The sequence below is a fragment of the Oncorhynchus masou genome, chromosome 25, assembly GCF_036934945.1.
Source record: "Oncorhynchus masou masou isolate Uvic2021 chromosome 25, UVic_Omas_1.1, whole genome shotgun sequence".
Classification (NCBI taxonomy): Eukaryota; Metazoa; Chordata; class Actinopteri; order Salmoniformes; family Salmonidae; genus Oncorhynchus; species Oncorhynchus masou.
The window spans coordinates 27124757-27237334 of NC_088236.1; the positions used below are offsets into that span (position 1 = coordinate 27124757).

At 42.3% G+C, this 112578-nt stretch overlaps 3 protein-coding genes across 12 annotated transcripts; 2 read left to right on the forward strand and 1 right to left on the reverse strand.

The window, feature by feature from the left end:
- Window positions 1-687: 687 nt before the first annotated feature.
- svopa (SV2 related protein a) lies at window positions 688-13504 on the forward strand. Its single transcript, XM_064937135.1, has 16 exons — window positions 688-912; window positions 4174-4334; window positions 4604-4689; window positions 4876-4974; window positions 5214-5285; window positions 6045-6169; window positions 6523-6586; window positions 6923-7048; window positions 7137-7265; window positions 9031-9104; window positions 9346-9422; window positions 10271-10375; window positions 10528-10639; window positions 10942-11023; window positions 11501-11590; window positions 11721-13504. The coding sequence occupies exons 1-16, from the start codon at window positions 878-880 to the stop codon at window positions 11934-11936; spliced, it is 1653 nt and encodes a 550-aa protein (XP_064793207.1). The 5' UTR covers window positions 688-877; the 3' UTR covers window positions 11937-13504.
- Window positions 13505-13512: 8 nt separating this feature from the next.
- Window positions 13513-18593, reverse strand: LOC135514018 (D-amino-acid oxidase-like). Of its 5 annotated transcripts, XM_064937138.1 has the most exons (13): window positions 18507-18593; window positions 18259-18346; window positions 17932-17984; window positions 17383-17578; window positions 16969-17083; window positions 16409-16485; window positions 16144-16209; window positions 15673-15727; window positions 15115-15219; window positions 14945-15027; window positions 14633-14750; window positions 14322-14420; window positions 13513-14185 (listed from the first exon to the last, which is right to left on the reverse strand). In XM_064937138.1, exons 4-13 carry the CDS (start codon window positions 17574-17576, stop codon window positions 14060-14062), a joined length of 1038 nt encoding a protein of 345 aa, XP_064793210.1. In that variant the 5' UTR covers window positions 17577-17578; window positions 17932-17984; window positions 18259-18346; window positions 18507-18593; the 3' UTR covers window positions 13513-14059. The 5 variants fall into 5 exon arrangements, with proteins under 5 accessions (XP_064793210.1, XP_064793208.1, XP_064793209.1 ...); XM_064937136.1 differs by lacking the exon at window positions 17932-17984; XM_064937137.1 differs by lacking the exons at window positions 17932-17984; window positions 18507-18593 and having other exon boundaries at window positions 18259-18500.
- A 10128-nt stretch (window positions 18594-28721) lies between these two features.
- Window positions 28722-97649, forward strand: ssh1a (slingshot protein phosphatase 1a). Of its 6 annotated transcripts, none has more exons than XM_064937141.1 (15): window positions 28722-29124; window positions 36303-36340; window positions 81568-81668; window positions 85894-85958; window positions 86932-87053; window positions 87223-87291; window positions 87587-87652; window positions 88056-88250; window positions 89564-89657; window positions 89929-90057; window positions 90428-90474; window positions 90651-90797; window positions 91230-91430; window positions 91605-92316; window positions 92473-97649. In XM_064937141.1, exons 1-15 carry the CDS (start codon window positions 29044-29046, stop codon window positions 93607-93609), a joined length of 3204 nt encoding a protein of 1067 aa, XP_064793213.1. In that variant the 5' UTR covers window positions 28722-29043; the 3' UTR covers window positions 93610-97649. The 6 variants fall into 6 exon arrangements, with proteins under 6 accessions (XP_064793213.1, XP_064793214.1, XP_064793216.1 ...); XM_064937142.1 differs by having other exon boundaries at window positions 87229-87291; XM_064937144.1 differs by lacking the exon at window positions 28722-29124 and adding an exon at window positions 29225-29286.
- The last annotated feature ends 14929 nt before the right edge of the window (window positions 97650-112578 follow it).

The following is a 112578-nucleotide window of genomic DNA, read 5'->3' on the forward strand; positions in this document are numbered from 1 at the left end:
CCTATACTCCAAGGTTTTATGTTTACTGCTCTTTATGATGTCTATGTGGACATGCGTCTGTATTCTGTTTGTTGTCTATTGCTGGCAGCACCTTCTCACTAAGGCAAATTATGGGTATGTGTAAATATACATGGCGAATAAAGGTCATTCTACAGACAAAGATCTGTCTAATGTTATTTGCACTTTGACTCAGGATTAAGCAGAAGTAGCTGAGCTTGTAGAGTACTGGAGATCTGCATCTTAATTAGAGAAAGGTTTAGGTTAGTTCTGAGGGTCAATAGATGTTCATTGATTCTTAAACTATAAAAAAATGATCGAATCCCCATAGTAAATCCTTGCACTGGCGGCGGTTCTGGCATTTTCTCACAACAGCCTATGCAGTAACGTGGTCTTCGTTGTGATAACTCTGTGTCTTTCTTCAATCAGTTTGAAATACCTTAATTTGCGATCAAACAGACTAAGATATCAGTTGTGTTGCACCATGCAATGAACACACCGGTCGCGTTCCCCTGCTCAGACGTTGCATTCATAAACCAATGGTTGCGTGTCACGTCTCGACTGTGTCATCGACTGACAGATTGCTATAACATATGATGTGGTTAGCTGATACGTAAAATACCTAACCAGGCGTTGTAAGATCCGGTACGTGTCAGCAACGCCAGGGCAGAGGCATGCACCCGTCCTCTCTGACTGGAACACTACTGTGACAACGACACTGGAAGCTGAAATTGTGAATATCTGCTCCTCATTGGCTCTCCGCTGAGAACAAGGACGGGTCGCTCTCCGCAAGCCCGTGGTGCTGAAATCTCGTCTCGCTATGATAACAATGTAACGGCAATGAAACACTTCACTGTGGAACCCAATAAACATCACCAAAATGGAAGATGATTTGTTCCAGTTAAGACAACTCCCGTGAGTATACTCAACAATATATATGTATATATATATAAATAGACTTAATTTATAATTTGATCGTGGCTGGGCTAATTTGCTAAACCGACCCAACAGACACAGCCTTTCTTAGCACACATTTTCGTGATCGTTTGATTCGCAGCTGTTGGTTGACAGAATGATCTCTTGACAATATTATGTGCAACATTGCATTCCTCTGTTGAGATAGCCACAGTGCAATACGCCACTCTACGCGAATACAATGTGGCATGTCGAGGAACTGACGGTGCGTTTTGTTTGAAAGCATCAATGACAGGTAAACAGTAACCATAAACCAACTCCTCATATGGGTGCTACAACAAGGTCGCCTAGTATTTGTATCTATTTTTCCCTTGTATCTCAAGGTATTTTTTACTGGTAGTGACAGAGTGCATATTTGTAAAATGGTTCATTCACATCATTGCCTACTGCATATGAAGCTACTACTGTGACAACATCATTGGTCATGTCTTTATTTTGATCATCCATGAGTTGCACCAGTTTGTTAGTATGGATTGGATAACATATAATATTTTACACAACATGTAGCAAATATAAAATTAAAATGAACAAATTCCCCTGTTATTTATGCTCGACAATAGCCACGCATTTAGCCTACCAATTACTGTATAGGGGTTGCCTATTACTCAATATTTAGTAGCAACAATTATGACCACGATTTAGAATATCCATACTACAATGTCATCTCTTGTGGATGATAATCTATTATGTTCATTTATGTTTATTGTTAAAAAGATTAACATGCTTTTCACTGAAAGTACAGTGAGTTTAGGTAAAGCTTTTAGTTTAGCTAGTCAAACAGAGATGTCCACACATGGCTGTCACTATCAATTTCCAACAAAGTTCCTATTGAGACTCTCCTTTTTAATGTGTAATAAAATAAAAGCATAACATTCTCTTTCTAATTGTTCCTATGGTAGTAAAGCAGTGACTTGGCAGTAGGCCTGGAAACTATCTAACTAAGAACTGAAATTGTGTAATAAGTGACTGTGGCTGCAAACCTTGAGTTCTAATGCTCAGAACTGCCTTTCTCCCCAGCGTGAACCCCCAAATAATATTTCCTAACAGGATACATACGGTATATCTTAAAAAGCTATTATGTTGAAGGAGAGGAATTTTGAGGCAATTAGGCCACATTGAAACGTTACTGCAGAAAGTGTCAAACCACCAACACAAAGGTTTACAGGATCTGTCCATTTTCCATTCTCCAAATCTATATATGAGATAAATGTGGGATTGTTCTGTACAGAACTGAAAGAAACTGAAGTACAGGAAACAAGGCATGTTGATTTCTAGGCTCCTCACTGGGCCACCAGCTGTATTTATTCTGCCCTTGGCAAATCTGTGCAGTAATTACAGTGATTAAGACATCACTGGTTCTCCTTCTCACCCTTCTCTGTCTCAGAGGTGCATACAGGCCTGAAAGCAATTGATGTCAAAAAGTCCCTTGGCCCTGATGCTCTAGGTGCCTGTCTACAACAATTAGCTGCAGACATAATTGCTCCCTCTTTAACATGCATCTTTAACCTCACCCTAGAATGTAATGAAATCCCCAAATTGTGGAAATCAGCATTTGTCCTACCTCTTTTGAAAGGTGATCCGACTCCACTGAATAACTTTAATCACAGATCTAGATTGTCTGTTCTGGCAAAGGTATTGGAGTCCCTAGTCAACATTTAAGGTTTTTAATGATATTCACTGTGCTCTGGATAAGAAGCAACATTATATATCTGTAGTCATAGACTTGTCAAAGGCGCTTGACACTGTGGACCATACCGTCTTAGTGTAGAGTTTGAAGTGCATTGAGTTCACTGGTCATGCTCAGGAGTGGTTTGTGAACTACTGGTCACTTCAAACCCAGTGTGTTAAGGCAGATGGCTGTAAGTCATACACCGTAGAGTTGTGCTCGGATGTGCCTCAAGGAATCATTTTTGGTCCCCTGCTGTTTATTATCTATAGCAACAACATTGGGAGACATATTGAAACAGCTGATGTAGATTTTTATGCAGATGACACGGTTCTCTATTCAAGTGGCAGCAGTTTGACTTTGGCTTTTGAAAGATCACAAACAGCTTTTAACATTATTGAACAGAATCTGTACGATTTGAAGTTTGTTCTTAATTCTTCTAAAACAAAATGCATGATATTTTCCAATACTGAACACTCTGAAAACCATGTAATTACTATTTTGGAAGGACATTCTGTAGAGCAAGTCAAAACGTACAAATATCTGGGACTTTGGGTGGATGAGAAGTTGACTCTTTGAATCATGCAGCCCTTTATTTTGAAACCAATCAGAGACGTCAGAGACGTCTAACTCAACATTGTGATCTCTACAGTGCTGTCAGGTGGACATCACCAGCAACACGCAGGCTCAAACACGGGTACATTCTTATTTATAAGGCCATTTTAGGAGAACTGCCATTTTATCTATCCTCTCTTCTAGCTTGAAATGAAAGCACATTATATATCTGCTCGATCTCAATCGTGTTTTATGCTAGCAGTTCCAAAAATTAGAACTGAGCATGGAAAAAGGTCATTTCATTACTCAACCCCTTGGTCTTGGAATTCCCTCCAAGCCAAACTGAAACTCCAGAACCTGTTGTCCTTGGAGGAGTTCAAAGGACAAATAGATGAACAGATTGTTGAGACATGTAGTTGTTTCTAGTTGTCACCCGATGTCACTTGTTTGCGTTGCCTTATGTAAGGAAGCATGTTGTGTTATTTCACATTCCTGCAGCACACATACACATTCACAGTCTTTTGCCTCTTGCCAGACCGTCATTGTAAATAAGAATTTGTTCTTAATTGACTTGCCTGGTTAAATAAAGGTTAAAAAAATAAAGGTCTGCCTCAATGTTCCTTTTACAATGTTCCAGTTTATAAACTCCACGTACAGATAACATACAGGTGTTTTAAGTATTATCTTAATTTGAGAATTCATATTTTTTCCTAAAATCCAATCTATTTGCCATCTACACACAATTTTTAGGAGTCACACAAGTTTCTCAGTTGTGAACAGCAGTGCGTAACTTCCCTCCGTTTCCCTGACACATCTCACCCACTGATGGATTTCACCACCCAGTCACAAAGCACAGAGTACATAGGAACAGCTTATATCACCTAGGCAACAGCCTCTCATTCTCGCTTCATTCAGCTCTGTTTCCTTACGGTAGACTGGCAACTGATCAAAGTTGATCTTCCTGGCTTTCTCTCTTGCAGCGTGGTCAAGTTCCGTCGCACGGGTGATAGCACACGCTCTGAGGATGACGGCGGGGGCAGAGAGCAGGAGGTCCAGATCGATGGGAGGCAGGCTTATATGGAGTCTGTGGCACTTCAGGATGGTGCACCAGTACCTCGGGAGTTTGCTAATCCAACTGATGGTATGACTGGGTCCCTCCTCAGCCTCCACTCTCAGTTTCCCAACCAAACTCATAACAACTCCCATATGCATGGACCACCTTCCCACTCTCTCCTTCCACCTATCCCCTCCCTGCCTGGGGACCACTGGGCTTTTATAAGTGGCTTTATCTATTATGAGATTGACTACAGTTACTCATTTTGGACACATTTATTTTAATAACTTGTAATCCATACTTGCAAGTCGTCATCTGTATTTTATGTGATTTCTTACTTGAGTTGTTCTCCACAGACACTTTCATGGTGGAGGATGCTGTGGAGGCCATTGGCTTTGGGAAGTTCCAGTGGAAACTCTCCATCCTCACTGGTCTGTCCTGGGTGAGCAGCCAAGCATTAGACAGGGCTAGTCTGGTCAGAGAGGAAAACATAACAGTTTCATAACATGTTGTGTATGTTCTGTATTACAAACATGTGCATATGGATTTAATGTACTGTACATGAGCAACATTCACTGTGCCTTCATTGTTTCCTTCCGCACTGGTCCTTGTGGCTGTTGTTTTTCAGATGGCTGATGCTATGGAGATGATGATTCTGAGCATCCTAGCTCCACAGCTGCACTGTGAATGGAGGCTGCCAAGTCTGTGGGTGGCGCTACTCACCTCGGTAATGCCTGACACATTCTTACACTGACTACAAGTAATACTAAATGATGACTAGATTGGTGGGGTAACAGTAGTTGTTGAGAAGCTGGTGGTGATTGGATGGACTAGTAATTGTAGTGATGAGTTTAATAGCAGTAGCTGTTGATGTTAATGCAGTCTTACAGTGTCACTTGTCACTTTTCATTACAGATAAAGCCTCTACATATAGTGATAACTTGTCCCTCTGTTTCTTTTATCCAGGCGGTGTTCATTGGAATGATGATCAGCTCTTCCATTTGGGGGAACATATCTGACAAGTATGGCAGAAAAACAGTAAGTTCAACGACTGGGTTTATTATGGGGGAGGTTATGACTTTCACAACAGAAAAGACACAGCCATATTGATTAATAATTTCACAACAGGACAGACACAGCCATATTGATGAATCATTTCACAACAGGACAGACACAGCCATATTGATGAATCATTTCACAACAGGACAGACACAGCCATATTGATTAATAATTTCACAACAGGACAGACACAGTCATATTGATGAATAATTTCACAACAGGACAGACACAGTCATATTGATGAATCATTTCACAACAGGACAGACACAGTCATATTGATGAATCATTTCACAACAGGACAGACACAGCCATATTGATGAATCATTTCACAACAGGACAGACACAGCCATATTGATGAATCATTTCACAACAGGACAGACACAGTCATATTGATGAATCATTTCACAACAGGACAGACACAGCCATATTGATGAATCATTTCACAACAGGACAGACACAGCCATATTGATGAATCATTTCACAACAGGACAGACACAGTCATATTGATGAATCATTTCACAACAGGACAGACACAGCTATATTGATTAATAATTTCACAACAGTTATTTGTTTTAAGGCTTTCGTGAGACATCAGTTTTATATCAATATATTGGGAAGAGATGGGGAATGGGGAGATCCATAACAGTGTGATGCGTGGTAGAGATAGTTGGGGTATTTTGTTGTCAGTGTCAGAGCTCACAGCTGTGGATGTGGGTGTGTATGTCTGTGTGTACACAGGGTCTGAAGATGAGTGTGGCGTGGACCATGTTCTATGGTGTCCTGAGCGCCTTTGCCCCCGTCTATGGGTGGATACTCTTCCTCCGTGCCCTGGTGGGCTTTGGCATCGGAGGAGCACCACAGTCGTACGTGTCCCTTCTCTCTGGCATTATAGCAATAGCTACAGTATATACTTTAGTAGTTCAAAGTAAAGGATTGGGTTATGTTATTTACTCAGTTATAAGTAGTCAATGTATAACTGGGTAGATAACATAACCCTGGCTGTTCCCCATAGTGACATTCATATTTCTCATTGTCACAGTTGTAAACAAATATATACATATATATTTTATTGTTTCATTCACACCTGCACTGCTGGAGCTCGGAGCTTAAGAATTTCACTGTACACTGCAACTACAACTGTGCATGTGACTAAATAAAAAAATAAAACATCTTATTCTAGAAGTGGCATAATAGTCACATGTCCTTCTCCCTTCAGGGTGACACTGTATGCAGAGTTTCTCCCCATGAGGTCCAGAGCCACCTGCATCTTGCTGATAGAGGTATGGCTTACCCTTAACTATCCTATATTCTGTATGTAGTTCTACCTTCTGTCTGTAGCTTGTCCAACCCAATTCATTTCCCCTACCCTTCTAACTCTTCTGTCCTGTGAGGTCCACTTTCAACTCTGTCAAGTCCTTAATTGATTTGAGACATTAGCAGGTCGGTGTGGTGCACATTGATCCACTTGTTTGTGAGTCATCCTCTTGATGCCAGGTTTGTGGCCCCTCAGGAGCAGGATAGGTCTCCACTCTTTGCTGGATCAATGAAGCTGCTTCACTGAGCCAGGGAACTCATCATGCCAACCTTCTCCTGTACCTATTGCTGTTCCCCTGCAGATATTCTGGGCGCTGGGCACTGTGTTTGAGGTACTGCTGGCTATCGTGGTGATGCCCACTCTGGGCTGGCGCTGGCTGCTCGGCCTCTCTACCATTCCGCTCTTCATCTTTGCTATCCTCTCTTTTGTGAGTATGACAGTAACAGCTACTACCAATTCACTTGAATTCTGTTTTTTACACTATTGAACGACTGACCCTTTGGTTTTGAAAACAGTGGCTGCCAGAGAGTGCCCGCTATGATGTGTTGACAGGGAACCAGGAGAAAGCACTGAACACCCTGAAGCGCATCGCCAAGGAGAACGGAGCCCCCATGCCCCTTGGAAAACTTGTGGCTGCAAGACAGGTATAGCCTGCCCTGCCCCGCTTTAGGCCCAGGTTTTAGAACTTTGGATTTCCTGGATATAGGCACTATATTGTGATCACTGCATCCAATGGGTATGGATACAGATTTAGAACCAAATTCAATAGTATGAGAAAAATGTGATTGATACATGAGGATGATCTTGTTCCTGTAGTGTTTGTAAATACCCTGGTATGTTGATTAATTACCTGAACCAGATTACAGGCACTGGTTACAGTGAGAAGCTTCCACTTGAGTGGACAGATTGATGAGAACCAGTCAATATTCAGGTCCCCAAGAAAGTAGACTTCTCTGTTTACATCACATACACTATCAAGCATTTCACGCATATTATTTAGATATTGACTGTTAGCACTTGGTGGCCTAGCAACACCCCAAAATAAAAGGCTTTAGATGTGCCAAGTGAAACTGCAACCACAACACTTCAATAACACTTGACATACAGTGGGGCAAAAAAGTATTTAGTCAGCCAACAATTGTGCAAGTTCTCCCACTTAAAAATATGAGAGAGGCCTGTAAATCTTCATCATAGGTACACTTCAACTATGACAGACAAAATTAGAAAAAAAAATCCAGAAAATCACATTATAGGATTTTTAAGGAATTTATTTGCAAATTATGGTGTAACATAATAATAAGTCTCAGAAATGGCTAATATATGAATGTTATCTGATATTAGCAAGTTATTGATTTCATGAACTTTATTTCTAAGGCTACATATATTAATATGGGCTATTTTCAGCCCATTACTGGGTAACTTATCAGAGATAGGCATAATATGGAAAATAACAAACAAGATAAAAATATACACATTTAAGTGTTTAAGTGTCTGTGTGTGCTGTGGGGTTGAACATACAAACCCATTGGCTTGGCTCTCTCATCCCTTCCAGGCTTTTAGAAAGGAGGGTGGACAATGAGCCTGTCATAACAGATGTATGCAATGTCTCCACGCGCTCTGGCAGCTTTCATGGCTGGGATAAGTTCTTTCCTCTTCTGGCCCACAGCTTCTGAATAGTCCTTGTTGAGGAAGATACACGTTCCTCTCAAGTTCTTGGCTCTTTCCAGAACAGCTACTTTGTCCTTGAACCTCAGGAACTCGGCCACTATTGGCCTGGACCTGTCACCTGGGCCGGTGGTGGGTTTTCCAGTCCTTTGGGCGCTCTCCACCTCAATCGTCCTGTGGTCCAAATTCAATTTCTCATTGATCATTTCCCTCACTTTCTCCTCAGGCTCGGTCCAGGTCTCATGTGGAGATTCTGCAATTCCGTCCACAATCATGTTATTCTACCTTGTTATCATGGATTCACACACAGAACTGATGTCCTCCCTCATCTTGCCGTTCTCCTGTTTAAATTAATTGAGCTGACCCTGGGAGAACTGCAAACTGTTCTTCAGGTCCTGGACCTCTCTGGTCAGGTTGTCCATTCTTTTATTAGTTGAATCCACCAGTATTTGGACAAAATACTTTAATCCATTTTCTTGTTGTTGAAACAATTGTTTGTTAGAACTCTTTTCGTTTCGTTTAAAAGATCCTTCCCCAATGATAGAGAGACACCATTGTCCTCAACGGTTCTCCCGCCGGCTTTGGTCTTTGTCATGGTAGCTAGCAACGTAGGTTACTCTGTTACTCCTCGCAGTTCCAGACAGGGCAGGTCACATGTAATGAAAATAGGGTGTACTAAAATTGTTGTAGTTTGTTTTGCTTCAGTTATTTATCTGTCATGTTGCTTTTCTGTTTTTCAATCAGGAGGACCGTGGGAAGATCCAGGATCTTTTCTCACCACATTTTCGCTGGACCACGATTCTGTTGTGGTTTATTTGGTAAATAACCCTTTTAACAAAGAAAAACTTTGAATTTCCTAATTTTTAATTACAAGTAATTAAAAGTTAGAAAATCCCATCTGATGACTAATTTCAACTTTCCTACATTACTAAAACATAACCAGTACTACTCTGTTACATACTTTGAATAAATGTCTTCATAAGACTTGCACATTTAATTAACCCAGTTTCCTTCTGGGAATCCTTATATTGACTGAGCACTGTGTTTTATCTGTCTCAGGTTCTCTAATGCATTTGCCTACTATGGCCTGGTCCTGCTCACCACTGAGCTCTTCCAGGAGGGGGGCGCCTGTGGGGGTGAGTCACTGCTCCTCTCCTCTGACATCATCAGTAACACTCACACAAACACTCTCAAGGGAAGCATTAACCTGCAGAGGCCAAACAATTGTATTAATCAGTTCATTCTTAGTGTAATGGGAGAACAACACAGGCCAAGGTAATTTCCGACATACAATTAACATGTCATCTTGACAACTAAAAACAGCATGTTTGTGTCATGCTTTAACCAAGAATAGCTCCCGTTGACCTGAGGTCACGTTAGCATATACACTGAGTGTACAAAACATTAGGAACACCTTCCTAATATTGAGTTGCATGACGTTTGCTCTCAGAACAGCCTCAATTCATCAAGGCATGGACTCTACAAGGTGCAGAAAGTGTGCCACAGGAATGCTGGCCCATATAGACTCCAATGCTTTCCACAGTTCTCAAGTTTTCTGGATGTCCTTCGGGTGGTGGACCATTCTTGATACACACGGGAAACTGTTGAGTTTGAAAAACCCATCAGCGTTGCAGTTCTTGACACACTCAAACCAGTGCACCTGGCACCTACTACCATACCACGTTCAAAAGCACTTAAATATTTTGTCTTGCCCATTCACTCTCTGAATGGCACAATCCATGTCTTAATTGTCTCAAGGCTTAACATTCATTCTTTAACCTGTCTCCTCCCCTTCATCTACACTGATCAATAAGGGATCATAGCTTTCACTTGGATTCACCTGGCCAGTCTATGTTATGGCCAGAGCAATTGTATCTAATGTTTTGTACACTCAGTGTACAAGGCCATTTCAGGAGTTGTGATTCTGTATGTCTGTAGTGGTAACTGGTGCATCACGTGTTTCTTGTGTTATGTCTCCCTCTAGAGTCAAAAGGTAGTAAGAGGGAGCCCAGGTGTAGCCTGGAGTGTAAATACCTGACCTCAGACGACTACAAGGATCTGCTGTGGACCACCCTGTCTGAATTCCCAGGTATACTTCTTCAACCTCAACTCAGTCAGTATATTGCTAAACACAATAATTGCTGTATGGGGAGCAGTGTACTGTGAAGTAAAGTAGGTTGTAAATTGTTCTGATCGATAAAGATATCTGAATAGATTGGTTGATGTGTTAATGTTGGGCAGGCCTACTGGTGACTCTGTGGGCCATCGATCGGCTGGGAAGGAGGAAGACCATGGCACTGTGCTTCTTTGTCTTCTCTCTCTGCCTTGTTCCACTTTACGCTTGTGTAGGGAGGTAAGACCATCCATTACGGCGTTATTACTACTAGTATTAGTAATGTACTACTCTCAAATTTAACATGACAAACATCACACTGTGGTGGATCCACAATTGACAACACAGTAACTGTGTTGCATTTAACGGTGCTGTTGTTATTAACAGTGTTGTTGTTAACAGTGTTGTTGTTATTACCAGTGTTGTTGTTAACGGTGCTGTTATTGTTATAAACAGTGTTGTTAACGGTGTTGCTGTTATTACCTGTGTTGTTGTTAACAGTGTTGTTGTTGTTATTAACAGTGTTGTTGTCTCTGCTCCAGGACCTGGTTGACAGTATTGATATTCATCGCCAGGGCCTTCATTGCAGGAGGTTTCCAGGCTGCTTATGTCTACACCCCTGAGGTGAGTTGATCGGCCATGGAACCCTATGGCTACATTATTGACTCTATAGAACGTCAGCTCGTACTCTAAAAACAAAGCTGAAGTGACTTGGCCTTGATTACAGGTAGACGGAGCTGGACAAACACACCTTTGATTTATAACCAGATCAAACACTGTAGCTCTGCCTCTTCCTCTGTTATTGTATAACTATGTCTTGAGGTTATTTATGGCTTCAAGATTATACTACATTTCAGACGTCAGCTTTCTGTTCAGTTGTATTTCTTTGATCGATTTGTAACTAAACGAAGGACTAGTTCTTTGCTCCATACTCTTCTTCCCCATTGGTTTCTAATAAGCGTCAATATGGTACAAACTAAACCATACTGTAAATGCAAATAAGGCGTAAAATGGATATTCCCCTTTGCGTAAACCACTTGAAGTGTCTGTCCTGAATGTTTATGAGTGATGTATTCCTATGGTGTTCTCCTGACTCCATAGGTATATCCAACAGCAACCAGAGCGTTAGGTCTGGGCACTAGTAGTGGAATGGCCAGAGTGGGAGCCCTCATCACACCCTTTGTTGCACAGGTAAAATAATTTCTTAAAGGTTACCACAACCAATATAAGGTATATTTGCTTTTTACTTAATGTGTACTGAAAGGCAGTCAAGTCTTCACAGAGAGACACTAATACTGCATTCCTCCTCTCTTTCCTGCAGGTGATGTTGGAGTCTTCTGTGTACCTGACTCTGTCAGTGTATAGCATCTGTTGCATGCTGGCTGCCATCGCCTCATGTGCTCTGCCCATTGAGACCACTGGCCGGGGCCTCCAGGAGTCCAGCCACCGCGAGTGGGGCCAGGAGATGATGGGCCGGGCCCATGGCAACAGCTCTGGGGGCATCCCACACTCTGACTCTGGGTCCCAGGAGGACTGAACACAGGCAAGAAGGTGGTGGAGGATGGAGGCTGGAGTGGAAAAGAGGGGCAATGAAGGAGAAGGAAGCTAGGCAAGAAGCCCTTGTCCATTCTCAACTCAAATGTGTCATTACTGGTTTGTATATAGGCACCACAGTGGCTTGAGAGAGAGCCTGCCAGCAAAATGTTATTCAAAAACATTTCTCTCCGATTTTAATGTTCGACCACTACCATGATTTTTGCTAATGTACGATAACCGCACTCTGAGTGAGACAGAGCTCAATTAAGTATTCAAAGCTGCACTGGATGGTGGCAGGGAGAAAAAAACATTTGGGTGGGATTGCCATGCTTCCAGCTCAGTATTTGAATTTTACAGTCATATTGTGAGAGAAGAACAGCGAGAGCGATAATAGAAGAGTGTGATAGAGTACGTTGATTTGCTGCATTGTTTCTATTAAACCCGTTTCCTTTAAGAGATCATACTCAGGTCCTACTACTTGTTTTTGGATGAGGGACAAATTGAGGACTTTTGCCTCTGCTTTGGGCAGCTGCTTTGAAACATCCCAAAAAGTCCATTATCTTGTGCAAAGCTATAATGAAAACAATGACATGTAACGAATTGCTATCTAATGTTACTGTAATTACTCACTCAACATAATCAAATCTGTACATCTTGGGTTGTCTGCACGTCCCCATCACCACGGTAACCATCAGCCACTGTAATCACCCTGCTGTCAACTGACATGAGGCACTTCGAGGTGTGGGGTCACTAATCTCAGTTACACTTCAGTTTAGAAACGTATAAGTGAGGCAATCATAATGACGACGTAAAGTCTCTCTGTGCAGCTGGTATAAGCATTTATTAGCACTCATATTGTAGTCTGACTTGAACGGGATCGTACTGTTGTCGCACAGTGAACATTGTTTATGTAAATTAGCGAAATTGCAGATGGGTACAGATGAAAGTTCATGCCAGGTGTTACAATGCTTATATGTGCATGTTGAAGGCTTTATATGTCATGAAACTGAAGTGCTACTGAAATCTTTGAACCGTACTATCCTTTCACCTCGTATTCCCCCAGAGTTGTCAGTCTGGTACAGTAGTATTTACTCCACATGAGTGAAATTATTCAAAGCAAACATAATCACATGGTTTTTCAGGGTACACCTCAATGGCTGGCTGTGAATGCTAAACATCATGTTAACCTGAATTCACATATTAAACACAAAACACTCAACAATACTGATAATACAAACACACACACAAACCTCCATACAATTTAACGGAGTGGCACAGCATTTGCTTACTGGACAAAAGTCATCTCTGTATATACTATACCAATACCTGGTTTGGTTGTTGTTTGTTGATGAGGTGGTGCGGGGATGGTCTTTGTCCCCTTGTAAAAGTAACACACGAAACAAGTTGTTGTTGAAAATGGTAGTGAACCTTGGACTTGTCCTAAAAGCTGTTTCCTAAATGCCTGCCATTGCAATTTAGTACCACATTAAAAATGTCTGTGCACAGATTATTCTCAGTACACTGGATGTAAAATGTGTATGATACAACAATAAATTAAGTTTCAAAAAAGCAGAATGTTGGATTGTGGAAGTATTTATTTCTTCACTCATTTTCAAACTTCATAAGTTTTCAAACTCATGATAACATTTTTGTTTGATATTGCACTCCTATTTTTATGTCACATTTGTAAGATTTGCTTATCACACTTTTGGAAAAAAATGTATTGGTTCAATATGTTATATATTAGCATCTCTTCAACTACAATATAACATTTTAACTTTTGAAAATAGATTTCAACCAATTAGCTAATAGTTATGACTACACAACAAAGGAAATAGTCATTCAATAAAAGCAATCCTGATGACTGGCATGAAACCATTTTAAGGCTGGCTGGTAGTCTTTGTGTTCCAAGTTAGCTGGTTTTGGGTTAATCAGGTACTCCACTACCTAAACTCTGATTTTGAGTTGTTCTCTTGCAAACAGGAATGAACCCTCACTGTTGTCTGAAGGGCCCAGGAGTTTCCTATGCGGGTTCCTTCGCAAACCGTTCTGATGTTAAAATGGTTCCATTCAGACATGTGAGAGATACTGATGCCACTGCTGTTTAGGTAATAAACCACTAGATCACAAACGAGACCTGGGCTCCCAGCCCTTCTGCTCCAATATCTCCCCCAAGAGCCGAGCTGCCTCCTGTGCACAGCCTCGGTGGATGGTCAATCCGAACCCTCCATGGCCATAGTTGTGGATCACCTGAAAACAGCACATTAATATCAGTGTTATGTCTATGTACTTTTAATCTGGAGCTAAAGGGTGACAAGCACTAATAGCCAAACAATACATCTTGGTTACTGAAGAAGTAGTAACCCGTCTATTCTTGGTGACTCACCTCAAATGTGGTTGGTCCAGACTGCATGGTCTCCCTCTCCAGTCGGACTTTACTACGAACAGGCCTGAGCCCTGACCAGTCCTCCACTATCCGGGCATGCTGAGGAGTCAGGGGGAGGTGAGCCATATGAATAAACAGACAGGGAAGAGCTAACTAATGTAGTTATACTGTATCTGTACTTGTTTTGTCTACTGGATGAGAAGCATTGATTTGGTTTGATAGCTGAGCCATTTAAACATAGGTGCTGTGATAACCCCTCTATTCAATGTCTGTCAGACCAGGGATCTCTTCAAAGGTCTGTGACCCCTGACCTTGAGGCTGGGCTCCAGCTGGCAGGCCCCCTCCCATATCTCCTTGTGGTCCTCAGAGTTGTTCTGCTCACTCCAGTTCCCCAGCTGGAAACACCCACCAACAACCACTGAACGACTCCTACAGAGACAGGGCAGAAGTTATTGGTCTTCAATTCACTGTATTCCAAAATAAAATAAAAAAACAAGGAGCTGAATACTTAGACAAACGTATACTTTGATTCTGTAATTATATGCAACAACTTGAAAAATGTGTAATAACTGCTTTATTGACACCTGCAGTAGGTGGAATTTCTGATATTTTATCCACTTTACCCTGGTATAATGTACGGTGAATTGTAGGTTCCAGCAGTGAAATTGTGGGTGAGGATCCAATGCTTAAGCCATGGAGCATCCACCTGAAACACAGACAGAGTAAGAGTAACATAATCAGCCATGTCCTCATTGTAATTACCAAACTCACCTTTCAACCTTTGCACTCTGACCTTCAGTATCTGCCCACGGCCTGGTGTGAGGTCAGGGTCAGGCTGGAGATCCCCTGACCTCACTCCTGTGCAGTTGATGATGACGTCTGCCCCACTCTCCGCAAGCTGAACTCAACAGACAAGGCGGCAGGAAGAAAAGTTGGGAGGTTGTATTAAAATAAATAAACACGGCTGACATTCATGAACAGGGGTTTATGAAAGCCAAAGCTCATCCTCTCTCTGGGGTGGTTTGTAGGATATTAATGACTGGATATTGGATATGAATACTTTCAGGATATTTCTCAAAATTAAACACTGAGTAAAACTAATATGGTTGAGCTGCACTCTGAGCATGAATGCACTGTACTGTGTAAGACACTCCCGTTGGGTAAGGAAAACACATGCCTAGATTAGATGGAAATTAAATAAGCATAGTAAAATTACTGTCATCAGGACAAAAGAGGCCAAGGACAGAATGAGGTCCTCAGATAATACAGCACCTTCTATCTTCATACTCCTTGTGAGGTGGGAGTCTTAGAACATTCCACACTGTTCATTATATTCATTTAGAACTCTCACCACTTTGAAGGACTCTATCCTCCTCTGGTAAAATGTCACACCTCGCTTCTGTAACCTAGAAACATCATATAAAGGTATATAGAAAAGGAAGTAATATAGGGAAGCCAAATTGCACATATTTATATGATGTTAGGTTGGGTGCTAAAACATAATATTGACCTTGAGAGATGATGAAACCACCATAAGAAATAAATAACACATTATCTTTTGCTTCCCCTTCCCACTAGATAAACCCAGCTTATCCCACAGCTGTACCAATATAAAGTTATTCTTAAACAACTGGTTTGACCATTTGTAAAAATTCTAACTGCTTTAAAATTGTATATTTTGTAATGAACTAAACTGGTCATAGATTTATGTAAAATATAGATGGTTAACTTACGAAATGGAAATGCTTGATCATATGGCCCTGTGTGTATGAACTATCAACACTTTTTTGGATATCACAGATAAGGTAAGTAAATCACTCACCAGTCCATCAGCCAAGGCAAGTAACTTTTCCCCTCCACCATGAGAGCAGTGTTGAACCACCCATAGCTAAAAGGCCCCCCGACATAAACAAGGGGAGAATGACAGTGAGGGTCAAAAACAATGACAACTGATAGGGGCACATGCTGCATGACCAGACTCATTCTAAAGTCATCAGCCGTATAGGGTTGCATGACTCCTGTCGACATATGACAACAGCCAACGGGACTAATGCAACAAAAGCATAGCAAATGTCCAAACAAAGTACCAGTATGCAGGAAACAGCTCCAGCTCTCGTTTAGTAAGCCGTCTGAAGCCCAGCACACTATCTTTAAAAGAGGGATCCTGCAATAAAAGAGAGTGAATATAGTTATTAGTTACTCATTTTCATGACCTTCCATGCCTGTGCTGGTTTGCGGTTGTAATGCAGAGGCTTCATTAATCCTTTAGCCTTGTGACAGAGAGAGCATACAGTGTGGTCTCAGTGGCCATGTCTTCTAATTATGTCATGGACCTGTCTGTGTATTACTGAATACTGTAATTCACTACAGTCCCTGGTTTGAATCCAGGCTGCATCACATCCGGGTGTGACTGGGAGTCCAATAGGGCGGTGCACAATTGGCCCAGTTTCGTCCGGGTTTGGCCGGGGTAGGCCATCATTGTAAATAAGATTTTTTTCTTAACTGACTAGCCTAGTTAAATAAAAATCTTGAAATGTTTAACTGCTAGGCCTTGCCTCCATGTGAGTGATGAAGTATGGGTCAGTTAACTTTTATCTGAGGGTGAATCTATGTCATGATGTTTAGCTGAAGATACACTAATACTCACTGGTGCAGGCTCACTGCAAAGGTTGTAGCCAGACTGGAGGAAAATCCCCATTTTGATAGAGTCCGGGGAGCTCAGGAAGCTCAACAGGTAGTCAAACGTCTCCTTACACCATTTTCTGCAAAATAACACAGAATGATACAGTGCAAGCATTCACTTATAAAACGTTCTATTGATTCACTGACTACAGGTGTGCACAAAATGTACTCATCACAGGAGGTTGGTGGCACCTTAACTGGGGAAAATAGGCTTGTGGTAATGACTGGAGCGGTGTCAGTGGAATGGTATCAAATATATCAAACAGATGGTTTCCAGGTGTTTGATGCCATTCCATTTGCTCCATTCCGGCCATTATTATGAGCCGCTCCCCTCAGCAGCCTCCCCTGGTATTCATAGAGCCAAGCAGAAAGCCCTCACGTCTCCTGGACATTGCCCTTGTCGTAAAGGTATGGCTGCCAGAATCCTGCAGCCCCATCGCTGGTGGTCAGTGGGGTGAAGCAGTCCGCATACACCTCAATGATCAGTGGACTGACTATGGAGTGGTACTGCTCATAGATGCTTTGAGCTGTGGACAGGCCACTGACCCCAGCTCCGATCACTGCCACACGCATGTCTGGAAATAACAAACACAACAGTTTATTGTTGTTGCTACTTCTGTTGTTATTATTACTTATTTTTGTTTCTGATTTGCATCCATTCTTTGTGACCTTGGTTCTGCTCAGAATCTGCTACCATTCCATATAACTTTTAACAAACATTTACATGTCCTTGAGTGTACCTGACCCTCTGACCATCTAACTGTATGAAGTAGCCTGAAATTGTGAAAAACTGAATATAAATATATATCAAAACAACCCCGAGCTGACAAGGTAGAAATCGGTCGTTCTGCCCCTGAACAAGGCAGCTAACCCACTGTTCCCCGGTACGCCGTCAAAGTAAATAAGAATTTGTTCTTAATTTACTTACCTAGTTTTAAAAAAATGTAAAGCCTGCACGTGACCACTCTTTGACAAATCCTTCTGAAAACAACATTGGAAACTGACAAAGTAGCAATATAGCCTGTAGAGATTGGTATAAATAAGTATGCTTCTTGCAGGTTAAAACAGTGTGAAGTATCTGTTTTGCTCGATAATCGATGGCTTTGCTGCAACTTGGAAAATGAAACATTCTCGAAATGGAGATTGGTTGGATGCAGAATGTAAGAAAAGAAGGAAGGTGAACAAATAATTCAAGAAATGTCAAAGTAAACTAGAAATCATTATAAAATGGAGACAGCAGGAAAACTGGATTTACCTTCTAAATTGCCTTGTCCTCGAGCTGACAATCCGCCTCCAAATATAGCGTCACATGGTCGGTCCAAGGTACAGAAGTCGTCTTGGGTCTACGTGACAGATAAAGGCTTGAATATGAAAATATATCCCACTCTATTAGCCTTAACCGGCAATGAATAATGTACTGTAGAAAAATATTTTGTTAAAACTAATAGCATTACAAAAATGACATCTACTTCTACTAGGTAACATTTAAAACGTTCACCGTACTTGAACCCATACGGACTGTAGGGGAGAGAGGCGAACGTTGAGCCATTTTTACACTTAAGCGTCTTTCTTTTTCCCAAAGCAGTTAAGCCAAAACCACGCCCCGTTATTCAGAGAGGCGTTCTACAACGCTTTGAGCGCTCTCCAAGTCCGGAAGGAAATGTCACGTACGCGAAATTTCAGTCACTGATTAATAACGTTTGCCCTTGTATTTCAAGATTGAAAAATATAATAACATAATGTCGTTGACAGAGCTAGCCATTAACGTCCCTTAACGCTCAAAGACAGATTCAATGGCTGTAGCATAGCGTATTCGACTGAATGATTAGCTAATAAATATTTGAGAAATCATGAATAGTAAGCATATGCTTTTACCTGATAATACACTACTAATGATAACATAACAACTTCAAATACCGAGCTAGTAACGTTAAGTAGCATAAGTAAACTTAGCTGACCTTCAATTGGGGGAATTCAGCAGAGTTCTGAGACATTTTTTTACAAAACTCTGAAAATAAATACTCGGGCAAATGTTGATAATAATAAGCCTGCATTACAGTCGGCATCTAACGTTAATTGTTAAATTACACTTTCCATCCTTGCCTTGGAAGGCCACTGTCTCTGGGCTGATCAGTGAGAGAGACTATGCTAGCTAGCCAATTGGAGCGTAGTAGAACGCCCCTCTGAATAACGGGGCGTAGTTTTGACTTAACTGCGTTGGGGAAAAGAAAGACGCATTTTTTACATTCAGCATCACTACTATATTTCCCTTGACTTATTCTTTCTAACAAAGATATCTACACATTTTCAGGATGTTGTGTATCTCTGGAAATGATCAGAATGAATATAAACATAGCATTTTTTTAAACATAGCTTGTCCAAAAACTTTAGGACAAGGTAAGTTGAGCCACCTTGGGGTATGATGTTCTGGGACAGGGATGTTATTTTGATGTGCCAATTCATAGGCAAGTTCTCTCTGCATTTGAGGTCACTAAGTCCATGTAACCGGTCGGAATCAATTAAATCTTCAGTGTCATTTCATGCATTTTTTCGGCCCCTTGCTGCTGCTCGAATGGACTTCTTCCCTTCTCTCACTTCCTTGGCTGCTCCTTCAAGATCCTCAAGGTGGGCTAGACCTAAACGTGCCGGGAGATTGGTATTTTGCCAACATCTACTTAGGCATATTAAAACATTTCAGTTTTTTTTTCCGATCCTGAGTTCATCCGATCCAACTATCAATTGTCAATTTACCGATATGATTATGACTACATGTCTGGACACCCCTAACTAATCACAACCGTCTTAATTCTGCTTCATTAGCTATTGAGTCTTCACATAGGAATGAATGATGTTACATGATCAATTACTTTGTCCATTCATATATACAGTCATTGTATAAATTAATGGGTGGCTCAACTAATCATTTTGCACAACTTACCCCACTCTCCCCAATAACGCTGTCATTAGACTGACATAGGCTAATAATATATATGCCTAGCTATATTCTATATCTAGAGGACTCCTGACATCTCCAGGAGTGATAAGTATATCTTTATCTGATACGTATCTCTATCTGTTGTGGTCTAGTCCTGTCTTTTTGCAAGTTTGGGCCATCTACTTTAAGTGCTGCCTGTCTTCCCAGTGGCCTACTTGGTGTGTGAACTGCTCATCATTTGCAGATAGTTGTTGACACATCAACCAGGATCAAGGGGCAGGGCAATTTGTGACTTATTTTGGTAATCAATGGCTTTATTGGAGGGGGAGTGGTTTCACCTCTCCTAGGCAATCAGGGATTAGTGTTAGTTCTTCAGTCTTCCCTTGTTTCTCAGCAGCGGTTTTGTTGCAAAATAAAGAGGGTTCAGTGGAGTTGTTCGAGGAAGGCTCCACACCACTCTCTCACTTGAGTATCTTACCTAGTTATTTACAGATGATCTAATTTAGCTCTTTTGTAGCTTTGTCAACTATGTGTGTTTTTTCTATACCTGTTTCGCACCTCTCCCTGGAGGCTTTACAGCTGCTCCTCACCTCTTGGCGACAACCCTTCTAATTTAGTGTACCCTGGGAGCACAACCCATAAGATGGCACTAAGAAATGGCAGCTCTGCTTCTAGCTCCTATTCAACTCTGCAGTGTTTCGTTTTTTTGGGGTTATTTCTTACATTATTAGACCAGAATTCTTTTAGTGTTAAACAACTTTTGGATATCAGAGCAACGGTAACTCACTAGCATTGCGACTAGGAAAACGACTTTCCTGAATTGTATCCTTTGTTCGTACCCCCCAGGGCAATTGAAATGATTCCAAAGGTTGCTCCAAAACACTGCCAGCGGAGAAGAGGTTTTCGGAGAGGACTTCCAGTCCAACTCAGGAGGCGTGCACACCATCTCAAGCTTCAGAGAATATTACTCGCTTATGTTCAGTCTCCTGGATAATAAAGTAGACGAGCTCCTTCCAGAGATATCAGGGCTTTTAACATACTCTGTTTCACGGAAACATGGCTCTCTCGTGATATACTGTACCTGTCCATTCAGCCATCTGGGTTCTCAGTACATCGCGCAGACAGGAATAAAGAACTCTCCGGGAAAGGCGGGGGTGTATGTTTCATGATTAACCACTCATGGTGTGACTGTGATAACATACAGAAACCCAAGTACTTTTGTTCACCTGACCTAAAATACCTCACAATCAAATGCCCAACGAATTAGGTCCTAAGAGAATTCTCTTCGGTTATAGTAACAAACATGTATATTCCCCCTCAAGCCAATACCACGACGGCCCTCAAAGAACTACACTGGACTATATGCAAACTGGAAACCACACATCCTGAGGCCGCATTTTTTTGTTGCTGGGGATTTTAACAAAGTCAATTTGAGGAAAAAGCTACATAGGTTCTGCCAACACATTGACTGTAGTATTCGCGCTGGTAAAACATGGTCAATGCTACTCAACTTTTTGAAATACCTACAAGGCCCTCCCCCGTCCCCTCTCTTCAGCAATTCTGATCACGACTCCATTTTGCTCCTTCCTTCCTATAGGCAGAAACACAAACAGGAAGTACCCGTGCTAAGGTCTAATCAATGCTGGTCTGACCTATCGGAATACATGCTTCAAGATTGTTTTGATCACGCGGACTGGTATATGTTCCAGGGAGCCTCTGAGAATAACATTGACGAATACACAGATACGGTGACTGAGTTCATCAGGAAGTGTAAAGGAGATGTCCCCACTGTGACTTAAAACCTACCCAAACCAGAAACTGGATAGATGGCATCATTCAGGAAAAACTGAAAGCGTGAACCACCACATTTAACCATGGCAAGGTGACTGGGAATATGGCCAAATACAAACAGTGTGGTTATTCCTCCCGTAAGGCAATCAAACAGGCAAAACATCAGTGCAGAGACAGTGTAGTCGCAATTCAACGGCTCAGACACGAGACGTACAGTGGGGAGAACAAGTATTTGAAACAATGCCGATTTTGCAGGTTTTCCTACTTACAAAGTGTGTAGAGGTCTGTAATTTTTATCATATGTACACTTCAACTGTGAGAGACGGAATCTAAAACAAAAATCCAGAAAATCACATTGTATGATTTTTAAGTAAATCATTTGCATTTTATTGCATGACATAAGTATTTGATCACCTACCAACCAGTGAGAATTCCGGCTCTCACAGACCTGTTAGTTTTTCTTTAAGAAGCCCTCCTGTTCTCCACTCATAACCTGTATTAACTGCACCTGTTTGAACTCGTTACCTGTATAAAAGACACCTGTCCACACACTCACTCAAACAGACTCCAACCTCTCCACAATGGCCAAGACCAGAGAGCTGTGTAAGGACATCAGAGATAACATTGTAGACATGCACAAGGCTGAGATGGGCTACAGGACAATAGGCAAGCAGCTTGGTGAGAAGGCAACAACTGTTGGCGCAATTATTAGAAAATGGAAGAAGTTCAAGATGACGGTCAATCACCCACGGTCTGGGGCTCCGTGCAAGGTCTCATCTCGTGGGGCATCAATGATCATGAGGAAGGTGAGGGATCAGCCCAGAACTACACTGCAGGACCTGGTCAATGACCTGAAGAGAGCTCGGACCACAGTCTCAAAGAAAACCATTAGTAACACATGGATTAAAATCCTGCAGCGCAAGCAAGGTCCCCCTGCTCAAGCCAGCGCATGTCCAGGCCCATCTGAAGCTTGCCAATGACCATCTGGATGATCCAGAGGAGGAATGGGAGAAGGTCATGTGGTCTGATGAGACAAAAAATAGAGCTTTTTGGTCTAAACTCCACTCGCTGTGTTTGGAGGAAGAAGAAGGATGAGTACAACCCCAAGAACACCATCCCAACCGTGAAGCATGGAGGTGGAAATATCATTCTTTGGGGATGCTTCTCTGCAAAGGGGACAGGACGACTGCACCGTATTGAGGGGAGGATGAATGGGGCCATGTATCGCGAGATCTTGGCCAACAACCTCCTTCCCTCAGTAAGAGCATTGAAGATGGTTCGTGGCTGGGTCTTCCAGCATGACAATGACCTGAATCACACAGCCAGGGCAACTAAGGAGTGGCTCCATAAGAAGCATCTAAAGGTCCTGAAGTGACCTAGCCAGTCTCCAGACCTGTACCCAATAGAACATCTTTGGAGGGAGCTGAAAGTCCGTATTGCCCAGCGACAGCCCAGAAACCTGAAGGATCTGGAGAATGTCTGTATGGAGGAGTGGGCCAAAATCCCTGCTGCAGTGTGTGCAAACCTGGTCAAGATCTACAGGAAACGTATGATCTCTGTAATTGAAAACAAAGGTTTCTGTACTAAAAATTAAGTTCTGCTTTTCTGATGTATCAAATACTTATGTCATGCAATAAAATGCAAATTAATTACTTAAAAATCATACAATCTGATTTTCTGATTCCGTCTCTCACAGTTGAAGTGTACCTATGATAAAAATGACAGACCTCTACATGCTTTGTAAGTAGGAAACACTGCCGATTTTGCAGGTTATCAAATACTTGTTCTCCCCACTGTATGTGGCAGGGTCTACAGACAATCACGGACTACAAAGGAAAAACCTGCCATGTTGTGGACACCGTCTTGCTTCCGGACAAGCTAACCACCTTTGCCCGCTTTAAGGATAACACAGTGCCACTGATGCGACCCGCTACCAAGGACTGTGGGCTGTCCTTCTCCGTGGCCGACGTGAGTAAGACATTTAAGCATGTTAACCCTCGCAAGGCTGCCGGCCCAGACGGCATCCCTAGCCGTGTCCTCGGAGCATGCGCAGACCAGCTGGCTGGAGTGTTTACGGACTCATTCAATCTCTCCCTATCCCAGTCTGCTGTCCCCACTTGCTTCAAGATGTTCACTATTGTTCCTGTACCCAAGAAAGCAAAGGTAACTAAACTAAATGACTATCGCCCAGTAGCACTCCTATCATCAATAACTGCTTTGAGAGGCTACTTAAGGATCATATCACCTCTCCCTTTCCTGCCAACCTAGACCCACTACAATTTGCTTACCGCCCCAATAGATCCAGACGATGCAATCGCATTGCACACTGCCCTATCCCATATAGACGAGGAATACCTATGTAAGAATGCTGTTCATTGACAATTGCTCAGCATTCAATACCTTAGTACCCTCCAAGCTCATCATTAAGTTCTGGGCCCTGGGTCTGAACCCAGCCCTGTGCAACTGGGTCCTGGACTTCTTGATGTGCCGCCCCCAGGTGGTTAAAGTAGGAAACAACACCTCCACTTCGCTGATCCTCAACTTACGGTCCCCACAAGGGTGCGTGCTCAGCCCCCTCCTGTTCTCCTGGTTGACTCATGACTGCGTGGCCACGCATGCCTCCAACTCAATCATCAAGTTTGCAGGCGACACAATAGTAGTAGGCTTGATTTCCAACAATGACGAGCCAGCCTACAGGGAGGAGGTGAGGGCCCTGGGAGAGTGGTGCCAGGAAAATAACCTCTCACTCAATGTCTAAAAAACAAAGAAACTGATTGTGGACTTCAGGAAACAGCAGAGGGAGCACGCACTATCTACATTTATAGGACCACAGTGGAGAAGGTGGAAAGCTTCAAGTTGCTCGAGGTACACATCACTGACAAACTGAAATGGTCCACCCACACAGACAGTGTGGTGAAGAAGGCGCAGCAGCGCCTCTTAAACCTCAGGAGACTGAAGAAATTTGGCATGGCCCCTAAACCCTCAACTTTTAGATGCACAATTGAGAGCATCTTGTCAGGCTGTATCACCGCCTGGTATGGCAACTGCACCGCCTGGAACTGCAGGGCTCTCCAGAGGGTGGTGCGGTCTGCCTAACGCAACACTGGGGGCAAACTACCTGCCCTCCAGGCACCTACAGCACCCGATGTCAAAGGAAGGCCAAAATAATCAAGGGCATCAACCACCACAGCCACGGCCTGTTCACCTTGCTATCATCCAGAAGGCGAGAACAGTACAGGTGCATCAGAAGCTGTTTTTCAGTCTCTCTGTCATAGGTTTATCGTAAGGTCATCAGACTGTTAAATATTCATCACTAGCCGGCATCCACCCGGTTACGCAACCCTGCACATTACAGGCTGCTGCCCTATATATATAGACTTGTAATCACTGGCCACTTTAATACCGTTTAAATAATGTTTACTTACTGCTTTACTGATCTCATACTGTATTCGATTCTACTGTATTTTAGTCAGGCACCAGTCGATCTAACATTTATATATTTCTTAGTTCCATTCTTCTAATTTTAGATTTGTGTGTATTGTTGTGAATTGTTTTTTAGATACTACTGCACTGTTAGTTACTACTGCACTGTTGGAGCTCGGAACACAAACATTTCGCAATAACATTAGCTAAATATTTGTATGTGACCAATAAAATTTGATATAATTCAATTTTTTTGTGGAATTCCGGGTCTGGCAGTGTTTGGAACTGCCCATCTGCGTTTGAGAATGTCGAGTTCATCTCAGCCTATGCTGCCCTTCAGTCCCTTGACGAATAATATGTGTCTGCACTGCACATTCTTAATATTACATAAATTAATTTTTATTGGAGAACATTCAAAAGCAGACATGGATCACCCCAGAGAACACTGCTACCCCAGCTGCTCTTTCTTCATCTAACTATGTTTTCTCTCATAGTCTGAGAGCATCTGGTCGTTGCAGTGGTGGCACGGGTCTACTTATTTCTCCCAAATGGAGATTATTTTTTTCTCCCCCTCTCACCTGTCCGTCTCCTCATTTGAATTCCATGCTGTCACTTGTCCACTCAAACTTAACATTTTGTCATCTATTGCTCACCAGGTTCCCTCGGAGAGTTCCTCAATGAGCTTGACACTGATAAGCTAATTTCCTGACGATGGTTCACCGCTCTTATTACTTGGCGACTTCAACCTCCCAACGTCTGCCTTTGATTCATTTCTTTCCAACTCTTTAAATTACATGCCTCTTTTTAAATCACCCTCACCAAATCCCCTTCAACTCACAAGGCAGGCACCACGCTTGACCTCAACTTTACTTGAGGCTGCTCGCCTACTAATCACACTGCAACCCCCCCCCCCCCCCCCCAGGTCTCTCTGATCACTACTTTGTTTCTTTTTCTGTCTCCCTTTCCTCCAACCCTAACCACTCAGCCCCTACCCACATGGTCATGCGCCTTCGTAAGCTTTGCTCTCTCTCTCACAACTCTTTTCTCTTCTATCCTATTATCTCTCCCTTCTGCTAAATCCTCCTGATTCTGCCTCTTCAACCCTACTCTCCTCCCTTTCCACAATCTATGACTCGCACTGTCCCCTTTCCTCCCGGCCGGCTCGGCCCTCCTCTTCCTGCTCTGTGGCAGAGTGATTCGTTGCGAGCTTACAGAACAGATACCCGGGCAGCTGAGCATAAATGGAGGAAAGCTAAACTTCTGGAGGACCTATCATCCTTTCACTCCCTCCTCTCTACCTTTTCTTCCTCTGTATCTGCTGCTAAAGCAGCTTTCTACCACTCTAAATGTCAAGCTTCTGCCTCTAACCATAGGAAACTCTTTTTGACTCTCTCCTCCCTCCTTAACCCTCCACCGCTCCCCTCCCTCCGCGGACGACTTTGTCAACCACTTTGAAAAAAAGGTTGACATCCACCACTCATTCACTCAGCCTATGGAGTCCACTGATCTTACTCACACAGAACTGTCCTACACCTTGACCTCTTTCTCCCCTCTCTCCCCAGACAACATCCTGCGACTAGTGAGGTCTGGCCGCCCAACAACCTGCTCACTCGACCCCATCCACTCCTCCCTTCTCAGACCATCTCTGGAGACCTTCTCCCATTCCTCACTCCACTCATCTCATTCCTGACCACTGGCTGCATCCCTCTGACTTCAAAATGGCCCGAGTTGCTCCCCTCCTCAAGAAATCAACACTCAACTCATCTGACGTCAAAAACTATAGACCTGTATCCCTTTATTTTCTTTCCAACACTTAAGTGTGCTGTCTCTGATACAGTTTCTCGTTATCACTCTCAGAACGATCTTCTTGACCCTAACCAGTCAGGCTTCTAGATGGGTCACTCAACTGAGACTGCTCTTCTCTGTGTCACGAAGGCTCTCCGCATTGCCAAAGCTGACTCTCTCCTCTGTTCTCATCCTCCTAGATCTATCTGCTGCCGTCGACACTGTGAACCCTCAGCTCCTCCTGTCCACCCTCTCAGGGCTGGGTGTCTCAGGCTATGCACACTCTTGGCTCCGTGATATCCTCACATGGTCTCTCCTATCATTGCTATGCGTATGACACTCAATTACTTTTCTCCTTTCCCCTTTCTGACACCCAGGTTGTGACACGCATCTCTGCGTACCTGGCAGATGGGGTGGCAGGTAGCCAAGTGGTTAGAGCGTTGGGCCAGTAACCAGAAGGTGCTAGATTGAATCCCCGAGCTGACAAGGTATAAATCTGTTGTTCTGCCCCTGAACAAGGCAGTTAACCCACTGTAAATAAGAATTTGTTCTTAACTGACTTGTCCAGTTAAACAAAGGTTAAATAAAAACATATCTCAACTTGGATGTCGGCCCAACACCTCAAGCTCAACCTGGAGAAGACAGGTTGACAAGACATCTTCCTCCCGGGGAAGGCTTGCCTGCTCAAAAACCTCTCCATCACGGTTGACATCTCCACAGTGTCGCCCTCCCAGAGTGTAAGGAACCTTGGCGTGACCCGAGACAACATCCTGTCGTTCTCTGCCAACATCAAAGCAGTGACCCGCTCCTGCAGGTTCATGCTCTACAACATCCATAGAGTACGACCCTACCTCACACAGGAAATGGCGCAGGTCCTAATCCAGGCACTTGTCCTCTCCTGTCTGGACCACTGCAACTCGCTGTTGGCTGGGCTCCCCACGTGTGTGATTTACCCAGAACACAGCAGCCCACCTGCTTTTCAACCTTCCCAAGTAATCTCATGTCACCCTGCTCCTCCGCATACTCCACTGGCTTCCAGTTGAAAGCTCACATCTACTACAAGACCATGGTGCTTAGCTATAGAACAGCAAGAGTAATTGCCCCTCCCTAACACAGGCTATGCATTAACCCTGCACCACAACCCGAGTGCTCCATTCTGCCACCTCGGGTCTCTTGGCCCATCCAGCTCCCTCTCAGCCCTGTCATAGCTCTTCTCTGTCCTGGCACCCCAATGTTGGAACCTGCTTCCCCCTGAAGCTAGGAGGGCAAAGTCCCTGTCCATCTTCCTAGAACATCGGAAACTAGGGATGCGATGCACTGATAGGAAATGTTTGGCGATACAAAAAAACCTATACCGATATTTACAATTTGAGGCCTTTTAACCTTTCTCGTACAGTTAAATAGTTAACACACACACACTGACCAAAATGTTATTTGGTTGGCATTTATGTATGTCCCCATTACCAGCGACGTGACGGACTTTAGCCCACTGCCCCAGAGTAGAGCATAATGGAATCCGCTCACGAATCAACATTTTTGGATGAGGATTCGTGTCAAAAATTCCTTTCGAATTTACACGCATTCTCCCAGTAAAACACATGGGAAAGCATGTCACGTTTGAGAAATTACTTTTTTTTTTACCGACAGGCGAAGTGAAATACACTGTTTAAACTGGAAGACAGATTTTGATAACATCCATTGGACCAGACCACTGAATGTTTGAATTCAGCATCAACACACAGACAGCAGCTCTCGATGTCTGGGCTGGTATTATGGTATACGCTCGCATCCCTACATCCTCCTGCCTGATTGAAGCTGTTTTGTGTAGGCTACAGAGGCTAGCTAGTGTGAAAGCCGCAGCATGAGGAACGACGTGTGTCTGCACTGCACGTTCTTAATATTACATGAATGTATTTTTATTAGAGAACATTCAAAAGCAACAACTGAGGCACTGGCTGCCATATTTTAGGACGATGGAAATTTAATAACGACGATGAAATTCTCTGCTTCGACCGCAATAGACGTTGACATCAAGAAGCAACTTCCTCAGGTTCTTTACCCGAAATAAAACCATTCTCTGGACAGGCTATACAGATTCTCCCAGTCATGGCTCTGGTTACTTTGCAGCGCTCACCTACCCCAAGCGCTGCATCCACAGCCAGCACTACCACCACCAACGTGGGGGAGGTAAGTTTGGAAATAGCTGGAGAGACGTTATAGAAACGTCAAGAAAGTGCGTAAGAAAACACCAGGGATACGTGGGAGTAACATAGGTAGGCCTTGTAGCTAGTGTTTTGTAGCGACGGGATAAGCTAGTTTAGTACTAGGCTCAACTCCCTCACTAGCAAGGTAAGCTAGCTGTTTGGAAAAGCGGGGAAGCAAAGTTGCATCTCAGTAGCAATGCTATTGCTAGCCAGTAAAGTTATTACATTGCTAGCCAGTAAAGTTATTAGGTAGCTACCCAACTAACCCACAATACACGCATGTTACCTAGTTAGCTAGCGTGTACTTATTTTCTTTAACTAATTAGCAATTGATTTAACGTTAACATATTAATGACCAACATTAGCTAGCTACCACTTGCCATTTCCAAATTACTATGGCATTAGGTACCTAGTTTGCATTCTTATCATGCATAGGTACCTTGTTATTTTATCACTGAGTATGTATTAAACATAATTTTATTGCACACATCGTTGTTACAAGCTTGAGCTTTAAAACCCACAACGAGCTAGTTTGCTCGCTAAATGGAAGTGCTTTTAAACAAGGTCTGTGCTGTTTTCTTCTCTATCCTGCTGGTTAATGTAGTAAACCAGCTTGCTAGCCAGCTAACACTGTGTGTGTAACGGTACTGCAGTAGTGCCATAAAATCTGGTAGACCAAAATGTTGGCTAGCTAAATGTTAGCTACTTTTGCCAAAACCAGTGTTATTATGGACAGTATGTAATGTTCTATATACTGATTTATATAATGTCTTCTAAAGGAACTGTCAATGAGGTGAAATGTGGCATAACTTCATACAGCCATGTCATGTGGTAGAGGCCTAGTAATTTCCCATACAGAGAGTAGTCTGACAATACAGACAGACAAGTAATAAACATGTCATCCCTTTGCCATCTTGAACACTTCCAAGATGACAAAGGGACTCATGTTACTGCTCCTTGTGTTGAAGTGTTTTATTTGTTAGCTGAACCATGAGTCCGTATTAACTTTAGCCAATGCTTTAATCCCATCACAAATGCAAGGTAATTCTAAACAATAACATGACCACTTTTTGATATTTCAAAATATAACAGTTAAGCCTACACAAATCACCCCAATGGCATGTGATGTAACTCATATAACTCATATAGAAATGATAGTTAGTCAAAGCACTGTTTTTGAATTGATAGTACACCTTGACCAGTTGGGGGTGCTAACTGTTAATATAAGCTGTAGTCATGTAAAACTCAACAGACACTAGCCTCCAGAAGGAAGGAAGGAAGGAAGGTTGTATGTCTCCACTAGGCACTAGCCCTTACTGAGGAGTAGAGGGTGGATTTGTATCAAAGATGAGAACAATCATCGTTATATCAAGAACTGGGACCATAGCATTAGCTGATATTTATTTTCTTTCATTAGACTGCTTCTTTGCCTTAAAATACTGAGTCATTGGGCCTGACTCATTACACCTGCAATGTGAAAAGAGATGTGTAAAAAGAAACACGTTTGTCATGAGGATGTCGATAGTTGAGCTGGCATGACAGAGGACTGGCCTTCCCTGTCACTCACTTTCCATGCGGGCTGGAATTGACTGACTGGCTGCCTCGTTCCCAGGGCTCTGCCCAGGGCCCTGTCTGATGAGGAGCAACCAAGCCCTTCAGGAGGCTGCTGCAGCTATGATGTCATTCTCACATGAACGGTGGAGGGAATGAGAAGTGGAGGGAAAGCATTGAGGGGAGGACGGTGGTGGGGTAACAATATGGTAGCTGTTGTGACGGTGGAAGGTAGGCTACATGAATTTGCCAAGAATAGCAAAAGTGAAATATAGCTATTAGCCCTACATGTAGTGCTGGAAATTGCCAGGGACCACATGATGCAATATTATCACGATCGCAATATGTATTGCGATTCTATATACACTACCGTTCAAAAGTTTGGGGTCACTTAGAAATGTCTTTGTTTTTGAAAGAAAACCACTTTTTTTTGTCCTTTAAATAGTACCCTAAAAACACCAGTCTCAACGTGAAGAGGCGACTCCGGGATGCTGGCCTTCGAGGTAGAGTTGCAAAGAAAAAGCCATATCTCAGACTGGCCAATAAAAATTAAAAGATTAAGATGTGCAAAAGAACAGACACTGGACAGAGGAACTCTGACTAGAAGGCCAGCCTCCTGGAGTCCCTTCTTCACTGTTGAGGTTGAGACTGGAGTACTATTTAATGAAGCTGCCAGTTGAGGACTTGCGAGGCATCTGTTTCTTAAACGAGACACAAATGTACTTGTCCTCTTGCTCAGTTGTGCAACTGGGCCTCCCACTCTTTCTATTCTGGTTACTACCAGTTTGCGCTGTTCTGTGATGGGAGTAGTACACAGCGTTGTACGAGATCTTCAGTTTCTTGGCAATTTCTTGGCAATTTCTCGCATGGAATAGCCTTCATTTCTCAGAACAAGAATAGACTGACAAGTTTCAGAAGAAATGCCTTTGTTTCTGGCCCTTTTGAGCCTGTAATCGAACCCGCACATGCTGATGCTCCAGATACTCAACTAGTCTAAAGCAGGCCAGATTTATTGCTTCTTTAAATCAGAACAACAGTTTTAAGCTGTGCTTACACAATTGAAAAAGGGTGTAATAATGATCAATTAGCCTTTTTAAAATGCTAAACTTCGATAAGCTAACACAACATGCCATTGAAACACAGGAGTGATTGTTGCTGATAATGGGCCTATGTAGATATTCCATAAAGAAATCAGCTGTTTTCAGCTACAATAGTCATTTACAACATTAACAATATCTGCACTGTATTTCTAATCAATTTGATGTTATTTTAATGAACTAATGTGCTTCAACATATTGCTCACCATATATCTGCTGCAGAGGGCCATGAGGAAACAAGTTTTGATTAGTCATGGAAACAAAAGTACAATCACAACCTAAAATGCTCTGCTTCTTTACCCACGCGGAGAGTTTCATTCCTCGGATTTAGACTCTTCCCTACGAAGTGAAATCCTCTTTCTATTCATGGCTCTAACTTGTTGCTTTTATCTCTTGCTGTGGCAGAATTATGGCTGTAATTTCACTTGTAGCGGTTGCAGGGCTGTTCAGGTGAACTATTGGATTACCCTCCCTGGTGTGTTTCACCTGGCCCCTCGGTGCCCTTCCCCTGGGTAGAGGCCAACCATATTACCTTACTGGCACTGTTTGTTTAGATGGGGACATAAACCTTTACTTTACTCACCGTTTTGTGTGTTTGTGAAACTTCAAATTTTTATGAAAGACCATGCGTTTTCTTTGCTGTTTTCTGCTCATCAAACGTATAATGCTCACCCTATTTAGTTAGTTCAGAAATGGAAAGCGGCATGTGTTTTTGGAGCTGAAATGCAGTATTGGACACAACTTGTCACAAGTATTTGCTCTCATTGTTGCTGTACTCTGGCACAGCCTACCTTACCTTGGCAGGGAGATTGCTAGTAGTGCTTTGTTTGACATCCCTCAGGTTTTAGTAGGTGAAACTTCTGGAGAATGGCCCACCTCAGTTACCTGTCACCATGTACAGATGTAGGATCTTAATTAGAGCCAGCTTGGACATTAGAATTATGTATTTCATAATTAATAGACATTTCTGTAGAGGTTGATAACATTTTTTTCGGGAAAATCAAGTCTGAAGTGAAAATGACAAACTTGAAGCCTTTTTAAAACCCAAATACAGTACAAGTTTGCATTTCCTGCTGGGCACAAAGTTCGCAGCAACAAAAGTGATAAAATTAAGATCCTACATCTGTAGTTCTATACTGATACTTCCAATCTATGATATCCCTCCTAGTACAATAAGAACTGTTTTGAAGATATTACTGTTGTGAAAGTTTATCATGAAGAATGGCCCCATTCCCTCCATTTAGTGGCGCTCACCTCTCTCATAAAGTCAGGTATCTAGGTTAACAATGAACATTTATGAGTTGTCATATTTCGTATTGGAGTGGCCATCCACAAAGCCCCGACCTCAATCCTATAGAACATTTGTGGGTAGAACTGAAAAAGCGTGTGTGAGCAAAGAGGCCTACAAACCTGACTCAGCAGGAATAGGCCAAAATTCACCCAACTTAGTGTGGGAAGCTTGTGGAAGGCTACCTGAAACGTTTGACCCTAGTTAAACAATTTAAAGGCAATGCTACCAAATACTAATTGAGTGTATGTAAACTTCTGACCCACTGGGAATTTGATGAAAGAAATAAAATCTGAAATAAATAATTCTCTCTATTCTTCTGACATTTCACATTCTTAAATTAAAGTGGTGATCCTAACTGACCTAAAATGGGGAGTTTTTACTAGGATTAAATGTCAGGAATTGTGGAAAACCGAGTGTAAATGTAAGTAAAGTTCCGACTTCAACTGTAGCCTCGTTGTTTTATTGTTATAATTTTAAAAATGTTGTTTATTTGTTGAATATTTTTTTAAAACGCTTGAACTGTAAGAGCTTAGGAGTAAGCATTTCATGTTAAGGTCTACACTTGTATTTGGTGCATGTGACCGTTTGATTTGAATCCAGGTGAAAGCTATGATCCCGTATAGCTTTCAGGAGGAAGCCTGGTTGTTCTTCAAAAGTGCTCTCCTCACCATCTTAAATAAGCATATCCCTTTCAGAAAATGTAGAACTAAGAACAGATAGAGCACTTGGTTCACTCCAGACTTCACTTCCCTTGACCAGCACAAAAACACCCTATGGCGTACTGCACCAGCATCGAATAGTCCCCGCAATAGGCAACTTTTCAGGGAAGTCCGGAACCAATACACACAGTTAGGAAAACAAAGGCTAGATTTTTCAAACAGAAATTTGCATCCTGCAGCACTAATTCCAAAATGTTTTGGGACACTAAAGTCCATGGAGAATAAGAGTATCTCATCCCAGCTGCCCACTGCACTGAGACTAGGAAACACTGTAACCACTGATAAATCCACGATAATCGAGCATATCAATAAGCATTTCTCTACAGCTGGCCATGCTTTCCACCTGGCTACCCCAGGCCCAACAGCGCTGCACCCCCTGCGGCAACTGGACCCTCTCTTCCTAAAATTATCCGCAACAATTGTTGCAACCTCTATTAAACCTCTCTTTCGTATCGTCTGAGATTCCTAAAGATTGGAAAGCGGCCATGGTCATCCCCCTCTTCAAAGGGGGAGACTCTAGAGCCAAACTGCTACAGACCTATATCCATCCTGCCCTGTCCTTTCTAAAGTCTTTGACAGCCAAGTGAACAGACAGATCACCGACCATTTAGAATCCCACCGAACCTTCTCCACTATGCAATCAGGTTTCCGAACTGGTCATGGGTGCACCACAGCCACGCTCAAGGTCCTAAACAATATCATAACCGCCATCGATTAGAGAGAGTACTGTGCAGCGTCTTCATCGACCTGGCCAAGGCTTTCGTCTCTGTCAATCACCGTATTCTTATCGTCAGACTCAACAGCCTTGGTTTCTCTAATGACTGCCTCGCCTGGTTCACCTACTACTTCTCAGACCGAGTTCAGTGTGTCAAATCGGAGGGCCTGTTGTCCGGACCTCTGGCAGTCTCTATGGGGGTGCCACAGGGTTGAATTCTCAGGCCGACTCTTTTCTCTGTATATATCAATGATGTCGCTCTTGCTGCGGGTGAGTCCTTGATCCACCTATACGCAGACGACCCCATTCTGTATACATCTGACCCTTCTTTGGACACTGTGCTAACAAACCTCCAAACGAGCTTCAACGCCATACAACACTCCTTCCGTGGCGTCCAACTGCTCAAAATGCATGCTCTTCAACCGATCGCTGCCCGCCTGACTCGCATCACTACTCTGGATGGTTCTGACTTAGAACATGTGGGCAACTACAAATTCCTAGGTGTCTGGTTAGACTGTAAACTCTCCTTACAGACTCACATTAAGCATCTCCAATCCAAATTATAATCTAGAATCGGCTTTCTGTTTCGCAACACAGCCTCCTTCACTCATGCTGCCAACACCCTCGTAAAACTGACCATCCTACCGATCCTTGACATCGGCGATTATAATTTACAAAATAGCCTCCAGCACTCTACTCAGTAAATTGGATGCAGTCTATTACAGTGCCATATATTTTGTCACCAATACCCCATATACTACCCACCACTGCGACCTGTATGCTCTCGTTGGCTGGTCCTCGCTACATATTCATCGCCAAACCTACTGGCTCCAAGTAATTTATAACTCTTTGCTAGGTAAAGCCCCACCTTATCTCAGCTCACTGGTCACCATAGCAACACCCACCCGTAGCACGTGCTCCAGCAGGTATATTTCACTGGTCATCCCCAAAGCCAACACCTACTTTGTAATGGTATTTACAAATAATTGCTTCACCACTATTGGCCAATTTGTTGCCATACCTCATTACTTCATTTGCGCACACTGTATACAGATGTTTCTATTGTGTTATTGACTGTACGTTTGTTTGTGTAAGGCTGTTGTTTTTGTCGCATTGCTTTGCTTTATCTTGGCCAGGTTGCAGTTGTAAATGAGAACTTGTTCTCAACTGGCCTACCTGGTTACATAAAGGTGAAATGCATTTTTTTTATGTCACTTGTTAAATCCGCTTCAGTGTAGATGGAGGGGAGGAGACAGGTTAAATAATGATTTTTAATCTTTGTGACAATTGAGACTTGGATTGTGTATGTTTGCCATTCAGTGGTGAATGGGCAAGACAAAAGATTTTAGTGCCTTTGAACGGGGTATGGTAGTAGTTTCCCGTGTGTATCAATAATGGTCCACCACCCAAAGGACATCCAGCCAACTCAACACTACTGTGGAAAGCATTGGAGTCAACATGGGCCAGCATCCCTGTGGAACGCTTTTGACACCTTTGTAGAGTCCATGCCCGATGAATTGAGGCTGTTTTGAGGGCGAAAGGGGGTTTAACTCAATATTAGGAAGGTGTTCCTAATGTTTTGTTCTCTGTGTAGGTGATATATCATAGAAATATGGAAACACTGGACAATTATTTTAAGATGCTTTGTTGGTGTTTCCTTTATTTTGTCAGTTACCTGTAGATCCATGTCCACCTGATACTAATGGCTGCACTGTAGCGCTTCAATGTCTTGAAGTATCAGATTTGGTAATTTTTGTTTCTTTTCCTCTGCTTTTTCTTGGTTTGCAGGACTTTGGGAGTGACTATGAGCGGCGGCTAAATCAGAGGTAAGTGTTGTTAATACTTCGTGTTAGTGGACTTGCTTGGGTAGCCCAGAGCTGCTTCTCTTTTCCATGGTGGAGCAGGATAATGCTAGATGGAGATTAGGAGGATGTTTTTGTCATCTGTGTTTGTTGGTGTGGGGTAAGCATTCCAGATCTACTCATTCCTGATTCCTCTCAATGCCGGTCACCACTGTAACAAATTATTAAGAAACCTTTGTCTGTCTGTCGGCAGGGATCATCAACTAGATTCAGCCGCGGGCCGATTTTTGTCTTGAGGGGATGGTTTGCGAGCTGGAACATGATTAGAAATCATCTGTAGACTGCAATTTGACTGCCAGAATCCCAATCCTAAATAATATTTTACTAAAACAAAAGAAATCTTGCCTACATTTATGCAATCACGTGTCTCTATTATGCTTGGGAATACAAAATTAAAATCACCGATATACTGATGTTTTTAGACTTATGTACAACAATGATATTGGGGGGCCAAATAAAACCACCAGTAGGGGACAACCCTGTAGACCAGGGTTCCCCAATCTTTAACAGACAATTAGACAAAATGTTGTCTTCCCACTTTTGCCTCGTTATTGTTGCGACAGGTGCTTAAACAGTGATTGTCTGTCTGTTTTGGTCACTACTAGAGATCTACAGAAAGAATAAACGTCTTGTTTTCGAGATGATAGTTTCTGGATTTGACCATATTAATGACCTAAGGCTCGTATTTATGTGTGTTATAATTAAGTCTATGATTTGATAGAGCAGTCTGACTGAGCGGTGGTAGGCACCAGCAGGCTTTTAAGCATTCATTCAAACAGCACTTTCGTGCATTTTACCAGCAGCTCTTCGTTGTGCTTCAAGCATTGAGCTGTTTATGACTTCAAGCCTATCAACCCCTGAGATTAGGCTGGTGTAACCGATGTGAAATGGCTAGCTAGTTAGCGGGGTGCGCGCTAATAGCGTTTCAAACGTCACTCGCTCTGAGCCTTCTAGTAGTTGTTCCCCTTGCTCTGCATGGGTAACGCTGCTTCGAGGGTGGCTGTTGTTGTTGTGTTCCTGGTTCGAGCCCAGGTAGGGGCGAGTCGAGGGACGGAACCTATACTGTTACACTGGCAATACTAAAGTGCCAAAAAGAACATCCAATAGTCAAAGGTATATGGAATACCTATAATAACTACAACCTAAAACTTCTTACCTGGGAATATTGAAGACTCATGTTTAAAGGAACCACCAGCTTTCATATGTTCTGAGCAAGGAACTTAAATGTTAGCTTTCTTACATGGCACATATTGCACTTTTGTTTTTGCATTTTTTAAACCAAATTGAACATGTTTCATTATTTATTTGAGGCTAAATTGATTTTATTGATGTATTATATTAAGTTAAAATAAGGGTTCATTCAGTATTGTTGTAATTGTCATTATTATAAATACATTTTTAAAAATCATCTGATATAATCTGTATCGGCGTTGAAAAATCATAATCGGTCAACCTCTAGTCTTAATCAACTCACTGAATGGATTTAGTGTGCCGCTGAATTAAGTTACTTTCCCTGTATGAAGCAATCAGAGTTTTTAGGTGAAATTGGGTATAGAGTGAGGGGCATGTGCACCACTGGCCTGTATTGCTTAATTTGTCAGCTTTTATATGGATGTGTAACGTCACTCACGAACAAAGGTGTTGACATTCAGAGACACAATTGTTTTCAAGCCCATCATCCCACTTTCCTTAGTCTTTTTTTTTTTTCTCCATTCATGTGCGTGTGGGTCAGACATTAGTTTATTTTTGTTCTCACTGAAAACAGGATGCCTGAAAGCTGGTCATAACTTCCTGCTCTACTGTGCCCCAGGACAAAGGGGGAAGAGTGGAAGAGGTCAGCACGTCACCCTTCCTACATAGTGAGGGATGTGGTTCTCTGGCTCCATGGGGTCAATAATCTTGGTAATTAATCACAGGGAGATTTACTGTGTTCTGCCTCCATGCCCTCATGCAGTGAAATTTGATACTGCTGTGAATGTTTTGGGCATTTCCACGGAAACAGCTTATGATTCCAGTTTTTTCACTTTAAAATGTATGCCAAACAAAAATCATTGTATTGAAACTTTAACAAACAATACAACTCTATGCACAAGGACTACCTTCAACAATTTCCACTGAAAATGGTACAAAAACTAATTTAGTGGAACTGTGCAGATGCCAACTTTGGTAATGGAATTACGGACTTGTTTTTCATACTTTTTTTAAAACTTGCAAGTCAGTTAAGAACAAATTCTTATTTACAATGACGGCCTAGGAACAGTGGGTTAACTGCAGAACGACAGATTTTTCCCTTGTCAGCTCGGGATTTGATCTAGCAACCTTGCGGTACTGTCCCAACACTCTAACCACTAGGCTACCTGCCGCCCCATGTAATGTAATTCTCATGTTTCACAAGTTTGGACAGTAGAGTTCAGTACAGTACAATGTACTATACTCTACTTGTCTTTACTGTATTGTACTTACTGTGCGGTACTGTATTGTGCTCTACTTACTGTACTATCCAAACTTGGGAAACATACGTACGTCCATGATTGGACCAAATCTGAACCTGTCCGATCCGTCTGTGGACGTTAACATCAAGGCCAGGAGGGACTGACCAAGTTTCAACTACTTATCAACATCCGTTGGTACTCATTGGGTGAGTATGTTGGTATCAGTAAATGGGAAGAGGGGGCTCATGGGTAGGTGTGTAAGAGCTGGGAGAGGTGAGAGTGAAAGACATAGAGGGAGGGGTGGTCCAAACTGTTGAAACACTCTTGGTTTGACCACCGGACAACATAGACAAAGAAAACAGTTGAACCTAACTGTATGCCAGTGGAACGGAGGACAGGAGCAGGTGACCCGGCTGTGGTTTGTGACGATTATGATTTCCCGTTGTAGCCAATTCAGTTGCAGTAATTCTGTTTACATTTTTCTTTTTTGTAGTAATTATTACATTACGAGTTATCACATTCATAAACAAATGTGAAATCAGTAAAATCACTAGTTGGTGAACTTTTATTATTCTCCCTCATGGAGAGAAATGTGAAAAACCTTAGTTATGTGGGTGTTTGGTAATGGACTTAAAAGGCACAAGGCAATATTTCTTAAACTTACAGAAGGTAAACAATATCTCAAACTAAATATGTGTTGATATTATATTGAACAACACTATAAACTCAACATGCAACAATTTCATAGATTTGACTGAGTTACAGTTCATAGAAGGAAGCCAGGTCCACCCACTGGGGAGGCAGTCCCAGCCAATCAGAATTAGTTTTTCCCCACAAAAGGGCTTTATTAAAACTTCTTAGGGATATGTGTCCCTTCCACGGGACGGTTGAGCTAACGTAGGCTAATGCGATTAGCATGATGTTGTAAGTAACAACATTTCCCAGGACATGGACATTAGAGGTCGACCGATTTAATCAGAATGGCCAATTAATTAGGGCCGATTTCAAGTTTTCATAACAATCTGAAATCTGTATTTTTGGGTGCCGATTTCCGATTTAAAAAAAATATATATTTAAAAAAATGTTTTTATATAAACCTTTTATTTAACTAGGCAAGTCAGTTAAGAACACATTCTTATTTTCAATGACTGCCTAGGAACTGTGGGTTAACTGCCTTGTTCAGGGGCAGAACGACAGATTTTCACATTGTCAGCTCAGGGGTTTCAATCTTGCAACCGCACAGTTAACTAGTCCAACGCTCTAACCATTGCACTCCACGAGTAGCCTGCCTGTTACGCAAATGCAGTAGAAGCCAAGGTAAATTGCTAGCTAGCATTAAACTTACCTTATAAAAAACAATGAATCATAATCACTAGTTATAACTACTAATCCAGTTGAGCAGGCAATATTAACCAGGTGAAATTGTGTCATTTCTCTTGTGTTCATTGCACGCAGAGTCAGGGTATATGCAACAGTTTGGGCAGCCTGGCTCATTGCAAACTAATTTGCCAGAATTTTACGTAATTATGATATACATTGAAGGTTGTGCAATGTAACAAGAATATTTAGACTTAGGGATGCCACCCGTTAGATAAAATACCGAACGGTTCCGTATTTCGCTGAAATAATAAACATTTGGTTTTCGAAATGATAGTTTCCGGATTCGATCATATTAATGACCAAAGGCTCGTATTTCTGTGTTATTATGTTATAATTAAGTCTGATTTGATAGAGCAGTCTGACTGAGCAGCAGCAGGCCCTTAATCATTCATTCAAACATTACTTTTGTGCGTTTTGCCAGCAGTCACTCGCTTTTAGATTTGGAGTAGTTATTCCCCTTGCGCTGCAAGGGCTGCGGCTTTTGTGGAGCGATGGGTAATGATGCTTCTGAGTGTGGCTGTTGTCGATGTGTTCCTGGTTCGAGCCCAGGTAGGGGCGAGGAGGGGGACGGAAGCTATCCTGTTACACTGGCAATACTATAGTGCCTATAAGAACATCCAATAGTCAAAGGTATATGAAATACAAATGGTATAGAGAGAAATAGTCCTATAAATACTATATTAACTACAACCTAAAACCTCTTATTTTGGAATATTGAAGTCTCATGTTAAAAGGAACCACCAATTTTAATATGTTCTCATGTTCTGAGCAAAATAACTTAAACGTTAGCTTTTTTACATGGCACATATTTTACATGGCACACATTTTTACATGGCACATATTACTTTCTTTGCATTATTTAAACCAAATTGAACATGTTTTAATTATTTATTTGAGGCTAAATTGATTTTATTAATATTTTATATTAAGTTAAGTGTTAATTCATTACAGATAAAAAAAAGTCAGATGAATCGGTATCGGCTTTTTTGGTCCTCCAATAATCGGTATCGGCGTTGAAAAATCATAATTGGTCGACCTCTAATGGACATATCTGATATTGGCAGAAAGCTTAAATTCTTGTTAATCTAACTGCACTGTCCAATTTACAGTAGCTATTACAGTGAAAGAATACCATGCTATTGTTTGAGGAGAGTGCACAATTTTGAACAAAGTTATTCATAAACCAATTAGGCACATTTGGGCAGACTTAATACAACATTTTGAACAGAAATGCAATGGTTCATTGGATCAGTGTAAAACTTAACACATACACTGCTGCCATCTTGTGGCCAAAATCTAAATTGCGCCTGGGTTGTAATTAATACATTATGGCCTTTCTCTTCCATTTACAATATAATGGTTATTTTACCAGATCTACTGTGTTCTCCTACAGTCTTAATATTTCCACAAACTTCAGTGTTTCCTTTCAAATGGTACCAAGAATATGCATATCCTTGCTTCAGGGCCTGAGCTACAGTATGGGTATGTCATTTCAGGTGAAAATTGGAAAAAAAGGGATGGATCCTGAAGGGGTTTTAAAGATACTGCTCATTAACAGTGATTGATTTAAACAAATTTGTGCACAACATTTTTGAGTTAATAATTTCTGGGATCTTTTTTTCAGCTCATGAAAATGGGGAACATGTCGCGTTTATTTTTGTTTTTGTTGGCGGGGGTGTTTATGTCAACATTGTGATTATTATTATTTTTCAATGTATTTCTGATAACTAACAATTTCAGACCTGGAAACATGAATAGGCGGCACACTGCATGAGAGATGGAACAATGTTGTGACCAGGGGTTGGAACCTAAATTATTTTCCAATTGTTTCATTCTGTTCTGTTCTAACCTGAAAAACAAAGTTCTGATCTGGTTCGAACCCCCAAAAAAAGTAATTATTTATATTGTTCCTTTTTATTAACCTCTCATTTTTTTATATTTAGCTTGACATTAAACTACTTCACCAATCAGTGTGGATAGAGCAGCTTGCTTTGGAGCGGGCAACCTATAGTTACCCAGTGGTGGAAAAAGTACTCGATTGTCATACTTGACTAAATGTGAAGATCCCTTTTAATAGAAAATGACTCAAGTCCAGTAAAATACTACTTGATAAAAGTGGTTTTAAATATACAAAGTATCAAAAGTAAATGGAATTGCTAAATTGTACTTACGTATCAAAAGTAAAAGTATAAACTATTTCAAATTCCTTATTAAGCAAACAAAACGGCACATTTTTGTTTGTTTGTTTTCGTGACAGATCGCCAGGTCTTTGTGACAGATCTTTACCTATCATATCAATAAACAGTCAACTTATTAATAGCTTTGTGTCATCATTCTGAACAGTCGTAACATCCTTGCATCTGCAAAAATCCGAGCCTTATGATTCAGTACTACACAAATTTGTTTAATTTATTTACTTGCTAACTAAATGGTAACACAGGATTAACATACACATTTAATACATTAGAAACAGGTCCCTAGCGGACTGACAACAATATGACTGTTCGTTACAAAAGCCATGGAGAGGGCGAGGATAGAGAGAGCGGGACAGAGACACTAAACGTTGGTACACCATGTGACCACTCGCTAAATATGGTCCCTTACAGCTATTCTCCAATGGAAATGCCTAAAAAGACGTGACAATGCTGTAGACACCTTGGGGAATGTGTGGAAAACGTAAGCTCATTCGTAGCTTATTCACAGCCATATAAGGAGTCATTGGCATGAGGCGGTTTCAAAAAATGCGGCACTTCCTGATTGGATTTTTATCTGGGTTTCGCCTGTAACATCAGTTCTGTGGCACTCACAGACAATATCTTTGCAGTTTTGGAAACGTCAGAGTGTTTTCTTTCCAAAGCTGTCAATTATATGCATAGTCGAGCATCTTTCCGTGACAAAATATCTTGTTTAAAACGGGAACGTTTTTCATCCAAAAATGTAAATAGCGCCCCCTATATTCAACTGGTTAAGGCCTGTCTTGCTTCCAGGTCTCAGTGGTTCAGTATGGGACATTCTACACTACAACATTTTGCAATTTAACTGCCAGATTACATATTCTCTTTAAGGTTCATTCCACCACTTGACTCATGAAAACATTGTACACTGAACAAAAATATAAACACAACATGTAAAGTGTTGGTTTCATGAGCAGAAATAAAAGATCCCAGAAATGTTGCATATGCACAAAATGCTAATTTCTCTCCAATTATGTGCACAAATTTGTTTACATCCCTGTTACTGAGCATTTCTCCTTTGCCAATATAATCCATTTACCTGACAGGTGTGGCATATCAAGAAGCTGATTAAACAGCATGATCATTACACAGGTGCATTTTAGACGCCAATACCGATTATTGGAGGACCAAAAAAAGCCGATACCAATTAATCGGACGATTTTGTATTTATTTATTTGTCATGATGACAATTACAACAATACTGAATGAACCCTTATTTTATTAACTTAATATAATAAAGCAATAAAATCAATTTAGCCTCAAGTAAATAATGAAACATGTTCAATTTGGTTTAAATAATGCAAAAACAAAGTGTTGGAGAAGAAAGTAAGTGCAATATGTGCTATGTAAGAAGGCTAACATTTCAGTTCCTTGCTCAGAACATGAGAACATATGAAAGCTGGTGGTTCCTTTCAACATGAGTCTTCAATATTCCCAGTTAAGAAGTTTTAGGTTGTAGTTATTATAGGAATTATAGGACTATTTCCCTCTATACCGTTTGTATTTCATTAACCTTTGACTATTGGATGTTCTTATAGGCACTTTAGCATTGCCAGTGTAACAGTATAGCTTCCGTCCCTCTCCTCGCTCCTCCCTGGGCTCGAACCAGGAACACAACAACAACAGCCACCCTCAAAGCAGCTTTACCCATGCAGAGCAAGGGGAACAACTACGAGAAGGCTCAGAGCGAGTGACGTTTGAAACGCTATTAGCACGTGCTAACTCGCTAGCCATTTCACTTCGGTTACACCAGCCTCATCTCGGGAGTTGATAGGCTTGAAGTCATAAACAGCGCAATGCTTGACGCACAACAAAGAGCTGCTGGCAAAACGCACGAAAGTGCTGTTTGAATGAATGTTTACGCGCCTGCTTCTGCCTACCACCGCTCAGTCATGCTTAGATACTTGTATGCTCAGTCAGATTATATGCAACGCATGACACTCTAGATAATATCTAGTAATATCAACCATGTGTAGTTAACTTCTTGACGCAACCCATCCTGTTAGCGGGATAATTTTAATCAACAACCGCTGAATTGCAGAGCGCCACATTTAAAAAAGAATACAAAAAATATTTATATTCATGAAATCACAAGTGCAATTTAGCAAAACACAGCTTAGCTTTTTGTTAATCCACCTGTCGTGTCATATTTTGAAAATATGCTTTACAGCGAAAGCAATCCAAGCGTTTGTTAGTTTATCGATCAGTAGACAAAACATTATGAACACCTAGCATCAAAGTTGCTTGGTCACGAAAATCAGAAAAGCATTCAAATTAATCGCTTGATGATCTTCGGATGTTTTCACTCACGAGACTCCCAGTTACACAATAAATGTTCCTTTTGTTCCATAAAGATAATTTTTATATCCAAATGCTTGAGCGTTCACGACAACGCAGACACAAATTCCAAATAGTATCCGTAATGTCCACAGAAACATGTCAAACGTTTTTTTATAATCCTCAGGTTGTTTTAAAAATATATAATCGATAATATATCAACCGGCACTGTCTCTTTTTCAGTAGGAGAGGGAGAGAAAATGGCTGCCCCACTCGTTGCGCAAGCAAAACTCATGCAAACACCCAGCTATCCACTACGCGATATCTTTCTCGCTTATTTTTTTAAATAAAAGCCTGAAACTATGTCTAAATACTGTTGACACCTCGAGGAAGCGATAGGAAAAGGAATCTGGTTGATATCCCTTTAAAGGGAGCGAAGGCAGGCTATGGAACATGGATCTTTCAAAATAGAGGCCACTTCCTGGTTTGATTTTCCTCAGGTTTTCGTCTGCAATATCAGTTCTGTTATACTCACAGACAATATTTTGAAACTTTTGTGTTTTCTATCTTAATCTGTCAATTTTATGCATATTCTAGCATATGGGCCTGAGAAATAGGCCGTTTACTTTGGGAACTTTATTTTTCCAAACATAAAAATAGTGCCCCTAGCTGAAAGAAGTTAATTAGTCATTAAGATTGATTGTTTTTTATAAGATTTACAAGTTTAATGCGAGCTGGCAGCTTACCTTGGCTTACTGCATTCGCGTAACAGGCAGTCTCCTTGTGGAGTGCAACGAGAGAGAGGCAAGTCGTTATTGCGTTGGACTAGCTAACTGTAAGGTTGCAAGATTGGGTCCCCCGAGCTGTCAAGGTGAAAATCTGTTCTGCCCCTGAACGAGGCAGTTAACCCACCGTTCCTAGGCCGTCATTGAAAATAGGAATGTGTTCTTAACCTCTAGTGACACCCCATCCCGTGAACGGGACTGTTGTCATCATCTGACACTAATTAGCATAACACAACGGTCATAAATATTCCTAGAAAATATTCCCATTCATGAAAATCACAAATGAAATATATTGAGACACAGCTTAGCCTGATGTCTCCTTGTGGAGTGCAACGTCATCTCACCCTGTCATCTCAGATTTTCAAAATATGCTTTACAGCCAAAGCTAGATAAGCATTTGTGTAAGTTTATCGTAGCCTAGCATAGCATTTTGTCCAGCTAGCAGCAGGTAACTTGGTCACGGAAATGAGAAAAGCAATCAAATTAAATCGTTTACCTTTGATGAGCTTCGGATGTTTTCACTCACGAGACTCTCAGTTAGATAGTTTGGCTGAGAAATCGACTGGAAATTGCGGTCACTACAACGCCGAAAAATACTCCAAATTAGCTCCATAATATCGACAGAAACATGGCAAACGTTGTTTATAATCAATCCTCAAGGTGTTTTTCAAATATCTATTCGATAATATATCAACCGGGACTGGTGGCTTCATAGTAGGAGAGAGAGGAAACAATGGCCTCATTTGTCCTTTACGCACCAAACGCTATGAGACTTCAGCTGACCACTGACGCAATGTTGACGTTCAGGCTCTTTTTTTCAAAATAAAAGCCTAAAAGTATGTATTGTGACACTAGACACATTAGGGAAGCCACAGAAAAAGTTATATGGTTGATAGCCCATTCACTGCTCAATAGGGACTCATTGGAACACAGCGCTTTCAAAACATGATGCACTTCCAGATTGGATTTTTCTCAGGCTTTCGCCTGCAACATCAGTTCTGTTATACTCACAGACAATATTTTAAAGGTTTTGGAAACTTTAGAGTTTTCTATCCTAAGCTGTCAATTATATGCATATTCTAGCATCTTGTCCTGACAAAATATCCCGTTTACTACGGGAATGTTATTTTTCCAAAAATGAAAATACTGCCCCATAGTCACAAAAGGTTAACTGACTTGCCTAGTTAAATAAAATAAAAATAGGCAAATCGGCACCCAAAAATACCGATTTCCGATTGTTATGAAAACTTGATATCGGCCCTAATTAATTGGTCGACCTCTAGTGCATTTTGTGCTGGGGACAGTAGAAGGCCACTCTAAAATCTGCAGGTTTGTCACACAACAATGCCACAGATGTCTACAGTTTTGAAGCAGCATGCAATTGGCATGCTGACTGCAGGAATGTCCACCAGAGCTGTTGCCATAGAATTACATTTTCATCTCTCTACCATAAGCTGCCTTCAACGTCATTTTAGAGGATTTGGTAGTATGTCCAACCGGCCTAACAACCGCAGACCATGTGTATGGTGTCGTGTGGGCGAGCGGTTTGCTGATGTCCAAGTTGTGAACAGAGTGCCCCTTGGTGGCGGTGAGATTATGGGCAGGCATAAGCTACGGACAACAAACACAATTGCGTTTATCAATGCACAAAGATACCGTGGAAACAAAATCCTGAGGCCCATTGTGTCGTTTCATCACCCGCCATCACCTCATGTTTCAGCATTATGTTACACAGCCCCATGTCGCAAGGATCTGTACACAATTCCTGGAAACTGAAAATGGCCACATTCTTCCATGGCCTGCATACTCACCAGACGTCACCCATTGAGCATGTTTGTGATGCTCTGGATCGACGTGTTCGACAGTGTGTTCCAGTTCCTGCTAATATCCTGCAACTTCGCACAGCCATTGACGAGGAGTGGGACAACATTCCACAGGCCACAATCAACAGCCTGATCAACTCTATGCAAAGGAGATGTGTTTCGCTGCATGAGGCAAATGGTGGTCACACCAGATGGACACATTTTCTGATCTACGCCCCTATCTTTTTTTCAGTTATCGGATAGCCTAACGGATGCATAACTGTATTCCCAGTCATGTGAAATCCACAGATCCCACCCTAATACATTAATTGTAACTCAGTAAAATCTTTGGAATTGTTGCATGTCGTGTTTTTATATTTTTTTCAGTATATATAAAATATATTGTCCTCTATTCCTGGCATCTACTGTGTGTCTGTAGCTTCCTAAAAGGGAAACAGAAAATTGAAATGTCCATGTTGGGCAGTGTTTACCAAAAAGTGGGTAAGGGCCATTTTCTCTTGGGTGGGGATTAGAAACTGGGTTGATTCTGTCTATTTGATGGGACACAATTTTGTTAAGGGTTTAGGTGGGTCAAAAAAGTGTAGAATAGCAGGAAATTAGCTCAGCGATTCTTGAAAATCCTTGTCCGAGCTAAATATTTACGTCTAGGGGAACTTTACAAGGAAAAATATTAGTTTTGGGTGTTTTCTAAATCCTTTCCATATTCATTTCCATGTTGGATCTATGCCTGGAAAAGCCCTTGTCCAGAGCAAAGGATCCCAATTTCAAACACTCCAATAGTGTTTTAAAATAAAAACTGGCAGTAATGAATATTAACTGGAAAATGATCTTATATAGTTTCTTGCAATAGCCCTCTGTGACGTCAAAGAAGTTTTCTCTCAAAACTGTGTTTCCTAAAAGATGTGTCTGGAGATTTGGTAAATTTGTCTAAAATCCTAAATTAATCAGGAATGAGCCAGCAGTGTTGAAGACATGAGAGGTCCTCAGAATATCTGCTTTACATGTAGTGCAACAAGACCACTCATGGTCAGTAAAGTTTTATACTTTTGATAGATTTAACAAACAATATTGGAATCAACATGGTGACATACATAAACTGTCAACTCCACCTGCTGATGGATTAAGACTGAATATGAGTTTTGGTTCAAATATGTTACATTTTAATTTGGTTTTAGTCATAAAGCAACTGAGGAAAAACAAATTGCTACTGTGTATTCCACGTGAAAGAATAATTCAATTTGTCAACTCCTTTAAAACATTCAATTTTTCAATATGATTTTTGTGTAATGTCAACTCTATCAGAGTGCTGAAAGATGTGTCTAGAAAAATATGCCAAACGCTAACGAAATTAACCCTGGAGCATTTAATAGTGCTATAAAACGAAACAACATTTTGGAGTTTTTGTACATATTTGAATAATCTGTTAGAAATAAACAGTCAAGGCCTTTAACACTAGAACCGCTAAAGGCCAACGGCCATTGACGTTTGATTTTGTAAATTTAAGAAAATCAGCCCCTGAAAAAAGCTATGTCCTGACTTTTCCTAAATGTTTGTATTTTACACAGCTCATTTGTCCGAATTTTGAAATTACAAACAGAAAAGCATTGAGCCTTTTCACCAGTCTTTTTTCACACCTATTCCCAACTTAATCCGTCAAGACAATATGCTGTAGGACATTGGTACGCAGCCAGGTGCTTATGAGTCTTTCTCTCCTTACTAAATGAATGACAAATAGATGCATGGGCGACAATTGTGCACCTTACTTCACAATTTAATTTAACTTAGGCCTAACTGAATGATAATTAGGGTACGATGTTGATTTTATTTAGAAAGACAATAGTGTAATGGTGAGTTTGTTATGCCTATTTATCAGCAGCAATATAATTTGACCACACGCATGTGGGTTGGTGCCATACTCTTTTACGTTTTACGTCTTCCCACAGAGACGCTGAAATGACCCTCAGACACTGCCAGCACACTGAATGAATGACAAATGGATGGAATGAGCGACAATTGTGCAAGTTACTATAAAATCAAACTTAAATTAGACCTGACTGAGTGATGAGAGTGGAGTGGTTTGATTTTATGCTGAACAAAAATATAAACGCAACATGCAAATATTTAAAATATTTAAATGAGTCTATGGATTTCACATGAATGGGCAGGGGTGCCGCCATGGGTGGGCCTTGGAGGGCACAGGCTAAGAGCTGGGGAGCCGGAGCCAGGCCCGGACACTGGGGAGCCGGAGCCAGGCCCAGCCAATCAGAATTAGTTTCTCCCCACAAAAGGGCTTTATTGAAGACTGAAATACAACTCAGTTTTATGACGGAGGCGGGTTATGGTAGAGAAATTGACAATAAATTCTCTGGCAACAGCTCTGGTGGACATTCCTGCAGACAGCATGCTAATTGCACTCTCCCTCAACTTGAGACGTTTGTGGCATTGTGTTGTGTGACAAAACTGCACATTTTAGTGCCATTTTATTGTCCCTAGCACAAGGTGCACCTGTGTAATGATCATGCTGTTTAATCTGCTTCTTGATATGCCACACCTCTAATGTCTTGGTCCCAATTTAGAACCAAAGTGTAATGATGAGTTTGTTATGCATATTTATCAGCTTTGGCATTTAATAATTTGACCGCGTGACTTGCAGGTTGATACCATTCTCTTTTACATTTTACTTTGTTATTAAAATAAGCTTTTACAGGACTGTTTTATTTACTGTAACTCTTTTACTAATTTAATCTATTTTAGTGTTGCAGTAGACCTTTTAGAAAAAACATATCCTTTACTATATCCAAGTTAATGAGCAGGAAACAAATGATGCCAGTCAGCCTGCACAGCCGCCCCATCAAAAGTATTTCACACATAATAAGAGTTAGCCTGATGTCAATTTCATCTTGTCTATCAGTTTTCAAATTGTACTTGGAGATGGGCGTGTCTTGTTATTGACAGATGCAGGGAACGGAGCATCACTTTTTCAAATCCTCTTTCAGATTCATGTGCAGGTAACATATATACTATATAGGATCAGAAATATAATATTCTGCAGTTTCTATGATGCTTTGTCAATTAACTTAAGAAATTCAAGAGGTGCAGCTCTTTCCAAATGTAACTTTTCCCAAGAATATCCGTGCTGTGTCACGGCCTCACTGCAGTGCAGGGTTCCTCCTGCAGGCAGAGGAGGGTCGTTAGTGATTGGAGTCACCTGGGCTCAGGGTATTTAAACTGCTTCACTAATCACTCTTGTCTCTCTCTCTGCTCCTCCAGGTATGATCCTGTTTGTTTGTTCCTTTGTAGTTTTACTTTGTTTTCACTCAGTCATATTCACACACACACATTCATGCATCCCTGCACTTTACATACACCCTACATTATGATACTTTCACACATTCCTTTTCTTTGTTTAAACTGTTGCGACTCTTGGGGCAGTATTTTCATTTTTGGAAGAAAAAAAACATTCCCGTTTTTAAACTGGATATTTTGTCAGGACAAGATGCTAGAATATGGATGTAATTGACAGCTTTGGATAGAAAACAGTCTAACGTTTCCAAAACTGTAAAGATATTGTCTGTGAGTATAACAGAACTGAGGTTGCAGGCGAAAGCCTGAGAAAAATCCAATCCGGAAGTGCCCATATTTTGAAAGCGCTGCGTGCCAATGAGTCCCCATTGAGCTGTGAATGTGCTATGAACCAGCTAACGCTTTCTACGTATTCCCCAAGGTGTCTACAGCATTGTGACGTAGTTTTACGCATTTATGTTGAAGAATACCCGTAGGGGGCTACATTGCGCAAGTGGTCACATGATGCTACCGGAGAAAATCTTGCGTAAAGTACAGAGGTAGCCATTATTCCAATCGCTTCTACTGAGAAACCAATTGTCCCGGTGGATATATTATCGAATAGATATTTGAAAAACTTTTGGGAAAAAATGAACTTTGGCTATCTACCTGGGAGCCTCGGGAGTGAAAACATCCGAAGTTCATCAAAGGTAAACAATTTAATTTGATTGCTTTTCTGATTTTCGTGACAAGGTTGCCTGCTGCTAGCAAGGCATAATGCTATGCTAGGCTATCGATAAACTTACACAAATGCTTGTCTAGCTTTGGCTGTAAAGCATATTTTGAAAATCTGAGATGACAGGGTGATTAACAAAAGGCTAAGCTGTGTTTCAATATATTTCACTTGTGATTTTCATGAATAGGAATATTTTCTAGGAATATTTATGACCATTGTGTTATGCTAATTAGTGTCAGATGATGACAACGGTCCCGTTCACGGGATGGGGTGTCACTAGAGGTTAAAGTTAATAGTTTTGGTTTACAATAAAGAACCTTTTTGATTGTTCTATGTCTGTTGTTCGTGTCCCCTCATTTTTGCCACAGGCTATGAGCCGGCCTGTGACAAGTGGGGGCTCATCCGTAAGTTAATTGTACTTTAGTCTTACTTTAGTATTTTAGTTTTGTCTAGATTGTCTTTGTCTTATTATTGATATGTTTGCTTATTTAATTGTTGTTTTGTAATTAACTTGGGTTAGTTTAGTTCAGATTGCCAAATTTTTTGTTTGAGGGGATGTTTTGGTTGGGCCAATATTGTTGAAGAGAGCGTTGAGAACCATGTGTTCTTTTGGTTTAGTTAGCTTGGTAGCTAAATTTGGTTAGCAATTCACTGGGTTTTTCTGGGTTTTGTTCAGGTGGGAGTGCTCTCCTGTTCAGGCTTATCAGTGAGTGTCAATCGGAGGCTCGTGGTGTTTTTCTTGTATTCATTCTGCACGTGTACACTCGCACGGCAGCATTGCTCAGGCTACTAAGCAAAATCTTGTAACATAATTAACTTAATTTTAATATGCTATTCTGGGGTCATTGGCTGAATGGGCGATAGAAACTGATAATAGTGCATGTGATTTCAATGCACTGAATGATGATGAGGGTGAAGAGTGTGATTTGATTTGAATGGTGAGGGTGAAGACGACGATTTGAATTTAGAACAATAGTGTAATGGTGGGAATTGTGGGTGGTCTAATTATTTTATTATGGAAGGCTGGAAATTGTATATCGTTCCCCCTCATAGTCGAATCCGACACTGAGTACAACATACAATGTGTATATTTCACAATGGCAAGCCAAGCCAAACCAAACGAATGGACGCACTGACAGCATTGCAAATGCTGCAGAATTTCGACGAGTTGGAGTTGGAGTCGGATCAGATATTGAGCTTGAAATCGATGTTGAATCTTAATCTGATTCTTTTTACAACTCTCTTTATTGGCATTTTCTTTCAGTTAAAATAAACAATGTTTGAAATACATTACATTGCACATGTTTTTATACATTTGATATACCATGGGAATATGCTTTTTAAATGAGGTAGGAATGTATTAGCCCATACGAAAATATAAAATGCTTTACCTCTCTGGGATATGTGTGACGGTAGCGTCCCACCTCGCCAACCGCCAGTGAAAGCGCAGGGCGCCAAATTCAAAACAACAAAAATCTCATAATTAAAATTCCTCAAGCATACAAGTATTTTACACCATTTTAAAGATAACATTTTTGTTAATCCAGCTACAGTGTCATGGAATTAGAGATATCTCCTTAATGTGTCATAGCACATTACATTGCACATGTTTTTATACATTCGATATACCATGGGAATGTGCTTTTTAAATGATGTGGGAATGTATTCGATTTTTGTCAGATTTCAAAAAAACTTTACGGAAAAAGCAAACCATGCAATAATCGCAGTACAGCGTTCAGCCAAAAAGATATCCGCCATATTGGTTAGCCATAAATAGCATTATAAATATTCACTTACCTTTGATGATCTTCATCAGAATGCACTCCCATGAATCCCAGTTCCACAATAAATGTTTGTTTTGTTCGATAATGTCCATAATTTATGTCCAAATAGCTTCTTTTGTTAGGGCGTTTGGTAAACAAATCCAAAAGCGCGTTCAGGTCCAGCCGAATGTCGGACGAAAAAATAAAAAACATCTTCCCATGTGTCATCAGTAAACTCATCACCAAGATCTTGTTCCCATAAAGTTTTAATTGCTGGAAATGAAGATTGTAAAGAGTACATTTGATTATGGCTATAAGAAATAATACCTTTTACTGTTGGGGATGGTGTGAAAAGTGCATTGAGAATTGAGGTCATGTCACGGACAAGCTGCACATTTGTAGATATCTAAAGAAATGACTATTCAGAAGATGGAATTTAGCTGAGTTGTTGGAACTATGCGAACATGCTGTCAATATACAAATCATTGAATGATTTGATGCCAAGGCTGAACCACATGAAGGTCTATCTACTAGGGGTGGATGGAAAATGTGATTTCTGAGCAGAGGGCCTTTAATAATGAATAAGTTTGCAAACCAAAGTGACATCTAAACTGGTTCCAGATCTTGAGTGGTTTTAACTAAAATGTTTTTGGTATAACTTGAAGTAGTAGAAGCGATAGGGGAATGTAACAAAGCAGCCAGTGTGGATGGCGTACATGAGGAAGATTTTATCTTCAACCATGCTGGAATGAGATGTGGGGTACCTGCATGAATCCAGTACTGGATTACATTGAAGTTGGCAGCTCTATAATATAACTGGAAATTAGGTAAGGCTATGCCCCCTAAGGGTTTAGGATTTTGCAGGAACACCTTGAGGATCCTTGGATTTTTTTTTGGTGAAATGATCCCATCGACTTTGCAGAAAAAATATTTGGGAATTAAAATATGTATACATTGAAAAGGGTAGGATAATTTAGGAAGGGTATTCATTCTTAACCAAATTAATACAACCTGCTAATGATAGGGGGAGTAGTGACAATTGTTCAAAATCTTTCTTCACCTTACGGAGAGGAGGAGAACAGTAAAATTTGCCCTAAAAGGTTTTCAAATGTGTCTGTGACATGTACCCCCAAGTATGTACATTTGTTGAGAACTAGTCTGAAAGGCAATGTGTGTAATGGATATTTACAAACTGCCACATTTAGAGGGAAAAGCTCACTCTTATTCAGATTGAATTTGTAACCAGAGACTAGGCCAAATGCATTAAGAACAGATAGCACAATGGGTAAGGATATATCAGGGTTTGAAATATGGAGAAGCAGGTCATCGGTATAAAGTGAGACCCTCTGTTCGATGTTACCTCTGAACCCTCCCTTTTTTTGCGAGTTGGATCTAAATGCAATTGCAAGGGGCTCGATGACAAAAAGCAAGGGAGACATTGGACACCCCTGTCTAGTGCCTCTGAAGAGAGGGAAATAGGCTGAGTTTGTTATTTGTTCTGACAGATGCAAGTGAAGAAGTGTATAGCAACTTGATCCAAGCAATTCATTTTTCTATCAATTGTTGGGACAGTTAAAGTATTAAAAAATTTATCAAGAACAGAGGGGTCAGCAGATTTTTCTGTAGTGTATAAAGTCGCATGGAAGCCCTTAAAACCTCTTTGGGCAAGGGGGCAGTATTTTGACGTCCGGATGAAAAGCATGCCCAAAGTAAACTGCCTGTTACTCAGGCCCAGAAGCTAGGATATGCATATAATTGGTAGATTTGGATAGAAAACACTCTCAGGTTTCTAAAACTGTTAAAATAATGCCTGCGAGTATAACAGAACTAATATGGCAGGCGAATCCCAGAGGACAAACCATCCAAAAAACAAACAAATATTCAGCCTACCACTGTTTTCAATGGCTGTCATGTTTATTATGAGGCTAAATCCTCCCAGATTGCAGTTCCTAGGACTTCCACTAGATGTCAACAGTCTCTAGAAAGAGTTTCAGGCTTGTTTTTGGAAAAATTTGCTAGAACTTGGCAATTTTGTAAGTGGCTCCCATTTTGGCTGTAGTGTTTTCATACGTGTGGATGAGAGCCCGTTCTTTGTTTATCTCCGGTAAAGACAATAGCTATTCTCCGTCTTAAATTTGATTGTTTATTTACGTATTAGGGTAGCTGAGGTTTGATTATAAACGTTGTTTGACTTGTTTGGAGAAGTTTATTGGTAACGTTTGGGATTAATTTTGTATGCATTTTGAAGGAGGGAAACCGGTGGATTATTTAATGAATCACACCAGCTAAACTGAGTTTTTGGGGTTGTAAAGAAGGACTTTGATGTAGCTGGGAACTTTTGGAGTGACAACAGAAGAAGATCTTCAAAGGCTTTTATTATATCGTTATTTCTGACTTTCGTGGCGTGGCGCACCTGCCTGGTTGAAAAATGTTTTTCATGCTTTTGTATGGGTGATGTCCTCAGATAATCACATGGTGTGTTTTTGCCGTAAAGCCTTATTGAAATCAGACACTGCAGCTGGATTAACAAGACGTAGCTTTATTGTGATGTATGACACTTGTATTTTTGTAATTTAAATTTAGCGCTCAGCATTTTCACCGGATGTTGTCTATGTGGATTGCTAGCGGAACGCCTGCGCCAGAAAGGTTCAACTGGTTATTTAGGTGTTTGAATTTGACCAATCTGTTGAGCAGAGGAAGACTGGCGAAGTTGACGAGAAAGCAATTTACTTGCCTTGTCACAATACTCATTGTGAGTATGTCGTGACTTAAGCAGCAGTTCCTCAATTTGGCCTGTTGACAAGGTATTGAATTCAGCTTGTAAAGAGAGTCGATCCCTGTACACATTTGGGGAAGGTGAGGTAGCGTAGGTACTGTCTAACTGTAAAATGCATTGTCAGTTCAGTCTCTTTTTCCTATTTTTTTTCTTTCACAACTAGTGTATGAAATTATTAGACCTCTAATGTAGGCCTTAAAAGTCTCCCACAGAACAGATGCTGAGAAGTCGGGTGTGCCGTTAGTAACTATAAAAACATAAATCTGAGCAGTCAAAGTTAAAACTTTCATCGGACAGCAAGCGCGTATTAAAACTCCTAGGTATGCGAGGCTCAGTCCCACCACCAACGGATAGCGCTAAAGTTAGAGGGACGTGATCAGATATGACAATGGAATTGTATGAGCGTACAGAGTAAAGAAGTTTGTTGTCCAAGAAGAAGTAGTTAATGCCGGTATAAGTGATGGAAATGGGAGAAAAATGAAAATCCCCTACAAGATGGATTGAAAAAAAACGCCAGGGGTCTGTAACGGCAAACTCCAAGAAAAGGTTGGATAACCTTTGCAGATTTAGGTGTGGTAATTTGTTGTAGGAACGATCCAAAGTAGGATTAAGCCAGCAATTAAAATCACCTCCCAATATGAATAAATGTGAGGTCATATCTGGAAGTGAAGATAAAAAGGAACAAAAAAAATGTTTTGTCATCCCAGTTTGGCACATAGACATTGGCAAGGATCAGTGGAGTATTATAGATTCTGCCAGTGACAATAATATATCTGCCGTAGGCATCTGAAATAACATTGGAAGAAACAAAGGGCACAGATTTGTAGCTCCCCTCGATTTATTTTGAAAAGTGGAGTGATAAAGTTGGCCTACTCAGCCTTTTCTCAATCTGTAGTGATCTGAAACTCTCGGATGGGTCTCTTGTTAAAAAAAAGCAATCTGTGTTCCTAGATGTTGAAGATGTACTTTACTACGTTTGACTGGCTGGTTCAAACCTTTCCAGTTCCAACTATACAATTTAAGTATACTCCCAGTCGACTGCCCTATTAAATGATGTTGAGTCATCATTTGGAAAAAGAGGAAATGTGTAGCCTTTTAACTAAGTGGAAGATTGAACCTGACATAAAAGAAAACGTTTTACAAAAAAACTTTGAACTTCCTCCTACCCGCTGAAGCGTCAGGAGGCGCACAACCCCCCTAGTATACAAGCTCCTAAATACTCTCCAGGAAACAGTGGTTCCAGCAGCTAGGCTAAACTCTTACCAAGTGGAGCGCTGTGACAATTTATATTATATAAAGGAGAAAAAAAGTGTGTTTGTGTGTAATAAATAAATCCTTCGTTGCCCGGGCGGTGTGTTTGGGATCATTGTCACGCTGAAAGACCCAGCCACGTTTCATCTTCAATGCCCTTGCTGATGGAAGGAGGTTTTCACTCAAAATCTCACGATACATGGCCCCATTCATTCTTTCATTTACACGGATCAGTCGTCCTGATCCCTTTGCAGAAAAACAGCCCCAAAGCATGATGTTTCCACCCCCATGCTTCACAGTAGGTATGGTGTTCTTTGGATGCAACTCAGCATTCTTTGTCCTCCAAACACGACGAGTTGAGTTTTTACCAAAATGTTATATTTGGTTTCATCTGACCATATCCCAATCTTCTTCTGGATCATCCAAATGCTCTCTAGCAAACTTCAGACGGGCCTGGACATGTACTGGCTTAAGCAGGGGGACACGTCTGGCACTGCAGGATTTGAGTCCCTGGCGGTGTAGTGTGTTACTGATTGTAGGCTTTGTTACCTTTGTCCCAGCTCTCTGTAGGTCATTCACTAGGTCCCCCCGTGTGGTTCTGGGATTTTTGCTCACCGTTCTTGTGATCATTTTGTGAGATCTTGCGTGGAGCCCCAGATCGAGGGAGATTATCAGTGGTCTTGTATGTCTTCCATTTCCTAATAATTGCTCCCACAGTTGATTTCTTCAAACCAAGCTGCTTCCCTATTGCAGATTCAGTCTTCCCAGCCTGGTGCAGGTCTACAGTTTTGTTTCTGGTGTCCTTTGACAGCTCTTTGGTCTTGGCCATAGTGGAGTTTGGTGTGTGACTGTTTGAGGTTGTGGACAGGTGTCTTTTATACTGATAACAAGTTCAAACAGGTGCCATTAATACAGGTAATGAGTGGAGGACAGAGGAACCTCTTAAAGAAGAAGTTACAGGTCTGTGAGAGCCAGAAATCTTGCTTGTTTTGTAGGTGACCAAATGCTTATCTTCCACCATATTTTGCAAATAAATTCATAAAAAATCCTACAATGTGATTTTCTGGATTTTTTTTCTCGTTTTGTCTGTCGTAGTTGAAGTGTACCTATGATGAAAATTACAGGCCTCTCATCTTTTTAAGTGAGAGGACTTGCACAATTGGTGGCTGATTAAATACTTTTTTGCCCCACTGTATCTAAGTATCTGACTGAGTGGTGGTAGGCAGAAGCAGGCGGGTAAACATTCATTCAAACAGCACTTTAGTGCGTTTTGCCAGCAGCTCTTCGTGGTGCGTCAAGCACTGCGTTGTTTATGAAGTCAAGCCTATCAACTCGCGAGATGAGGCTGGTGTAACCGAAGTGAAATGGCTAGCTAGTTAGCGCGCGCTAATAGCGTTTCAAACTTCACTTCGTCTGAGCCTTGGGGTGGTTGTTTCCCTTGTCATGTGTTGCTGGTTCGAGCCCAGGGAGGACCGAGGAGAGTGACGGAAGCTATACTGTTACACTGGCAATACTAAAGTGCCTATAAGAGCATCCAATAGTCAAAGGTTAATGATATACAAATGGTATAGAGGGAAATAGTCCTATAATAACTACATCCTGAAATTTCTTACCTGGGAATATTGAAGGCTCATGTTAAAAGGAGCCCCCAGCTTTCATGTGTTCTCATGTTCTGAGCAAGGAACTGAAACGTTAGTTTTCTTACATAGCACGTTTTACTTTCTTCTCCAACACTTTGTTTTTGCATTTTTTTAAACCAAATTGAACATGTTTCATTATTTACTTGAGGCTAAATGGATTTTATTTATGTATTATATTAAGTTAAAATACAGGTTCATTCAGTATTGCTGTAATTGTCATTATTACAAATACATTAAAATTACAAATAAAATGTAAACAAATTGGCCGATTTTAATCGGCATCTGCTTTTTTGTGCCTCCAATAATTGGTATCAGAGTTGAAAAATCATAATCGGTCGTCCTCACTATTGGTAAACTGTGCTTTCAAAGTGACAACAGGGTGTTAAATCAAATCTTACAGTGATACTTACAGGCTCTAACCAATAGTATGAAAAAAATGTGTGGGTGGGTGGGTAGATCAAGAAATTAAACAACAGTAAAAAGACATTTGAAAATAGGAGTAGCAAGGCTATATACAGACACCGGTAAGTCAGGCTTATTGAGGTAGTATGTACGTGTAGGTATGGGGCGGCAGGGAAGGTTGCAAGTTCAAATCCCCAAGCTGACAAGGTACAAATCTGTCGTTCTGCCCCTGAACAGGCAGTTAACCCACTGTTCCTCGGCCGTTATTGAAAATAAGAATTTGTTTTTAACTGACTTGCCTAGTTAAATAAAGGTAAAAAAATAAAAAATGGTTAAAGTGACTGCATATATGATGAACCGAGAGGAGCAGTTGCGTAAAAAGAGGGGTTGGGAGGGGGCACACAATGCAAATCGTCCGGGTAACTGTTACGCACGCCTCTATGAAGAGGGAACGCAACACCCTGCTACAACTAAACTCTCCGTGAAGTGAAAAAGGTATGGACTGTAGGTGCAAGAAAGAATGACAACAGGCAGAATGTGGTACCGTTTACCAGGACTTTATTCCTTCACACGGTAATATGGGGAAAAGGGGCTGGACGGAACTAAAGCAAAGAAAGTAAATCTCAAAGCCCCCCCTCTCCTATCTTACCTGCCTACCCACTGCTTACCTAATTTAGCACCACCTGGTGCCCTAACCAAAATACAAGGGGGTGGGCCGCCCAGGTCTTACCTAGTGTGCCTAGACAGCGAATATGCTACGGATATATGTATGCCCGCGGGCCTCTTGCCTAAGCACTCCCTAGGTGCCTTCCCCTTCCCCCCTGGGAACAAATGAAACAGAATATTAAACAATTTCACAAACAAACTAAGAAACAAAGGACATCAAATAAGCTCTATCTGAGCAACAAACTCACACAACATACCAACTCTCAGCCCAGCAAAAATCTCTAGCAAAATCTCTCTCGCATAATCTCTCTCGCAAAATCTCTCTCGCAAAATCTCTGCAATGACCTCCCAGCAAATCTCTCTCTCCTGAACAGAACACTGGCATTTATATAGCTTCAGAATGAATGGGTAATTGGAGACAGCTGCGTCTTGACGAGGGGGTGGGGTCAGCTCTCCAATTAGCCATGGAGTCGACCAATCAGCTGCTTGAGGGATTTCAGGAAGCCATTTCCTAAAATAAACACATGCAAATACACAAACTATCCCCTTACACTGTGTATAAGACAGTAGATCAGGAATTGTTAGTTAGATTACTTGTTGGTTATTACTGCATTGTCGGAACTAGAAGCACAAGCATTTCGCTACACTCGCATTAACATCTGCTAACCATGTGTATGTGACAAATAACATTTGATTTGATAAACTGGGGAACGTAACAGTAACCATTTGGTTGCCTGTTCTGGGGTCTTATGGCTTGGGGGTAAAAACTGTTGAGAAGCCTTTTTGTCCCAGACTTGGCACACTGGTACCGCTTGCCATGCAGTAGTAGAGAGAACAGTCTATGGCTGGGGTCTTTTGACAATTCTTAGGGCCTTCCTCTGACACCGCCCGGTGTAGAGGTCCTGGATGACAGGGAGGTTTGCCCCAGTGATGCACTGGGCCGTACGCACTACCCTCTGAAGTGACTTGCGGTCGGAGGCCGAGCAATTGTCGTACCAGGCAGTGATGCAACCGGTCAAGATGCTCTCGATGTTGCAGCTGTAGAACTTTTTGAGAATCTCGGGGCCCATGCCAAATCTTTTTGGTTTCCTGAGGGGGAATAGGCTTTGTCGTGCCCTCTTTACGACTGTCTTAGTGTGTTTGGACCATTCTAGTTTATTGATGTGGACACCAAGAAACTTGAAGCTTGGACCTGCTCCACTACAGCTCCGTCGATGAGAATGGGGACGTGCTCGGTGCTCCTTTTCCTGTAGTCCACAATCATCTCCTTCGTCTTGGTTGAGGGACAGGTTGTTATTCTGGCACCACTGGCCAGGTCACTGACCTCCTCTCTATAGGTTGTCTTGTTGTTGTCAGTGATCAGGCCTACCTCTGTCATCTGCAAACTTAATGATTGTGTTGGAGTTGTGCCTGGCCATGCAGTCGTGGGTGAACAGGGAGTACAGGAGGGGACTGAGCACGCACCCCTGGGGAGCTCCAGTGCTGAGGATCAGCAGATGTGTTGCTACCTTCCCTCACCACCTGGGGGCGGCCCATCAGGATGTCCAGGATCCAGTTACAGAGGGAGGTGTATAAGTCCCAGGTTCCTTAGCTTAGTGATGAGCTTTGAGGGTACTATGGTGTTGAACGCTGAGCTGTAGTCAATGAATAGCATTCTCACATAGGTGTTCCTTTTGTCCAGGTGGGAAAGGGCAGTGTGGAGTGCAATAGAGATTGCATCATCTGTGGATCTGTTTGTGTGGTATGCAAGTTGGAGTGGGTCTAGGATGTCTGGGATAATGGTGTTGATGTGAGCCATTACCAGCCTTTCAAAACACTTCATGGCTACGGGCATGAGTCTTTTAGGCAGGTTGCCTTTATGTTCTTGGGCACATGGACTATGGTGGTCTGTTTGAAACATGTTGGTATTACAGACTCAATCAGGGACATGTTGAAAATGTCAGTGAAGACACCTGCCAGTTGGTCAGCACATGCCCGGAGCACACGCCCTGGTAATCCATCTGGCCCCGCAGCCTTGTGTATCTTGACCTGTTTTAAGGTCTTACTCACGTCGGCTACAGAGAGAGTGATCACACAGACGTCCGGAACAGCTGATGCTCTCATGCATGCCTCAGTGTTGCTTGCCTCGAAGCGATTTAGCTCGTCTGGTAGGCTCGTGTCACTGGGCAGCTCGCGGCTGTGCTTCCCTTTGTAGTCTGTAATAGTTTGTAAGCCCTACAAATATTGTGAAAAAATACCACCTAATAGAATAATTTGTCAGGAGATCGTAAAACGGCAGCCGTCTCCTCCGGCGCCATCTCTAACATTGGAAGCATGACCGCTTATGGCCTCAACAAAACAAAGGGGATCCTGTTCCACAATCCTACACAGAAAACAATGACAAAATAGTTATATGAAGAGGCTTACTTTTCCAGACAATAATTATGAAAATGTACATAATGCTAAAAATAAATATATATACTGCCATTCAAAATTTTGGGTCACTTAGAAATGTCCTTGTTTTAAAGAAAAGAAAACATTTTTGTCCATTAATATAACATCAAATTGATCAGAAATACAGTGTAGGCATTGTTAATGTTGTAAATGACAATTGTAGCTGGAAACGGCTGATTTTAATGGAATATCTACATAAGCTTACAGAGGCCCATTATCAGCAACCATCTCTCCTTTGTTCCAATGGCACGTTGTTAGCTAAATCCTTAAAGTTTATAATTTTAAAACGCTAATTGATCATTAGAAAACCCTTTTGCAATTATGTTAGCCCAGCTGAAAACTGTTGTTCTGATTTAAAGACTCAATACAACTGGCCTTCTTTAGACTAGTTCAGTATCTGGAGCATCAGCATTTGTGGGTTCGATTATAGGCTCAAAATGTACAGAAACAAATAACTTTATTCTGAAACTCCTCGTTCTCTTCTTCTTGTTCTGAGAAATGAAGGCTATTCCATGCGAGAAATTGCCAAGAAACTGAAGATCTCGTACATCGCTGTGTACTACTCTTTTCACAGAAAAGCGCGAACTGTCTCTAACCAGAATAGAAAGAGTGGGAGGCCCCGGTGCACAACTGAGCAAGAGGACAAGTACATTAGTGTCTAGTTTGAGAAACAGACGCCTCACAAGTCCTCAACTGGCAGCTTCATTAAATAGTACTCACAAGACACCAGTCTCAACCTCAACAGTGAAGAGGCAACTCTGGGATACTGGCCTTCTAGGCAAAGTTGCAAAGAAAAAAACATATCTCAGACTGGCCAATAAAATTTAAGATTAAGATGGGCAAAATAACACAGACACTGGACAGAGGACCTCTGCCTAGAAGGCCACTATCCCGGAGTCGCCTCTTCACTGTTGACATTGAGACTGGTGTTTTACATGTACTATTTAATTAAGCTGCCAGTTGAGGACTTGTGAGGCATCTGTTTCTTGGCCACAGAGGCAGTGAAGTCTGGAGAAATGGACAGTCTCTTGCCTCTGTCAGTAAGAGTGTTGCTTCTCCAGCTTGCCACATGATTTGGTCTCGGACATGGTGGTAATACCCTCTAATGACGAAGAGCCTTGGGGGATCACCCTCTCTGAGTTTAGCTCGCAGTGACCTATGGGCACAGTCTCTAAGAGGGTGTTTTCTTTGAGGTTAAGCATGTCCTGCAATATTTGAGAAACAAAGTCTGTTGGAAGGAGCCCCTCTAGACCTTCAGCAATGCCCTCCAGGCGAATGTTTTGGCGCCGTTCACGTCCTTCTTGGTTCTCGCATTTTTCTTTAAGCCCTTGACTGTGGCTGAAGGGTGGTTATGTTATGTCATCACTGTAAGACACAGCAGAGCGCTCAAGTATGGTAGTGCCCTGTGTAGCCACTGTTGCCTGTAGTGCGTCTACAGATTTCAGTTTTTCCTTAATTAAGGACACTTCTGATCGGAGAGTTCTGGAGAGGTTGTCAAGTTTGTCATATACAGTGGCTTGCGAAAGTACTCACCCCCTTGTCGTTTTTTCCTATTTTGTTGCCTTACAACCTGGAATTTAAAATAGATTTTTTGGTGGTTTGTATCATTTAATTTACACAACATGCCTTCCACTTTGAAGATGCAAAATCATTTATTTTGTCAAACAAACAAGAGACAAGACAAAAAAAGTACTTGAACGTGCATAACTATTCACCCCCCCCCCCCCCACTGGGATCTTTGCCCAAGACAAAACTGCTCCAGCTCCTTTAAGTTAGATGGGTTCCGCTGGCGTACAGCAATATTTGTCATACCATAGATTCTGGTTGACTAGGCCATTCCAAGACATTTAAATGTTCCCCTAAAATCACTCGAGTGCTGTTTTAGCAGTGTGCTTAGGGGCATTGTCTTGCTGGAAGGTGTACCTCCGTCCCAGTCTCAAATCTCTGAAAGACTGAAACAGGTTTCCCTCAAGAATTTCCCTGTATTAAGCTCCATCCTTCAATTCTGACCAGTTTCCCAGTCCCTGCTGAGGAATAACAGCAGGGACTGCTGATGTTCTCGGGGTGATGTGAGTTGTTGGGTTTGCGCCAGACATAGCTTCTTCCTTGATGGCCAAAAATATATATTTTAGTCTCATCTGAACAGAGTACCTTCTTCCATATGTTTAGGGAGTCTCCCACGTGCCTTTTGGCAAACACCAAACGTGTTTGCTTATTTTTTTTCTTTAAGCAATGGCTTTTTTCTGGCCACTCTTCCGTAAAGCCTAGCTCTGTGGCGTGTACGGCTTAAAGTGGTAATATGGACAGATACTCCAATTTCCGCTGTGGAGCTTTGCAGCTCCTTCAGGGTTATCTTTGGTCTCTTTGTTGCCCCTCTGATTAATGCCCTCTTTGCCTGGTATGTGAGTTTTGTTGGGCGGCCCTCTCTTGGCAGGTTTGTTGTGGTCTCATATTCTTTCCATTTTTTAAAATAATGGATTTAATGGTGCTCCGTTGGATGTTCAAAGTTTCTGATATTTTTTGTAACCCATCCCTGATCTGTACTTCTCCACAACTTTGTCCCTGACCTGTTTGGAAAGTTCCTCGGTCTTCGTGGTGCCCATTGCTTAGTGGTGTTGCAGACTCTGGGGCCTTTCAGAACGTGTGTGTGTGTGTGTGTGTGTGTGTGTGTGTGTGTATGTGTATATATATATATATATATATATATATATATATATATATACACTGCTCAAAAAAATAAAGGGAACACTAAAATAACACATCCTAGATCTGAATGAATGAAATATTCTTATTAAATACTTTTTTCTTTACATAGTTGAATGTGCTGACAACAAAATCACACAAAAAGTATCAATGGAAAGCAAATTTATCAACCTATGGAGGTCTGGATTTGGAGTCACACTCAAAATTAAAGTGGAAAACCACACTACAGGCTGATCCAACTTTGTAATGTATGTAATGTAATGTCCTTTAAACAAGTCAAAATGAGGCTCAGTAGTGTGTGTGGCCTCCATATGCATATTTGTGGCCTGCTGGAGGTAATTTTGCAGGGCTCTGGCAGTGCTCCTCCTGCTCCTCCTTGCACAAAGGCAGAGGTAGCGGTCCTGCTGCTGGGTTGTTGCCCTCCTACGGCCTCTTCCACATCTCCTGATGTACTGGCCTGTCTCCTGGTAGCTCCTCCATGCTCTGGACACTATGCTGACAGACACAGCAAACCTTCTTGCCACAGCTCGCATGAATGTGCCATCCTGGATGAGCTGCACTACCTGAGCCACTTGTGTGGGTTGTAGACTCCGTCTCATGCTACCACTAGAGTGAAAGTACCACCAGCATTCAAAAGTGACCAAAACATCAGCCAGGAAGCATAGGAACTGAGAAGTGGTCTGTGGTCACCACCTGCAGAACCACTCCTTTATTGGGGGTGTCTTGCAAATTGCCTATAATTTCCACCTGTTGTCTATTCCATTTGCACAACAGCATGTGAAATTTATTGTCAATCGGTGTTGCTTCCTAAGTGGACAGTTTGATTTCATAGAAGTGTGATTGACTTGGAGTTACATTGTGTTGTTTAAGTGTTCCCTTTATTTTTTGAGCAGTGTATATACTGAGATCATGTGACACTTAGATTGCACACAGGTGGACTTTATTTTACTAATTATTTAACTTCTCAAGGTAATTGGTTGCACCAGAACTTATTTAGGGGCTTCATAGCAAAGCGGGTGAATACATATGCACACACCACATTTCCGTTTTTAAATTCTTTTTTTAACAAGTTATTTTTTTCACTTCACCAATTTGGACTATTTTGTGTATATCCATTACATGAAATCCAAATAAAAATCCATATAAATTGCAGGTTGTAATGCAACAAAATAGGAAAAAACGCCAAGGGGGATGAATACTTTTGCAAGGCAATGTAGGTCTCTTCTGAGTCCATCCAAAGCGTCTGTGAACTTCCTCAAACTCCAACCTTATGCAATAACTAGCCAGCCCTGAGAAGACGCTTTTCTTCTATTGTGCTGGTGGGTGCAGAAAGCCCTGGGTCCATGAATAACCCGCGTAGCGACTCCCCCTCTGGAGAGTCTCTGTGTGGAGAGTCCTCTTCAGAGTAATCCATTACACCATGCAAACACCTGGTGATTCAGAGGATAAGATTACTGGCAGGCTGTGCTTGTTTCAGACCGGTCCAAGTGATCTATCTGGCTGCAAGAGTAATTCTGTTAATGCCCAGTCACATGGACTAGGCCTCCCTCTGCTACCAAAGCTGACCTCACTAGGTTAATCCACTGTTCCTGGCAATATTGATCACATATAGTTTTGAAGGAGTTTTCCACCTAGAGATAAGTTGACTTGCTAGTAGCCTGTTGTTTAGGTATCACAGAGCTCTTTCTGTTGACAAGGAGATGGTGTTATCTGTGTCCTAGACAAAGGTAGGAGTTCTATGTCAGCAAATCCTCTCAAATTAGTTGAATGACGTGTGTGTGTTAGAGAACATAGGAGTGACTTGACAATAAATCTGAAGACTATTATTTATCTAATTACCTAACTGTTTAATTGTTACCCAATTTAAATTAATCGTGTAAGAATTAAATCATTATGATCTGGGGCACCACGAGCTGTTCTTTTAAAGAGTTAAACTCAAAGGTCTTTACCTTTCACATCTATAAACAGTTAACTTATTAATCATAAACTTGTATCATATCATCTTTCTGAACAGTCAAAACCTCATTGTATCTGCAAAAACTCCAGCCTTCAATACCACACATTGGTTTAATTATTTATTTTCTAGCTAATCAAATGCTAACACAGTAAACATACACACTTAATACGTTAAAAACAGGTCCCTAGCGGAATGACACACCATGCCTGCTTGTTACAAAAGAGATGGCGGTGTGGCAGAGAGGGACAGAGACATTTAACATTGGTACATTTAGAAACTACTTTCACTTACTGTAATCATATACAGTGGGGAGAACAAGTATTTGATACACTGCCGATTTTGCAGGTTTTCCTACTTACAAAGCCTGTAGAGGTCTGTCATTTTTATCATAGGTACACTTCATACAATGTGATTTTCTGGATTTTTGTTTTAGATTCCGTCTCTCATAGTTGAAGTGTACCTATGATAAAAATGACAGACCTCTACATGCTTTGTAAGTAGGAAACACTACCGATTTTGCAGGTTATCAAATACTTGTTCCCCCCACTGTACTTTGCACACAAACCGCCTCCATCTGAGTAAGAAATCATGAATGTATTTACATGACATTTCTGGGGTCGCAGTGTATCTCTCTCTGAACGAGGCTGCCTTGGAAAGGGGTTTGGGCCTTTTCGCGGCACGCTTATAAGGCTCTGATTGTCCAAACGGGTTCTTTGAAGATATCCTAGTTAGCCGTGTCGATGGTTCCCAGTGGGGTCATGAGAGTACCGTAATACGATGGTTTGAACAGAGTAGTAGAATGGTCTCACTTAAATTCGCTTTTCAAGATACTTTACCGGGGACAGCTAATCAGCCGTACCAGTGATTGTCTTAGAGGTGAGTTTATCGTCTCTACCTTGTGTTGAGATTCAACGTTCAGACCACTTTAAACGTGCAGTTGCAGCTTAACGCTTTGCTGGTCTAGAATGTTAATTTCTTAACCGAACATTTTACACAGTTTATTCGAAAGGGGTTGTTCCGACAGGCTGACACACTCTCTGACTGCACTCGGGCGTGACTTGTCACTTGTACAAAGTTATGTAAAACATTTCTTAGTTCTTCAAATCACATCCCTCTCAACAAAAACACTCAATTTTTCATATTACATGAACATCACATAGGATGGAAACTTTGTACATGCAGTGGGTATACTTTTCAAGTTACAATATTTCCTTTATAGCATTTTTAATCACAAAATAACAAACAATATAACATTAGTGTTCTCTAGATTGCCTCTGACCATTCCCCACATGTCAGGAATATTGTGCCAGTATTCGCTTTTGAACGTGTTAGAGTTTCGGCGGGAAAAAGTATCTTGAAGCAAAGGACATTCCTTTGGTGAATATTGGAGAGGGAGACCTGAAATCTTCTCCACTTGATTTACAACAGGACGTGAGCTGTTAATCCCCACTAGTCACTTTCTCCTCCCTTCTGTTGGTGAGTGGGGGTCTGAGTGAAGTTATTCATTGCAAAACGGATCTATTTGGATTCACGTGGACAGTCATGACTTACATTTACATTTAAGTCATTTGGCAGACGCTCTTATCCAGAGCGACTTACAAATTGGTGAATTCACCTTATGACATCCAGTGGAACAACCACTTTACATTTACATTTAAGTCATTTAGCAGACGCTCTTATCCAGAGCGACTTACAAATTGGTGAATTCACCTTCTGACATCAGTGGAACAGCCACTTTACAATAGTGCATCTAAATCATTTAAGGGGGGGTGAGAAGGATTGCTTTATCCTATCCTAGGTATTCCTTGAAGAGGTGGGGTTTCAGGTGTCTCCGGAAGGTGGTGATTGACTCCGCTGTCCTGGCGTCGTGAGGGAGTTTGTTCCACCATTGGGGGGCCAGAGCAGCGAACCGTTTTGACTGGGCTGAGCGGGAACTGTACTTCCTCAGTGGTAGGGAGGCGAGCAGGCCAGAGGTGGATGAACGCAGTGCCCTTGTTTGGGTGTAGGGCCTGATCAGAGCCTGGAGGTACTGCGGTGCCGTTCCCCTCACAGCTCCGTAGGCAAGCACCATGGTCTTGTAGCGGATGCGAGCTTCAACTGGAAGCCAGTGGAGAGAGCGGAGGAGCGGGGTGACGTGAGAGAACTTGGGAAGGTTGAACACCAGATGGGCTGCGGCGTTCTGGATGAGTTGTAGGGGTTTAATGGCACAGGCAGGGAGCCCAGCCAACAGCGAGTTGCAGTAATCCAGACGGGAGATGACAAGTGCCTGGATTAGGACCTGCGCCGCTTCCTGTGTGAGGCAGGGTCGTACTCTGCGGATGTTGTAGAGCATGAACCTACAGGAACGGGCCACCGCCTTGATGTTAGTTGAGAACGACAGGGTGTTGTCCAGGATCACGCCAAGGTTCTTAGCGCTCTGGGAGGAGGACACAATGGAGTTGTCAACCGTGATGGCGAGATCATGGAACGGGCAGTCCTTCCCCGGGAGGAAGAGCAGCTCCGTCTTGCCGAGGTTCAGCTTGAGGTGGTGATCCGTCATCCACACTGATATGTCTGCCAGACATGCAGAGATGCGATTCGCCACCTGGTCATCAGAAGGGGGAAAGGAGAAGATTAATTGTGTGTCGTCTGCATAGCAATGATAGGAGAGACCATGTGAGGTTATGACAGAGCCAAGTGACTTGGTGTATAGCGAGAATAGGAGAGGGCCTAGAACAGAGCCCTGGGGGACACCAGTGGTGAGAGCGCGTGGCGAGGAGACAGATTCTCGCCACGCCACCTGGTAGGAGCGACCTGTCAGGTAGGACGCAATCCAAGCGTGGGCCGCGCCGGAGATGCCCAACTCGGAGAGGGTGGAGAGGAGGATCTGATGGTTCACAGTATCGAAGGCAGCCGATAGGTCTAGAAGGATGAGAGCAGAGGGGAGAGAGTTAGCTTTAGCAGTGCGGAGCGCCTCCGTGATACAGAGAAGAGCAGTCTCAGTTGAATGACTAGTCTTGAAACCTGACTGATTTGGATCAAGAAGGTCATTCTGAGAGAGATAGCGGGAGAGCTGGCCAAGGACGGCACGTTCAAGAGTTTTGGAGAGAAAAGAAAGAAGGGTTACTGGTCTGTAGTTGTTGACATCGGAGGGATCGAGTGTAGGTTTTTTCAGAAGGGGTGCAACTCTCGCTCTCTTGAAGACGGAAGGGACGTAGCCAGCGGTCAGGGATGAGTTGATGAGCGAGGTGAGGTAAGGGAGAAGGTCTCCGGAAATGGTCTGGAGAAGAGAGGAGGGGATAGGGTCAAGCGGGCAGGTTGTTGGGCGGCCGGCCGTCACAAGAAGCGAGATTTCATCTGGAGAGAGAGGGGAGAAAGAGGTCAGAGCACAGGGTAGGGCAGTGTGAGCAGAACCAGCGGTGTCGTTTGACTTAGCAAACGAGGATCGGATGTCATCAACCTTCTTTTCAAAATGGTTGACGAAGTCATCTGCAGAGAGGGAGGAGGGGGGGAGGGGGAGGATTCAGGAGGGAGGAGTAGGTGGCAAAGAGCTTCCTAGGGTTAGAGGCAGATGCTTGGAATTTAGAGTGGTAGAAAGTGGCTTTAGCAGCAGAGACAGAGGAGGAAAATGTAGAGAGGAGGGAGTGAAAGGATGCCAGGTCCGCAGGGAGGCGAGTTTTCCTCCATTTCCGCTCGGCTGCCCGGAGCCCTGTTCTGTGAGCTCGCAATGAGTCGTCGAGCCACGGAGCGGGAGGGGAGGACCGAGCCGGCCTGGAGGATAGGGGACATAGAGAGTCAAAGGATGCAGAAAGGGAAGAGAGGAGGGTTGAGGAGGCAGAATCAGGAGATAGGTTGGAGAAGGTTTGAGCAGAGGGAAGAGATGATAGGATGGAAGAGGAGAGAGTAGCGGGGGAGAGAGAGCGAAGGTTGGGACGGCGCGATACCATCCGAGTAGGGGCAGTGTGGGAAGTGTTAGATGAGAGCGAGAGGGAAAAGGATACAAGGTAGTGGTCGGAGACTTGGAGGGGAGTTGCAATGAGGTTAGTGGAAGAACAGCATCTAGTAAAGATGAGGTCGAGCGTATTGCCTGCCTTGTGAGTAGGGGGGGAAGGTGAGAGGGTGAGGTCAAAAGAGGAGAGGAGTGGAAAGAAGGAGGCAGAGAGGAATGAGTCAAAGGTAGACGTGGGGAGGTTAAAGTCGCCCAGGACTGTGAGAGGTGAGCCGTCCTCAGGAAAGGAGCTTATCAAGGCATCAAGCTCATTGATGAACTCTCCGAGGGAACCTGGAGGGCGATAAATGATAAGGATGTTAAGCTTGAAAGGGCTGGTAACTGTGACAGCATGGAATTCAAAGGAGGTGATAGACAGATGGTTAAGTGGAGAAAGAGAGAATGACCACTTGGGAGAGATGAGGATCCCGGTGCCACCACCCCGCTGACCAGAAGCTCTCGAGGTGTGCGAGAACACGTGGGCGGACGAAGAGAGAGCAGTAGGAGTAGCAGTGTTGTCTGTGGTGATCCATGTTTCCGTCAGTGCCAAGAAGTCGAGGGACTGGAGGGAGGCATAGGCTGAGATGAACTCTGCCTTGTTGGCCGCAGATCGGCAGTTCCAGAGGCTACCGGAGACCTGGAACTCCACGTGGGTCGTGCGCGCTGGGACCACCAGATTAGGGTGGCCGCGGCCACGCGGTGTGGAGCGTTTGTATGGTCTGTGCAGAGAGGAGAGAACAGGGATAGATAGACACATAGTTGACAGGCTACAGAAGAGGCTACGCTAATGCAAAGGAGATTGGAATGACAAGTGGACTACACGTCTCAAATGTTCAGAAAGTTAAGCTTACGTAGCAAGAATCTTATTGACTAAAATGATTGAAATTATACAGTACTGCTGGAGTAGGCTAGCTGGCAGTGGCTGCATTGTTGACTTTGTAGGCTAGCTGGCAGTGGCTGCGTTGTTGACACTACACTAATCAAGTCGTTCCGTTGAGTGTAATAGTTTCTACAGTGCTGCTATTCGGGGGCTAGCTGGCTAGCTAGCAGTGTTGATTACGTTACGTTAAAAGAACGACAACAGCTGGCTAGCTAACCTAGAAAATCGCTCTAGACTACACAATTGTCTTTGAACAAAGACGGCTATGTAGCTAGCTAGCTACGATCAAACAAATCAAACCGTTGTACTGTAATGAAGTGAAATGAAAATGTGATACTACCTGTGGAGCGAAGCGGAATGTTGACCGGGTTGTTGAAGTTCTATTCGGTAGACGTTGGCTAGCTGTTGGCTAGCTAGCTAGCAGTATCTCCTGCGGACCGAAGTGTAGATGCGACCGCTCGCTCCAACCCGGAAGCAGAAAGACTTGAGTCAACCTCACACAATAACATGGACCTAATACCTACTCAACTCTTTCTGATGTTCTCCCTTCCTAACCCGCCCCAGACACAAACATTACCATATGTGACACGAGTGTGGAGTGACTGACAGTAACACCGGTCTGTGTGGGACAGATGGAAGTGGAAGTGAGGGACAGGCAGCAGTGGCCAGTCTTAAAGGAGAGAGATGGGCTGGTCCCTCCCCTGAGGTTAATGAGATTTGGGCAGAGCTATGTGCCAGGCTCACTGCCCTCCCTGTCCATGCTTGGCCCATGTGAGGAGCTCCCTGGCAGCGCTGCCTGGGAGTCAGTTGACTTGTTGGGTGGCATGCAGCCTCTGGCACCTGCTAGCTAAGGAGATCAAGACATCCATTCTGAATTGTTGGCCGAAGTCCCTCTGTTTCCTTTTGTCTTTTGCAATTGAACAAGTAGCTTTGCTGGTCCCAGAGAAGGGAAGAAAGAAAGCCATTCTCTGATGTCTTGGAGAGCAGTTTTCTGTTGGACAGCAGTATAATATCCTGATTAGGACCTTATTTTCCCCTGCTGAAGTGGAAACCTGTTGTTGCTCTGCAGCTGAGAATTAGGACATATACATGGTTTGGTTGACTTCTTACAATTGATTCAGGATGGAAAATGATTTCATGCTGGGGAAGAACTCATGCTGAGAAAAGAAGGTCCAGCATCTGAAATCCTCTGGATTCGTAACACTTCCGGCTATACAGTGTCTGTGAGTTTGTGTGTGTGAGAGAGGGGGAGGAGGTTGAATTGTGTGCGAGTCCCTGGGGGAGGGGAGGTAGGACACAGCCCTCTGCCTCAAGCTGCGGTTGGACACTGCGCTGCAGCAAGTCCTCTCAGGCAGGAGCACTCGGACTTTGCTTTTCTTCACTGCTTTACTCAAACACAGAGGGACTGGGGGAAAAGTAGGCAATAGATAAATGGAGAGGGAAGGAGGTGTGCCACTACAGCGCAGCAGAAGACAGCCGCCTACCTACATCACACAGATAAGACCGGGCTAAGTAACTGTCAGTCTGTCACCCAGGGATTGGTTCAGGACCTGAAGATCTCTCTCTTTACATTTCTTTACTCCGACTCTTGGATCGAAAGAACAGGGCTGTAGACTGGTCAGGGAAGAGGCAAGATTTCTCTCTGGCTGGTCAACAGAATGCATCTGGTGTTGGAGTCCTCTCAGGAGGCTGCACTGGAGATGCTGCCCTATTTTGTGGAGAACGCCGTGCTGACCCAGACCGAGATATGCCGCATGTGAGTTTAGTAGAGTGCTGCAAAGTTCTCTCATAGGTAAATGGAGTGTGTGATCTACAAGAATAGAAATGCTGTTTGTTTCCTAATTTAGCATGTGTGGTTCTTAGACAGTAGTGTGCCCAGTGCTGCTCAGTTGTGTAGAATGGGAGGATGTGTATGACAGATAATACTAAGGGGTGTACAAATGCAATAGGAGGGCTACTGGAATGTTATTGTGTACTATGTCCTTTTTGGAACAATACCTGCAAACTTTTTCTGTGTAAAATGTCCTAGCCTAGCTACTGGTTTGACATTTCCATAGCTCAACAGAAGAGTAATCATGTGTCCGATCCAGTGTTAATTTCGTTAACAGAAATTGAGTAAAATATTCATCAAACACCTATTTTTCAGTGGCAATTGACGAGACTGTAACTGACTAAATTGACCTAGAAAAAAAAAAACTAAACGAAAGTGCTATTTCATTTCAATTGACTAAGATGAGCCAAAATGATCTCTGTGGCTTAAATCTGTCTAAGTGGACTGGACAAGAATTTTTGGAGAGATTGAGAGTTTTTCAGTGACGAGCACAATTAATATTAGCAGCACAGTTCCGTTCAGCAGTGGGAAGGATGCGTCACACCCGGAAAACACAGCCTACATCAACTGGTGAGCTGAAGGGAGCAAGTGATGAGTGTCGGAAGACAGGTTCTGCTCCGGCTCCGATTATACACACCGTGCAGATGACACACTTGCATCACTTTAGCTAATCAGACACCACCAGCCTTCTAGGTCCTACACAAGCTGCTTTACGAAGTAAAAAACGGCATTAAGTTTAATAGTAAAAGTCTTGCTGGTTTTTTTCTCTCCCCTGAGTAGGCTATAGAAAAGTAGCCTCTTTTGAATTTCTAGTCTCGATCAACCCTCCTACTTTTTCCACTGCATTTCATATAAAGGTCCTGTAGATACATTTCCATATTTTCCTCAGAAAAAAAATGTTTGATTCTAGCCTGTAGGCTACCGTTAAAAAGACATGACCCATACCGGTGCTACGTTATTTATTTCTATTGTACAATAGCGTGGTGCATTTTACATTCATAAAGCATATCGTGGGCCGTTCTAAAACAAGGCTACTTGTGGACTGGACCGTTAATCATTTGTTTAGGCTACACCTTTTTCAGTCATGTTGCATCATTTGCTAGCTATAGCTTTAAAACTTGAGGCACATTCAACACAACGCAATGTTTTGGAACGTTCAGATAGAAATATGCAATGTAGAACAAACATGCCTCTTACATGTTGAATAAGGAATAAAAGTCTGACCTATTCATGGAATTTCTACCTGCATATGTTTGAGAATTTTTCATCTCAACGTGGCCATGGTAACATTACCAGTAGCCTATATGCAAACATTTGGTGGCACAGAAAGAAGGGATAGAAGACAATTCCTCTTGCCACTACGCTTTATCTGACTGGGTAAATAACTTATTTTTTTTCTTTCTTTAAAAAAAAGTTGATGTGAACCCAGTAACTTAGACTTGAACACACGGACCAGGACTCGAGCACTGGGACTCAGACTTAAGCCATAGGGACTTGTGACTTGACCGTTGGTGACTTGGACTTGAGCACAGGAGACTTGGGACTTGAGGTTTAGTGACTCGACTACATCATTGTGCGAAACAGTCATAAGCCCCCATTCTACTTTTGGACATCAATGTGGCTCTGGCGACTGTGGAACGTTCATAACAGTGGCAATGACTGGACTGTGTGATGGAGGTGTGCAACCCATACTACTTTGCCAATAGCCTATTTTGTGGCACCATCTTGTGATTGTTCTCTCGCTCTCTCTGCACTTGTCTGTCTGTTTTGTATGTAATGTGCTGTATTTACCTATGTATGCTGAATTTGGAAATTACATTTACATGTTTTATTTAACTAGGCAGATAAAATAATAATATTACATTATATAAGAATTATCTTTCATATTTCTGCTGTTGGGAAGAGAATAGGATGTTATGCAGAAAAATGTTGGTAGGACAAGGCTATGTATGTTTTGTGCACATGGAAGATTTTATGTTTATGTTAATGAGGCAATACAAATGTGAATTGACTAAAATGAAAGGGCTTTTAGTTGACTAAAATGTCCCACTGTTTTAGTAATTTTGACAATAACTAGACAATCATTATTCAAATGACAAAAATGTACTAAATGTGAGAGCACTCAAAAAAAAATGCCTAAATTAACACGGGTCCGATCAAGTTCATGCACATTACAAGCCTGATACAATCTCAAATGTATGACTACTATTAGTATGAATTCTGCTCATTCAGAATCAAAGCCTGTCTTTCCTATCCTAGAAGAATAGGTACTCCAAGGGATCATTGAGGCTATTTGGCAAGTCTCTTTGTCACTGTCTTTGTTTACTGTGATAACAGATATATTTTTAGCCCTGGTTTTAGTGGAGAAGCTGATAGCAGGGTGCCGGAGGCTCGGAAACACCAGGGCAGAGGCTAGTTAATTAGACTGTCTGAGTGTGGTTTATGGTGGTGGACGTAGGGCTGGTAATTTACATGACAGGAGAGAAAGATTCACGCTCAACACATCCTCCGGTTTCTCACTGTGGTTTCTCACTGTGTTTTATGCGTGCAGCCTATTTCAATTGATCATACAGTAGTGTACATAATTTGGAAAGTATTCAGACCCTTTTTCCCACATTTTGTTACGTTACAGCCTTATTCTAAAATGGATCAAATTAACATGTTTTCCTAATCAATCTACACACAATACCCCATAATGACAAAGCGAAAACAGGTTTCTAGACTTTATTTTAAAAATGTATTAAAAATAGAAACCAAAACCTTATTTACATAATTATTCAGACTATTTGGTATTTTATTAGGATCCCCATTAGCTGTTGCAAAAGCAGCAGCTACTCTTCCTGGGGTCCACACCAAACATGAAACATAATACAGAACATCAATAGACAAGAACAGCTCAAGGACAGAACTACATAGACTTTGCTATGAGACTCAAAATTGAGCTCAGGTGCATCCTGTTTCCATTGATCATCCTTGAAGTTTCAACAACTTGGAGTCCACCTGTGGTGAAGACATGATTTGGAAAGGAACATACCTGTCTATTTAGGTCCCACAGTTGACAGTGCATGTCAGAGCAAAAACCAAGCCATGAGGCCGAAGGAATTGTCCGTAGGGCTCCGAGACAGGATTGTGTCGAGGCACAGATCTGATGAAGGGTACCAAAACATTTCTGCAGCGTTGAAGGTCCACAAGAACCAAGTGAAACACAATCTTAAATGGAAGATGGTCAGAGAGGTGACCAAGAACCCGATGGTCACTAACAGAGTAGCTCTAGAGTTCCTCTGTGGAGATGGGAGAACCTTCCAGAAGGATAACAATCTCTGTAGCACCACCAATCAGGCCTTTATGGTAGAGTGGACAGACGGAAGCCACTTCTCAGTAAAAGGCACATGACAACCCACTTGGAGTATGCCAAAAGTCACCTAAAGGACTCGGACTATGAGAAACAAGATATTATCTGGTCTGATGAAACCAAGATTGAACTCTTTGGTCTGAATGCCAAGCGTCACAACTGAATGAAACCTGGCACCATCCCTACAGTGTAGCAAGGTGATGGCAGAATCATGCTGTGGGGATGTTTTTCAGCAGTATGGACTGGGAGTCTAGTCAGGATCAAGGGAAACATGAATGGAGCAAAGTACAGAGAGATCCTTGATGAAAACCTGCCCCATTGCACTCAGGACCTCAGACTGTATTCACCTTCCAACTGGACAACAACCCTAAGCACACAGCCAAGACAATGCAGGAGTGGCTTCAAGACAAGTCTCTGAATGTCATTGAGTTGCCCAGCCAGAGCCCTGACTTGAACCAGATTGAACATCTCTGGAGAGACATGAAAAAACCTGTGCAGTGACGCTCCTCATCCGACCTGACAGAGCTTGAGAGGATCTGCAGAGAACAATGGGAGAAATTCCCCAAATACAGGTGTGCTAAGCTTGTAGCGTCATACCCAAGAAGACTCGAGGCTGTACTCGCTGCCAAAGGTACGTCAACAAAGTTCTGAGTAAAGGGTCTGAATACTTATATAAATGTTTATTTCAGTTTTTATATTGAGTACATTTGCAAATCATTCTTAACCTGTTTTTGCTTTGTCATTATGGGGTATTGTGTACAGATTGAGGGGGAAAAAACTATTGAATCCATTTTAGAATAAGGCTGTAACGTAACTAAATGTGGGAAAAGTCCAGGGGTCTGAATACTTTACGAGTGCACTGTACTGTTACTTATGTCCTCTGATGGCTGACCTCTGCCAAAATAAAATGAATCAAAGTGATTAAATTGAAGTTCTTAGTCTCACTAAAATCAGCCATATAGTCATTTCAAAACGAGACCATTTTCTTTTAAGCAGAGTCAGTTATACCATAAGGACCCCTTACTCATGTCCTCATTACAACTCGTGCAAGACCACTCACGGTCAGTAAAGTTATTTACTTTTGATAGATTTAAACAAACAATATTGGAATCACCCTGATCACAACCATAAACTATCAACTCCACCTGCTTTATAGATAGCTGATCTTGCTTTGACATTATGGGGTATTGTGTGTAAATTGAGTCATTTTTTTCTTCATTTTAGAATAAGGATGTATGTAATGTAACAAAATGTGGAAAAAGTCAAAGGGTCTCGATACTTTCCGAATACAATGTATGTGTACTATCTAATAGAGAATAGGAGAATTACTTTAATTTAGTTTTTTAGTAAGAGCGAAATACTGTAGTTTTACAATGCTATAGGGTTAATAGAATGATATCCTGCCGAGATATCACAGGTTATGCTGAAGAAGGCTCCAAGTGATAGGCTAGATGGTTGAGGTATAAAAGTGTTTGAGGATTCTCTAGCACATACAGAGTCCTAAAGTTTGAAGGAGGTGCTCCATCTCCTATAGATTTAGCTAGCTGCAGCTCTACCTCATATTCATCATTCCCTGACAGGAGCGCCTCCACAGCCTAATAAATCTCAAAACAGGATCATTTCAGCAAGCCATGACACCCACCATCTCAGATATATTTTCTGTAGTTTGAAACGGATAAGATTAGAATTCCTGCAACATTATTTTGTTGAAATATAGTTTGATCTCTGAGAAACTAAGCTAATTTATTGCATCCAAATTGTCCATTTTAATTGATCAAATGAATATAATATTCAATAAATGTAGTTCCTATTTGGACCAAACATTTTTTAGAACAATGAGTAAGACATGAGGAATCCAAAGAAATGGCCAAAAGCCACACACGGACCCCCTCATACCCCCACGCTAATCCTACCACAAGAACAAGTATATAGTTTCAGTTTTCCATGTCTAATAAGTAGTATGGAGCTGCAACTCTGAGTTTTGTTTCTTCATCCTATGTAATGTATTCCCAGTGATTTTTCTTTTCTTTTTCTTTCTTTTTTTTCTTCCCAGTTAGGATGGGACATAAACCTAACAATGTCTGACTAATTTCTCTGAACAGGGGGGGGGGGGGGGGAACACTCCCAAATTCACTGGGAATACATTACATATGATGAAGAAATTATACTTTGAGCCGCAGCTGCTCCGTACTACTTGTTAGACATAGAGAACTGATACTATATACTCGTTGTTAGGGTGGAATTGGCATGGGGTGTGGGTGATTCGTGACCATGTGTTGGAATTGTCATGTCTAACTCATAGTTCCATAAAAGTTTGGTCCAAATCGGTTGTTAGGTACTATATTTATTTAATATTATATGAATCCTATAAATTAAAATGGCCTATATGGGTGCAATCAATTACATTTAATTCCTCAGAGATCTAATATATTTCAACAAAAAGTTGCAGGAATGCTATCTGTTTCTAACAACCGAAATGATTTCAGAACAATCTGTGATGATGGGTGTCAACCCTCTTTCTTGTGCATTTTGAGGTGGAACGACCCAATGGGTAGGAGAGAAGCCAAAGTGAAACAAAAGCGCTTGTGATCAGCGGCTGGCCACTCCTATGTGCCCGTCACTGTGGAACGCTGTCTCTGTGGTGGGGTTGGGTGGCACAAAGCAGAGCCTGTTTCGGCCTTATCATATGCTTGGGCAAGGTCTCCTCCCCCTAGCCTGGAAACAGGAAGTCCAGTCAGGGACAGACAATCAGGGAGGGGGGTGGTGGAATGACTCTGGGATAGTTCTTGACCATTACTGGGCTGAAATGTGATTTCTGAATGTTTAGTTTTAAATCAGACTTTTGCCATCGGTTGCTCGGAGGACGTTATTGTCTTACCTGAAATACTAATATATCGGTAGACATTTAACATGTGCCTATTCCATAGGCTCTGGTGTTGTCTAGTTTTCCGGTTTGTTTTTGTTCCTGTCACTCATCACGCCTGTACTATCCAATGACGTGCCTGTTTGCTAGACTGCACATACAGGGTACATCGGGGAATATGTTCCACCCTCCTGTCAGGTGGATTTACGAGCCTGGAGAGAGACTTATTCTGTAAGCACAGTGAAAGAGAATAATTGGCACAAGCATAGAAAACAGCTTCAGCCCTCACTTTGTTTTCCACCACCACCTTGCCATATTAGTTATGTCACCTGCAGAATGCACAGGAACTCAATGAAAGAGTGGACATAATATCCTAGACAGGTGAGACTTGTAAATGCCGTGTGTAGCTCAGAGGAATGCATTACAAACTACTGCAGCTAATTATTCAGTCTGTTTTGCATTTGTCTGGGCCGGCAGAGACCTGACAGATCCCATCAGGATGCAGCAGCTTATGCAGGCCAGGGGAAAGGCCAGATAAGCATTCTGGATCAAAGCTTGATTCATAGCTGCTGTAAGTTGAGGCTCCGGCTTCCTTTTAAAACCTCTTTGGGGTCGGTGTCCCGCTAGCGTTCCACTACGACAATATCCCGTGAAATTGCAGAGCACAAAATTCAAAATACAAAAATCGTAATATTAAACATAAAAAATACAAGTTTTTTTACATTGTTTAAAAGCTTAACTTCTTGTTAATCCAACTGCGTTGTCAGATTTCCAAAAAGGCTTTACAGTGAAAGCGTACCATGCGATTATCTGAGGACAGCACCCCAAATCAAAATACCTTTTCAAACCAGCACAGGCGTCACAAAATCCCAAATAGCGATGAAATAAATCACTTCCCTTTTGAAGATCTTCCTCTGTTTGCAATCCCAAGGGTCCCAGCTACACAATGAATGGTTGTTTTGTTTGATAAAGTCCCTCTTTATATCCAAAAAAGTTATTTTAGTTGGCGCCATTGATTTCATTAATCAACTCGTTCAACATGCATACAAACAAATCCAAAAAGTTACCGGTAAAGTTCATCCAAACAAGTCAATCCTCAGTTAATCCCCAGGTACTCTAATATCAAAAATAACGATACAATTTAATATGGAGAATAGTATGTTCAATAGGGAAGATAAATAACAAAGAGTGCGCACCTCATTCACACGCGCAACAAGGCTACTTTTCTAATGAGGGACTCCTTGGAAAAACTACAACTACTCGTTTGTTTTTCAGAAAATTAACCTGAAACCCTTTCTAAAGACTGTTGGCATCTAGTGGAAGCCATAATAACTGCAATCTGGGATGAATTATTTTGAATATCCCATAGGCTTGCATTGAAATGGCCTGTGACCTCAAAAAAAAAAAAAAAATCTGTGTGGATTCTCCTCGGGTTTTCGACCTGCCATATCAGTTCTGTTATTCTCACAGACATTATTTTAACAGTTTTAGTTTATAGTGTTCTATGCAATGCTACCAATTATATGCACAACCTAGCTTCTGGGCCTGAGTAACAGGCAGTTTACTTTGGGAACATCAGTCATCTGGAATTCAGGATACTGCCCCTTCGCTCTAGAATGTGTAAGGATTATGTTATAGAACTGGAACAGTTTGACTCGCATATCAGTGTTGAACTGTTGAGTGACCATATGGCTCAGTCTGCCCACATTGTTGCATGATCCAGTTTCTAACGGCTCTCTCCATCTGTTGTTTTTCTAGCCTGAGCGAGAGCTTCTTCATGGTGAAGGGTGCTGCCCTCTTCCTGCAGCAGGGCAGCAGTCCTCAGGGCCAGAAAGCACATCCCCACCACAAACATGCAGGTGAGTACCTACCACACATCCACAGGACAGGACCACATGGGCTGCCATGCAAAGTGGCTAAATGGTCCCAAGACTCAGACTTTGAATTTTTGACATTACTCTGTCCATCTTACAGACAGTGTTGTTGTGGTTGTTTTGTCTGGTACTTTGTTGTGTAGTCTGAATGGCCTCTACTTTCGACCTGTTCTCCTGGTAAACTTGAGTGCACTTGAGGTGTCTGGCTGATTTATTAGCATGTTCCAGTCATGTGTAGCTTAGGCAGATTAGTGGTGAAGTAGGCCTACAATAGGTTATATGTATTCTGGTAAAGTTCAGTAGTATGACTACAATAGGTTATGTGGATGCTGGTAGTGTTCAGTAGTAGGCATACAATAGGTTGTGTGGCTGCTGGTAGTGTTCAGTAGCAGGCCTACAATAGGTTATGTGGATGCTGGTAGTGTTCAGTAGGAGGCCTACAATAGGTTATGTGGATGCTGGTAGTGTTCAGTAGCAGGCCTACAATAGGTTATGTTGATGCTGGTAGTGTTCAGTAGCAGGCCTACAATAGGTTATGTGGATGCTGGTAGTGTTCAGTAGCAGGCCTACAATAGGTTATGTGGATGATGGTAGTGTTCAGTAGTATGACTACAATAGGTTGTGTGGCTGCTGGTAGTGTTCAGTAGCAGGCCTACAATAGGTTATGTGGATGCTGGTAGTGTTCAGTAGTATGACTACAATAGGTTGTGTGGCTGCTGGTAGTGTTCAGTAGCAGGCCTACAATAGGTTATGTGGATGCTGGTAGTGTTCAGTAGTAGGCCTACTTGTGTTCCATATCAATTGAAACAGGACACTGAGGGTTTGTCATCTGGCAGTTATCAATGTTGTAGTCATGTATCCGAGAGTCTATTCAAAGCTTCAACGTCATGAAATCCATATGGTATACCATATATAGGGCCTTGTGTTTAGCGACCAGTATTATGTGATGGATGATATTTCAGGTGTTATTCTGAGGCAGAGGTTTTAATTGGTTAAAGACAAGATCATGCAGCTGCGAGGGAGAGCTTAGCATGCACTCTGAATATCACCGAGAACCATGGATATGTTTTTCTCCCCTTTACTTACTGTTTTCAAGTTTGACTTGTTTCTCATTGTTGTTTTCCTTGTTTAAGTGAATTCAATAGGAATTTGGAATGGTTTGCGTCACCAAGTGAATTGACAGAACTTCAGGACATTCAGGATTGGCTGCGAGCCCGCATTAAGTGTTTGTGTTGGTTGGGAGTTACTGGAGGATGCAGTCATGTGTTTCTTATAGAGGAAGTACTGCCTGTGGAAAATTAATAGGCCAGGTTTTTTCTGGGTTCTTTGCTATGGGACAGAATGTTTTCAAGTAGGATAATCTCCCAAGCTTGGACTTTGGGCAATGTATTGGCCTGCAGCCCGCTAGTGAACATTGTGCCGTATTGTAGTTAGAATACTTAACGGTGCCCTCAGGTTGTGAGCTGACTGATTTCTGATCCACACTGTGCAGTTTTTTTCAGTCTCAGAAACAACCATTGTTGGCCAACATCTTGGCTGGCCACTATTTTCTCAAAGCTGTAACAGTGGCGGGACATATCTTATGGAAACACTGCCTAGTGAAAAACTTGCAGAACTGCCAGCACAAAAAGAAATATGCCTGCATGTCAATTGAATTTGGCCTTAACCAAACCAAATGCAGAGATTATCATTTGTCTCAGTAGATTTCTCTCGATCTGACAGTGAGACAGAGCGTCTGAATTGGGCTGAGCTGAGAAACTCCAATAGCCCCTGGCTGTTATGATCCAGAACAGTTGCAGAGTAAGGTACTCACCTACTAATACATGTAAATGAATAAACAGTGGGGAGAACAAGTATTTGATACACTACCGATTTTGCAGGTTTTCCCTACATACAAAGCATGTAGAGGTCTGTCATTTTTATCATAGGTACACTTCAACTGTGAGAGACTGAATCTAAAACAAAAATCCAGAAAATCACATTGTATGATTTTTAAGTTATTAATTTGCATTTCATTGCATGACATAAGTATTTGATCACCTACCAACCAGTAAGAATTCCGGCTCTCACAGACCTGTTAGTTTTTCTTTAAGAAGCCCTCCTGTTCTCCACTCATTACCTGTACTAACTGCACCTGTTTGAACTCGTTACCTGTATAAAAGACACCTTTCCTCACACTCAATCAAACAGACTCCAACCTCTCCACAATGGCCAAGACCAGAGAGCTGTGTAAGGACATCAGGGATAACATTGTAGACCTGCACAAGGCTGGGATGGGTTACAGGACAATAGGCAAGCAGCTTGGTGAGAAGGCAACAACTGTTGGCGCAATTATTAGAAAATTGAAAAAGTTCAAGATGACGGTCAATCACCCTCGGTCTGGGGCGCCATGCAAGATCTCACCACGTGGGGCATCAATGATCATGAGGAAGGTGAGGGATCAGCCCAGAACTACACTGCAGCACCTGGTCAATGACCTGAAGAGAGCTGGGACCACAGTCTCAAAGAAAATCATTAGTAACACACTATGCCGTCATGGATTAAAATCCTGCAACGCACGCAAGGTCCCCCTGCTCAAGCCAGCGCATGTCCAGGCCCATCTGAAGTTTGCCAATGACCATCTGGATGATCCAGAGGAGGAATGGGAGAAGGTCATGTGGTCTGATGAGACAAAAATAGAGCTTTTTGGTCTAAACTTCACTCGCCGTGTTAGGAGGAAGAAGAAGGATGAGTACAACCCCAAGAACACCATCCCAACCGTGAAGCATGGAGGTGGAAACATCATTCTTTGGGGATGCTTTTCTGCAAAGGGGGCAGGACGGCTGCACCGTATTGAGGGGAGAATGGATGGGGCCATGTATCGCAAGATCTTGGCCAACAACCTCCTTCCCTCAGTAAGAGCATTGAAGATGGGTCGTGGCTGGGTCTTCCAGCATGACAATGACCTGAAACACACAGCCAGGGCAACTAAGGAGTGGCTCCGTAAGATGCATCTCAAGGTCCTGGAGTGGCCTAGCCAGTCTCCAGACCTGAACCCAATAGAACATCTTTGGAGGGAGCTGAAAGTCCGTATTGTCCAGCGACAGCCCCGAAACCTGAATGTTCTGGAGAAGGTCTGTATGGAGGAGTGGGCCAAAATCCCTGCTGCAGTGTGTGCAAACCTGGTCAAGAACTACAGGAAACGTATGATCTCTGTACTTGCAAACAAAGGTTTCTGTTCCCTATATTAAGTTCTGCTTTTCTGATGTATCAAATACTTATGTCATGCAATAAATTGCAAATTAATTACTTAAAAATCATACAATGTGATTTTCTGGATTTTTGTTTTAGATTCCGTCTCTATGATAAAAAATGTGTACCTATGATAAAAAATGACAGACCTCTACATGCTTTGTAAGTAGGAAAACCTGCAAAATCGGCAGTGTATCAAATACTTGTTCTCCCCACTGTATGTCTGAACGTGTCTGTAATATATGTTTGAACGTACCATGAAGCAGGGGAACATGCCCAGAGCCAGCGTGCCGCTGACAGCTATAATTAAAGCTGCCCAGGAGGAGAGGACATAGTTTGTTTGCCAGTCGTCAGAACACCTTGACTGACACATACTTGGCTACCCCTCTTTACTCATCATCACTGCAGTGGTTAGGCTTGTCATTTAACCCCTCGTTATCCAGTAGCTCCCTCTTTGGCTTTCTGCGTCCCAAATGTCTCCCTAAACCCTATTTTGAGCACTACTTCTTTTGACGAGGGACCATGAGGCTGTGGTTAAATGTAGTGCACTACATATGGAATGCAGTGCTATTTGGTACGTAACCTTTCTCTCACCCCACTTCCTCAGGGGAACTTACATCAAGCCTGGCATGATCGGCTCAAAACATTCCAACGTGATAGAGAAGAAGCGGTGTTTAGGTGTGGTTTTATGGTTAGCTGAGACTGAGTTTTGGGTGATCAATTTGTCGATGACAAGCAGGAAAGTGTCTTTGGCCTGTTGCATGACACTAGCCCATTGTACCTGCACTGACTCACTCACTCAACAATGGAGTACCTTTAAGATGTCATGTGGTACGATGAGTGTTCAGTTTCAAATGTCAAGATTTGTTTTATAGGACTAATCACATGAAACCATGCTATCTGATAATGGCACTGACCGACCAGGTGTTGTCATGGTTGTCTTTTAATATTTATGTTTTATTTTATTCTCTCTCAACAGGAGACTTACCTCAGCACCTGCAGGTGATGATCAACATTCTTCGCTTCGAGGACCGAATCAAACTGGTAAGAGACACACGCACGTGCAGTGACTAACCACCTGGCACCATGACATAGGCAAACTGCCTGAATGCTTTTTATTGTGTACTTAAGACTCTCGTTTACTCACTGTAATTATTAGCTCATGAGAACATGTTTGAACGTGCGCAGGAGAGCATTACCAAGTGTTTCCATGGTTTCTGTGAAATGAAGAGTTTGTTAGATTGTTACCTAACCTAAATCGCTGAAGCTGGAGACTCGCATCTCCCTCACTAGCTTTAAGCACCAGCTGTCAGAGCAGTTTACAGATCACTGCACCTGTACTTAGCCTTTCTGTAAACAGCCCATCTGTCTACCTACCTCATCCCCATACTGGTATTTATTTATTCATTTTGCTCCTTTGCACCCCAGTATCTCTACCTGCACATTCATCTTCTGCCGATCTACCATTCCAGTGTTTAATTGCTATGATTGTAATTACTTCGCCACCATGGCGTATTTATTTCCAACTTACCTCATTTGCACTCACTCTATATAGACTTTTTGTTTTCTTTTGTTTTACTGTATTATTGACTGTATGTTTTGTTTATTCCATGTGTAACTCTGTGTTGTTGTATGTGTCGAATTGCTACGCTTTATCTTGGCCAGGTTGCAGTTGCAAATGAGAACTTGTTTTCAACTAGCCTACCTGGTTAAATAAAGGTGAAATAAATAAAACCTACCATTATGTTCTCACTCTCCATTGGAATCATGCTTCCCATGTATTTACAAACTGTTTTTGACTGAGAGAAATTACTTTAGAGGACTGGAATGTGTGTGTGTAATGGTTGGACTGTATGGGTGTTAGGCTCATTTTCCCAGGGTCAGGCTGTGTTTACCATCAATGTTCAGAGATAATTTGTATTAAGCAGGTTGACTTGTTGGTAGAAGTGGATGGACATGTAGCAGCCTAGTTGTTTGTGTGAAAGAGTTGATGAAACGGTCGTGTCCTCTGCTACAGGCGGTGCGGTTGGAGAGTGCCTGGTCAGACAGAGTGCGTTACATGGTGGTGGTGTACACCAGCGGACGACAGGACACAGAGGAGAACATCCTGCTGGGAATAGACTTCAGCAACAAGGACAGGTGTGTATGGGTTTGGGCCCGCTTGCATGTCTGCTCACTTGCTATGGTCGTCTTTGATGCAGATGTTAGACCCTTGTTGTAGCAGCATCTCCATTTAAAGTTGTTTTGGAACGTAAAACCAGATGTTGTGTTGATCTGCTGGGAACGTGTCTGTGTGTGTGGTTCCCAGTAAAAGCTGCTCCGTTGGCATGGTGCTGCCTCTGTGGAGTGACACCAAGATCCATCTGGATGGAGACGGGTGAGTGAGTCCCCCATAGAGATACAACTCTTCTATATCTGTCCCGTCAGGCAGCCAGCCCCCTGCTGTCCATTCAGGGGAGAAACAGCTCTGTTTTGGTTAAAACTGTAATAACTTGAATACCTGTACAGAAAAGGATACTGAGCTTATTACAGGTATCACCTTATCCTTTCACACAGCCTAAAGTACTAAAATGACTTGTATTTTGATAGAGCCAGTTATGTTGAAGTAGTGGTTACTGGGTGTTAATCAGTGTGTGATCAGGGAGAGTCATCTCCTGTCTTGTCTCCCTCAGGGGTTTCAGTGTGAACACAGTGAGCCGGAATCATGTCTTCAAACCTGTGTCTGTACAGGCCATGTGGTGAGTAGACAACCGTAGGAATGACTGCCTAATACATTGTTGTTATTGAAGCAATACCACATCAATGAATTGGCTGCTGACTTCATAACAGAACACACTGTTGAGGCATTTCCATACTGACTCACTTTGCTGTCTAGTGGGGTAGAGATGCAGGTGCATGCAACAATAAATCAATCAAATGTTTTTTAGAAAGCTCTTTTTAAATCCGCAGTTGTCACAAAGTGCTTTACAGATACTCAGTTTAAAATGCATGCCTTTCATTCATGTGAATCAGCTCAATACACATTAAAAACGTATAGGTTGAAAATACTGCACCTCTTTTCTCCCAGATTAACAAAAATGGTTGATTTAAAGATGAATTGACCCACTATTGACCCGTGTCTCTTTCTAACCCTTGTCTCAGGTCGGCTTTGCAGATCCTCCACAAGGTGTGTGAGGTGTCCCGCAGGTACAACTACTTCCCCGGGGGCATGGCCCTCACCTGGATGGGCTTTTATGAGAGCTGCATCTCCTCTGAGCAGAGCTGCATCAATGAGTGGAATGCCATGAGAGACTTGGAGACCTTGAGGCCTGACTCCCCCACCATGTTTGTTGACAAGTGAGTCAACAGAAATTGCCAATGAATATTAAATAACTATACCTGCTCATCGAACATCTCATTCCAAAATCATTAGCATTAATATGGAGTTGATCCCCCTTTGCTGTTATAACAGCCTCCACTCTTCTGGGAAGGCTTTCCACGAGATGTTGGAACATTGCTGCGGGGACTTGCTTCCATTTAGCCACAGGCATTTGAGGTCAAGCACTGATGTTGTGCAATTAGGCTTGGCTCGCAGTCGACGGTCCAATTCATCCCAAAGGTGTTCGATAGGGTTGAGGCCAGGGCTCTGTGCAGGCCAGTCAAGTTCTTCCACACCACTCTGGACAAAGCATTTCTGTATGGACCTCGCTTTGTGCACAGGGTCATTGTCATGCTGAAACAGTAAAGGGCCTTCCGCTAACTGTTGCCATAAAGTTGGAAGCACAGACATTATACAATGTAATTGTTAAGATTTCCCTTCACTGGAACTAAGGGGTCAAGCCCAAACCAAGAAAACAGCCCAGACTATTATTCCTACACCAAACTTTACAGTTGGCACTATGTATTTAGGCAGGTAGCGGGCTCCTGGCATTCGCCAAACCAAGATTCGTCCGTTGGACTGCAGATAGTGCAGCGTGAGAGAATAGCCGAATCCACTAATTCCACAGCTCCAGAGTCCAATGATGGCGAGCTTTACACCACTCCAGCCGATGCTTGTCATTGCAAATGATCTTAGGCTTGTGTGCGGCTGCTCAGCCATGGAAACCCATTTCATGAAGCTCTAGACAAACAGTTATTGTGCTGATGTTGCTTCCAGAGGCGGTATGGAACTCGGAAGTGAGTGTTGCATCTGAGGACAGACGATTTTTACGCACCTCAGCACTCTGTGGTCCTGTTCTGTGAGCTTGTGTGGCCTACCACTTCGCAGCTGAGCTGTTGTTGCTCCTAAACGTTTCCACTTCACATTAACAGCACTTACAGTTGACCGGGGAAGCTCTAGCAGGAATTTGACAAACTGACATGTTGGAAAGGTGACATCCTATGACGGTGCCACATTGAAAGTCACTGAGCTCTTCAGTAAGGCCATTCTACTGCCAATGTTTGTCTATGGAGATTGCATGGCTGTGTGCTCGATTTTATGCACCTGTCAGTAACAGATGTGGTTGAAATAGCCGAATCCACTAATTTGAAGTGGAGTCCACATACTTTTGTATATATAGTGTATATGAAACGTGTGCTGGTCCTGGAGGGCTGCTGATTCTGACTGACCCTTGGACTGAGAGTAGAGTAGTGTGCTGATGAAACCTCTGTGCTTGTGTCCGCTGATGCAGGCCCACAGAGAGGGAGAGGACCGAGTGCCTTATCAAAGCCAAACTCCGAAGCATCATGATGTTCCAGGATCTGGAGAATGTCACCTCTAAACAGGTGAACAGAGGGGAGGCATTAACATGAACTGCGTGCCATCTCTTTATAGTGCACTACTTTGACCAGGGACCACTGAATAGGGTGTCATTTGGGATGAAGTATTAAAAACAAACATTTTTATTACAGTCTTAATGACTTGTAGTGTAGTGTAGTCTTCAGGCTATTTCGGTCTGACATTATTTATATATTTGAGACCTTAATCAGTAATATTACAAGGAGAAACGGTAGAAAATAAAATGTTTGGGAGTTTATGACTGTGCTGTCCCGTCAGATCCGAACAGAGCTGGAGCAGCATATGAGCTGTAACCTGATGCAGTACAAGGAGTTCATCGACAACGAGATGCTGCTGATCCTGGGCCAGATGGACAAGGCAACACTCATCTTTGATCACCTCTACTTGGTTCGTCACCTGGCAACATTTTCCCATCCAGAACTGCTTGGCAATGCTCAAACTCTGGCCTGTTCCCATATCTGTTTGTGTTCTTGCAAACACTGTTGTTGTCATTGACATGACAACGAGTGACAAGAAGCACAAGCAGACTGGCATTCGAGCTACTCAAACTCTGCTTAATCTGATTGATCGGGTACATTTTAGAGTTTCTCATTGTTTCTCATTGTCTCAATGAGATTTGGCCTACTGAAGCCATGATATTTGGCTGATACTGCTAGCAGAGAACAACCCTGGAAGAGCAACATTTGGACAGCCCATCGCTATAAATGTCATAACTATTTGTTCACTCTAATTAACATTTTTCCACATTTGTTTGCAGGGATCTGAATGGAATGCCTCCAATCTGGAGGAGCTTCAGGACACTGGGTAAATAAATGGAGCCTTTTGCCAGCTTCCAAACATTTCTATTCCATAAAATGTATTATTTATTGGCTCATGTGGACTTTTATTTTATTAAACTCAAAGGTTGTCATGATATGTCAGGATATTATGGGAATAGTATCTGTCTGTCTATCTTCATCCAATAACCGTCTCCTTACCAGGGTGGGCTATATCCTCAACGTCACCAGGGAGATAGATAACTTCTTCCCAGGAACGTTCTCCTACCAGAACATACGGGTCTATGACGAGGAGACGACAGACCTGCTGGCCCACTGGAACGAGACTTACAACTTCATTGTTAAAGCAAAGTAAGTCCTGTTAGCCTTGAAACAGGTAAGAGTGACCGAAGGACAGAGATGGCGAGAGACACAGCTGATAAAGCAAGCAATTTTTTACTATTACTCACTCCTGTGTAATCCTCTTTTTATTCATACACATAGATAGGTGGCTCTTAGTCAGAACCACGATGATAGTAAATGTATCTTTCTGCTGCTTTCAAATGAGGTACAGTAATAGTAGCTTCCAGAGAACTGTGAGTGACTTGACTGGAATGTAATTAAAGTGACACGAGGCAGTGTGCCACTGTCTGTGACCAAGTTGTCCTAGAGAAGGGAGCTGAAGATGGTTACCACTAGCAACCCAAAGGCTATCATTATCTTTGTCTGAGTGACAGAACTAGCAGAGGATTCTACTCTGATTCTCCTAACTACTCAGCATTCATGTTGCGTTAACCCTACCAGAAAGAACCACTCCAAGTGTCTGGTCCACTGTAAGATGGGCGTCAGCCGCTCGGCCTCCACCGTTATTGCCTACGTCATGAAGGAGTATGGTTGGTCGCTGGAGAAGGCCTACAACTTTGTCAAGCAGAAAAGAAGCATCACACGGCCCAACGCAGGCTTCATGAGACAGCTGGCTGAGTACGAAGGCATCCTGGACGCCAGGTACAGTCACACTACGCCCCCTGTAATTACCATGGCCCAGATCAACTAAGGAAGCCCAGCAAGGGATCAAAGCACTGAAAAACTGCCCTGGGTTATAGATTTTTCTGTATGTTATGTGTATTATCTGAGTATATCTCCCAAGCTCCTCCTTACCTCCCCTTTGTCCACTTCCAGTAAACAACGTCACAACAAGCTGTGGCGTCCCGATCATCCCGACCCAGACTGCGACCTCCCTGAGGGCCAGCAGGCCCAGTGCTGTGGGAGGGAGGACCCAGGTAATCAGACCCCTGAACCGGTGATGTCCCCCTGCTATGAGGAGGCTTTGGGGGAGAAGAGGGTGGCACATCCCCTCTCCCCCTGCAGGATGATCAGTCTGGAAGTGGACCCCGCTTACAACAACTACTACTTTCGCAGGCTGTCTGACTCGGCCCTGGACAGTGACCCCTCCACGCCGGTGCGCGCCCCGCCCCTCCTGGACATGGAGCGGGTCTTTATAGAGATAGAGGACGTGGAGCGGGATGCTCTGCTGGATGACGAGGCCTTTGGGGGGCGAGAAGGCCTTACCCACTTTGGTCAGGCTGGGGAGGGGACAGCGGCCCAGACTTGCTGCCGAGGCCCAGAGCCCCTGGAGGAGCTGCGCCTACGTCTGGAGTTCAGCACCGTGGAGGAGGAGGACGAGGAGGAGGCGCAGAAAGAGGAGGCAGAGATGGAGGCACTAGCACAGCCAGGAGGAAGAGGGGAGAGTGCAGGACGAGGGGATGGTGAAGGAGAGGTGGAGATGGTTCAGGAAGAGGAGGGAGAGAAAGAGGGCAATGGGCTGGACCTGGTAACCCTGAACCAGAACTCCAACAATAACAACCACTTTAATACCCTGTCCAGCCTCAATGTAAGTGTGGAGCAGTTTTCATTATGGTGTCTTCTGTCTCTGTAATATACAACCAATTCATATGTATATGTAGTAGCTCATGGTAAATAGATAACTGAACTCATAAAGAGTAATGGTTATTCTTTGTTTCTGACTTTTTGTTTCCCCTCTGTTTAGGACACTGCTCCTTCCAAACCTGCTCACACAGTCAAGCCTTCAGGCCTCTCTCGATCAGACGACAAGCCCAGCCATGGAGTGGAGATACTGACCCAGGACGCCGATCTCTGCCTTAGCACACTGGGGAGGGGTGTGGGGTTAAGTGTCTTTGTGGAGGTCCCCAGTCCCACGTTCCCTCTCTCACTCACCTCACCCGGCACACCCTGCTCCCCCAGCCTGCTACACCCCTGTAGCCTGCTGTGTGACTGTGTCAACTGTATTGCTACGCCCTCTACACCTCTACCTGATGCCCAGGACTCCCCTTACTCGCTGACATCTGAGGACAGGGCTGATATTCTGGAGGGTGATTCTGAGGGTGAGGAAGGGAAGCTTTTAGGGGTCTCTGAGGCTCTCCTTGTTCCAGAGCTGCTGAGCCTGGAGAAAGAAAGGCCGGCGGTGGCCTGCAACGTGGCCCAGCAGCAGGAGACTCTAGTGCAGCTACACAGGTCAGGACTGGTCCGCCGGAGGGCAGAGAGGCTGGAGAGGCTGTCAGGTCTGTCCCTAGAGGGGCTTCATCCCCTGGAGCTTCCAGAAACTCCCAGCTCAGCGGCAAGAGAGGACTCCAGTCCTGTGCAGGGGAGGTTCTCAGCTTTCCAAGGAGACTTCCCCAAGTCCTCCAGACCATGCCCAGTACGCCTAGAGCCGCTGCTGGTTCCTCTGCCTAATGAGACCCTGCTGGGGGCAGTGGGATCTGGGGGTCTGACGCCCACCTCCTCCCCCCACGGCTCCACACTGACACGTAGTTCTAGCAGTGACAGCATCCACAGTGTGAGGGGCAAACCCGGCCTGGTGCGCCAGAGGGCTCAGGAGATCGAGACTCGCATGCGGCTGGCCGGCCTCACCATCCCCTCAAGCCTCAAACGCTCTAACTCACTGGCCAAACTGGGCAGCCTCAATTTCTCTTCTGAAGACCTGTGCTCCATCTGCTCCTCGGACGCTGGCACCCTCCTGCTCCGCTCTCTTTCCCCAGAGCCAGGCCGAGAATGGGAGTGCCCCTCCACCTCTTCCTCTACCTCCACCTTCACCTCCACTCATCCCAGCGCACAGAGGGACCAGACCAGCCCAGAGAGAGCACTGCCAGGGGGGGCCAGGAGCTGACAGGAAGGATGGAGGGACACTCCTCCACCCATCCCTCCATCCCCCACTCTGAGCTGGAGAGGGTAACAGATTTTGGAGAGGGGAGAGGGATAGTCTTAAAAAAAACAAATGTGTGTGTATATATATAATTATACATGTATAAATAAACATTTTAAATAATATAAATATAAATCCACATCATATTGAAGTTAAAAGAAACAATCCAAATATTATACCACAATCCAGATGGTATTTTGGTTAGACTGTTTTTGCATGGAGCTCAATGAATGTGTGTGTGAAGATGAACCTCGTACAGAAGACCTGGTCTCCATCAGGACTTAAAACAAGCTATTTTCATTCCTGGTCCTTTGCCTTTCTAGCTGTCCAGAGATCAGAATTACAGCTTCATCATTATCATCACCACCATATTCCTCATTATCATCACCATCCTATATATACCCTGACTTTCACAAGCAGTGGATATTACATAGACTTTATCATTCAATGTTCTGTTTGCTTTACCATTGGTTTATGGTACACATTGTGTTGATTGGCTTAGTTGCTGTCTCAGAGTTGATATTCAGATGATATTGATTTTGCTCTCTCTCTCTCACCATGTGCTGAAAACAATGTGGAGAAGAGGGTGTGGTTGTCCATGCTGTATTTAGCACTGCTTATCTATCTTAGCTTCCGTCAACATTTTTACAGTAAGCAATATGACACTTACATAAACATGTCATAACACAAAGCACCATTCATTTGATGTGCAGTATGTTGTTTGGAGGACAATGACTATCATGTGATAGGTCAAATGTGTGACATCACAATGGTCCTGGAGAGTTGGTATGCTGAAACATTTTCTTCCTCTTTTCACCTCTGTGTTACAGATGATCTGTTCCAGGTGGTCGGTTGTTTACTAACGATGTGATATGAGAAATGTGATTTGTAAATTATACAAGCATAGATTCCATTTCCTCTGCTTCTGAGCCTGCTTTGTATTTGGGGATTTGAATAATTTTGGGATGAGCCAAATAGATGTCACAAATCATTTTCAAACAATTCAGATCCAAAAATAATAAAAAAACAAAAAGACCATAGCCCTCCCTGCAAGTACTGCAGTATGATTCCACTTTTGTAACAAAAGTCATTCCTTCTTCCTTGATGCTATAATATCCTCCAAGCTTCCAACCTTTACCTGTTGCAGAACGTCTACATATAATTCCAGGAGTCTTCTGGGACCATTCTACCTCTGACGCCACGGTGATGTGGTGCTTTTCATTTTGTTCAAGCAGTTCTACAGACCTGCTCCTGTCAGGTGAGATGCTCACATGCCGTATCGGATCTCTTCGGGCTGTATGTTTTATGCCGGGTAGTCCATAGTTGTCTGGTTTATAATCTTAAATCTGCTGAGCCTCCAATGTCTAGACACTCACCAGCCAAACCTCACCTGAGATTCAGCAACAGTGCAGTGGAAAACATATATGATATAGCAATGGGGCTGAGAAAGCCATGTTGCAGCTCCTTTACTCCCCTCCCTTCCCATTAGCCTGTGTCTAGGCCTGGGTTAACTAGTGTTTTCTAGAGGTCCTTTCTGAGATCGGCGTCCACTGAACGGAACCTTCTTGCGATTTTTCTATGCTTCTGGCTACGTTGAATGCTAATCTTATTCAAACTGGTCTTTGTCAGTTTTATAAGTTGAGCATAGGGGCGGCAGGTAGCCTAGTGGTTAGAGCGTTCATCGAATCCCAGAGTTGACAAGTTAAAAAATATGTTGTTCCGCCCCTGAACAAGGCAGTTAACCAACTGTTCCTAGGCCGTCATTGAAAATAAACATTTGTTCTTAACTGACTTGCCTAGTTAAATAAAAAATAAATAAAATACAACTTCTCTCCCTCTGCAGCTGCTTGTTGACCCACGCTTGTCTGTAATCATGTCCTTTATTGCATCTGAGACTTGGTCTTTGAACTGAGTTGCGCTGTAGAATCAAAATTGTGAGCAGTTGCATTGGGAGTCGTACAGTCTTCTTTAGGTTCCAGAGACGGCTTCTCTGATCTTTCCTCTGTGGGACTCTGGAGGGTCACACCATTCCTTATGCATGAGGCCATGAGATCCATGATGTCTATCCACTTCCATCCTTGTTCTTTCTCGCCCTGTCTCAGTACTGATCCCCTGAAAAGTGTACCACTATTTCACGTTCCATGTCGTTCATTCCACTCAGCTTGTCTTCGTGTATAATTGAAAATAATATCAATTGTTAATTTAACATCTAGCTACTTTACCATATATATTTTTTCAGTTTTTCAGTTATTTTTACAATGTTGCAGTCATATTTGCTTTTGAAATTATTTTATAGGTTCAGTATTTGTGCATGAGAATGGTTACTGTGAACTATTGAACTACATTTTTAATAGGTTCATATTGCACATGCATTTCTCCCACGTATGAGAGCACATGACGCATTTACTGTATGTAAATATGTATGTACAGTAGTCGATGACGTTACAGAATATACTGCTGTATAGTACTGTATGTACGTGTCTATTAATATGGAGAGCAGAGACTTAGTGCTTCCCAATGACTCCAGTTCCTGTGCGGACACTATTTTACTGCAAGCAGTGTCCTTCCAGGTTTAATCACTTATGCTGTGTTTGTGTATGTATGTATGTACATATGCTATTTTATTGAAATGTGTCAGTTGCCTGTTTTTTTTATTTTTATTTTTGAAAAGGTTGTTGGTTTGGTTCTATTGGGCATAACCCAAACAGCCACTTACCACTAAAATCTTGACCTCAAAGAAAGTGTTAAATTAGCTGAATTGCCTCTGTCATTGTACGTCAAAATGTCTACCATGATACTGTGTAAAAGTGTGTATTTGGTGTGCCACGCAAACGCTGATGTGATTGTGCACATACTGTATACAGGACCTCTGTACTGTAGAGATGGATCTGTAATGTTTCTCCCCAGTTTATACCCTTGCTGCTTCCATTTCAGGGTGAGGGTTTATTTAGTTGCTGTTTTTTTTTTTTGCTGCACACTAAATGTAGAGAACAGAGCGATGGACGTGCTTCCCAGGTGCCAGGCCAACATCTCTGGACAGCAGGGCTGTCCTATGGTGTGCGTGCATCATGTAATATGCACTACGTTTTAAAATGTGTGTGGCAATTGACTCTTTTCACAATGGATGCCAACCTGTGTTGTGGGGTGTGTTGTCCAGTGTGGTGCCCCTTAACCCCATCTAGGTTGCCACTTGGCGTCTGATGCTGCACACAGTGCAACTGGAGGTCATTAGTGCTATATGAGTGTGTGAGCTGTTATTCCACTTCCATTTAGGTTTGATTTATGGACACACACTAGTGCCTTAGCCGTGAGAACAGAGGCATAGAGCTGTGTGAGTGTGTGTGTTTGTGTGTGGTGCTGCCAGTATTGCAGAGGATTTGGATAGTAGGGTTGATGCATGATGGGAGTGGGACACTGATGAGACTTCCCTTCCTTTTTAGTAGAACAGTGGTCCTGCATTTCTTTTCATATTTGTATTTTTTTCTAACGATAGACCAAGGTGTGAAACAGGAATCTGAAGCCTGGTGTTCCTTTTTTGAAACTTCTTTGGTTTGAAGAGTATTAATCAATATTCTCTTCCTTGTCCCATTCACATGTCCATCAGGGTTTCCAAGATGGGATTTTGATTCCAAATTGTTAGTGCTCTTTGAAATGTGGGATAGCACAAAAGTTATATCTACTGGTGTTGTCACTAAATAGACACTATTGAAGCTGTTTGACATAATCGTGATTCTCATTTTGTATATTAATCATTTATTTGCGTCTGTAATCTGTTACATCTTATGTATTGCACCTTTGGGAGAAACAGAAGAGACCGTAGGATCATCCGCATACTCGCATAGTGTCATAAAGATCACAGCGATAGGTTTCTCCACTGTTTTTTGTTATCATTAAGTATGCAGTGATTTTTGGTACTGTACATTTTGCTGTAGTTTGAATGCATTATGCACTTTTTTACATTTGTTAAAATGTACTTTTTATGAAAATAAACATTTTTTCATATCACAGAAGTATGTATGTTTGTTTATTTTCAAACTGAAAACATGTGGCTTTTGAATACAATGTCAGAACTCAAAACTATTACTGTTGGTATTTTGAGAAAAGTAAGAACCATACCATAGCCTTTTATCTGCTAATTAAGACAGACAGACACGCAGTTACTCAGCAGGGAGAGGAGGCATGTGGTTTCATAATCACTGTCTTAACAATCTATTTCAATTCTCCTGACATTGAACATGAATTGACAAAGGGAGATGTGGTAATAAATCCGAGGTGACACATACGATGGTCCTCTGATTGCTACAGGCCCACTGTGAGTGATGAAATATTTCATCGAGGGGAGGGATTGACGTTGCTAAATATCGCTAAATGCATGGGTCAAGACTGCACGATTGATTTGCATCATAATGCTCCCATCTGTATACCTTGGCAGGAGAGTTGCGTTATAACAGCCAGATTAGGTAACGTTTGGCTGGCGGCCCCAGTTTGCATGACATCAATGAAGCACTTTCTGGTGCAGGCTCTGGTTCATCCTGGTCTGTATGGTAGAGTGTGTGAATAATGATGGACTGTTCTTCATAAAATGACATAGGTGTCGAAGAGGGGGATGGAGCCATTGCTGCACTGTTATGTGAAAGCCTTTAAATTAAAACATGCTTCTCCCGAGGCTATGTCAGTAGGACTGTGTTAATTTCGTCACCAAAAATATTTGTCAAACACCTATTTTTCAGTGGCAATTCACAAGACTATAACTGACTAAATAGACCAAGAAAAAAACGAATTTAACAAATTATTTTTAATTTTAGTTGACTAAAACGAGACGACAAAAGGGATCTCTAAACCAAGTCATACTATATATAAAACAAAACAAAAATCATGACAGCTGTGATGGAAACAGGAAGTTAAATTACGATTTTAAATTCCGACGTAGATCCTTATTTTGACATGGAGGGATCTATTTGTATCAGTAAAATTATATCGTTGTGTAGTTATTTTTTACTTGAATATTATTTTGTTTCTTTGGGACATCACTACACGGTTTTTTGTTATTGTATTGTAATTTGAAATGTAATTTATTTTTATATTTTTAATCCGTTTTAAAATACCATTGGTGGGGATCGGCAGTGGGAACGATACGCCACAGCCAACATCAGCTGGGGAGCAAGGGATGTGTGTGGGCAGACAGGCCCTGCTCTGCCTTGATTATACACATTGTGCAGGCGACTCTTGCTTCCCCATAGCTAACCAGTCACATATTACTTATCCATTACTTTGTGGCACCATCTGGTGATTGTGTTACTCAAGCTCTCGCTCTCTCTCTCTGTACTTGTGTGTGTCTAGTTATTATGTATGTAATGTGCAATATCTATGTAGGGGGAATTAGGAATTTACATGACCAGATCATTCTTATAAATGTTTGTTATATTTCTGCTTTTGGGAATGCAGAAACAACATGTTAGGACAAGGCTATGTATGTTTGAACATACTGTAGAAGTCAGTGATTTATGTTTACTGTAGGTTAATGAGGCAATACAAGAAATTATGACTAAAATTAAAGGGCATTTAGATGACTAATGGCTCACTGTTTTTGTAATTTTGACAATAACGACTAAATCCTTATTCAAATGACCAAAATGTGACTAAGACTAGACTAAATCAAATTTTAAAAAGTGGCACAATTAACACTACAGTAGGACTAACAATGGCATAACAGGATAAAAGACTATCAAATCTTTTTAGGTTCTGAACACTGTTATATTTGGCATTTTATTTAAATCACTGGTTATTAACACTACCTTAAAACATAAATGAGATCAGATTTTCAGATAACTGTAACAGTTTAATTTCATTTGACCTCCGTGACTGAACTGTGGTTTGCGTGTGTAATGGCTATAACATTGTCAGAAAGACCCTGCAAGAAACTCTGTGTGAATTTCTGAATGACACTGTTCTGTGGTGATTTTGATGGGATGCAGTAAAAAGTGATAGACGGTTTCATATGTCATCCTTGGTCAGCAAACAGGTTAGCAGTCTCCCTTTTTAATTTTTACATTTTGGGCTTTTAATAGAATCAGGGATGTAGTTGGGCCGACGTTATATTGCGATGACACAACCTCCCTCAAGTGTCATATCACACTCTTCAAATGCAAACAGGCACCAATTGCCAGCGGCGTGTTTTGGGGAACTACTGACTGTCTGCACAGCGGCAGCCCTTAGACTCAATGCTAGCTGGCTGTCGGCTGGCCCCTATTTACTTGCTGTAGATTATGTTGCTGGTGAATTCTTGGCTGCCATACCTCCCCTTTGTTTTATTATCTGAGTAAGTATCCTGTTTTGGAAGTTACTATGGAGACCAGAGAGAAAACAGACATTTTTCTCAGCTATTGTTCAGCTCTCTTTCCTCCCTCCTGGTTAGTCAGAGGCCTTGGTTTACCATTACTGCAGCCATAGTCTACACAGAACTCACCCACTGACACCCTCACACAGACAAACACACTCACAGTCTTTCACGCTCTCCTTCTTTGAAACAGTTTTATGGCATGTGTTCATATGCGGCAGGCCTTGGCAGGAGTATGTAAATATAGTTGGGTAAGGAAGAGGACGGTCTTCATCTTATACAGTAGGTAGAGGTTAAGTTCTCAAGCTCATGGTGTCAGGAGCCGCATCCCTCCCCACTGGGCATAAACTGGTTGAATCAGTGTTGTTTCAATGTAATTTCTCAACATATTGTGATGTGGAAAATACATTGCATTTGAAAAATTGCAACATTAGAAGTCATCTTTAAATCAGTAAGTCAGAAGTTTGTAGAGCAGGGCTTTGTAAACAAAAAGAGCTTACTGATGTGATCTACAGTTGAAGTCAGAAGTCAGAAGTTTACATACACTTAGGTTGGAGTCATTAAAATGTGTTTTTCAACCACTCCACAAATTTCTTGTTAACAAACTGTAGTTTTGGCAAGTCGGTTAGGACATCTACGTTGTGCATGACACAAGTAATTTTTCCAACAATTGTTTACAGACAGATTATTTCACACTGTATCACAATTCCAGTGGGTCAGAAGTTTGACTGTGCCTTTAAATAGCTTGGAAAATACCAAAAAATGATGTCATGGCTTCAGAACCTTCTGATAGGCTAATTGACATCATTTGAGTCAATTAGAGGTGGACCTGTGGATGTATTACAAGGCCTACCTTCAAACTCAGTGCCTTTTTGCTTAACATCATGGGAAAATCAAATTAAATCAGACTTCAGAAAGAAATTGTTGACCTCCACCAGTCTGGTTCATCCTTGGGAGCAATTTCCAAACGCTTGAAGGTACCACGTTCATCTGTACAAACAATAGTACGCAAGTATAAACACCATGAGACCACGCAGCCGTCATACCGCTCAGGAAGGAGATGCATTCTGTCTCCTAGAGATGAACGTACTTTGGTGCGAAAAGTGCAAATCAATCCCAGAACAACAGCAAAGGACCTTGTGAAGATGCTGGAGGAAACAGGTACAAAAGTATCTATATCCACAGAAAAATGAGTCCTATATCGACATAACCTGAAAGGCTGCTCAGCAAGGAACAAGCATCTGCTCCAAAACCGCCATAAAAAAGCCCGACTATGGTTTGCAACTGCACATGGGGACAAATATCATACTTTTTGGAGAAATGTCCTCTGGTTTGATGAAACAAAAATAGAACTGTTTGGCCATAATGACCATCGTTATGTTTGGAGGAAAAAGGGGGAGGCTTGCAAGCCGAAGAACACCATCCCAACCGTGAGGCACGGGGGTGGCAGCATCATGTTGTGAGGGTGCTTTGCTGAAGGAGGGACTGGCGCACTTCACAAAATAGATGGTATCACAAGGAAGGAAAATGATGTGGATATATTGAAGCAGCATTTAAGACATCAGTCAGGAAGTTAAAGCTTGGATGCAAATGGGTCTTCCAAATGGACAATGACCCCAAGCATACTTCCAAACTTGTGGCAAAATGGCTTAAGGACAACAAAGTCAAGGTATTGGAGTGGCTATCACAAAGCCTTGACCTCAATCCGATAGAAAATGTGTGGGCAGAACTGAAAAAGCGTGTGCGAGCAAAGAGGCCTACAAACTCGACTCCGTTACACCAGACCTGTCAGGATGAATGGGCCAAAATTCACCCAACTTAGTGTGGGCTACCCGAAATGTTTGACCCAAATTATACATTTTAAAGGCAATGCTACCAAATACTAATTGAGTGTATGTAAACTTCTGACCCACTGGGAATGTGATGAAAGAAATAAAAGCTGTCAGTATAATAGTAGAGAATTATTTATTTCATGTCACATTCTTAAAATAAAGTGGTGATCCAAACTGACCTAAGACAGGAAATTTTTACTATGATTAAATGTCAGTAATTGTGGAAAACTGAGTTTAAATGTATTTGGCTAAGATGTATGTAAACTTCCGTCTTCAACTGTATGTGACTTCAGAGAGGTCTAAACAACCTTTTGGTAAAGAATACAGTGATGTGTAACAAAATTGTCTCCTGTGATAAAACGAAGAGCGCAATGAAAAACAACATCCAAGAGTTTAAGAGTAGAGGTAGCTGCATTTTGATAAATAGTTTCACCATAATCAAGAACAGGTAGAAAGGTTAACTGCACAATCTGCTTCCTGCTGACTAAAGAGAGACAAGATCTGTTTCTGTAAAAAAAAGCCCACTTTAAATAATAGTTTCTTTGGAAACTCAGTCGTGTTTTTAAATGATAAATCACTGTCAATCAAAATACCAAGGTGTTTGTATGCTGTGACTCGTTCGATTATAGAACCATCCGATGAGTAAAGATGTAATCCACTTGAGACAATCTTATGAGAACTTGTAAACAGCATGTATTTAGTTTTGCCCATATTAAGTACGCGTTTTAAAAATTGGGCTGTGGCCTTGTCACAGGCAGATCAGCAGTCAGGGCAATTGCATACATAATAGTATCATCCACATATAGATGAAATGTACTATTTTTTACCTCTTAAGGATCCGCCCCTTTTTTTCAATTTCCGCCTAAAATGACATACCCAGATCTAACTGACTGTAGCTCAGGACCTGAAGCAAGGATATGCATGTTCTTGATATCATTTGAAAGGAAACACTTTGACGTTTGTGGAAATGTGAAATGAATGTCAGAGAATATAACACATTAGATCTGTTAAAAGTTAATAAAATGTAAAGAAAACATTTTGTTTTGTATTTTTTGGTACCATCATCTTTGAAATGCAAGAGAAAGGCCATACTGTATTATTCCAGCCCAGGCACAATTTAGATTTTGGCCGCTAGATGGCAGCAGTGTATGTGCAAAGTTTTAGATCAATGAATGATTGCAATTCTGTAAAAATAAAATTGTATCAAGACTTCCCGAATGTGCCAAATTGGTTTATTAATACATATTCATGTTCAAAACTGTGCACTCTCCTCAAACCATAGCATGGTTTTCTTTCACTGTAATAGCTACTGTAAATTGGACAGTGCAGTTAGATAAACATACATTTCTGCCAACATCAGATATGTCTATGTCCTGGGAAAATGTTCTTGTTACTTACAACCTCTTGCAAATCACATTAGCCTACATTAGCTCAAACGACCTATTCCTGTAGAGGTTTTAACAGAATGACCAGTAGCATTTATACACTGCTCAAAAAAATAAAGGGAACACTAAAATAACACATCCTAGATCTGAATGAATGAAATATTCTTATTAAATACTTTTTTCTTTACATAGTTGAATGTGTTGACAACAAAATCACACAAAAATTATCAATGGAAATCAAATCAATCAACCCATGGAGGTCTGGCTTTGGAGTCACACTCAAAATTAAAGTGGAAAACCACACTACAGGCTGATCCAACTTTGATGTAATGTCCTTAAAATAAATCAAAATGAGGCTCAGTAGTGTGTGTGTGGCCTCCACGTGCTTGTATGACCTCCCTACAATGCCTGGGCATGCTCCTGATGACGTGGCGGATCAGAGTGTCCATCCACCAACACCACGTTGCACCACAGAGTGTCCAGGAGATAGTGGATGCTTTAGTCCAGGTCTGGATCCGCCACGTGGACACTCTGTGGTGCAACGTGGCGTTGGTGGATGGAGCGAGACATGATGTCCCAGATGTGCTCAATTGGATTCAGGTCTGGGGAACGGGTGGGCCAGTCCATAGCATCAATGCCTTCCTCTTGCAGGAACTGCTGACACACTCCAGCCACATAAGGTCTAGCATTGTCTTGCATTAGGAGGAACCCAGGGCCAACTCCACCAGCATATGGTCTCACAAGGGGTCTGAGGATCTCATCTCGTTACCTAACGGCAGTCAGGCTACCTCTGGCGAGCACATGGAGGGCTGTGCAGTCCCCCAAAGAATTGCCACCCCACACCATGACTGACCCACTGCCAAACCGGTCATGCTGGAGGATGTTGCAGGCAGCAGAACGTTCTCCACAGCGTCTCCAGACTCTGTCACGTCTGTCACGTGCTCAGTGTGAACCTGCTCTCATCTGTGAAGAGCACAGGGCGCCAATGGCAAATTTGCCAATCTTGGTGTTCTCCGGCAAATGCCAAACGTCCTGCACGGTGTTGGACTGTCAGCACAACCCCCACCTGTGGACGTCGGGGCCCTCATACCACCCTCATGGAGTCTGTTTCTGACCGTTTGAGCAGACACATGCACATTTGTGGCCTGCTGGAGGTCATTTTGCAGGGCTCTGGCAGTGCTCCTCCTGCTCCTCCTTGCACAAAGGTGGAGGTAGCGGTCCTGCTGCTGGGTTGTTGCCCTCCTACAGCCTCTTCCAAGTCTCCTGATGTACTGGCCTGTCTCCTGGTAGCGCCTCCATGCTCTGGACACTACGCTGACAGACACAGCAAACCTTCTTGCCACAGCTCGCATTGATGTGCCATTCTGGATGAGCTGCACTACCTGAGCCACTTGTGTGGGTTGTAGACTCCGTCTCATGCTACCACTAGAGTGAAAGCACCGCCAGCATTCAAAAGTGACCAAAACATCAGCCAGGAAGCATAGGAACTGAGAAGTGGTCTGTGGTCACCACCTGCAGAACCACTCCTTTATTGGGGGTGTCTTGCTAATTGCCTATAATTTCTATTCCATTTGCACAACAGCATGTGAAATTTATTGTCAATCAGTGTTGCTTCCTAAGTGGACAGTTTGATTTCACAGAAGTGTGATTGACTTGGAGTTACATTGTGTTGTTTAAGTGTTCCCTTTATTTTTTTGAGCAGTGTATAAGTAGTGAAAAGAACAGGTTCTGGTATCGACTCCTGCGGAATACTTTCATGTACTTCAAGAAATTTGGACTTAATTCAATCAATCATGATGGCCTGAGTTCTGTCACTAAGAATTATGAAACCATAAACAGGTATCAGAGCTCAGGCCTACCATGACAACTTATTCAATAAAATAGCATAATCAACCGTATCATAAGATTTTGACAGGTCCACAAAAAAAGCAGCACATTTACTTTTAGTTTCTGAAGCATTGACAAGATCATTAACAACTAAAGTGGTTGCTGTAATAGTGATATGCTCAGGCATAAACCCTGATTGGTTTACATTTCAAATACATTTCCCAGATAAAAAAGAGCAAAGCTGTACATTTTACCAAGGATTCAAGAATCTTCACAAAACAAGGAAGGCTTGAAATGGGGCAATAGTTATTAAGATCTCGACTCTCCTACCCTTATGAAGTGGCAGCACAAGAACTGATTTTGGAATATTTCCTGATAATGTTAAATAAAAAATGTGGATTATTGAGCCAACAATGATGGGCGCTGCACAGTTAAGGAGACTGGGATCCAATTGGTCAGCCAGCGCCTGTGGATTTCTTGTTGTCTATTGCAAGCAAAGCATCGAAGACTTATTTTTGTCATGTCTTGTTATGTCTGTTCCTGTCCTTTCTCTTCACTCTGTCTCTCTCTGCTGGTCTTTTTAGGTTACCTTCTCTGTCTCTCATTCTTCAGCTGTTCTACATCTCCCCTAACTAGCTCATTCACTCTTTCACACCTGTTCTCTCTTCCCCCTCTGATTAGGTCTCTATTTCTCTCTCTGTTCCTGCTACTTTCAGTGTCTGATTCTTGTTTGTGTTTTTGATGCCAGAAGCAAGCTGTCGTCTCGTTTGCTTCCACCTTGTCCTATCCTGTCGGAGTCTGCCTGGCAGGTGCATCCTGCACTATACTACGTTCTTTTTGTTCCATTGTCAACGTTGGAAGAGGATTTATACCATTCCTGTTTTTCATTAAAGAACTCTGTTTTCTGTTAAAACCGCTTTTGGGTCTTCACTCAAGTACTTAACAATTTTTCTGTAAATAGCCTAAAAGAAAAGCTTGGACTATCATTTTTCTGATCATTCAGCAAGTTTCCCCTATGATCATCCAGACCAATATCATTGTGAATATGCTTGGAAGTTATTTTAAAGAGAAGGCATGTTGAAATAAAATGGTGATTGATTAAATGCATCAATGATGGCATTTTTTTCTGTAATGAGGCCTGTCTGAATTAATTTGTTGTGGCAAAGAGGAAGAAGTAGAGCCCTTCAGGGATTTGACAGTTTTCCAGAACATTTAGTTGAGTTACAACCTGAATTCAAAATGGATTAAATAAAAAAAATCTCAGTCATCTACACACAATAACCAATAATGACGAAGTCATTGGAATATTTTTATTCTGTCATTTTAGTATTGTGGAGTAACCACAATGTTGTTGATCCATCCTCAGTTTTCTCCTATTGCAGCCATTAAACTCTGTAATTGGCCTCATGGTGAAATTCCTGAGCGGTTTCCTTCCTCTCCTGCAACTGAGTTAGGAAGGACGCCTGTGTCTTTGTAGTGACTGGGTGTATTTATACACCATCAAAAGTTTAATTAATCATTTCACCGTGCTCAAATGGATTTTCAATGCCTGCTTTTTTGTATTATTTACCCATCTACCAAAAGTTGCCCTTCTTTGTGAGGCAATGTAAAACCTCCCTGGTATCTGTGGTTCATTCTACAGTATGTTTGAAATTCATGGGGAATATGTGGTTGTCATTCAAAAATCATGTTAAACACTATTATTGCACACAGATTGAGTCCATGCAACTTATTATATGACTTGTTAAGCACATTCTTACTCCTGAATTAATTTAGGCTTGCCATAAAGAGAAGAGGTTGAATACTTACTGTATTGACTCATTTCAGATTTACATTTATTATTAATATATATTTTTTTAATAATTTAAAAACGTAATTCCACTTTGACATTATGAGGTATTGTGTGTAGGCTAGTGACACAAAATCTAAGTTTAGTCCATTTTAAATTCCGGATGTAACACATTTTTTGGAAAGGTCAAGGGGTGTGAATACTTTCTGAAGGCACTGTAATAAACAGAGTTATCCTTTCTGATTTGTCTTATACTATGATTCCTCATTTGCTTAAAAGCTTGCTAGTCTGGGCCAAAGCCTGGGTTCCTGGCCTTTAAATATTTATATATATATATGGTCTATATCCCTATTAGTAATAGAGGAAAGAGTAGAAATTGAAATGACTTTTCTAAAGTTGGCACCATAGGCCCCGAGGCCACAGCCAATGTCAGTATGAGGAACTCTCAGATTAACCAATGACGGAATGCTATAAACTGATTTACATGGGCTTTGGTTGCTATCGTGTATCAGCCCAAGCCCGCTACATTATTTGAAAACCGGGGGTGTTGAAAAGGCCCATGGAGTTGGTGGAATCGGCCATACATGTGTGGCTGCTTGCGCAACTGGGCCAGAGCGCTTTAATTAGGTCGGGTGGAAATGACAGGTCTCAACTCATTAAAAGGAGGATATCCCCTCCGCCCGACCTCGCTGACTCCCTCCTCCCCCAACTCTGTCTAATACAGACATTGTGTGCGTCCACAAATTGTAAATCCACCGAATCTGTTATCTTTCATCTGAACTATTTGTTGTGCTTGGGAAAGTGGGCCATCAATTATTGTTTATAGTTAATACAGAGGAGCGTGGTTTGGACAATGATGTCGGCCCTACAGATCATCACTGGACAATTATGGCATTGATATATGATTAAAATGTAACTAAATTATATATACATATAAAGACAAACCTGGAAATATGAAACTTAATTCATAGTTGCTAAATTGATAATCCTGAGATCAAACTGATTGAGATTATAGATGTAATAATTTATAACTGATCAATTTATTTGCATAATCATTATCATGATTATGGTGAACGGTTATGCTCCTAAATGACTCAATCATGCTTCATATTTAACTGACTTGCTTAATTACTTCATAATGTCAATGAGAATGATTGTTAATATGATTTGACTTTTGTGATTATGAATTTGATTTGATAAATGTTATTTTGTTTTCTTTGCTATGCAGCACACAAAAAACTCCCCAGTAAATATATCACTTTGTGGTTAAAGGAATTCCTGCCTCTGTCTCCTCCTTTCCTCCGTCACCTGACCCGTGGCCCTGTTCACCTTCACTATTGTCAGTCATTCGACCTGTCCAGCTACACACACAGATTCCAAGAATCTTTCAGAGGGGCTACTTGACCAAGAAGGAGAGTGATGGAGTGTTGCATCAGATGACCTGGCCTCCACAATCACCTGACCTCAACCCAATTGAGATGGTTTGGGATGAGTTGGACCGCAGAGTGAAGGAAAAGCAGCCAACAAGTGCTCCGCATAATGTGGGAACTCCTTCAAGACTGTTGGAAAAGCATTCCAGGTGAAGCCAAGAGTTTGCAAAGCTGTAATCACGCAAAGGGTGGCTACTTTATAGAATCTCAACTATAAGATATATTTAGATTTGTTTAACACTTTTTTGGTTACCACATGATTCAATATGTATTATTTCATAGTTTTGATGTATTCACTATTATTCTACAATGTAGAAAATAGCAAAAATAAAGAAAATCCCTTGAATGAGTCGATGTGTCCAAACCTTTTGACTGTCACTGTTTATTCACCGTTGTTATCAAAGTCATTCCAAAGAGTAGCTTTAACAGAGCAAATGAAATGGAACCATACATTATAAGTCATATATCATCAGTGATACTATTTTGGCCTACAGTATATAGAGAGAAATAGTAATGGCGTCTTTTTGTAGGCACCAACTCTGCCATGGCTCGTTGTACAAAGCCTATTTATTTATTTTAATTTTATTTATTTATTTAACCTTTATTTAACTAGGCAAGTCAGTTAAGAACAAATTCTTTATTACAGTGATGCCCTACCAAAAGGCAAAATAAATCCTGCAGAGATGGGGGCTGGGATTAAAATAAAGAATACAAAAATAACATAAATATAGGACAAAACACATCACGACAAGAGAGACAACGCAACACTACATAAAGAGATACCTAAGACAAAAACATAGCAAGGCAGCAACACATGACAACATAGGAAAATGAATGGTGTTTTTGGAAAAATGCCAAAAAAGAGGTATGTGGTAAACACAGGTTGAGGACATCTTATGTTTTACATTTACATTTACATTTAAGTCATTTAGCAGACGCTCTTATCCAGAGCGACTTACAAATTGGTGAATTCACCTTCTGACATCCAGTGGAACAGCCACTTTACAATAGTGCATCTAAATCATTTAAGGGGGGGTGAGAAGGATTACTTTATCCTATCCTAGGTATTCCTTGAAGAGGTGGGGTTTCAGGTGTCTCCGGAAGGTGGTGATTGACTCCGCTGTCCTGGCGTCGTGAGGGAGTTTGTTCCACCATTGGGGGGCCAGAGCAGCGAACAGTTTTGACCGGGCTGAGCGGGGTTTAATGGCACAGGCAGGGAGCCCAGCCAACAGCGAGTTGCAGTAATCCAGACGGGAGATGACAAGTGCCTGGATTAGGACTTGCGCCGCTTCCTGTGTGAGGCAGGGTCGTACTCTGCGGATGTTGTAGAGCATGAACCTACAGGAACGGGCCACCGCCTTGATGTTGGTTGAGAACGACAGGGTGTTGTCCAGGATCACGCCAAGGTTCTTAGCGCTCTGGGAGGAGGACACAATGGAGTTGTCAACCGTGATGGCGAGATCATGGAACGGGCAGTCCTTCCCCGGGAGGAAGAGCAGCTCCGTCTTGCCGAGGTTCAGCTTGAGGTGGTGATCCGTCATCCACACTGATATGTCTGCCAGACATGCAGAGATGCGATTCGCCACCTGGTCATCAGAAGGGGGAAAGGAGAAGATTAATTGTGTGTCGTCTGCATAGCAATGATAGGAGAGACCATGTGAGGTTATGACAGAGCCAAGTGACTTGGTGTATAGCGAGAATAGGAGAGGGCCTAGAACAGAGCCCTGGGGGACACCAGTGGTGAGAGCGCGTGGCGAGGAGACAGATTCTCGCCACGCCACCTGGTAGGAGCGACCTGTCAGGTAGGACGCAATCCAAGCGTGGGCCGCGCCGGAGATGCCCAACTCGGAGAGGGTGGAGAGGAGGATCTGATGGTTCACAGTATCGAAGGCAGCCGATAGGTCTAGAAGGATGAGAGCAGAGGAGAGAGAGTTAGCTTTAGCAGTGCGGAGCGCCTCCGTGATACAGAGAAGAGCAGTCTCAGTTGAATGACTAGTCTTGAAACCTGACTGATTTGGATCAAGAAGGTCATTCTGAGAGAGATAGCGGGAGAGCTGGCCAAGGACGGCACGTTCAAGAGTTTTGGAGAGAAAAGAAAGAAGGGATACTGGTCTGTAGTTGTTGACATCGGAGGGATCGAGTGTAGGTTTTTTCAGAAGGGGTGCAACTCTCGCTCTCTTGAAGACGGAAGGGACGTAGCCAGCGGTCAGGGATGAGTTGATGAGCGAGGTGAGGTAAGGGAGAAGGTCTCCGGAAATGGTCTGGAGAAGAGAGGAGGGGATAGGGTCAAGCGGGCAGGTTGTTGGGCGGCCGGCCGTCACAAGAAGCGAGATTTCATCTGGAGAGAGAGGGGAGAAAGAGGTCAGAGCACAGGGTAGGGCAGTGTGAGCAGAACCAGCGGTGTCGTTTGACTTAGCGAACGAGGATCGGATGTCATCGACCTTCTTTTCAAAATGGTTGACGAAGTCATCTGCAGAGAGGGAGGAGGGGGGGGAGGAGGATTCAGGAGGGAGGAGAAGGTGGCAAAGAGCATCCTAGGGTTAGAGGCAGATGCTTGGAATTTAGAGTGGTAGAAAGTGGCTTTAGCAGCAGAGACAGAGGAGGAAAATGTAGAGAGGAGGGAGTGAAAGGATGCCAGGTCCGCAGGGAGGCGAGTTTTCCTCCATTTCCGCTCGGCTGCCCGGAGCACTGTTCTGTGAGCTCGCAATGAGTCGTCGAGCCACGGAGCGGGAGGGGGAGGACCGAGCCGGCCTGGAGGATAGGGGTCATAGAGAGTCAAAGGATGCAGAAAGGGAAGAGAGGAGGGTTGAGGAGGCAGAATCAGGAGATAGGTTGGAGAAGGTATGAGCAGAGGGAAGAGATGATAGGATGGAAGAGGAGAGAGTAGCGGGGGAGAGAGAGCGAAGGTTGGGACGGCGCGATACCATCCGAGTAGGGGCAGTGTGGGAAGTGTTGGATGAGAGCGAGAGGGAAAAGGATACAAGGTAGTGGTCGGAGACTTGGAGGGGAGTTGCAATGAGGTTAGTTTTTTTTCTATGAGATAATCTTCATCAGCTAGTGTCACTTTTTGTCACTTTTTCTGAATTTGGAAGAATTTGTTATAAAAAAAAGTACAAAGGATTAATAATTCCTAAAGACTATGTTAACGGAATACTATTATCTCATAGAACAAAACTTAAGGTATCCTAAGCCTGTGTTAACCTCAGACCTTATTTTCTGTGTTTATTCCAAAACCCATTTCTTTCCCCATTAATTTTTCCCATAGGGATCGCTGAATGAACCAGAGGTAACTCATTGTGGGGTTTTTAGGACTAAAAACTGGCGAGATCTATAGCATTTGCAAAATTATCAACAGCTATTGCTTCAATTCAACACATGGTTGAACTAAAAATAGACAATACATATTGGCTTTCAAATGTATTCTTCAAGTTAATCCTTAATATGTCAGATTCACATCTCCATCTCAACCAAAAATCTAAGTTAAACAATAGGACTAAATCCAATCAAATTCTGTTTAAAGTTAATTTAATGTTTGATTTATATTAGATTTAGTACTATTCTTTCATTTAGCTTGAACATTTGCTTGAACATTTGAAGGAAATCTTTTGGTTGGAGAGTTCCATCTGTTACAATGACTTAGTTCGGTTATAATTCCATTTTAACCAAAAATTCCAGTTTGTCTACAAATTAAAAATGGATTCACGTCTCCATCTTAACCAAGATAACACATTTAGATGAGGACTAAACCAAAAATCTGACATTTGTTTTTTCATTGGAATTTGGTTGTGCTTTTAGATGGTTGAAGCATAATGATAACACATTGGGAATTCAACAAAATTCTGGCTGTCTTTTTGAGTGGGTGAATAATGGTTGAAATCTCATTGATCAATGTCTCAACCAAATATTACCCACATTTCCACACGCCCAGTGGGTCCTCACTGTTTGCTGAGCCAGACCTCTCATGCTGTTTCCTAGGAGACTAGAAATTCAGAAAGAAAAATCTCAGCTTGAGTTCACAATCAAAGCCTACTCTATGAAAATGACTTATGCACTCTGAGAAGATCTGTCAAAAGGAAAGGGGGATACCTAGTCAGTTGTACATCTGAATGCATTCAACTGAAATGTGTTTTCCGCATTTAACCATAGAGGTGTGGGGGGCTGCCATAATCAACATCCACGTCTTCTGTGCCTGGGGAACATTGGGTTAACTGCCTTGCTCAGGGGCAGAATGACAGATTTTTACCCTGTCAGTTCGGGGATTCGATCCAGCAACCTTTTGGTTACTGGCCCAATGTTCTAACAATCTGAGTCTGCTGTGTATGCCAATGTTTTG

What these genes read in the sequence shown, in the direction of transcription:
- svopa (XM_064937135.1), top strand. Translation starts at nt 878, where the DNA reads ATGGAAGATGATTTGTTCCAGTTAAGACAACTCCC. An exon ending in ACAAGTATGGCAGAAAAACA is followed by an intron (nt 5,286 to 6,044) that starts GTAAGTTCAACG and finishes GTGTGTACACAG; the next exon opens with GGTCTGAAGATGAGTGTGGC. An exon ending in GGAGGGGGGCGCCTGTGGGG is followed by an intron (nt 9,423 to 10,270) that starts GTGAGTCACTGC and finishes GTCTCCCTCTAG; the next exon opens with AGTCAAAAGGTAGTAAGAGG.
- LOC135514018 (XM_064937136.1), bottom strand. Translation starts at nt 17,576, where the DNA reads ATGCGTGTGGCAGTGATCGGAGCTGGGGTCAGTGGCCTGTCCACAGCT. An exon ending in TTTGCAGTGAGCCTGCACCA is followed by an intron (nt 16,486 to 16,968) that starts GTGAGTATTAGT and finishes CTTTTATTGCAG; the next exon opens with GATCCCTCTTTTAAAGATAG. An exon ending in AGCTGGAGCCCAGCCTCAAG is followed by an intron (nt 14,421 to 14,632) that starts GTCAGGGGTCAC and finishes CTGACTCCTCAG; the next exon opens with CATGCCCGGATAGTGGAGGA.
- ssh1a (XM_064937141.1), top strand. Translation starts at nt 29,044, where the DNA reads ATGGCTCTGGTTACTTTGCAGCGCTCACCTACCCCAAGCGCTGCATCC. An exon ending in GTGTCTGTACAGGCCATGTG is followed by an intron (nt 87,653 to 88,055) that starts GTGAGTAGACAA and finishes CCCTTGTCTCAG; the next exon opens with GTCGGCTTTGCAGATCCTCC. An exon ending in AGAATGTCACCTCTAAACAG is followed by an intron (nt 89,658 to 89,928) that starts GTGAACAGAGGG and finishes CTGTCCCGTCAG; the next exon opens with ATCCGAACAGAGCTGGAGCA.